Source organism: Pleurodeles waltl, chromosome 1_1, assembly GCF_031143425.1.
Source record: "Pleurodeles waltl isolate 20211129_DDA chromosome 1_1, aPleWal1.hap1.20221129, whole genome shotgun sequence".
In the NCBI taxonomy this organism is placed as follows: Eukaryota; Metazoa; Chordata; class Amphibia; order Caudata; family Salamandridae; genus Pleurodeles; species Pleurodeles waltl.
Genome location: NC_090436.1, coordinates 5148806 through 5292984, shown reverse-complemented (window position 1 = coordinate 5292984; position 144179 = coordinate 5148806). Strand labels below are relative to the sequence as shown.

The window sequence follows — 144179 nt, the reverse complement described above, 5'->3', positions numbered from 1 at the left end:
AGCTGTGACACCTTCCAAGGTGAGGAAGGGCCACAAGAAACCCGGCAAGTCTGGGAAGAGCTGCATGGCGGAGAAGACCGCCATCATCCCCGCTGCCCAGGAGGCCACTGCCAGCCCCAGCCCAGCTTCCCAGGAGGCCACCGCCAGCCCAGCTGCCCAGGAGGCCACTGCCAGCCCCAGCCCAGCTGCCCAGGAGGCCACCGCCAGCCCCAGCCCAGCTGCCCAGGAGGCCATCGCCAGCCCCAGCCCAGCTGCCCAGGAGGCCACCGCCAGCACCAGCCCTGCTGATCCATGAAGGACCGCCAGCACCAGCCCTGCTGAGCAATGAAGGACCACCAGCACAAGCCCCGCTGGGCCATGAAGGACCGCCAGCACAAGCACCGCTGAACAGGGCACCGCCAACTCATGCACCGCTGAACAGGGCACTGCCAACTCAAGCACCGCTGAACAGGGCACTGCCAACTCAAGCACCGCTGAACAGGGCACCGCCAACTCAAGCACCGCTTAACAGGGCACCGCCAACTCAAGCACCGCTAGCCCATGAGCGGCAGGGGCACTGACGCAACTGGGTCCATCACGGGGTGAGTGATGCACTCTGGGCACCAGTCCCCCTCCAGAACCAGTGGAGACATCCATCCACTACCTCTGTCCTTCACAGGATAAGGCACTCTGGGCACCAGTCCCCCTCCAGAACCAGTGGAGACATCCATCCACTACCTCTGTCCTTCACAGGATGAAGTACTCTGGGCACCAGTCCCCCTCCAGAACCAGTGGAGACATCCATCTACTACCTCTGTCCTACACAGGATGAAGCACTCTGGGCACCATGCCCCCTCCAGAACCAGTGGAGACTTTTATCCACTACCTCTGTCCTTCACAGGATGAAGCACTCTGGGCACCAGTCCCCCCCCCAGAACCAGTGAAGACGGTTATCCACTTCAGAGACTGTGGCTTTGCACTCCCCAGGATATGGCAGTGGGCAACCCACCCACTGTAGAGACTTGAGAGACTGTGGCTTTGCACTGCCCAGAATTGAACAGTGGGCAAACCACCCACTGTAAAGACTTGAGAGACTGTGGCTTTGCACTCCCCAGAATTGAACAGTGGGCAAACCACCCACTTGTGAGACTTTAGAGACTGTGGCTTTTCACTCCCCAGGATTGAACAGTGGGCAAACCACCAACTGTATAGACTTGAGAGACTGTGACTTTACACTCCCCAGGATTGAACAGTGGGCATGTGGCCCTCTCGTGGATTTGGCGTTGTGCACTCAACCGGCTGAGTTGCCCCCCCCCTTTTCCCTCCCCCTAAGGTGCCTGTTTTCTTGCTTTCTGATGTCCCTGCAGTGTTCTCTCCGTCATGGTCAGCGATCTTGTGTGGGCCTCGCCCATACCTTGTGGTCCCAGTGTTCCACAGACTTTCTTTGTGCAGTACCTGGAGTACTATGCCTGGTATTTATTTTGTACATGGTGTATATATATATTTCTGCCTACTTGTTTGTAATATATTCCGATGGTTACACTCATTTTCTTTGGTCTTTGCATTCTTCCGGGGGGGGGGGGGTTGGGGGGTGTAACTGTGATGTATTGATATGCATTAGTGTGTGTGTTGTAGTGGGTGAGGGTGGGGGTGTTGCATGTGTGTGTCCCTGTTTTTTGCCTCCCCCCTCCCCTGTGTCGTAGGTGCAGTACTCACTGTGGTCTTCGCCGCCGGTGTTCGTGCTCCTGGTAGAGGAGCAGGAAGACTATCGCAGGTAGAATTTGGAGTTCCGGTTCCATGGTGTCCTCGTTCCTCGTGGAGTGTGTAGAGGTGAGCGTTTTCCCTTCGAAATTCCTGTTTCCGCCGTGTTTTCATCCGCGGTGTATCCGCCCCGGAAAGGGGGCGGATTGGCCTGTCATAATAGTGTGGGCGATACATTGTCTTCCGCCTGTCTGTTGGCGGTGACCGCCATGCTGTTTGTTTGTACCGCCGTGGCGGTCGGAGTGTTAAAGTGGCTGTCTTTGTTGGCGGTTTCCGCCACGGTCATAATTGCTATTTTTTTACCGCCGGCCTGTTGGCGGTCTTACCGCCGCTTTAACACCGTCCACCAGGGTTGTAATGACCACCTTAGTGTGTGGGCATCCTGGCACTAGCCAAGGTGCCCCCACATCATTCAGGGCAAATTCCCTGAACTTTGTGAGTGCGGGGACATCATTACACGCGTGCACTATACATAGGTCACTACCTATGTATAGCGTCACAATGGTAACTCCGAACATGGCCATGTAACATGTCTAAAATCATGGAATTGTCACCCCAATACCATTCTGGTATTGGGGGTGACAATTCCACGATCCCCCAGGACTCTAGCACAGAACCCGGGTACTGCCAAACTACCTTTGGTTGGTGGACTACTACTGCTATTTCTTCTGATTCGCAGTTGTTGTTTCTTTCCAGCAACGCAGAGCAATGGAGCCGCTCCCACCAACTTCACTGTGCCGTGAACGCATGGTTCGGATCTTCGGTGCACCTTTGCTGGTGGAACTGGAGCATGACTGGTCATTGTCATTCTGGCCACTTCTCTGGTGTGTAAAACCAGTTTTCTGCTGCATATGGTGCCTCTTTGAACATCTGCCTATGGTCTGTCTTGCTGTTGCACCGACATCTCCTGGGGACCACGAACTGCTGATGTCCCCAATGAGGGTTCATTAACTGACATGCCCCTTGAGACTGAGGTTGCTCTGCGAGGCCACCTATAAGCCTGCCGTTTTGAGATCTGCCGTTGACGAGAGCACTGCAACAAATGCAGTCACACCAGAAAGTACTGCTCACTACTGCTCACTACTGCTCACTACTGCTCTGTGGATCCGTTTGTCCACCCAGCACTCGATTTAACATCAGATGATGTTGACTCATTTTTTAGGTCATTGGTTGGTGACTTCGATGACACTCTTCAAGATCATGCATACAGCAAATGATTTGATGAATTGGTTTGCCATTCCTGATTAAATATTATGCATTTAAAATTAACTTGCTTTGGCACGCTGTGCTTGTCATGGTTGACATTAACATCTCTGTATGTATTTAGCGGAACTGTTTTTATTTCCTTTTTAACGCATTTTAAAGATTTTTTTTTGCTGGTTTTTATGCTTTTAGCTTTTTAGTTCAGAGCATTTTTAAGCGTTTGGGTTCCTGTACCTTCGCCATACCTGTTACGGCAATGGGAGGGTGTAGTGAATCCTAGTTCGTTTTAAGGGGATAACAGGAGTTAGCTTAGCCTCTGGCTTGCAGACTCGTGCCCCCGTCACCTAGTGACTTTTAACCTACTTAGCTTGCTCTGACTTAGCCCATTTAATTATTTAATTCCTTTAAGATGGCTGCCTTGTTGATAGTTAGGCCACTTGTTATGCTTTGCATTATCAGTGTCACCGCGCTAAGGCATCAAGATCAAGCAACAAAGACAAACAAACAGTAGGTGTTCACACTTAGGGATTTTCCCTCTCTATACTTTCGAGGGATTGTTTATATTAATTGCCTTCCCAAGCATGTCTGTTATCTATTGTTTGGGAACACACCTACGTCAGGGGTCCTTGAAGATCTGTATAAATACATCACACTTTAGACAGATAATCAGAGGGATTCGACCAGAGGGCACCGCCACCATCGCTGATATCGATGCTGCAGTCGTCTTGATGCTGCCCCAGTCTTCGTGTCCCTGCGGAGTCTGAGATAGAGACCTCATTCCAAGGTAACGAGGGCTGGGGGCTCCTCTCATGGACACAGCATTGGCAGATTAGGTTTAGAAACCCCAGCTCTCCTTTAGGTAGGAAGTTAGGCCTCTCACATTAGGGTATTAGGGCATATTACATCGCAAATGGCTTTTTTATGTATTGCAAGATGGTGGGGTCTTTGTAATAATGACTCTCGTCTTCACAATTCTGTTTCTTGCATTATTCATTATCCTAATCATTGCAGCCCATGCAACTTATCGCAAATTGCAGTTTTGTTAAATAAAAACTATTGAAACTAACCTGCATCTTTGTCATTGCCTGTGTTTGTATGAGACATGATATATCTGTGAGAAAGGGGCAATTTCCGTATTACCACAACATTCCCTGAGATGTCTTATCCTCAAGTCCATGCGTAAAGGCTGACACAATTCACCTTTTACTTTTGTGTTTCTGGTGAGGTGCTGCTAGTGAGCCGGTAAGGTTGGGATAACAGTTGTGACTTGTTGTAGGATAGGCATAGTCGCCTACAAGCAAAAGTACTGTCACCCTTTAACCAGCAGTCTTGCCTAAAGGAAGAGTCCAAACTACGACAGTAGATGATCCCCCTGACCAACTAAGTAAAATCAGAGATTCGTTGGTGGCTCCAACACATGGAAGCCTGTAACGGCAGAGCAATATTCGATTCCCTTCCAGAAATAGTGATCGAATCTGACGCCAGCCGTTTGGGGGTGGGGAGCTCGCTGCGGCTTCTTAGTGACCGGAGGTCGATGCTCGACTTGGGAACAGACTCTGCATATCAATTGTCTAGAGCTCCTAGCAGGCTCGTTTGCCATAAGGAGCCTTTCCCCTCAGAAGACGGACTGCTGCATCCTGTTACAGATGGACAACATCTCAGCAGTGAAATATGTCAACAAGTTAGGGGGGACGAAATCCAGAATCCTGGCAGAAATTGCCAAGGATTTCTGGCATTACTGTCTCAATCACCGTCTGACTGTCCTAGCAGAATATATCCCGGGCGATCAGAACTCGATAGCGGACTGAAATTCCAGGTTTCTAATGGATTCCAGCGACTGGAGACTAGACCCGGTAATTTTCCTGCAGATAATCAGGGAGTGGGGCCCATGCGAAGTGGATCTCTTTGCCTCTCGCCTCAATACACAGATTCCAAAATTCTTCAGCTGGCGCCTGGATCCTCTGGCACTGGCGACAGATGCTTTCCTTCAGGATTGGTCGAGGTTTCGGGGGTATGCCGTCCCTCCATTTCTAATGATTCCCAGAGTACTCTCTCAGATACGGAGACAGAAAGCAGAGATCATATTGGTGACTCCATTTTGGAGAGCTCAACCTTGGTTCCCCCTTGCTCTGCAGCTAGCTTGTGCTTCCCCGCTTCTCATTCCTCCTCGTCCGGATCTTCTCTTGAGTCCGGGGGGCCATCAACATCCAATGATCAATTTAGAAAAGCTAACCCTAATGGCTTGTAGGGTTTCAGGTCAAGATGGAATTCCCCAGGACTTTCGCAACAGGCTGCTGCTTTCATCAAGCAAGCTTGGGCGTCAGGCACTCATAAAAGATATGCCTCAGCATGGCGCAGATGGAGTAGTTGGTGTGATAGACGGGGTATTAATCCCGTGGAATCGGACGTTGAGCTGATAGTAAACTTTCTTGCAGAATTGGCAGGTTCATGTCTGGCTTATGGAACCATCAATAATTTTAGATCAGCCATTTCAGCGGGTCACGTTCATATTGATGGTAAACCTGTTGGTAAACATCCTGTAAGTTGTTGAGAGGTATCCGCTTATCTAATCCTCCTCAAACCAGGTATTTTTATTGTTGTGGGATGTGAAAATTATATTGAGATTTTTTGATTCCTGGCCAGCCAATAGATATCTGTCTCATAAGCAAATTTCAGCTAAATTGACAATGGTATTATGTCTGATTTCTTGTAAAAGAGTGTCGGATGTCAAGGCCTTGGACTTGGCTGGTAGAGTTTACACGCCTGAAGGTATTTCGTTTACCATTACTAGACGGACAAAAACGAATTGCAGGTCAGTAACATATCCAATGTTTCTAGATAATTCGAAACTTTGTGTGGTTCAATGCTTAAAGAAGTATGAGATGGTTACAGACGAGTTCAGACAAGATGCTAATGGTCAATTGCTTATATCTCTACAAAAACCCTTCAAACCAGTCTCGTCAGCCACATTATCACGATGGATGAGATGGTTAATGAATGAAGCAGGTATAGATACCACCCAATTTGGAGCCCATTCAGTTAGAGGGGCTATGGCGTCCAAGATGTATGCATTAGGTTTGCGCCTGTCGGACATTATGAAGGCAGCTGATTGGTCTTCTGAGTCTACATTTCATAAATTTTATCATAAACCTGTGGTAGATGTTGTTTCTGTAGTTATTGGTCAGCTTTAAATGAGCATACTCAGAGCCTCCGGTCCTGAAATAGAATAAACATTTTTGTAGCTTAAGCGTCAAGAATTTTCAATTCTATTAAGGACACATAGGCGAGGATTATACCCCCCATTAAAAGAGTATTATTTTGAGTCAAATGTTTTTCATAGTATCTTACCTATATATCAATATTGTATTTGCCCACCCTGAGTATATTAGTATTGAGTTACAGCAATATTGTTATGCTTAAACTGCATGATACTACCTTTTGTTATCTTATATATTCTAGGCTCTGATCAGAAGAATACATGAATTATTTGTGATGTGCTCTTGATGACATCGATATTTGGATCTCTTGTACGGAAGTGTTTGAAAGACTTGGCTCCAGTTGAGCGCTTTCGTGTTACATTTATGGGTCTGAGGAACGATGGATCTTCGACTATGTAAGAAGTTTAGTTTCAGAAGTTCAAGGTGTCGGATTTTGACAAAGAAAGAGGAAGTGACATTTGGGGTCAGAGCATTTATGGACAGAGGGCGCGGGAGGTGATTGGACCATGTGATTCTGGAACTGAGCATCATGAGATGTGTAGTTACTGTTTTTTCTGTATTTTGATTGGCTGCTGTTTTAGGTCAGTAAAGAAGGAGATAGCATAATCCTCGCCTCCGTGTCCTTAATAGAATTAAAAATTCTTGACTCGTAAGCAAGATTTTTTTTTACTTTTGTCCACATAAGCTACCCACACCAAATTTGCGTCCTTTTTTCTAACATCCTAGGGATTCTAGAGGTACCCAGACTTTGTGGGTTGCCCTAAAGGAGACAAAGAAATTAGCAAAAACACAGCAAAAATTTTGTTTTTTTCGGAAAAAAATTGGAACAAAGGGCTGCAGAAGAAGGCTCATGTTTTTTTCCCCTGAAAATGGCATCAACAAAGGGTTTGCGGTGCTAAAATCACCATCTTCCCAGCTTTCAGGAACAGCCAGACTTGAATCAGAAAACCCAATTTTTTAACACAATTTTGACATTTTACTGGGACATATTTCATTTTTACGGGCGAGCGCAAAGCACTCCGTCCATAAAGTAATCTCTCTTTGGGCTTCAAACGACGCCCAGGCCACATCAGTCACTTACATTGGTTCGTGGGCTTGCCTTTTCAAATCCGCTTGCTTTCCTTTGTGAAAGGCACGCATACGTCATGCCTTTTCCGGTGTTTAGCCCACCTACACAGCACCGGTAAACTACCAAAAACATGCGAGGCTCGATGTTTTGAGCATGGGGTCCGGACTACTTTATGTTTATTTTCCCCGCAGCGCGATTGTGCTGTGGTTTACATAGCGCAATTGCACTGTGTTTTGTTTCTTTTAATTTGTGTGACAAGAAAAGTTAGGTTAGGAGTTTACAACGCAAATAGCTCCAACTCGAGCAAATGCGAGCCCCGTTGCGTTGAAAATGCTTGTTACTATTTGTTTGTGCTTTCAGCCTCCGTCCAGTTAGTGACAGAAATGGGTAAGAAACCAATGCTGGATCCCAGAAAGCTAAACATTTCTGAAAAGTAGACAAAATTTTGAATTCAGCAAGGGGTAATTTGTGTAGATCCTATAAGTGTTTCCTACAGAAAATAACAGCTGAAATAAAAACATATTGAAATTGAGGTGAAAAAAACAGCCATTTTTCTCCACGTTTTACTCTGTATCTTTTTCCTGCGATGTCAGATTTTCAAAAGCAATATACTGTTACGTCAGCTGAACTCTTCTGGTTGCGGGGGTATATATGGCTTGTAGGTTCATCAAGAACCCTAGGTACCCAGACCTAATAAGGGAGCTGCACCTTGCAATGGGTTTTCATTGTATACAGGGTGTACGGCAATACATTTGGTGAAATATACAGAGTGAAAATTGGGTATCAAGGAAACCTTTGCATTTCTAAAATGGGCACAAGATAAGGTGCAGAGAAACAGTGGTTATTTGCACATCTCTGCATTCCGGAGTCCCCATACTACCATGTGAATTATAGGGCATTTCTCAAATAGATGTCTTTTTTACACACTGTCTTACATTTGGAAGGAAAAAATGTAGAGAAAGACAAGGGACAATAATACTTTTTCTGCTAATCTGTGTTTCCCCAAGTTTCATGATAAAAATGGTACCTCACTTGCGTGGGAAGGCCTAATACTTGCAACAGAAAATGCAACATGGACACATCACATTTTTACATTGAGATTTGATGTGTTTTTTGCAAAGTGCGTAGCTGTAGATTTTGGCCTCTAGCTCAGCCGGCACCTAGGAAAACCTACCAAACCTGTGTATATTTGAAAATTAGACACCTAGAGGAATCCAAGATGGGGTGACTTGTGGGGCTCTCACCAGGTTCTGTTACCCAGAATCCTTTTCAAACCTCAGAATGTGGCCAAAAAAGCACTTTTTCCTCACATTTCAGTGACACAAAGTTCTGGAATCTGAGAGGAACCACAAATGTCCTTCCACCCAGCATTCCCCCAAGTCTCCCGATAAAAATTGTACCTCACTTGTGAGGGTAGACCTAGTGCCCGCGAAAGGAAATGCCCCAAAACACTATGTGGACACATCAAAATGATCAAATACAAAACTACCTGTTTTTGCGGAGGGGGCACCTGCGCTTTTTGTCCTGGGCTCAGCAGCCATCTAGGGAAACGTACCAAACCCAGACATTTTTTAAAACTAGACACCCAAGGGAGTCTAGGGAGGTGTGACTTGCGTGGATCCCCCAATGTTTTCTTACCCAGTATGCTCAGCAAACCTAAAATTTAGCTAAAACAAATCACATTTTTCCCACATTTCTGTGTGGGATTGCCGCACCGGGACAAATTTCCTACCACCCAATGTTCTCCTCAGTCTCGCGGTAAAAATGATACCTCACTTGTGTAGGCGGGCCAAGTGCTTGTGACGGGGAAGAGCCAAAAACATGTCGAAATTGAGGGGGAATCAAAGCGGGTCCAAAAAGGCAGCTTGAAAAAAACAAATTTTTAGGCTAAAAGTGCACCAGAATTTTTATTGGTATGAATGAGGCAATGCTGGGTGGTAGGAATTTTGTGGATTCCTGCAGATTCTGGAAGGTTCCATCACAATGTGGGAAAAATGTGTGATTTCCTGCAAAGTTGGAGGTTTGCAGGGCATTGTGGGTAAGAAAATGGTGCGGCGTGCATGTGAAGCACACCACCCTGGAATCACCCAGATGTTTAGTTTTCAGATGTGTCTAGGTCTTGTGGCTTTTTCTATATGGCAGTGTCCCAAAGTCCAAAAAGTGCAGCCCTCACCATTCCAAGTGGGGCGATGTTGAGAGTTAGCCAAGCTCTCATGGCCCAAATGTAAAACCAAAACCCAAAATAATCAAATGTCCTCTTGCTTGCAGTGGGATAAGATGTTTTAGTGTGCGGACAGAGAGCTGAAAGACTGTTACCCCCTTCAGTTGGGGTGGGGGCATAACCAGGCCCATACTGGTTGGTAGTCACCACCCCACTATTTTATATTATGTTTTAATTCCCTGGTATCTAGTATGCTTTCTGCTCCCCCCCCCCCCGGGAGTGGATCCAGGGTAATTGCCCCATCTGCCCACTGGTGGACAGAACAACGTTGGCCCCATTTATTAGGGGTGGGGGTATGGCCATACCCCAATCCTCTTAGTTTGGGAAAAAAAATCTTCCCTGGTGTCTGGTGGGCTTTCTGCCCCCCCTTGGGGGCAGATGGGCCTTCCAAAAATAGGCCGATCTGCCCCCGGGGGGCAGATATGGCTAACAGTAATGTGCCCCCCATGGGGAGTGACCCTTGCCCAAGGGGCTGCCCCCCAAACAAAACACACACACACCAATCCCTGGTGCCTAAGTGGTTTCTGCCCCCGGGGCAGGTCAGCCTAATAGAAATAGGCTGATCTGCCTCCAAGGGGAGCAGAAATTGCCTAAAATAAATCCCCCCACCCAGGGGAGTGACCCTTGCTTAAGGGTTCAATCCCCTTGCGTGAAATTGGCGCAAAAAAAAATCCCTGGTGCCTAGTGGTTTCTACCCCCCTTGGGGGCAGAATGGCCTAATGAAAATAGGCTGATCTTCCCCAAGGGGGGCAGAAATGGCCTAAAAGTAGAATTGCCCCAAGGGAGAGATCCTTGCCTTAGGGGTTGCTCCCCACATACATAAAACAAAAAAACAAACAAAAAAGAATGATCCCTGGTGTCTAGCAGTAGAGGGGGCAGATTGGCCTAAATATAATAGGCCAAAATGGCCTATAAATAAATTGCCCTCCTAGGGAGCGGCCCTTGCCCAAGGGGCTGCTCCCCTTATGCCATAAAAGAAAAAAAAATCCACATGTCTAGTGGCATTTCTGCTGCCTGATCGCATTGCAATCAGGCAGCAGAAATGCTGAGAGAGACATGAAAGGAAAGCAAAGGCCTTTCCTCTCCTTTCATGCCTCTCTGCCCCCTCCACGTGATTGGAGGAGAAATGCTTTTGCATTGGTGGGCAGGCCTCTGATCAGGTCAGGGCGCGATCATGTGCTGACGTCATCAGACACCACAAGGGGGTTGGGGGGGCAGGGGTGGAAAGGGAAGCGGTTCCCTTTCCACCCCTGCCCAGGGGAGGGGGGTGCCAGGCCCCGGGGGTGGGGGAGTGCTAGCGCTTTCCCGTGGGCCCCTGCTTGGACATAGCGGTTACGTCCTTGGCACCCGAGTGTGCTGGCCAGGACGTAACCGTTATGTCCACGGCACCCGAGGGGTTTAAACATTCTATTTCAGGACCGCACACGATGATTATGCAGTCCTTTCTTCACTTTTATTACAATCAGCAAGTTCAAAGTTCAACAATCATAAACAATCGAAACTTCAAGTCCCATGACACTAAGAACATTACCATGACAACCAATAAACCAATCCACTGTCTGTATTAATGTCCATATAAATGGTAGACGGGAGCAGTCCTTCCTCTTTCTTCACTGCTGCCCGTCAGGCAAGTCCTCGCTCTTTCTTGTTTTTCACGGGCATTGCCTTGCGACGTGTGCTTATTGCCCTGTTATTTCATTGTTCTGGTATTGTGTGTGATGCTGACATTGTTGACATTCCTGTCATTCCTGCTGTCAGTATATGCATGGTAGGCTGTGGCCCGAGCGCGTGGTGCAGTGTCGTTCTGCACTGTTAGGGGCGCACTTGCACGCTATTACACGATCAGTAGGATTGTTTCAGCGCTTCACGCGCTGCTTTCTACCGACGTGTGTGGGCCTGTCAGTACCCAGCCCTCTGGGTTTTGACTTTTCTTGGCCCCCCCCCCAACTCTTGCTGACACCGCGCTGCTGTAGGTGCAGGTTGAGCCTGCTTGACATTTTCCCTTTGGGGAACCGTAAGGTTTATTGTGAAACACACGTCTAGAGCACGGCGAGGGGGCTGCCCTTCATACCCTAGGCTTGGGCAATTTAGGTGCTCTCACCCCTGTTCTTATTGACACTCCTCTGGGAGTACGCTATTGTTATATATATTTTAGACTGGCCCTGCGGTCCTCCTCCACCCTTTACGTCCAATAAGTGTGCACATACCATTGTCTTGGATTGGTGTTTATGTTCCTTAGTGCTCCCTACATGGAGTCCGTTGAGGACTATGCCTATGCACCCTCTTTAGGGACGGAGGAAGTCTGGCCACCTCAGCGCCAACTTCCGGACGGCATGGATAAGCTCATTTTGCAGGCGGTAGCTAAGGCGTTAACACCCCTGCAGGATAGGGTGGATAGATTGATGGACCAGGTGTCCAGTACTGGAGATTTTGGGGACGCAGATTCTCTGTCGGTACCTCCAATTCATCCTCTTCCTATAGGAAGCATGACGCGGGGCACCTTGAAGGTTTCGCCAGGTTGAGAGAAGTCTTTCGTAAGAGTGTGCGAATGCTTGCACCCGTACCCTGCCGGGAGGATGTAACACCCAGAGACCATGGCAGCGCTGCGGCCCTGGAGATGGATCTCTTTTTGGGATTGTCTTGTTCTGGGGGGCAGGGGGTGACACCGATGATGAGGGCTCATCGGACGAGGGGTGCGTTTTGGGCAGACCTTGGCACCCATCTGCGACTACCTCTAGCATGGAGGAGGATGGTGTGGATGATCTGGATATGTTTGATCGGGAGGACATTTATCATCTTCGATCTTCGGAGTGAACTCCTGCTCCCAAAGTTGTGGCTTTCTTCGTCAGGACGATTTGCCACCCTTTGGAGAAGGAGGTTAGCGCCCGCCTTCGGGCGGAATGTCCCCGTCTGGCGCTTGAGGACAAGGTGGCGGTGACTCCTTTAGATCCCAAACTGTGCGCTTTTTTCTCTAAATATATGCGTGACTCCAAAAAAGGGATCGATTGCTCCTGGCGGGCTTGCCAGGATAAACTTCTGGATGTACTGGGGCCCTTAACAAAAATCATTGAATTGGCTGAGTCAGCCAGGCTATAAGGAAAGCCTGTACCTTCCACCACCTTGCTGGGATTTGTAGTGGACACGTCGGCAACTCTGAAACTCCCAGAGAACAAGATATCCAAGATCAAGAAAGAAATATCCAAAGTGCTCAGGAGAGACAGGACTTCCCTCTGCCAGATAGCCAGAATTGTGGGCCTTCTGTCTTCCTCTATTCAGGCTATATTTTCCGGGTCCCTTACACTACAGGACTCTACAATGATTGAAGGCGTCCCATCTCAGGAAGGGACACACGTCCTCGGCACTGGTGGAGCTTTCTTCGGAAGCTCGTTCAGAGATGCAGTGGTGGTTAAACCACATGGAGGCGTGGAACGGGAAGGCGATATTTGGCTCCCTTCCCGGCCTGGTGATAGAGTCGGATGCCAGCAGACTCCCAGTGCGGTCAAATTTCGATGGGGGGGTCTTAGGACCTCGGAGGAGCTGAACCTTCATATCAATTGTCTCGAGCTCTTAGCGGTTTCCATTGCAATACAATCCCTGACTCACAAGTGTAGGAAGTTGGCTCTGTATATACTATTTCAAAGTAAGAAATAGCATGCACAGAGTCCAAGGGTTCCCCTTAGAGGTAAGATAGTGGCAAAAAGAGATGCTCTATTTTGTGGTAGTGTGGTCGAGCAGTAGGCTTATCAAAGGGTAGTGTTAAGCATTTGTTGTACACACACAGGCAATAAATGAGGAACACACACTCAAAGACTTACTCCAGGCCAATAGGTTTTTATACTAAAAATATCTTTTCTTAGTTTATTTTAAGAACCACAGGTTCAAGATTTACAAGTAATACTTTAAATGTTAGGTACTTCACTTAGCTACTTTAGGAACTTTAAAGGAAAGCAATATCATATACAGTCTTTGTAAAAATGGCAATAAGCTATTTTCAAAGTGGACACTGCAAAAATCAACACTTCCTGGGGGAGGTAAGTAAAGGTTAGTTTTGGAGGTAAGTAAAACACTTACAAGTCTCATGTTTGGGGCATAGGCAGCCCACCATTGGGGTTCAGGGCAACCCCAAAGTTACCACACCAGCAGCTCAGGGCCGGTCAGGTGCAGAGGTCAAAGAGGTGCCCAAAACACATTGGCGCCTATGGGGAACTGGGGTGCTCCGGTTCCAGTCTGCCAGCAGGTAAGTACTTGTGTCCTCGGGGGGCAGACCAGGGGGGTTTTGTAGAGCACCGGGGGTGGGGGACACGAGAAGGCACACAAAGTACATCCTCAGCGGCACAGGGGCAGCCGGGTGCAGTGAGCAAAGCAGGCGTCGGGTTTTAGATTGAAAACAATGGAGGGACCTGGGGAGTCACTCTAGCGTTGCAGGCAGGCACGGGGGCTTCTCGAGACAGCCACCACCTGGGCTAGGCAGAGGGTCACCTGGGGGTCGCTCTTGCACTGAAGTTCAGTTCCTTCAGGTCCTGGGGGCTGCGGGTGCAGTGTTGGTTCTAGGCAGTCGCGGTCAGGGGGAGCCTCCGGATTCTCTCTGCAGGCGCCGCTGTGGGGGTTCAGGGGGGTTGTCTCTAATTACTCACAGGCTCGCAGTCGCCGGGGAGTCCTCCCTGAGGTGTTTGTTTTCTGCAGGTCGAGCCGGGGGCGTCGGGTGCAGAGTGTAGAGTCTCACGCTTCCGGCGGGAAACGTGAAGTCCTTGGAAGTTGCTTCTTTGTTGCAAAGAAGTAGCTGGTTTTGAACAGGGACGCTGTTCACGGGAGGTTCTTGGTCCTGTAGTCCAGGGCAGTCCTCTGAGGCTTCAGAGGTTGCTGGTCCCTGTCGGATGTGTTGCTAGAGCAGGTTTTCGAAGTTGGAGACAGGCCGGTAGGGCTGGGGCCAAATCAGTTGTCATCTTCCTCCATCTCTGCATGCTTGTAGGTCAGCAGTCCTTCTTCTTTCTTCAGGTTGCAGGAATCTGATTTCCTGGGATCTGGGGAGCCCCTAAATACTGAATTTAGGGGGGTGTTTAGGTCTGGGAGGGCAGTAGCCAATGGCTACTGTCGTTGAGGGTGGCTACACCCTCTTTGTGCCTCCTCCCTGTGGGGAGGGGGGCACATCCCTAATCCTATTGGGGGGATCCTCCAAACTCATGGAGGATTTCTCAAGGCAGGGGTCACCTCAGCTCAGGACACGTTTGTTGCTGTCCTGACTGGCGGGTGACTCCTCTGTGTTTTTCTCATTATCTCCTCCAGCCTTGCCGCCAAACGTGGGGGCAGTGGCCGGAGGGGCGGGCATCTCCACTAGCTGGGATGCCCTGTGATGCTGTAACAAAAGGTGTGAGCTTTGAGGCTCACCGCCAGGTGTTACAGTTCCTGCAGGGGGAGGTGAGAAGCACCTCCATCCAGTACAGGCTTTGTTCCTGGCCACAGAGTGACAAAGGCACTCTCCCCACGTGGCCAGCAACATGTCTGGTGTGTGGCAGGCTGGCAGGAACTGGTCAGCCTACACTAGAAGCCGGGTATGTTTTCAGGGGGCATCTCTAAGGTGCCCTCTGGGTGTATTTTACAATAAATTGTACACTGGCATCAGTGTGCATGTATTGTGCTGAGAAGTTTGATACCAAACTTCCCAGTTTTCAGTGTAGCCATTATGGAACTGTGGAGTTCATGTTTGACAAACTCCCAGACCATATAATCTTATGGCTACCCTGCACTTACAACGTCTAAGGTTTTGCTTAGACACTGTAGGGGCATAGTGCTCATGCACATATGCCCTCACCTGTGGTAAAGTGCACCCTGCCTCAGGTCTGTAAGGCCTGCTAGAGGGGTGACTTACCTATGCCACAGGCAGTGTGGGGTTGGCATGGCACTCTGAGGGGAGTGCCATGTCGACTTAGTCATTTTCTCCCTACCATCACACACAAGCTGCGAAGCAGTGTGCATGTGCTGAGTGAGGGGTCCCTAGGGTGGCATAAGACATGCTGCAGCCCTTGGTACCAGGGGTACCAGTTACAAGGGACTTACCTGAGTGCCAGGGTTGTGCCAATTGTGGAGACAAAGGTACAGTTAAGGGAAAGAACACGGGTGCTGGGGCTTGGTTAGGAGGGTCCCAGCACACTTTCAAATCATATCTTAGCATCAGCAAAGGCAAAAAGTTAGGGGGTAACCATGCCAAGGAGGCATTTCCTTACACTTACACAAAAATAATGTTCAATTCTATTGACACAGAGGTGAGGATTATCTCACCCTATGGAGCATGGCAACCATTTGTACAAATGAAGTACTGCATATTTTGTATTAGATAAAGTATTAATATCCTTCCCTGTTATGGCATGTATTATCAATGGATGTTTCTTCTGTATATGGGTTGTGTTAGAAATGGCCCTTCTTGCAGGGTTATTGCCAAACATTTTGCCTTCTTCCTCCTATTTTGTCAGGTCTGTTTTTGCTGGTTTATTGTCTCTGTGCACTTTACCACTGCGGATCACTGCTAAAGTGCAAGTGCTCCCTGTGTTTTATTACTGGTAAGTCCCTAGTAAAGTGCATCAGAGGTGCCCAGGACCTGTAAATCAAATGTTACTAGTGGACATGCAGCACTGATTGTGCCACCCACATGATTAGCAAGGTAACCATGTTTCAGACCTACCACTGCAGTGTCTGTGTGTACAGTTTTACCTGCCAATTCAACCTGGCAAGTGTACCCACTTGCCAAGCCCAAACCTTCCCTTTTTATACACGTAGGGCACCCCTAAAGGAAGCCCTAGGTAAAACCATGGGCAGGGTGCAGTGTATGGTAAAGTTGGGACCTGTACTGACGTGTTTTATATGTGCTAACAGTGGAATACTGCCAAATTTGGTTTTCACTATTGCAAGGCCTAGCTCTCTCATAGGTTAACATGGGGGGCTGCCTTTAACTATCCTTAAAGTGCAGTTTCCCTTTGAGAGCAGATAGAAATATGGAGTTTGGGGGCTCTGAACTCACAATTTAAATATACATCTTTTTGCAAAGTTGGTTTTTAGATTGTTAGTTTGAAAATGCCGCTTTTAGAAAGTGGGCATTTTCTTGCTTAAACTATTCTGTGACTCTGCCTGTTTGTGCATGCCACGACTGGGTCAGACTGACAGTTGGGCTGAGTGAATCTCCACTAGACTGTGACACAAAGGGAGCCCGGGTGTAGCCTGCATATCCTTATAGGCCATCTGGGCTAGAGGGGAGGGAGGAGTGGTCTCTTACACCTGAAAGGGCTGTGCCTTCCCTCACACAATGCAGTCTCCAACCCCCTGGAGTGTGTCTGGGGCCAAGCCTGGACAAGGCAGGATCAACAGAGACTTTCCTTTGAAGTATGCCTACTTCAAAGGCAGAAAGGGGTATAAATAATGGACCCAAAACCCCAGACTTTTAGAATCTTTCTGGATCAAGAGGAAACTCTGCCAAGAAGAAGAGCTGAAGAGCGGGAGCAGGAGTACTGCCACTTTGCAGGGTTGGCCTGAAGTTGCTGCTTCTGCATTAAAAGAGAGCAAAGTATCCTGCTTGAGAGAGTTCTCCAAGGGCTTGGAGCAGAGCTTGCCTCATGTTGGAAGTCTCAGGGACACCAAAGACTTCAGTTCCATCTGCCTACAGCACTGGGAACTGTGTTTTTTGTGCTATTCAGGAAGAAAAACCACTACAATGCCGCCAATGACACCACTGGCCTGCAACGTGACCTGCTGACCCCACACGGAGGCGCACCGTCCTGCTTCACACTACAACCCTGGTCTCACCGTCACTGCCACCTGACGCCGTCACCAAGCTGCTGCTTGCACCCTGACCTGTGGGCGCCGCACTCCGACATCACCCTGCTCACACCGCAGCCTGGGCATCCCTGAGGCTGCCACTCCTGCTGACACCAACGCTGTTGCCTGCACAGTGGCATGTGGGCATTGCTTGTGGGGTACAAGAAGCACCGTCCCGTCCCGCAGCCCAGGTCCACCGACGCCAGCACCATCGACTTCAGTGTCGTCACCAGGCATCCCTGTCTGCACCGGGACCCGTGGATGCTGCATGGAGCCCGTCCTGCGTCGCACCGCCGACTTGGGCCTACCGACAACAGCACATCAGCAACGACGACGGCCCTGCCTGCACCCTGATCTGGTGACATTGGACATCACACCGCCCTGCTTCACACCACAGCCCTTGTCTCACCGACGCCACTGAATGCCGTCACCGAGCCGCTGCCTGCACCGTGACCTGTGGGCAACGCATGTCGCATCATCCAGCTTCGCACTGCATCACCAACGCCATCAATGCCAGCACTCCTGACTTTATCAGCCTAGAGTTTGATCTGCAACAAGTGTGACTTCAAAGGCCTGACGACCCCCTCACCGACCTCCGAAACCGACACCGCGACGTCAACGACGCCGCTCTCCAGATCTAATCACGAGGATCATGATGCCCTGAAATTCCAAAGGTACTGTTTGCGAGTGTTCCCGACACCGTAGCTTGCCCGCGATGCCGCAGCCGTCCCGAACTGTTTGTTTTGTTGATCACGATGCCGTGATAGCCCCAGGTGGAGCTATTGACTTTAAGGATTTGTTTTTTTTTATAACTTTTGCACAATTCATATATTTATTATTGTATGTTGGATTTTTATCATATTTGGTCTTGTTTTATATAGATATATATGGGCTATTTTTCTAAAACCGGTGTGGTGTCCTTTTGTAGTGTTTTCACTTGTTACTGTGTGCTATGTGCAAATGCTTTACACATTGCTTCTGAGGTAAGTCTGACTGCCTGTGCCAAGCTACCAAGGGGGTGAGCAGGGGTTATCTGAGCAGGTATCTCCCTTATCCTGACTAGAGCGAGGGTCCCTACTTGGACAGGGTGCAAATTGACTGCCAACTAGAGACCCCATTTCTAACAGATTGTTTCATGTATTAGTGGATATTACGGGTTTTCTATGGGTCTGATTTTTCTAGGTTAGGATCAGAAAAAGAACTGAAGTTTACAGATTTCGTTGGCTCGTTCTTTCTGCCAATGTTCTGGCTTCAATCTCTGAAGCTCTCAGGTTTGGATGGAGCTGATGGTCAAGTTTTCCTTTTGGATATAAAACTTGTTCAGGAAATTTATGGTCTCCTTTTTGGTCTAAGTAATTCGTGTTCTGAATACGTCGAATTTGAGAATTCTTCTGTGTTAACTGTCCTTTTTTATACAAAGAAAGTAGAAGTGTTATGCAAGTCGATACCTTATATAGAGGCCATCTCTATTGGTGGTCATGTGATTTTAAAGGGTGTATGGGATATGTATTGTTTTAGTAAACTGAGCAGCATGCCCACATACAGCGCCTTGAGACCCTATGGGTGATTAGCCGATGTAGGAAGCTGGCCTGGTGTGTGGCGGGTACCTCTGGTACTTACACCTTATAACAGGTCCAACTATCCTCTCTTAGTGAAGTGTAGTCAGTGTCTAGAAGCCAGGGCTCTCTAGAGGTAGATGTGGATGAGCAGCCACGGCTGTACTAGGAGACATGCAAAGCTTAAGCAATACCACTGTAGTCACACAGCACTCTCAGACATGAAAGAAAACACTCAGTTGTACAAAAATAAAGGTACTTTATTTTTGGAACAAATCACCACAAACTACTAGACAGGTAACCCACGCTTAGTAGGTAAGTAATACACTAAATATAGACACTAGTTATCAGAAGCAGGCATATGAAAGGTAAGACAACAGTGCACATAGCAATAACCAATGGTGACTCTAGAGGAAGCACAAATCATATACTAAAAAAATGGAATGCAAACACAGGACTCCCACCTAGGTAAGTAAAATGTGTAGAGTGGAGCTGTAAGTACTAGAAAACCACAGAGGTAAGTAACACAGTACCCCCCAGTGACCAGGAATGCAGAAGTAAATCACTGGATTTTCCCTAAACTGCCCAAAAGGAGGAAAATAAGTAAAACGAGACACCCAGACAAGATTGCAAGAAAACCAGTGGTGGATTCCTGAAGAAAGAAGACCTGCGGGGAGAGGAGACCAAGTCCAAGAGTCACAGTGGAGTCCAGGAGGAGTAGGAGCTACTACCCACCCAGCTGTGGATGCAGGAGTTGGTCGACGGTGATGAAGAACAGGTCAGCATTGCAGCCCTGGAGCCAGAGAAGAGTTCCTGTTGGATGCAGATGAAGCCCAATGCTGGAAGGAAGATTGCAGAAAGGTGTTGATGCAGGAATTCCACAAACAAGCCTTGGCAAAGGCAAAATCGCGGTTAGTGGAAAAGAGGTGCTGCCGGGGACCAGCAAGGCCCAGGAGGACTCAACCCAGGAGGGGGAGTCACAGGGGACCCTCAGCATTGCAGAGAGTCCACAGGAGCAGAGGCAGCACCTACAGGAGTCCCACAGGACGGGGACACAGGAGTCGAAGAAGGAGCCCATTCAGCACAACAAAAAAGGATCCCACGCCACAGAAGAACCACGTAGGAGGCTGTGCTTTGCAGGATGGAGTGCTGGAGGCAGGAGTTACACGTCACCTGAAGATCCCTTGGAGGAGATGCAAAAAAGCCTTGGCAGCTGCAAGAGACGCGGGCCACAGGGGTACTGTCCTGCGTGGGAAGGCAAAGGCTTACCTCCACTAAAGCTGGACAGCTGGCAGAGAGGACCAAGAGGACTACTCTGGACCACCACCCGTGATGCAGGCTCAATGCAGCTCAGCAGGAGAGGTGATCCACGCAGCCAGTCGTCGCTTGCCATAGGTGCCTGGGGACCCCCTTCACTCCAAGAGAGAGTCCTTCTTCTTCTTGTGTGGGCTGAAGAGTTCCAGTCTTCTGAGGATGCACGGTGAGCAAATTGTTGCAAAGCTGGCAGGAGCCTGGAAAATGTTGCTGAAGAGATCTTTCTTCCTGGAAGCAGCTTGTCGGGTCCTAGAGGTTCTAGTCACAGTTCCAGAAGCCAAAAGTCAAAGCAGAGGTTGCAGAGGAGTCCTGCTGGAATCTTGAATGCCGAATCTGAGGACCCACCCAAGAGAGAGACCCTAAATAACCCTGAAAGGGGGATTGGTCACCTAACCAGGTAAGCACCAATCAGGAGGGGGCTCTGATGTCACCTGCCTGGCCTGGCCACTCAGATGCTGCCAGAGTTCCCTGTCACCCTTGGAAACAAGATGGCAGACTCAAGGGACTTTCTGGTGGAGCTCTGGGCACCACCCCTGGGGTGGTGATGGACAGGGGAGTGCTCACAGTTCGGTGATCCCACACAGAAATGTGGGAAAAATTCGATTTTTTTAGCTAAATTTGAGGTAGGCTGAGGATTCTGGGTAAGAAAACATTGGGGGATCCACGCAAGTCACACCTCACTGGACTCCCTTCGGTGTCTAGTTTTCAGAAATGTCTGGGTTTGGTAGGTTTCCCTAAAAGGCTGCTGAGAACCAGGACCAGAAACGCAGGTGCCTCCCTGCAAAAACAGGTAGTTTTGCATTTGATCATTTTGATTTGTCCGGATAGTGTTTTGGGGCATTTCCTGTCGCGGGCGCTAGGCCCACCCACAAAAGGGAGGTACCATTTTTATCGGGAGACTTGGGGGAACGCTGGGTGGAAGGAAATCTCTCTGATTCCAGAACTTTCTGTCACCGAAATGAGAGGAAAAAGTGTTTATTTACCCAAATTTTTAGGTTTGCAAAGGATTCTGGGTAACAGAACCTGGTCAGAGCCCCACAAGTCACCCCATCTTGGATTCCCCTAGGTCTCTAGTTTTCACAACTGCGCAGGTTTGCTAGGTTTCCCCAGGTGCCAGCTGAGCTAGGGGCCAAAATCCACAGCTAGACACTTTGCAAAAAACACCTCTGTTTTCTTTGTGAAAATGTGATGTGTCCACGTTGTGTTTTGGGGCATTTCCTGTCGCGGGCGCTAGGCCTACCCACACAAGTGAGGTACCATTTTTATCGGGAGACTTGGGGGAACACAGAAGAGCAAAACAAGTGTTATTGCCCCTTGTCTTTCTCTACATTTTTTCCTTCCAAATGTAAGACAATGTGTAAAAAAGACATCTATTTGAGAAATGCCCTGTAATTCACAGGCTAGTATGGGCACCCCGGAATTCAGAGCTGTGCAAATAACCACTGCTTCTCAACACCTTATCTTGTGACCATTTTGGAAATACAAAGGTTTTCTTGATACCTATTTTTCACTTTTTATATTCCAGCAAATGAATTGCTGTATACCCGGGATAGAGTGAAAAACGCACTGCAGGGTGCAGATCATTTATTGGCTCTGGGTACCTAGAGTTCTTGATGAACCTACAAGCCCTATATATCCCCGCATCCAGAAGAGTCCAGCAGAGGTAACAGTATATTGCTTTCAATTTGCTGGAGAAAAATGGCTGTTTTTTTCACCTCAATTTCAATGTTCTTTTATTTTATTTCAGCTCTTATTTTCTGTAGGAAACACTTGTAGGATCTACACAAATGACCCCTTGCTGAATTCAGAATTTTGTCTACTTTCAGAAATGTTTAGCTTTCTGTGATCCAGCATTGGGTTCTCACCCATTTCTGTCGCTAACTGGAAGGAGGCTGAAAGCACAAAAAATAGTAAAAATGGGGTATTCCCCAGTAAAATGTCAAAATTGTGTTGAAAAATTGGGTTTTCTAATTCAAGTCTGCCTGTTCCTGACAGCTGGGAAGCTGGTGATTTTAGCACTGCAAACCCTTTGTTGATGCCATTTTCAGGGAAAAAAAACACAACCCCACTTCTGCAGCACCTTTTTTCCCATTTGTTTGAAAAAAACGATTTTTTCACTGTATTTTGGCTAATTTACTGGCCTCCTTCAGGGGAACCCACAAAGTCTGGGTACCTCTAGAATCCCCAGGATGTTGGAAAAAAAGGACGCAGATTTGGCGTGGGTAGCTTATGTGAACAAAACGTTATGAGGGCCTAAGTGCGAACTGCCCCAAATAGCCAAAAAAAGGCTCAGCACAGGAGGGGAAAAGTCCTGGCAGCGAAGGGGTTAAGGAAGTGGGGAAGTTCGACTCCACGTTCTCAGCCCTTGACAAGCCGCAATCGTCGACAAAGAAGATCTTCCCAGGGAAGGTTTTTGCAGGGGTCAGAAGAGGCAGCGGAAGATCCTGCGGCCGTGCACTTGTACAAGAACCCCATAGAAACCAAACCAGACTAAATAACGGCTGGAACGATGGAAGACAGGGGCCATTCTATCCGAGCCGAGGAACTGGAAGAGGCAAGTCCTATCAGGGCAGCACAGGTGCCAACTCTTCTCAGAAAGGACCATCTGGAAAACACTGCCCCTTCTTTCCCCCCCGACCAGCTAGGGGGGAGGTTAAAACTGTTTGCACACAATTGAGAAAAGATCACATCAGACCCCTGGGTTCTCCCAACGGTCAGGGGTTTCCACATAGAATTCTACCAGACACCTGTTCAGAGCACATGCCCTTGTCCCTTCAGTTTTTCAAACAAGGAATCCCTCCTAATAGATGCAGAGGTAATAGATCTTCTAGCAAAAGGGGTGATACGCAAAACAACATGCCATCTATACGGTTTTGTGAGCAATCTCTTCTTGGTCCAGAAGAAGGACAATAGCTTCAGACCCATCGTAAACTTGAGGGAGTTCAACGAGTGGTTGGTACATTGCCACTTCAAGATTGAGGGCCTCCATCTGCTGAGAGACATGCTTCTATCGGGTGACTGGATGGCCAGGCTGGATCTCAAGGATGCTCACCTCTCAGTTGCCATCTATCTCCCGCACAGACGGTTTCTCCAATTTGTCTGGTGGGGACAGACCTTCGAGTTCCGGGCTCTTCACTTCTGACTCTTGTCAGCCCCCTAGTGCTTTACTAATCTCCTATGGCCGATAGAGAATCTTCGCACCACAGGCGTGAGGATGATCATTTATCTAGATGACATCCTGTTCATGGATCAATCTCTAGAAAAAGAAAAGGGGGCATTCCTGTAACCCGTGAACCTGGGTAAATAAGGCTATGAACAAAAAATTGGTCCGTGCGGGGGAACTATCAGCCTCGACTTTTGCTGCAAAAATACAACCTCCAAAAAGAGGATCAGTCTCAACACCATCTCACATACAATTTGAACATGACTATTGCCCTGCTGCGGGATTTAGGCTTTGTCATCAACAAGGATAAATTGGAACTGAATCCGACTCAGAGGATTCAATTCTTGGGGTTCTAATCGACCTGACAGAAGCCACTCTGAGCCTTCCGGCCTCCAAGATTGCCAAGATGAAAAAGGAATTTCAAAAGGTCCTCAGAAGGGACAGAGTCTCTCTGAGACAACTCACCAGAATAGTGGGCCTCCTGTTGTCATCGATTCAGGCCATATTCCCCGGACCTCTCTACCACAGTGGATGCTTTCCTGCAGGACCGATCCAATGATTAATCATTTGCCTTTCTGCCGTTTGTGATGATTACCCGAGTGGCGGCCCAGGCTTGGAGAAAGAAAGCGTCATTGATTCTGATAACTCCGATCTGGAGGTTTCAGGTATGGTTTCCCCTGTTGATGGAAGTCTTTTGGGACCTCCTGATTGCTCTACCCCCATTCCCGTCTGTACTCAGGGTGTCAATAAACTGAGTCTCATTTATAAGAATCCAACGCATTGGCCTGATGCGTCAGATTTCTTGCGCTGCCCTGCGACCCCCTAACGACACCATAGATGCACTGTTTTACTCCATGGTGCACGTTTTCACAGATTCATCAGAAATTCAGACACATCTGTTTGCGCTAAACTGGTGCATTGCTGGACTAGCGTAAAAAAAATGACGCTACTCCAGCAATGTGAGGAGGCCCCCATAGAGAAAAGCCCTGCTTCAATTTTACACCTGTTCTGAGCAAACTGTAACATTGTGACGCAGTGAAGTTGCAGAATGACGCAGTGAAATGTCAATTTCACTACATCAGTTCTACATGGCTTTTCCTGTGAGAACATCTACCTTGCATACATTATATGTGGCACAGGTATATTGTGGCACAAGAGTTTACAAACAGACACATTTGGCCCAATTTGTAAATCTTTAGCAGAGTAAAGCACCGCTTGAGCCACAGCTGCGTCCAAAAGAATGACGCAACAGTGTTGCAAAGGCCTTGTAAATGAGGCCCTCTGTTCCTACTGCAGAGCTGTACTAACCCTGGGACTCTTGAGTTCATTCTCAGCCCAGAGAGGAAGACTGAGGACTACCACAAAGCTTTTCTGGAATGGCCTTTCTCTTTCTTGTGTTTCCTAATTAGAAACAGAATATCTCTTTTCAGAAAAGTAATGAATGCTGAAAACAGTGTTTCCTTTTCTGAGGCACTGCTGGTACCTTTTAATTTGGACCGCAGCATCCAATTTCCTGAAACTTTCTATATTTATCAAGCTATAACAGTTTCCTCCTTTCCAGTATGTGATGCTGTTTATTGAAACCTTTCGATTAAACACACTGTACACCACCCTCCAGGGAGTCATCCATGTTTATTGCATCATTGCATCACTTTCACTGTCCGGGCATTAATAATAATCATAAGATAAAGTGAATTATAAAGCGCATAGTTACTTCCCTGGAAGCGCCCCAGCGCGTCAACCATCTGAACACTGGACTCTCTCCAGCTGCTCTGCCCTTGGCTTGTGGTTGATTCTGCACCGGCTGTTGGCACCTGACTCTTGGCACTAGATGACACAAATGCTCTCTCTGGATCTCCCTGGCATCTTCTTAATCGCTTACAGATGCGGGAGCCAGGTTCACTTTCGGGGTTACCCAAATATCCTTCGGTCACATCTGAAAGGAGTTCACTGGCTCCCTGTTAACAAAGGTATCATTTTCAAAGCATTAGTTATTGCATTTTGGGGCTTTCATCAATTGGCCCCCAGATATCTTATCTGTGCATCAGGTCGGGACGTTATTTGCCCAACCTCACTTCGTGCTCAGAACATGCTCTTTTGATGGTTGAGCCTGCCTAGCATGCGCTTGCGCGTATCACTTGCGAGACACTGTAGTAGTTAGAAAAGGGCTCGGAGCCCCACCCATGACTATCATGAGTATAAAAAGGAACGTTTTATTATTAATAGTATTTCCAAAATACTTATATAGTTGATTCGGGAGAGTTCTACGTAAGAATAAAAATGGGTGGGATAATCCTCGCCTCCGTGTCCTTAATCAAACTGAAATTTTCCTTTGCAACAGCTAGGAAACATGTCATTCTATGCCAGGACTGGAGAACTGGCACATGGTCTTTTAAAGCTTACTTACCACCAACCGTGATATTAGCTTGAAATAGATTCTCTTAAAAGTGGAATCTGATGACGAATCTACCGTCTTTAATATAACTTCCAGTATAGCTGGTACAAGGAAAGCCTTAGAAGAGATGGTACTCTTGGTTGAGTAGGCACCAAACACTGACATGTCAAAGCTCGCTTCCTTCATCACCATCTAACCTAATTAGCCACAGTGGGTGTAGAGAATGCCTTATGGCAGTGGATCCCAACCTGTGGTCCGGGGACCCCTGGGGTCCACAAAGCCTCCTCAGGGGGTCCGCGACTGCTTAGGAAATTAAGGAATATTAACAGATTAGGTCCCCAGCTTTCAGTAATGACTTAGTGGGGGAGGTCCCCGGACTCCAATAATGAGTCAGTGGGGGTCCCCTGGTTCCAGTAATCATGATGTGGGGGTCCACAGAAGTCAAAAGGTTGGGAACCACTGCCTTATGGGGTTTAGTAATTGATATTAACTACTGATTAAGTCCTCTGGATCATGAGCTATATACTCTCATACTCTTGCAAACAGCTCAACACACATAATTTGGGATTTTCCAAAAATGATGGGGAAAAAACTGCTGATTTGTTAGAGTTTGTCCTTTTTGTGATGGCAAACATTATCACGTCTAAGGTAAAGAACCATCCTGACAAGTCTAACACCCATATGTCCAAGACTCTTATATGGAATTAACAAAGTGACATAGTTAACTTTACAAAACACTGTTACCTAGAAAGGTTGGAAGTCTCTAGCCATCCATTAAGTAGGCGTAGGAGACTCTTAACATTCCAAGTGTCCGTGTATCTGGGTATTGGTGGATTAAATAGCCTGATACTGCCAATCAGTTTATGTATTAAGGGATGATACCCGACTGGATTACCCTCTACAAGTAAGCACTTCTGAGATGGCCGATCTGAATACATTAATGGAGTATATCTACCTCTGCTGGATGTAATAAAAAATTAAGAATGACTACGATGTCGGTCCCCACAGGATCCACGTATTTTTCAAGACACCAATTACGCCAAGCTGAACAAGTAGATTTATATCTCTTATGGGTTTTTGCTGTCCATTCTTGTGAAGTGTAGAATGAAGCTGACTGCGTAAGCCCTGGCATCTTCCATCTTCTCCTGATATCCAATCACAAAAAAAGGATGTACGGAGCACTCTTTAAATAATTAATTTAAGATCCTAACTGTACACATGGAATCAAACATAATATCATGAAGTATCATAAATGCTTATACAGGAATAGATAAGGATAACATAAGTATGTGATGGTTCCAAAAATAGACTGTTTCACTTATCAATTTTAATACAAACGTTATCAATAAATATGAAGCAATAATTATAAAACAAACAAAAAAAGATACATAGATATCACAAAAATATCACAAACACCTTAGGTAACAACATATACATGCCACACATTTAACATAAACAATCTAATCCAGTTTGAGACAGAAGTTCTTCCAAAGAAAAAAGCTTAAAGTCCGAATGCCAAACAATCCCAATCAGTTCGTGGGAAGTGATGTACAATGTCCAATCAATTAGCTTTGGGCAGTAAGAGTTCTTGTCCTCCAATGTAAGCAGAATGATTTGTAAAATTCCCGATCACATTCAGCCGACACGTGTTTCGTCCGGTAAAGGACTTTATCAAGGCTTATCTTCCTGTACTCAATATAAACTATTTGAGTAATAGTTAACCAATGGAATGCCAAAAAAACTGTGCACCTGTGTTCAATCGTCTCTAGTCCAAAAGTACCCAGTTGGATATGTTCAATTGTGATAATTTTAGCCATAGTATGGCTTCCATATCTAATTCGAAAATCCAAGCATTCTTTTATATCCTGTTTATGCCGAATTCGAACCGCAATTACGTGCCCTTCCGCATCGCTGTCGAAAAAACTCCTGATATCCACCAGGCTGTGAGATTCAGAAGATTGTCCCCCTTGGACTCTGAAGGATGTCTTGAAATGTTGGGAGTATCACTGGGCCATCACTCAACATCTCTAGAAGCAGTGCAAAACCAAGGCTGAGACCTCCAGAGTGACATTACCAGAATCATCTCGCTCGTAGCTACCCGACTTGCGTCGCTACTCTGAATATTGCGATGAAAGAGGGAAAGGCATAACTCAGCTCTTTGCTCCAGTCTTCAAGAAAGGCCACTTGTGTGGTTTCCGGATCCAGAAGCGTGGAACATAAGCACACAGAAATTCATCTGTGTCTCCCATCTCTGGCACAACAGCAGGAACACTTGAGGGTCCGGCCTCCAGTCGCTGGTGTCCCTTAAGGACTGTAAATTCCAATCCACAAAGGTTAGATCTCCCTGGCAGATGGGCTGTTAACACCAAAATCCTCCTTCCAGGCAGTAATTCCAGAAATCTTAGGCGATCTCTGACAGTGTGTTGGATCTTGTTCCTCTCAATTTGTTGACATATTGCACTGCCAAGACGTTGTCCATCTTCAGCAATATGCAACATTTTACTGTTCCTTGCCTGTCAGTAGATTGCAAATGACCTACCTAGTAGCTCAAGGCAACTTATGTGGAGTTCCAGTTACTCCTGGGACCATCTCCCTCCTGCGGGATGCCTCCACACACACATTTGGCTCATCAGCCCCAGTGGCTGGCATTCGACTTCTGGGATTGATCTGAAGATTGCTTGGCTGTTCCACTGTTCCATGTGGTTCAACCCCTAGCTCATCGCTATCCTAGTGTATTTTGTCAATGCAGTTTCTTCTGCATAGGTGATGCCTTTCTGCAGATGTTTTATCTTTAGGTGTTGTAGAACGCTGTAGTGTAGTTGCCCTGGAAATACTGCCTGATTTGAAGATGAGAAGAGACCCGCTATTCTCACCAGCATTTACAAGGAAATTCAATCTGATGCAATCCGCTTTCTCAACTATCCTTTCATCATGCTGAGTTTGCTGGTAGGTAACTCCACAGTCGCTCTGAGTAAATCAGCAGTAAAGCCGAGAAATTCCATCTTGTGTATTTGTTGTGAGATCAGATTTGGATTGATTGATAGCAAATCCCAGATCTTCCAGAAGAGAAATGGTTGACAGCTTGATTCATTGACTCAGCCATGTCTTGTTCTATGAGGAGCATGCTGTCCAAGTAAATGATCATTCTGTGCCCCTGTGTCCGTAACCAAGCACCACTGGTTTCAGTAGCTTTGAGAAACACCGTGGGGCAGCCAAACCTCCAAAGGGAAGAACTTTAAATTCACAGAAACTGAAGGAAATTCTGGTGCGGAGGAAAGATTGGGTCCATAAGATAGGCATCGTTCTGTCTAATCTGATCATCCAGTTCCCTTCACAGAGTAGATCCCTCTAAAGATGGTGCCCTCCATCTCGATCTGCCTGTAGACCAACCAACCATTGAATTCCTTCAAGTGTATGACAGGGTGAACTCCTTTCTCCTTTTTTACAATGAAAATATTGCTTCAGAATTCTCTCAGATGTAGGAGGGATCTTTCTATGGCACAATTGATCTCTAACTCTAATATCCCTTGATCCATAATACCACAGATTGCTTCTGAGAAAGTTAGTGGATGTGGTCTTACCCGATGTGTCGGAGTACCATAAAACACTATTGATACCCTAGAACAGTTTGGCGCACCCATGTACCTGAGGATATTTCCTCCTATTTGCTGAGGTATTCTGCCATCATTATCCCCAGGTTTACTATGGAAGAATACTTTATTCTTACTTTATCTATTTCCCCTGCCAATTCTGACAGAACTTGTTCCTGGAGGGAAAGAAGGGGGAGCAAACCCTTCGATGTGTCCAGTCTGAACTTTTGGGATCTTGGCTCCCTCTGAAACTCTGATGAAAAAGCGGCTAGATAAGCTGCCCCTGCCACATCTGGCCCAACCACAAACCCAGAGGCTGAAAACTTTCTTAAGGCAGGACTCCGCTTCATTGTGCTCAACAAAGGCCTGCACAAATTTTGTGTGGTCCTTAACAAAGCTGTCTCTGAAATGTTTTCCTTTAGTCTCAGGACTAGTCTTAGTGGAGGCTAATTCCCCCAATTCAGGCTTCAATCCTAAGAGTAATGAGCAGCTATGCTCCTTGGTCCAGCCCTGGATCCAAATCATAAGAATGTATGACCCCTTCCTGCCTCACCTTAGCATAGGTTGAGAACAGGTCAAGCCTTTCTGAGGTGGGCTGCTTTGAGGGTTCGAAGGGCCTGGTAGTGCAGGGGACCCGCGAAGATCACCTGTATTATTGATGACAGAAGGTCCACTATCCTGGCTAGAGGTCTGAGAGAGAGCCTGCCCCTCCTCATAACCATCCTTAGTTCTGTTTTTTGATTTTGCTAACTTCTTCTCTGGAAGACTCAGAGTGGCTGCTGCTGAATATGTAACAAAGCCCAGAAAGAACAGGGTCTGACTCAGACCCAGGTCTGACGTGCATTGATTTATCACAAAAAACAAACCTGTAGTTCGGGTATTGTTATCAGTTTGGATTGCTTCCTTTTGGGACATTGGTCCATCAGTACGACGTGGTCCTCCAGGTGTCACACTGTTGAACATAATAGCTTCGTAAAGTATTGCAGCGCCAATTAAAGGCTGAACAATAGTGGCAGAAGTTCATAAATCTGTCCTATCCAAAGGAACTGTAGGAACCTTCTATGGGGGCAAAAATGTGATCCTTTAAGTAGGCATCCATCAGATCGAGCATGACCATCTCGTCACCTGGGAGGAGGGCACCCCTTGGGAGAGAATCCTCTCCATCTTGACATGGTGATGGATGAGCAATTCATTGAATTCCTTCAGGTTTAAAACTGATCTGAACCCCTGTGACGGGGTAAACCCGATCACCGCGAGACGGGAGGCCGGAGATGACGTATCGGACTCCTCTAACACGTCATCTCCGCGTCTCCCTGTTACCGGGGAGACGTGTCCCGATGGAGGCCGGCGTCAGGACGTTGCCAGGGAAACCTGGATAGGTTTCCCGGCCACGGATTGGCCAGGGAAAGACGTCGTCGCCCATGAAAAGCCGGTGGAGCCGGCAAGAAGAGAGAGGAAGGAGGAGGAGGAAGGAAACGGAGACAAGGAGGAAGAAGACGGAGACGACGAAGAACGGAGGGAGACCGAGGCAAGGGATCCGACGGCAAGCGCGACGAGAGACCAAGAGAGGGAACACCACCTGGAGGACGGAGAACTGGAGCCAGGAAGCCGTGTTGAAACCTACCTCAGGGAGGACCACCTCAACGCCCGCCACGGCCCCGGAGGGTCGTGGCTTACGAAGGTACGGTCCTTCTGGGCCAATAAAGGGTGCACGGCAGGGAAGGGGACTGGGGAAGGAAACTAGGGAAGGGGTAGAGGGTGAATGGGGAAAAGAGGTGGGAGGGCACAAAGAAGCACTAGGGACACAATAACACGCTAGTAAATTAGTAATAAGCACTTTCCCTCTGTTCCACACAGACACCACCCCCTCCCCTTTGTTGTCTACCCCAGTCTGATAAATTTAATAAGAAAGACGTATCTCTTAACGTCCCACTTACCCTCGTTTTCCTTATTTCCTTTTCCGATATCCACATGGGACGTCCGAGAGACTGACAGTGCCTCCACCTAAAGAGAAGAAAGGGGAAAGACACATCATTTCCAAGAAGAACTTCACGAGAGACTAAGAGTAACAGCAGAACGAACTCACACTTGATTTATCCTTTTGTTTAGAGAACAATAAAACACTTACCTGAGCACCACAACTTCTTGTTTCAGTTGTCCTCATCTTGTTCGGTCTGTCACAGTGGTGTCAGAAGTGGGATCCTTAGGGGCCCTACGACAACCGAACAGGGTACACAATGAGTGACAACCCTTCCCTCGAGGATATGATCAAACAGCTAGCAGAAGGACAAAGACATTTGCAGCTGGTATGGGAGGCTCACCAACGGGAAGCAAAAGAGGACAGAGAGGCTTTACAATCGGCCTTGAAAAGCCAGGCCACCATTCTTGCAAATAACCAGCTGGTACACGAAACGGCCATGACAAAATTAACCGAGACCATTGCCGCTAGTAAAGTCCACCCGAACGTTCCCAGCTCAGTATTGCAGAAATATCAAGAGGGAGAAGACCCGGAGTCTTTCTTTACTAACTTTGAAAGGGTGGCGTCGTCAGCTCAATGGCCTGAAGAACGCTGGGGACAATATGTTGCTCCGTTACTAACTGGCCTCTTACAAGCAGCCTATCAGGCTGCTAATCCCGGAGGTCTCACACCCTACAAGGATATAAAATCCAGTATTTTGGAACGTGTCGGGCATGATACTGAATACTACCGGATGAAATTCCGCAAGGTCAAGTGGGGACCAAATGAGGACCCCCGGACATTTTATTTCCGGGTAAAAGATTTGGCCTTAAAATGGTTGGGGCCTATTGGCGATAGCCGTGAAGAAGTGATACAAATAATTATACTGGAACAATACTTGGATGCTCTACCCTTAGCCACAAAACACTGGATACGACAGCATCCAAAAGTAGACACTAACACAGCAATTGATTTGGCCTGCGCGTATCATCGCTCCACCGACATAAGAAATATACCACCACGGCCCAACATAAAACCTGTCTTGCCACCTGTAAAACCCCTCCCAAAGAATCCACTGGACAATACCGTTTCCCGTAGAATACCGGAAGGCCCCCCTGTACAGGGACCCCAATGTTACCACTGCGGGGAATGGGGACATATCGCCCGTATGTGTCCTCAGAAACACGAAGGAGGTGAGCCGATGGAAATAGGGGTTACAAGGCGTAGGGTCCTATGTACAGGGAAAGGTAACCACAAGTTCAAGCAGACTGTAAAAATCAATGGACGTTATGTGTGTGCCCTCGTCGACTCCGGGTGCAGCCAGTCCGTGATAAGGGAAGACCTGATAACCACTTTGGGTTCAGAGACAAGACAGTGGGTACATATTTGTTGTATTCACGGGGACAAGGAGCAATACCTGTTAAAAATACTACAGATAGAATGGGGGCCCTACCGGGATAGTCTCCCGATGGGGATAATGCCAAAATTGATCGAGGATTGTATCGTGGGAACAGATTACCTTCATTTTCAAGAACTATTGGATCAGGTTAGAGACTCTAAAATCTCACAGGACTGGTGGGGTGAAGCCCCGTTTTCAGGAAGTCCAATTGAATGTCCAATAACCCGTAGAAAACTGACCCGAAGGGACAAAAGAATAGAAAGAGAACAGTTCCGAAATAGTACTAGTCAGAACACCATAAGAGGATTGGTAGCAGAAATCCACGAAGCACCTGTCAGTTTTGCTCAACAACAGAGAGAAGATCCCTCCCTGTCTCACGCCTGGAGAGCTGCAGTGTCAGAAGAAATGGATGAGGTGGGTCCCTACTTCCTAATCAAAAATAATCTCCTATATCGGGTAAACACCACACGTACAGGGGAAAAAAGAAAACAACTCATAGTACCTGAATACTATAGGGATCACATCCTTACGCTCGCTCATAATCATCCGGGAGGGGGACACTTTGGGAGGGACAAAACTGAAGAATATCTCCTCAGGCGATTTTATTGGCCCGGTGTTTTTGCCAACATAAGAAAATATTGTGCCCAATGTCCCAAGTGTCAACTGACTGAACCAGGTAAACCAAAAAAAGCACCACTCATACCCCTCCCCATTATAGATATTCCGTTTAGACGGATAGGGATGGATTTGGTTGGACCCTTGGTTCCTTCTTCAAAAGGACACACTTACATACTGGTCATAGTTGATTATGCTACCCGATACCCCGAGGCTATTCCCCTGACCAGTATGACAACAAAGACCGTAGCCCAGGCGATGATAACGGTGTTTTCGCGTCTGGGATTCCCTCAGGAAATACTCACCGATCAGGGCACTCCCTTTACGTCCACCTTGATGAAACAAGTGTGTAAAACTTTAGGCATATCTCAGATCAAAACATCCGTTTACCATCCTCAAACGGATGGGTTGGTCGAACGATATAATCGTACTATCAAAACGTTACTTCGAAAAATTGTGCACGACACAGGGAGAGACTGGGATCAGAAATTACCATTGGTGTTATACGCGATCCGAACGCACGAACAGGCTTCCACGGGGCATAGTCCATTCGAGCTAGTGTTCGGGCGACAACCGCGTTCCCTTCTGGACATGGCGGTGGAGGCCTGGGAGGAAGAAGCCATGGAGGGAGGGACTCCATTGTTGGAATATGCTCATAACTTGAGAACGCATTTACAGGGATTATGGGACGAAGTACGAGACAATATGGAACAGGCTCAAAGAACCCAAAAGCATTATTATGATAAGGGGAGTAAGTTAAGAGTTTTCCAACCCGATGAACAGGTCTTAATCATGCGACCCACGTCCGAACATAAATTGCTTGCGAAATGGCAAGGCCCCCATAGAATCATCCGAGCTGTCTCCCCTGTAACTTACCTAGTGGAAATAACGACCAACCCCAGGAAACCCCAAATATATCATGTAAATCTTTTAAAGAAGTGGGAGACACCCGAGACACCCGACACTGCCCCAAGAATGGTTAGCCTTCTGTGCCCGAGTAAGGAATTGAAAATTGAATTTTGCCCTACCACACTAGCCAAGGGGACAACCCTACCCACTATAGACGAAGCATTAACGGAAGCGGAAAAGAGGCAGGTATACCGCTTATTGCAGCAATACCACCAATTGTTTTCAGAAGACCCCGGTAGAACCACACTAATCCGTCATAAAATACGAACAAAACCCGACACAGTAGTCCGGGTCAGACCCTATCGCATCCCAGCAGCAAGGAAGCAGGTTATAGAAGATGAAATACAGAAAATGTTGACCCTAGGAGTAATAGAGCCCTCTACCAGTCCCTGGTGTTCGCCCGTAGTTCTTGTACCAAAACCTGACGGTACGGTCAGGTTTTGCATAGACTTCCGAAAACTTAATGAGAATTCGTTATTTGACACGTATCCAATCCCTAGGGTGGACGATGTCCTAGAGAAACTAGGAAAGGCGAAATATATGTCCACAATAGATTTAACCAAAGGATATTGGCAGATACCCTTAGCCCCCGAAGATAAAGAAAAAACGGCATTTTCTACCCAGTCCGGGCTGTATCATTTTACTGTATTACCTTTTGGACTACATGGTGCACCAGCCACTTTCCAAAGGTTAATGGATAGTATATTAAAACCATACCCTGCTTTTTCAGCAGCATACTTAGATGATGTAGTTGTTTTTAGCGATACCTGGGTAAACCATTTAGACCATCTAAGCCAAGTTTTTAATGCACTCACCGAGGCTGGTTTGACAGCCAATCCCAAGAAATGCATTATCGGGAAAACCGACATTTCATATCTGGGATACAGAATCAGTCAGGGAACACTTCAACCCCAAGCTCAGAAGGTGGACGCGATCTTACATGCCCCTCTCCCGAAAACTAAAAAAGACTTGCGCTCTTTCTTGGGCCTAGTAGGATATTATCGGCGTTTCATACCTCACTATTCCACTCTAGCCGCTCCCCTTACGGACCTCCTGTCCAAATCACATCCAAATCAGCTATTACCTTTCTCTGCTATTCAAACTTCTAGTTTTGAACGCCTGAGGAACTCTTTAACCAAAGAACCCATATTGTTATGCCCGGATTTTTCGAAACCCTTTCACCTTTACACTGATGCCTCCGATGTGGGGCTCGGGGGGGTTCTGACGCAGCCTGGAGCAGAGGGACTCGATCATCCCGTTGTGTATATCAGCCGCAAACTGGGCCTTCGGGAACGTCGTTTCCCCATAATAGAAAGGGAGTGTTTGGCCATTAAATGGGCCGTGGATTGTCTACAGTATTACCTGTTGGGCCGGCCTTTTGTACTTTTTACGGATCACGCCCCCCTCACTTGGCTTGCCGCTCATAAAGATACGAATGCCCGGATTCTCAGATGGTTCCTTGAACTTCAACCATTCTCCTTTCAGGTCCGACATGTTCCTGGGAGTTTGCAAGTCCCTGCTGATTATCTCTCTCGCTTCCCGGTTTCCGATTCGGTCCTGGAGCAGGACCTGTCTTGGGAAGGGGTATGTGACGGGGTAAACCCGATCACCGCGAGACGGGAGGCCGGAGATGACGTATCGGACTCCTCTAACACGTCATCTCCGCGTCTCCCTGTTACCGGGGAGACGCGTCCCGATGGAGGCCGGCGTCAGGACGTTGCCAGGGAAACCTGGATAGGTTTCCCGGCCACGGATTGGCCAGGGAAAGACGTCGTCGCCCATGAAAAGCCGGTGGAGCCGGCAAGAAGAGAGAGGAAGGAGGAGGAGGAAGGAAACGGAGACAAGGAGGAAGAAGACGGAGACGACGAAGAACGGAGGGAGACCGAGGCAAGGGATCCGACGGCAAGCGCGACGAGAGACCAAGAGAGGGAACACCACCTGGAGGACGGAGAACTGGAGCCAGGAAGCCGTGTTGAAACCTACCTCAGGGAGGACCACCTCAACGCCCGCCACGGCCCCGGAGGGTCGTGGCTTACGAAGGTACGGTCCTTCTGGGCCAATAAAGGGTGCACGGCAGGGAAGGGGACTGGGGAAGGAAACTAGGGAAGGGGTAGAGGGTGAATGGGGAAAAGAGGTGGGAGGGCACAAAGAAGCACTAGGGACACAATAACACGCTAGTAAATTAGTAATAAGCACTTTCCCTCTGTTCCACACAGACACCACCCCCTCCCCTTTGTTGTCTACCCCAGTCTGATAAATTTAATAAGAAAGACGTATCTCTTAACGTCCCACTTACCCTCGTTTTCCTTATTTCCTTTTCCGATATCCACATGGGACGTCCGAGAGACTGACAGTGCCTCTACCTAAAGAGAAGAAAGGGGAAAGACACATCATTTCCAAGAAGAACTTCACGAGAGACTAAGAGTAACAGCAGAACGAACTCACACTTGATTTATCCTTTTGTTTAGAGAACAATAAAACACTTACCTGAGCACCACAACTTCTTGTTTCAGTTGTCCTCATCTTGTTCGGTCTGTCACAACCCCTTGTCTTCTTTTTGCTGTATAAAGAGATTGCTCAGAAACCCCCCTGGGGTGAATTACGCACTTGTAAATTGCACCCTTGTGCTCTGGATCCATCATTTTCTCTGAATTTAATTTCTTGAGACAAAAAGTGCTGAGGTCTGGGATGTGATGTCTGGAATGGAGCACCATATCTCTCTCCTCTGCGCCACTGCTCACCCAGCACAATATGAATCCCAGCAGAGTTAGATTTCCGCACGCTCCTAAATCCACCATGCAGGAGGCTTAACAGGACAAGAGTGGCAGATAGACAGGCCACTTAAATGCATTGGACTAGGGCCTAGAATGAACGGGAGTTGGCAATGACACAAGGACATTAACCCAGTGGCACACGTTATTGTAGGAAAGTACCATCTTGCCTGGCATGTTACCCCCATATTTCACTGTATATATGTTGTTTTAGTGTATATGTCACTAGGACCCTGCCAGGCAGGGCCCCAGTGCTCATAAGTGTGCCCTGTATGTGTTCCCTGTGTGATGACTAACTGTATCACTGAGGCTCTGCTAACCAGAACCTCAGTGGTTATGCTCTCTCTGCTTTCCAAATTGTCACTAACAGGCTAGTGACCAATTTCACCAATTCACATTGGCATACTGGAACACCCTTATAATTCCCTAATATATGGTACTGAGGTACCCAGGGTATTGGGGTTCCAGGAGATCCCTATGGGCTGCAGCATTTCTTTTGCCACCCATAGGGAGCTCTGACAATTCTTACACAGGCCTGCCACTGCAGCCTGAGTGAAATAACGTCCACGTTATTTCACAGCCATTTTACACTGCACTTAAGTAACTTATAAGTCACCTATATGTCTAACCTTTACCTGGTAAAGGTTGGGTGCTAAGTTACTTAGTGTGTGGGCACCCTGGCACTAGCCAAGGTGCCCCCACATCGTTCAGGGCAAATTCTTCGGACTTTGTGAGTGCGGGGACACCATTACACGCGTGCACTGTACATAGGTCACTACCTATGTACAGCGTCACAATGGTAACTCCGAACATGGCCATGTAACATGTCTAAAATCATGGAATTGTCACCCCAATGCCATTCTGGCATTGGGGAGACAATTCCAGTGATCTCCCGAGTCTCTAGCACAGACCCGGGTACTGCCAAACTACCTTTCCCGGGGTTTCACTGCAGCTGCTGCTGCCAACCCCTCAGACAGGTTTCTGCCCTCCTGGGGCCAGCCAGGCCTGGCCCAGGAAGGAAGAACAAAGGACTTCCTCAGAGAGAGGGTGTTACACCCTCTCCCTTTGTAAAAAGGTGTCGGGGCTGGGGAGGAGTAGCCTCTCCCAGCCTCTGGAAATGCTTTGATGGGCACAGATGGTGATCATCTCTGCATAAGCCAATCTACACCGGTTCAGGGATCCCCCAGCCCTGCTCTGGCGCGAAACTGGACAAAGGAAAGGGGAGTGACCACTCCCCTGACCTGCACCTCCCAGGGGAGGTGTCCAGAGCTCCTCCAGTGTGCTCCAGACCTGTGCCATCTTGGAAACAGAGGTGCTGCTGGCACACTGGACTGCTCTGAGTGGCCAGTGCCAGCAGGTGACGTCAGAGACTCCTCCTGATAGGCTCTTACCTGTGTTGCTAGCCTATCCTCCTTCCTAAGTAGCCAAACCTCCTTTTCTGGCTATTTAGGGTCTCTGCTTTGGGGAACTCTTTAGATAACGAATGCAAGAGCTCATCAGAGTTCCTCTGCATCTCTCTCTTCACCTTCTGCCAAAGGATCGACCGCTTACTGCTCAGTATGGCTGCAAAACCGCAACAAAGTAGCAAAGACAACTACTGCAACCTTGTATCACTGATCCTGCCGCCTTCTCGACTGTTTTCCTGGTGGTGCATGCTCTGGGGGTAGCCTGCCTCCTCTCTGCACTAGGAGCTCTGAAGAAATCTTCTGTGGGTCGATGGAATCTTCCCCCTGCAACTGCAGGCAACAAAAGACTGCATCACCGGTCCTCTGGGTCCCCTCTCAGCACGACGAGCGTGGTTCCTGGAACTCAGCAACTCTGTCCAAGTGACTCCCACAGTCCAGTGACTCTTCAGTCCAAGTTTGGTGGGGGTAAGTCCTTGCCTCCCCATGCTAGACTGCATTGCTGGGTACCGCGTGATTTGCAGCTGCTCCGGCTCCTGTGCACTCTTCCAGGATTTCCTTCGTGCACAGCCAAGCCTGGGTCCCCGACACTCTAACCTGCAGTGCACAACTTCCTGAGTTGTCCTCCGGCGTCGTGGGACTCCCTTTTTTTGTCTTCGGGTGAGCTCCGGTTCACTCTTCCTCGTAGTGCCTGTTCCGGCACTTCTGCGGGTGCTGCCTGCTTCTGTGAGGGCTCCCTGACTTGCTGGGCGCCCCCTCTGTCTCCTCACCCAAGTAGCGACATCCTGGTCCCTCCTGGGCCACAGCAGGATCCAAAAACCCTAACCGCGACCCTTGCATCTAGCAAGGCTTGTTTGCAGTCTTTCTGCGTGGGAACACCTCTGCAAGCTTCTTCACGACATGGGACATCCATCCTCCAAAGGGGAAGTTCCTAGTCCTCTTCGTTCTTGCAGAATCCACAGCTTCTACCATCCGGTGCCAGCTTCTTTGCACCCTCAGCTGGCATTTCCTGGGCATCTGCCCAATCTCGACTTTGTCGCGACTCTTGGACTTGGTCCCCTTGTTCCACATGTACTCTCGTCCGGAAACCCACCTTTGTTGCATTGCTGGTGTTGGTCTTCCTTGCAGAATTCACCTATCACGACTTCTGTGCTCTCTGGGGAATATAGGTGCAGTTTACACCTACTTTTCAGGGTCTTGGGGTGGGCTATTTTTCTAACCCTCACTGTTTTCTTACAGCCCCAGTGACCCTCTACAAGCTCACATAGGTTTGGGGTCCATTCGTGGTTCGCATTCCACTTTTGGAGTATATGGTTTGTGTTGCCCCTATACCTATGTGCTCCTATTACAATCTACTGTAACTTTACATTGCTTGCATTACTTCCTTTTGCTATAACTGCATATTTTTGGTATTGTGTACATATATCTTGTGTATATTTGGCATCCTCATACTGAGGGTACTCACTGAGATACTTTTGGCATATTGTCATAAAAATAAAGTACCTTTATTTTTAGTATTCTGTGTATTGTGTTTTCTTATGATATTGTGCATATGACACCAGTGGTATAGTGGGAGCTTTGCATGTCTCCTAGTTCAGCCTAAGCTGCTCTGCTATAGCTACCTTCTATCAGTCTAAGCTGCTAGAAACACCTCTTCTACACTAATAAGGGATAACTGGACCTGGTACAGAGTGTAAGTACCCCTTGGTACCCACTACAAGCCAGGCCAGCCTCCTACAGTCATGTTTTGGTATGCTGATTTGTGGAGCGCACTATCTCCAGGGAGGGTATCCTGGTGCTGAGCAGGTGTGACCTGGCCAAACCTAGGGCCTACTGGGACTACTCAAAGAGCCAGGTCTTCGGCTTCTTGCAGAATTCAAGAAGTGAGGAGGAGGCTCCTATGTGTAGCAGCAGGTGGTTCCACATATTATGAGCACTGTGGGAGAAGGCTTGACTGCAGATTTGGTTTTCCATATGCGTCGGATGTGTGCAAGTAGGAGACCGGACAAGCAGAGTTGTCTGGAACATTTGTGAAAGCAGATGCGATTGTTGAGGTATGCGAGGCCAGTATTCTGTAGTACCTTGCATGTGTGGGTGAAGAGTTTGAATCGTGTTTGTTTGTGTATAGGGGAGCCAGTGGAGCTCCTTCAGGTGTGGCGTGATGCGAGTGTTGTGTGGGTGGTTGAGAGTGATTCTGGCCACTGAGTTCTGAAAGGTCTGCAGCTTCTTGTGAGTTTTTTGTTGCTCATGGAATAGAGGGTGTTCCTGTAGTCCAGTTTGCTTGTTACCAGGGCGTGCCTGACATTTTCTGGGTGCTGACAGGGGGTCATTTGAAAATCTTCCTCAGCATCTACAGGGTATGGAAGCAGGAGGCAGTGATGGTGTTGACTTGCGCGGGCAGGTTGAGTTTGATGTCAGTGATGATCCTGAAGTTCTTGCAATAAGTGGTTGTTGGTCCCAGCTCTGTTGGCGACCAGCTGGGGTCCCAGAGTGCATGACTTTGGTCTTGTCTGTGTTCAGCTTTAGACAGTTGGTTCATCCAGGAGGCAATTTAAATCATGCAGGTTTGAACTTTATCCGGGTACTGTGTGTCTTGCACATGTTGGAGAGAATGAGTTGCATGTTGTTGGAATAGGAAAGGATGTTGAGTTTGTGAAAATGGGTGATGCTGAGGGATCATATATGCATTAGAGGGTCAGGCTTAGGGAGGCTCCTTGCAGAACTTCACGGATGAAGTCATGGGCATTCGAGGTGTAGTGTGCCAGGCTGACTGCTTGGGTCCTTCCAGTCAGGAAGGAGCTGATTCATCAAAGTGCGTGTCCTTGGATTCCGATGTTGTGTAGCTGCTGGATGAAGATGGGGTGGGAGACCTTGTAAGATGCTGTGGAGCGGCCCCATAGGATGAGGGCCGCCATGTCTCCTCTGTCCAGGGTCATGTGGATGTCATTCGTGGTAGTGATCAGGGCAGTGTCCTTGCTGTGGGTGGGTCTCAAACCAGACTGAGTGGTGTCGAGGAGTTGGTGGTTTTTGAGGTATTCTGTGATGTGTCTGTTGATGATTTTCTCTAAGACCTTGGCTGGGAAGAGTAGCCGGGAGATCGGTCTGCAGTTGGTGAGCATTGAAGGGTCCGCAGAGGGTTTCTCCAGCTATGGGAGGACAGTTGCAAGTTTCCAAGAATCTGGGAAGGTCACAGAAGAGGTGGAGGCATTCAGAATGGTTGCGAGTATGGCGCTGATGGTTGCAGTCCTCTGGAGTAGGAGTGGTGGGGGGCAAGGGTGCCGTGGGGCCGGGACTGGATGGCCTTCATGGTGGCGGCAGTTTCTTCTGGAGTGTTGACAGGCCATGTGATCAACTTTGGTTCTTTGGATTAGGAAACATTTGGCGGGGTCTGTCAGGTGCAGTTGCAGGCTGAATTTGCTTTAAAAGGTGGTGATTTTGTTGCTGATGAATTGAGAGAACTTCTTGCAGAGGTCCAGCGAGGGTTTGATGGAGTTAAAGGCAGTGGGTGGTGAGGTGAAATCCTTAACATAGGCGAAGATTTGATTAGTTATGCTAGTGGTCTGTAAATGAGAGTGCTGCTTAGGCTGACGTTGGCTGTGATGTGCAGCTTGCACAACAGGTTTTCCATGTAGTAGGATGACATGTCTGCAGAGGTGGTGCAGCTGATGGTATTCCCGTGGATAATGGCAATTCACTCTCCGGGCCTGTGAAGGCTGTTTTGCCTGGCGATCTTGCAGACTTGGGGATGGCTGTGGTGATGTCAGCTGCTGATGCAAGGTTCAGCCAGATTTTTGTGACAAAAAGTAGATGAAGGGCATTGTTGTGCAGCAGCTCCCAGATCGTTGTGGCATGTGTAGTGAAAGCAAGTGCTGGGAAGTATGCATTCAAGTGCAAAGTGTTGTATGGGTAGTTGCAGGAATATGTGAGTGAGAGAGAGGGGTGCTGTCGGCACAGGTGTTGTGAAGGTTCGGTGTTGGCAGAGCATGAAAACCTGCACAAAGCGCAGGTGAATGCTCTCTTTGTGTTGTGTCGTTCAGCAAAGCAACAGCGTGTGGAGCAACTGCTGCGGTGAGGACACAGAGGGTCGCAGGGTTTTAGAGTTGGGGAGGGGGAGACCAGGGTTCCCGGAGCTAGGTGTAGTCTAGGCACAGACTGCCTTACCTTTGGCACGTCTCCTGAGCGGGTCCACTGTGGGCCACCATTAAGTAGCTCCTGGGAGGGTAGAGGAGTGATATCACTTCATGTGCAGATGGTTGATGGAAATTAGTCCTCTTGCTTGACTTTTTCTTTCAAAGACAGCTTTGGTGGGAAACCAGCAATGTCTCTTCCTGTGCAGATTGGTGAATGAAAGGAGTCCTCTTGCTTGTCTTTTTCTTTTAAAGGTAATTTCGGCAGGAAACGAGTGATGATACAGATGTGCAGATGGATAATGAAAACATACAGTGATGTCACTTACTGTGCACATGGATGATTAGAAATTCAGTGATGTCACTTGCTGTGCAGAGGGGTGATGGGAAATCCAGTGATATCAGTTCTTGTACATAGGGATGATGGAAAATCCAGTGATGTCACTTCCTGTCTGGTTGCATTATGGAAAATGAAAATAAGCCCTAAAGAAACCTGTGGCAAGGTGATCTTTCAGGGCCCCACGGATACACCAGTGGGACTTGAGGGCTCTGGCCCAGTGGCAGCTGACAGGTCTAACAGGTCCCCTTGACTCATTACAAGAAGGTCCCCTTGGAGTGAGAGAACGTGCAGGGAGGCTGGTTTATCACCTTTGAGCGGAAAAAGACATCAGAGGCTCACAGCAACAGACCAAAACAGAAAGATACATCAAGTCCCACCTCAGCTCTGCAATTCAATCTTATTTGTACATGGTACTGGTGGATCAGTCATTGATGCCTACTGCAAAATATTTGTGACTCTAGGGAGTTGTGAGAAAAGAAAGTGGCCAAAGATGTCTCACTGATGGGTCAAGACCTTCCAAATGGTCTGAACTGACAGTCAACTGTAGAGGCAGGATATCAGAGACTGAAGACATGCTCATTACCTTTAATGAGACTGTGGTCCAACTGGTGACATCAGCCAAGTGGAAGATCTAGAAGCATGCACAGGCTGCAACAAATGGAGGATAGTGGGAATCCCGGGGGATGCACCCTGGCCCTACCCAGAGCAGTTCCTATGGTGTTGGCTTGAATCAAGGATGCCAAAGAATTGTCCTCCTGCTTCGAATGAACCCGCCATATGTTGACAGTGAGGCCTCCCAGATCGTGAGACTGCTACATTACTATGAGCGGACATTATAAGAGCTGCAGACCTTGGGGTGAAGTCCTTTACAAGTCACTGAGAGTGATGCTCTCTTCCGACTACCCAGTCAAGCCCAGAAGAAGACTTTTACTGGCATCAAGCATAAGGTCATGGCAACTAAACTGGACTAGATGCTGTTGTTCCAGTCCAAATTAAAGGTTTTCCACCAAGACAAATTGCATTTCTTTGAGAACGCATGGGCGTGAGCGGAAGAGTGCACGGACCTGCACACTAAGGCCTAGCTGACTTAAGCTTGAGAACTTCCAAAGCAGGGAGGAGAAGGCACTGGAGAAGGAAGAGGAAATGAAGTTCAGGCAAGAGCCTGACATATCTCGGCAGAAGGCAATGACTCATCCAGCAAGGAAGACGGCCCAAACTCCTCCTCATGACGGACTTGTGAGCCAGTACGGATCTTCTGTTGCCCCATCCTCTGATTCATTCATTACCCAGCTGAAGGTGCCCATGATTGCAGCTCCTCCCACTATGCTGTCCACTCCATGCACATACATGTAACTTTCTTGTAAACAGAACACTGGTAAAGTCTGGTATGAGAAGGCTTTGTGGGACCCTGGTAGGGTATTCAGTCTAGGGTAGTGCACACCACAACTATTGGACGTGGGGGGGAAAGGACAATGAGATCCCGCCCATATACAACAGTCTCTAGGGGACGGAGGGGCACAGAAGACGGAAAACTCACAGCATCCCCAACTCAATAACCTAGCACCGAGCTCCAAAAGAGGATGGGTGGCAAATGGTTGAAGAAGACGGGGATGGTGCTATAGGAGGTTAGAGACAGCACCCCAGGATGTGGGCATCACCCCATCATGGGCAAGTGTAGAGGAAGGGGTTACAACTGGATGTTATACCGCTGATCCTTCCATCCATGGGACCAGCTAAAGTCTGGGCATTAAAATAGGGACTTGTAAGGCCAAAAGTAGCATTTATTAGACTGCTGTAGGAAATGTAGTTAGTTTGTAGTTATAATTTGATGTTATGGGTGGGGTAAACAAGGATGTTTGGGGCAGTAAATACTAGCCTCATGTACTCCAGCGGGATGTCACAGTACTGAAGCTGCAGGTGCTTCTGAGTAGTACGAGGAGGGAAGAAGTTGGGGGTGTTAGGAATGGACTGTCCAATGGATGTTCTGGCACACTCAGGGGGTACAAAGAGGGGCTAGTAGATGATGACAGCTGAAGAAGGCTCACAGATGAGCCAATTCCGAGTGATACTCTGAGATTGTACTGGATTATACAACAAGATTAAGGAGAGGTGGTGGTATAAAGCGTCACTCACCTGCGCCTCAAGACGATCACAGGTGATTTATCGCGCTTAAGTCCTTGATTAATTGACTTGCAGTATAAATGCTCCAAGAGAACCCTCTTCTGGGTGATAGATACAACTTTCCTGTTCAGTATGGTTACTCAAGGGTATATCGCGTTGGAATAACCCAAGGGAGCGGAGACTAAACCATTTTACTTCCTGTCTGCTCCAGTCATCACAGACACCAACAGCCAGTTCCTGGCGTTCTCCAGAAGGCATAGGGCAGAACCGTGGACTTTCATGTGCTTGTATATTCCAGCTCGGCGGCTCACTCTCGACCAAAATGTGAAACTGATCACAGGGGACCCTATGGAAGTCGTAGTAATAGGGGATGGCTTTAATTCAGTCATGGTTTCTGGACTGAGACTGGAAATTGCACTGCATGAAGCCATTACACCATGGTGTTTGGCTGGTGACTTTTCCCAGGACCTTAGGGAAAAAACAAACTCCTATTTTGGCAAACGTAAATACAGTTCATGTGTGTCCAGAAGGTCATATTCTCTCCCTGTCAATTGGAGGCAACTGGTCAAGGTCTTAGCTAATCAACTAGTTAACGTAATATCCACTTTAATACATCCTGATCAAAGTAGATTCATGGTTTTGAGGTAGGCTGGACACAACTTGAGACAGGTGCACTTGGCAGTGACTTAAGCAGGTGCGCTGCCTAAACCCTGGGTGATTATACTGGTCAACTCTGACTCCTTGGGACTACCTATTTGGTGTTCTCGAATGAGGAAACTTTGGCCCAAAATTCAGAACCCATGCCAAATTCCTCTTCACCAACCCAGATACATAAGTGCAAGTAAATGGGGTGATATCTCCTCTAAGTAATATGAAGCAGAGTAGGCACCAGGGCTCCCCTGTGTCTCAATTATTATTTGCATTTGCCTTTGAACCATTCACGAATTGGATCAGGATGGATGGGATGGGACAGGGATAAGACTTGGATGACAGAAGTGGCAACCGTGCCTCCTTATACACAGAAAACCTGCTACTTTACATGAGGTATCCACGATGGACGGGTCAGTGGCTCATGGCCACACTTGATCAGTTCAAGTTGGTCTCTGTCCTGGGATCTATTCAGATAAATCCATTAATTACTTACTTCAAGTGAGAAGCTGGACTGCAGATTCAACATTCACAATGCTATATAATGAGTGGAACACAGTGCACAAATACATATCACTTAATAATCCAATTGATTCCATCATAATATACATGGAGACGTTATGTGGGCAGTGCCATTTTTTCGGTGAAGAAATGGATTCTAGAACATTTGCGAGCTATTAAAAATCACGATCAGAGTTACCCAGTTGCGAGACATTGGCAACAAGTACATTCCCAAAATCCTGTTATGTTCTCTTTCTTAGGCATTGACAGAGTCGTGGCGACTATGCAAGGAGGCAACAGGGAAAGGAAACGTCCGATAATGGAGTCAGAATACATTGTGAGTCTCAACTGTAAGGCCCCGAGGGGATTAAACTCCAATGAGGAACTTTCAGTACACATTGGCTGAGACCCATTCTCTTGGCTGAAGAAAAAGAACTTGGAGGTTTTCTCACTTCATCTCTTCATGTATATTATGATGGAATCTTATTTGGATTATAAACTGATTTATTCTTGTGCACTGCGTTCCACTCATTATATAGCATTGTGAGTGGACTAAGGCCCTCATTACGACTTCGGCGGTCTTACAAAAAGACCACCGAAGCCGCGGGCGCTTCTATACCGCCAGTGGTGTCGGTATTGGTGGCTCTGCATTATGACCTTTATGCAGGGCCAGCGGACGGAAACGGCGGAAAAGTCACATCAACATTGAAGATGGCTCATAATAGAGCCGGCGGCAATGTTGATGTGCAGCGGGTGCAGCAGCACCCGACACACATTTCATTGCCCGAAATTCAGGCAGTGAAATGGGGCTGTGCCTGGGGGCCCCTGCATTGCCCATGCCAAGTGCATGGGCAGTGCAGGGGCCCCCAAGGGCACCCCGAGTCCCTCTTACCACCAGCCTTTCCATGGCGGTGTTTACCGCCATGGACAGGCTGGCGGTTGGGGACTCAAGCCTGGCGGAATCATAATGAGGCCCTAAGTGTTGACAGTTTGGTGTTGGGTTTTGAGTTGATTATTAATTTGTTTTATGTTTGCATTTGGTAAGGACTATACGGGCAACAAGCGATAGTGACTGTGACTTTTTTGCAATATATATCAGTTTGGATGTACAATATGCGATATTTAAATGCTCTGCTCAAGTTTTTCAATCATGACATACGGGTTATAATTGAGCCGGCTTTTGATGATGTTTAATGAGTACACTTGTGTCGAGCTAGTCCTTAAATTTTGGATTCACCTTTTGAAGAATAAATTGAATCTGTGCAGGAAATGTATTTCATTTTTGTATAATCTTTTGTTTTGTTTGATGCAAAATGTAATTCTTATATTTATGGAATGGAGTCTTTCTTATCAGAGAATGGGCAAGAGTCTTTCTACTATCTTTCTTGTGATGAATTTCATTCGTTTTTAAGGGTGGTGGTGCACTCATTTGTTGTTCTGGCTGTGAAGAAGATCTCAGTTGAGATCGAAACGCGTTGCCAATAAATGATCTTACACGGATAACAAGCCTTGGAGTGTGAGTTTTTGGTGCATGCGATACGCGGCACTATATATGGCTGCCAGTAGGTAATTATAGTTAGGACCTAGTTTCCAAAGGAAAAGTGTTTTTTGTTTTGCTATTAATTTGGCGGTGTTTGACAAATCTTCACAAAATTTTCAAAATTAGTATGCCACTCACTTCAGCTTCTGTCTTGATAGTTTCAGGGTGATTCGCCAAGTGGGGGCCAAGAAAAAGGGGTGATTCCCAAAAAGTGCTTTCCCCATGCATTTTCCCATAGACATGACTACAGCCCAAACCTCTGAACGGAAAAATACCAAATTTAGGAGGAAGCTGATCTTGGTGCGGAAATCAAGTTTTGTGTGTTTTTTGTGATTTTGTGTAAATCGGTTCAGTAGTTTTTGAGATATCGAAAGGAAAATAAATGTGTATCTCTAGGGATGCAAACCCTCTGCTGATCTATCCGCGGATTCATGCGCCAAAGCAAGACCCTGATCGGCTGGTTGCAACTCGACAGAAAAAATGTGGCCGCCATTTTATAAATTTTGAAACTAAAATTAGGGCTGCAATTCATATGGGGAGCGTCAGGGTAGAGGATACCTGACCCTATGTTTGTGTTATGTAGGTGGCAAAAGTAAGTCTGATGGGCAACAAAATGCTTTAAAAAAAAAATTTAAGCATGTGAGATCTGTGGATCCACCCGTGGGCCTCATCGCGGCCCTGTAAATCCGCAACGGATCAATGGATCTCGCTGCACATAAAAAAAGCAAATATATATATATATATACACTCACACTCACAGACCCACTCTGACTCTCATACAGACACTCTCACACCCACTGACACAGCCAGAGACACTCACACCCAGATACACACTCACTGTGACACCCAGACACACACTTTCACACCCACACACCCAGTCATATACTCTCACACCCACTCACACACCTAGACACTCTCATATTCCCTTTGATACCCAGACAGTAACTCGCACACCCACTCTGATACCCAGAGAGACATTCTCACACCCACTTAACACACCCACTCACTCACTCATACAAATACTCTCACATCCACTGTGAATGTAGATATACATGTATAGCGGATCCTCTGTAGGGACTAATTGAAAATCTTTTTTTGGTGCACAAATAGAGGGAATACTCACTACTGGAACCAGAGCATGGATCAGTGCAATCTCATATTGAATATGTCAGTCACTCACAAGTTATCACCACGGAGCGCTCATTCATAATCAGGAGGATGAGGATAAAAGAGAACAAATGAGCTTTTACACATTTATTTTACAAAAATACGAATATATATATTTGCAGCTCCATTTCATTGCACAATCCTTGTTTTAAAGTATTGGGGTTGGGGGCATGTACCTCGCTTGATTCAAATGTCCCAAGTAAACGCCAGGATAGTTCCAATATTCCTGGAAAACCTACAAAAAAGCCAGGCTATTTCTTTATTGCCCAAATGTTCTGTGAATGAATCTTGGTGCTTGATACACCGAGGAATCCTCTTGTTAAGGAACTCTGACCCGTTTCAGCAGATTCTAATCGGGCTTCCCCAGGACAGGGCACAAGGACGTGAAATAATGAAAACTTTGAGTTTACTGGTGCAGTGCGTTAGCCACATCGGCCTCAGTCCTGCTGTGGGTTTTTTGTACAGCCTCATGAATGTGCCCATTAACATTTTAATGAATTGTCCTGTTGTGTCCATTTGTTTTAATGCATTTGCAAAGATGGGTCTTTAAATCTGTGATCTCATGCACATTATCATTTAAACCACATTTTTACCATCACGTTTCCATTTTTCCAAAGTTTGATACTCTTCGTTTCATTCCCTTCAGAAAAGGTGTTGTCATGATCCAGGTTTTATCAGGGTAAAACATTTGCTGGAATTTGAGCCAAGAATTTTCAATTCTGTTAAGGACACAGAGGTGAGGATTGTGCTTCCCTTTCTTTGTCACTCATTAAACAGCAGCAAATGAAAAAACTGTTTAAACATACTACACATCCCAAGATGCTTTGCCCATCAATCCCACCAATCAAGGCCCAGTGGACCCCTCAAATACAGAAGGCACCATCTTCACTGCCTTTTTCTTTGGACTATCGCAGTCCAAGTAACTTCAACAAAAACTTAACATAATCCAGGGCAATTTCATGAACTTCAAACGGACGCCATCATCCCAGAAGGACAGTTCAAACTCCAAAGATGCCCGAAGCGCCAACATGGAGAAGATGAAATCTGTACATCTCCTCACTCTGTCTTTTGGTCAGCACCTAAAAATAAGAATAACAAACTATTGAGACATCTGTTCACTACAGAATTTAAAATCACAATACGGGTGGGGGTAAATAATATATTATTTCAAATAATCTTGAAATAGAAAAAACAAGACCATTTATATACCATATTAATCATATTATAAGAATTTAAACTCTTGGTTGGGATAAGCCTGGCCCCCGGGTCCAATTGTTTTTTCTATTTCAGGACCGAAGGCTCTGATTACGCTAGCGTAAAGGTGACTGAACACAAAAGAAGCAATATACACCATAGGTTTATAGTCAAACTGTTTGAAAGTAGAAACTGATGACCAATCCCCCATTTTCATAATATCCTGAATAGCAGAACCCAATACAGAGGTATTTGAGGCCACAGTACCTCTGACAGAATGAACACTCAACACTTGTGTATTGATCCTGAATTCTATCACCACCACTAGCCACAGTGGCTGTTGAAACCCAAGGGTTTTTGTAGAGAAATTAACACCTGGCCTAATGGGTCATTTTTTACAGTACCAGTGCTAGCTTTATGGGTCTTTCGACATTTGACTACACACAATTTTTCATTCAAAGGGAAACGCTTGCTAATCAATACTCTTAGAGAAAGTCTTAGTTTTGGTAATAGCAAAAGAAACTCCTTCCGCAGTTATTACTCTACCTGCAAGATCCAGAGCTTTTACATCAGAAGTCCTTCTGCAAGCCGCCAATGTCAGATATTTCTGCTGCCATGGAATCAACACGCTGTTCCAAGCACCAACCTATCCAGCACCTCCAGGCTGATGAATGCTGCTTCCTTGTAGAGGGGGCCCACGCTTGACTAATAAATTCTACAGCCTTGTCCAAAATTCCTGGCAAACATCACTGTTGCCAGAAAGCCTCCAAGTCATCAGGGATAATTGCTCTGAAACCATCATCGGATGGAGTTTCCCCTAAGGGTCCTGGAGCATCTTCTGAGACCAGGGAAGAAGAAGAGGAGGCGGATCACAGGACAACTTCATAAGGACTGGGAACCAAGGTTGGGCCCTCCACACTGTCGTGACCAGAATCAACTTTGCTGCTTGATTTCAGTTGCCACTCTTGGGATCATCATGAAGGGTTGAAAAGCATAATTCAGACCGTTCATCGAGTACTGAGACAAGGCATCTGTCACCACTGCCAACGGACTCGGTCTCCAACTAAAGAAGTCTTCCAGTTGTTGATTCAGATGAGATGCAAAGAGGTCTATCTTGCACGGACACCCAGTATTCTGGAATACCTGCATTAGTTTGCAATCTCTGTGGTCCGTCGGGTATCTGGAGTGCCAATCTACTATGATATTGGATTGTCCCAGAATGTACTCTACAGTCACCGATATCGTGTTGTTTAGGCAGAAATGCCAAAAACCCTTGGCTATCTCTACAAACAGTTTTGATTTGGTACCACACTGCCTCTTTATGTACCTCACTATCAAAATGTTGTCCAATCTGAGCAGAATGCAACAAAACATCTTCTTGGGGAAAAAGGTCCTGATGGCGAATAACCCCGCTACACCTCAAGGCAGTTTATGTGGAGCTTTAACTCCTGAAGAGACCATCTGCCTCCCTGATCTTGGAACTGGGAAGTAACCGAATCCTCACTGAGTCTCACAAAACCCAGCAAGTCTATGGTCCTAGATGGGCACAGAACTGATTTAGATTCACTGATTACAACCCCTCTGGCTGTCATCTGAAGATGCTCCATGGCCAGATCTTTCGATTGAACCATAATCAAAACATCATCGAGATATATGATCATTTGCATGCCTTTCTTTCTGAGGTGAGCAATCATCGGTTTCATCACCTTGGTGAAACACCACGCTGCTGAAGAAAACCCAAAAGCAAAGACCAAATATTCGAGCCACTGGTCTTTCCACCAGGAATTGAAGGAAACGTCCGTCAGGAGGTAAAACTGGAATAGAGAGATAAACATCTTTGAATTCGAGGCGGACCACCCAGTCGCCCCCACGCAGGAAGTCCGTTAAATGGATGCCTACCATCTTGAAATGTCTGCACACAATGTAATAATTGAAATCCCTCACGTTCAAGGTAAGTCTGTGTCTTCCCCCTTCTTTTTGTGCCAGAAAGATATTGTTGCAGAAGCCGGAGGGATGGGGTTGGCAATAGGCCACTGTGTGCTTCTGCAGCAACTCTTCTATCTGAATCTATAAAGGCTGTTAAATATAGCTGTGCTAGAATAAATTGTTGTTCCAGAATCTCATAAAACCCCAGCCTGAAACCCTGGATTGTTTGCAAAACCCAATCTCAAAATGTACCAACCTTTCCTCCCAACTTAACTGATGAGGAATCAATGAGTCTTAGCTGCAGTGACTGGACTGAAAGTTGCCGTTTTGTCCACCTCTGTTGCCTCTCTTTCCACCAAAGCGGATTCAGGAAGGGAAAAAGGTTCCTCTCCTAGTGGAGTCTTGCCATCCTTCATGTCCACGACCATACGGTCCTCTCTGGGCGCTTTGGAAGTATTGCCGGCCCGGAAAGTGGCCCCTACCTCAACTGGCCCTTCCAAAAAGTTGGCACGGAACAAGCAGGTGGCAACAATCAGGGCTGGCATCTGACATGAAATCAGTTACCTCATTCAGCCGCTCAGGCACAACCTCCACAGGGCGACAGCCAAAACCAGAGGACTAAACGTTGACTTGTCAAGCAAAGACCCACACACCTGTACAGTGTCTGTAAGTTGCAAACTCCTGTAACAAGTTATGTGATAGGGGAGGGGTCCATAACTCCGAGATGTGTGATACTAACTTAAAAAGACAGGCTTTAGAAACTTTTGGTAGTCTGCCCCATGCAATGGAATATCTTCCAGATTTCTTTATTAACAAATTCCCCTTCAGAGTTTAGTAAGTAATAAAGAACATTACTTTTCAACCACAAGTTTGACCTCTACTGCTGTGTGATTTAAGTTATGTATGTTATAATCCGCAACATCTTACAGACCAACATTTTTAGTACTTGGAGACAAAAATGTATATTTGTTCGTTTAGAAGTGGCGGGAGCCCATCACCTACCACGAGTATTTAATGAGATAAAATCAAACATTATAAGCCCAACCAGAAGTTGAGTACAGATCGGCGACACTCTGGACAGCTCGAAGGCTACGGCCAGCTTTCCACCTCATACAGTACTGGGCTCTAATTACAAAGTCAGAAAGGAAGACAGCAACAATGTGAAGTAACTTGGGTCCAGCAACCGGGGTACACTACCTGAAAACATTGTATACGACAGAACAGATAAAGAACCCCACTGTTATTAGAGCCTGTGGACTTTGAGAAATGTCACAGAGATCCACGGTGGCTGTCACTGGGCTTGGGTCGAGACAGCAACACCTTATAAGGAAGGGAAGATGAAGGGTGAGCAGGCAGGTGTAACAGAAGGTGATGAAAGCATCCGTAAGCAGCTTTAGAGAACGCCATCACACGTGGATGTAAGGCAGCAGGTGAACAAATATACATTTTGAAATGCACGGTTAGGAGTAGTATGGGAGTGAAAAGCATTTAGTACTCAAGGATAAGAGAGCTGGGTGTGTGAGAGTCTGCACTGTAGATACAGCGGCGTGACAAGTTAAGGGTGGGGTGATCTCCGAGACGGAGGCTGGTGTGATACGTACTTCACCCGGTCCCTTTTCTCCAACCCTCAGTGATGCCCATGTTGGGTTCTCTGATGCCTCAGAAGCTGCTGCTTTGCAGAAAAGCTTTCCTCACAAAAAGGACACGTAAAACAAGTCTCTTTGGTATGTATCCTCTGATGTATCGCAACACGCGAGTTGGTAGCAAATGTCTTCCCACACACAGGGCACAGAAAGGGCCTCTCTCCTCGGTGTCTTTTCAGGTGGAGCACAAGATGTTGCTTTTCTGTGAAGCGCTTATCACACTCAGTGCAATGAAACCTTTTTTCTCCGGTGTGGATTATTTGGTGCACCACAAGTGTTTTCTTCTCAGCAAATCTTTTGCCACACTCAGTGCAAATGAAAGGCTTCTCTCCTGTGTGAACCTTCTGATGACTCAGAAGATTTGCTTTTAAGACAAAGCTTTTGTCACACTGCAAACAAGAGAAGCGTCTTTCTCCTGTGTGAATTCTCTGGTGATACATGAGATTTCCCTTAATCGTGAAGCTTTTATCGCATTCAGTGCATGAAAATGGCCTGTCTCCTGTATGGCTTCTCTGGTGGACTTCAAGTCTTGACTTACTAACAAAACTCCTACCGCACTCCGAACATGTCAGAAGACCCTCTCCTGTATGGAATTTCTGGTGCTGCAAGAAGCCTGCCTGAGAGGTGAAGGTTTTTCCACAGTCAGTGCATGAAAAGAGCTGCTCTCCTGTGTGGACTTTCTCATGATATCGAAGACTTATCTTCTTACGAAAGTTCTTCCCACACTGGGAGCAGGTAAATGATTTTTCACCTCTATGACATGTCAGGTGGTACTCAAGATTTCCCTTTTGGATAAAAGTCTTGCCACACTCTGTGCAGGCAAAGGGTCTCTCTCCTGTGTGGATTTTCTGATGGGTTAAAAGATTTCCCTTAAGACTAAAGGTTTTGCCACACTCGCTGCAAGCAAAGGATGGCACAGCCGTGTGGGTTTTCTGATGCTGTGAAAATAGCTTTTTCAGAGTAAAACTCTTTCCGCATTCGGCACATGTAAAAAGTGACCCAGTGCGGTGTATCTTCTGATGCTGTTGAGCTTTCGTTTGAGATGTAAAGTTCTCCCCACACTCACTGCATGCAAACGTTTGCTCTTTTGAATGTTTTTCTGTGTGGCTCTGAAGATGTATTTTTTTATTAAAGGTTTTTCCACACTCAGGGCAGGTAAATCGCTTCTCTCCTGAATGAATTTTCTGATGTGTCAAAAGATTTCCCTTTTGAGTAAAGCTCCTACCACAGTCACTGCAGGTGAAAGGTTTCTCTCCCGTGTGGATTTTCTGATGAGTTATAAGATTTCCTTTAAGCTTAAAACTCTTGTCACACTGCGTGCATGCAAAGGACGGCTCAGGTGTGTGGATCCTCTTATGTTGTATCAGTTGGGCTCGAAGCAGAAAAGTCTCTCCACATTCACTACACGTTAAAGGGACTGGACCCGTGTGAACCTTTTGGTGACGCTGGAGGCTTGTCTTATAACAGAAGGTCTTTTCACACTCAGTGCACGCATAGGGTTCTTTCTGCATCTTCTCAGTCTCCACTTCTTTACCTGCAAATGAAAAAAATAATACAATTATGTGACAAATTGATGAAGAAATGGAAACATTTAAGAAGGAATCCGGAAGAGAGGATGGCAAAGTGTTTGTGTTAAGCACAAACATGATCAAAAGATGACTCTGCAGTAGTGACAGTTATGTTTGCATCTTTAATATTGGTCGGAAGCATTCGTGAACAAAAGGTAGGTTAGGAAACCTTCCTCTCGACAGTACAGCCCGCCCGACACAAACTGGGTTACTTAATCGGAGGACTACTAGCTCCCTTGCAGAGTTCTGTGTCCTACCCCATGGTAACAGGTTCAAACCAGCGGGTCACATCAAAGTGAGGCAGAAAACATATCTAACCAGGATAGGGAGTTTTGTCATAACTGCCTTAACATTTGGTCTTTTATGGTGAATTATGTAACGAATGTAAATATGGCATAATTCACTGTAACCCCATCTGCGAAATGGTTTATTTTGACATTTTATACAAGAAACACATGCTGTGGTCTGTGCAGAGGTGTTATTTTGCAAGACAACTATTTCATAGCCCCCTTGTGTTTCTTCCCTTGTCCTGAAGCAACGCTATGTTTTAGCCCGTGCTGGGGCACCTACGGGCAGTCATGTGCTTTAGAAATTCATAGCATGGCATTCCGGCTGTGTCAGATGTCTGCTTCTTAAATTAGCATTCAGAAACAACCAAGATAATCAGCTCTAAGCATATTGCATTATCAATGCAAACACTGTCTTCTCAATCGTCTGCGCTAGCTGACTAAAGGTAGAGAAGTAACACTGCTGGGTGTATTTCTAAGGACAGGCAGATCGTTCCATTAGGGAAATACTTGCAGCTGAGATCTGCAAGCAGTGAAAGTCAAACTAAGCCTTTCATTCTGACTTTATACTATGCAATTTACAGTGTTAAAAACACAAAAGTTCAGTGAAGAGCTAGAGAGCAATGTTGTTTTATTGGTAGTATTTGCTGGTTCCCCTGGCCTCCAGGGAAACCTCAGATGTGGGTCACAGGAGTGCCTGTATATACATAAAGCTTTCACTAGACATATGGAGTTTTAGAGATTATAGGAAGGTTTGTAAAAGGCCACATAATGCAGCAACTGGTTTCTGTGGATTCTGAAGCCGTCCCTTGAAGAGCAGAGTCACATGCACGCGCTCTGCAGGTCACAGTGCACATAAAAGGCTGTATAACATTTTTGTGAGCGACAACCAAAGCCTTTTAACAATGAGCAGACAATGCTTGTGTACAGGTTTTGGAAAGTTGCACAGAGGTTATCTATGTTTTACAGGTTTTTTTGTGTGCGTAGATCAAGTAAACTTTAAGGCTGTAAGGAATTACATTAATTCAAACTACATTACTTGATAGATACCTTTTCAATTCAGCATTTCATGGGGGTTAAACTATGCCGAGGAACATCCTACATGACGCGCTCGATACTTAATGGATGTTAAACCTCAGAATCTATCTCATATAGTCAAATAGCTCATAATTTCCCAGGAGCGCCCGTTTTCTCATACCGTTTTGAGGAGGTCCCGTCAGAGTATCACCCCACAAACCACCCGCTACCATACAAGGGCTACGGAAAACTGACATAAAAGAAATGGAGTTCACGGAATCTGAAATCCCGAATCAGTAACCCACGGCCAGTAGCTGCACATCTGGTTCAACAAAGCCTTTAACGAACTGATCCCCCTCAGAACTTCCCAACAGACAAAAGAAAAATGGAAGATTGTAGGAAGGTGGCTCTGTATGCACTATCTCAAAGTAAGAAATAGCATGCACAGAGTCCAAGGGTTCCCCTTAGAGGTAAGATAGTGGCAAAAAGAGATAATTCAAATGCTCTATTTTGTGGTAGTGTGGACGAGCAGTAGGCTTATCAAAGGAGTAGTGTTAAGCATTTGTTGTACATACACACAGGCAATAAATGAGGAACACACACTCAAAGACAATTCCAGGCCAATAGGTTTGATATAGAAAAATAGTTTTTCTTAGTTTATTTTAAGAACCACAGGTTCAAGATTTGCAGTAAACACTTTAAATGCAAGGTACTTCACTTAGATACTTTAGGAACTTTGAATAAAAGCAATATCATATACAGTCTTTGTAAAAATGGCAATAAGCTATTTTCAAAGTGGACACACTGCAAAAATCAACAGTTCCTGGGGGAGGTAAGTAAAGGTTAGTTTGTGAGGTAAGTAACGCACTTACAAGTTTCAGTCTTGGGGTATAGGCAACCCACCATTGGGGGTTCAAGGGAACCCCAAAGTTATCACACCAGCAGCCCAGGGCCGGTCAGGTGCAGAGGTCAAAGAGGTGCCCGAAACACATAGGTGCCTATGGAGAACAGGGGTGCTCCGGTTCCAGTCTGCCAGCAGGTTAGTAACTGCGTCCTCGGGGGCAGACCAAGGGGGTTTTGTAGAGCACTGGTGTAGACACAAGTAGGCACACAAAGCACACCCTCAGCGGCACAGGGGCGGAAAGGTGCAGTGTGCAAAGCAGGCGTCGGGTTTTGTATTGGTTTTAATGGAGGAACCTGGGGGTAACTCTAGCGGTGCAGGCAGGCACAGGGGGGGGAGGGGAACTTCTCGGGACAGCCACCACCTGGGCTAGGCAGAGGGTCGTCTGGGGGTCACTCCTGCGCTGAGGTTCGGTTCCTTCAGGTCCTGGGGGCTGTGGGTGTAGTGCTGGTTCCAGGCGTCGGGTCCCTTGTTACAGGCAATCGCGGTCAGGGGGAGCCTCTGGATTCTCTCTTCAGGCGTCGCTGTGGGGATTTAGGAGGGGTCGTCTCTGGCTACTCACGGGCTCACAGTCCTCCCTATGGTATTTGTTCTCTGGATCTCGAGCCGGGGGCGTCGGGAGCAGTGTGTGAAGACTCACGCTTCCGGCAGGAAACGTGCAGTCTTTGAAAGTTGCTTCTTTATTGCAAAGAAGTAGCAGGTTTTGAGCAGGGCCGCTGCTCACTGGAGTTTCTTGGTCCTTTAGTCCAGGGCAGTCCTCTGAGGCTTCAGAGGTCGCTGCTCCCTGTCGGATGCGTCACTGGTTGCAGGTTTTCGAAGTTCGAGACAGGCCGGTAGGGCTGGGGCCAAAGCAGTTGTCATCATACGTCTTCTCTGCAGGCCTGTAGGTCAGCAGTCCTTCTTGTTTCTTCAGGTTGCAGGAATCCGATTTCCTGGGATCTGGGGTGCCCCTATATACTAAATTTAGGGGTGTGTTTGGGTCTGGGAGGGCAGTAGCCAATGGCTACTGTCCTTGATGGTGGCTACACCCTCTTTGTGCCTCCTCCCTGTGGGGAGGGGGGCACATCCCTAATCCTATTGGGGGAATCCTCCAAACTCAAGATGGAGGATTTCTAAAGGCAGGGGTCCCCTCAGCTCAGGACACCTTAGGGGCTGTCCTGACTGGTGGGTGACTCCTCCATGTTTTTCTCATTATCTCCTCCAGCCTTGCCGCCAAAAGTGGGGGCAGTGGCCGGAGGGGCGGGCATCTCCACTAGCTGGGATGCCCTGGGGCAATGTAACAAAAGGGGTGAGCCTTTGAGGCTTACCGCCAGGTGTTACAGTTCCTGCAGGGGGAGGTGAGAAGCACCTCCACCCAGTACAGGCTTTGTTCCTGGCCACAGAGTGACAAAGGCACTCTCCCCATGTGGCCGGCAACATGTCTGATGTGTGGCAGGCTGGCAGAAACTGGTCAGCCTACACTAGAAGTTGGATTGGTATTCAGGGGCCATCTCTAAGATGCTCTCTGGGTGTATGTTACAATAAATTGCACACTGGCATCAGTGTGCATTTACTATGCTGGAAAGTTTGATACCAAACTTCCCAGATTTCAGTGTAGCCATCATGGAACCTGTGGAGTTTGTGTTTGCCAAACTCCTAGACCATATACTATAATGGCAACCCTGCACTTACAATGTCTAAGGTTTTGCTTAGACACTGTAGGGACATAGTGCTCTTTCACATATGCCCTCACCTGTGGTATGGTGCACCCTACCTTAGGGCTGTAAGGCCTGCTAGAGGGGTGACTTACCTATGCTACAGGCAGTGTGAGGTTGGCATGGCACTCTGAGGGGAGTGCCATGTCGACTTAGTCTTTTATTCCCCACCAGCACACACAAGCTGGCAAGCAGTGTGCATGTGCTGAGTGAGGGGTCCCCAGGGTGGCATAAGACATGCTGCAGCCCTTAGAGACCATCCCTGGCATCAGGGCCCTTGGTACCAGGGGTACCAGTTACAAGGGACTTATCTGAGTGCCGGGCTGTGCCAATTGTGAAGTATGAGGTACAGTTTTAGGGAAAGAACACTGGTGCTGAAGCCTGGTTAGCAGGGTCCCAGCAAACTTTCAATCAAAACGTAGCATCAGCAAAGGCAAAAAGTTAGGGGGCATTTCCTTATAAAGATGTTGTGATCAAAGATAAAATTAAGAAAAATAAAACACTACTGTCCATTCTTCAATGTCAACAGAATGTACTGAGAAATCCGCTGGTCAAATTCGTACCTTCAAAAACTCAACATGGTCGACAAATCCAACATCACAAAACTCAGAAGAAAGATCTTAGATGTTTAAATCTTAAACACCAAAGCACTCCACAAAATATTCAGGGTTCTACAATTCAGAAACCTGACAACTTCTTGATGACAAGATTTTCTGGAACTTCATGTCTGGTCGCTCTACTGCTGTTGCTAAAACTTTGCAATTCTGTTTCTGCAAACCATCAAGGTCTCGATCTGAACCAAAAGCAAGAGGATCTTTAAAAAGTGAACAAAAGACCTACACTTGCATCTTTCAAGCAACTGTGACTCAGAATAATATGAGGCTCACCATCTGATCCATGCATGCCACAAAATCATCTAGAAAATGTTATCTTAATCGATCGCAGGATTTGCAATGAACATTATCGTCAATTCCTTAACTAATAGGGGTGTTTCCAGCAGAACTCCAATTCTCTCACATATGAACACTCTTTAAGAACAAGCATTGGGAAATACAACAGGTCTCATAATTGACCTCCATTGGCTTTGCCAGTTTGCTTGTAACACACTGTACAGCATACGTGTCATTGTGTAGGTGAGTACAGCACATATGCACACACCAACAAAATGACTCAGGCACTTTTCTGTCCCTTTTTACTTACCAGTCCAAGTTGGATCGGTGACTAAAAAGAAAATGGAACATGCAAAAGCGTTTTTTTTTTTTTTTTTTTAATCGGGTCGGGGAGCAGAAGCATTGCTGGGCAGGGAAGCAACACAGAGGATTTAGGGGAAGCACAGAATCAACATAGGGAGAGTGGGGAGCAGAGAAGCAACACAGGGAGGGCGGGGAGAATGGAAGCAACAAGGGAAGGGCGAGGAGCACAGAAGCAACAAGGTGAGGGCGAGCACAAGCAACACGTGGAGGGCGAGGATCATGGAAGCAACAAGGTGAGAGCGTGGAGCACAGAAGCAACAAGGGGAGGGTTGAGGAGCACAGAAGCAACAAGGTGTGGCGAGGAGCACAGAAGCAACAAGGTGAGGGCGGGGAGCACAGAAGCAACACGTGGATGGTGGGGAGCACAGAAGCAACAAGGGGAGGGCGGGGAGCACAGAAGCAACAAGGGGAGGGTGAGGAGCACAGAAGCAAAAAGGGGAGGGTGAGGAGCACAGAAGCAACAAGGTGAGGGCGGGGAGCACAGAAGCAACAAGGTGAGGGCGGGGAGCACAGAAGCAACAAGGGGAGTGTGGGGAGCAGAGAAGCAACAGGGTGAGAGTGGGGAGTACAGAAGCAACAAGGGAAGGGCGAGAAGCACAGAAGCAACACGTGGAGGGCGGGAAGCACAGAAGCAACAAGGGGAGTGTGGGGAGCACAGAAGCAACAAGGGGAGTGTGGGGAGCACAGAAGCAACAAGGGGAGGGCGGGGAGCACAGAAGCAACAAGGGGAGGGTGGGGAGCACAGAAGCAACAAGGGGAGGGCGGGGAGCACAGAAGCAACAAGGGGAGGGCGGGGAGCACAGAAGCAACAAGGGGAGGGCGGGGAGCACAGAAGCAACAAGGTGAGGGCGGGGAGCACAGAAGCAACAAGGTGAGGGCGAGGAGCACAGAAGCAACAAGGAGAGGGTGGGGAGCACAGAAGCAACAAGGTGAGGGCGGGAGCACAGAAGCAACACGTGGATGGCGAGAAGCACAGAAGCAACACATGGATGGTGGGGAGCACAAAAGCAACAAGGGGAGGGCGGGGAGCACAGAAGCAACAAGGGGAGGGCGGGGAGCACAGAAGCAACAAGGTGAGGGCGGGGAGCACAGAAGCAACAAGGTGAGGGCGGGGAGCACAGAAGCAACAAGGGGAGTGTGGGGAGTACAGAAGCAACAGGGTGAGGGCGGGGAGCACAGAAGCAACAGGGTGAGGGCGGGGAGCACAGAAGCAACAAGGGGAGGGCGGGGAGCACAGAAGCAACAAGGGGAGGGCGAGGAGCACAGAAGCAACAAGGTGAGGGCGGGGAGCACAGAAGCAACAAGGTGAGGGTGGGGAGCACAGAAGCAACAAACACGTGGATGGTGAGAAGCACAGAAGCAACAAGGGGAGGGTGGGGAGCACAGAAGCAACAAGGGGAGGGTGGGAAGCACAGAAGCAACAAGGGGAGGGTGGGAAGCACAGAAGCAACAAGGTGAGGGCGGGGAGCACAGAAGCAACAAGGTGAGGGTGGGGAGCACAGAAGCAACAAGGGGAGGGTGGGGAGCACAGAAGCAACAAGGTGAGGGCTAGGAGCACAGGAGCAACACGTGGAGGGCGAGGAGCACAGAAGCAACAAGGGGAGGGTGGGGAGCACAGAAGCAACACGGGGATGGTGGGGAGCACAGAAGCAACACGGGGAGGGCGAGGGGCACAGAAGCAACAAGGGGAGTGTGGGGAGCACAGAAGCAACAAGGTGAGGGCGGGGAGCACAGAAGCAACAGGGGGAGAGTGGGGAGTACAGAAGCAACAAGGTGAGAGTGGGGAGTACAGAAGCAACAAGGGGAGGGCGAGAAGCACAAAAGCAACACGTGGAGGGCGGGGAGCACAGAGGCAACAAGGGGAGTGTGGGGAGCACAGAAACAACAGGGTGAGGGTGGGGAGCACAGAAGCAACAAGGGGATGGCGGAGAGCACAGAAGCAACACGGGGATGGTGGGGAGCACAGAAGCAACACAGGGATAGCGGGGAGCACAGAAGCAACACAGGGATGGCGGGGAGCACAGAAGCAACAAGGGGATGGCGGGGAGCACAGAAGCAACACGGGGATGGCGGGGAGCACAGAAGCAACACGGGGATGGCGGGGAGCAAAGAAGCAACAAGGGGATGGCGGGGAGCACAAAAGCAACAAGGGGATGGCGGGGAGCACAGACGCAACAAGGGGATGGCGGGGAGCACAGAAACAACACGGGGATGGCGAGGAGCACAGAAACAACACGGGGATGGCGAGGAGCACAGAAGCAACAAGGAGAGACACAAAACCTGCCCTGATCTCTGATCTAAAACCCATTGTGAACGGGGTGCAGCTTAGGTGGATTCAACAGTGTATCACCACTCTGCTGAACACAGTAAAAGGAATCAATATCACAGGAAGCATCTTGGACTAGATAAGACTCACACCTTACTGACTGATGAAGCGTTATCTCAGTACCGCCATTCACTTCACACAACATGGAGGTAGGTGTGCCCCAAGGCCTGAAATTCCAAGCTATCTTGACAGCTCAAGACTAGGTGATTTGCCCTGAGTAACAACACTGAATGCTAACAAATCACCCTTACATAATGCAGCCGATACAGAGAATCTCAAATGTGGAAACTGTAAAAATCCACAATCCTTTGAGAAGCTGGCCATAGGTTACCAATAACAACTTTAACAGAAGTGTCAAATTTGGGAGTCGGCACAGACTCCGCCCTCTCCAAAAGGCCCTTCAGTTTCCCCCAAGTGGCAAAAAGTGCATTTCACACTATGTGGAAGATGGAAGGTATCGGCCCACATTTGTGAAGCAGTTCAGAGATAAAGCAACGACCTTCCTCCCTGTATCACGGCTGGATTACGCAAAAGCCTATGCTATGGAGTATGTCTTTACGTTATGATATACATACACAAAGAAATCAGCATGCAGGAGCAAGACAACACCTTCACTCCCATCCCTGGGATCACATCCCCCTGCATTTAAAGCCCTTCTCTAGCTCCCTGTTGCCACAACACCCATGTTCAAGAACCTCTGGAGTACAGCGGAGGCCGTAAAGGGGAAGACTTCAGTGCTTCTATGAGGAAAGCTCAAGAGACTCTCTCAGAAAACAACACTGCGGCCAAGAGTGGCACCTCAGCTAATCATAGTGGCTTCCAAAAAAAAGGTCCAAGTGGCATCACTTCCTTAGTGCAAGCATCAAAACCATGAAACATGCTTCCAACAAGGGTACAGCTACTGACAACCACCTGGGATTTAGGAGGATGGTGAAGGCATGGCTCTTTTCAGAAATGCAATGACTAGACCTATTCATACAACTAAATACGGAGAGGCCCGACAGTCATAATTCTGCCCTATATCAGTACTGGGGAACATTGTGCCACACGGGCTCCAGCCCCACGACTCACAAGGCCACTAAGGATTATTATGCTGAAATTCCCACAAGGAGTCACCTGATGAGCAGCACCAGGCATGACTGGAACAGTCAGAATGAGGTGGGGTTGGCAAAAGCTCGACAAGATCAGAAATGGTTACTTCATTATGAGAATAACATTTGACTACTACTAAATAAAATTCTTCCATAACACTGGATAATTCATAAAGTGTGAACACAGAGTTTACAGGACATCCTATCCTTCATTCACAGCTAGTGAAGAGTGACTGACTCGGGCACTGTGCCGTCTTCTGCCGAGTGACTGGAGGACTGCAGTGCCTCGGACACCCCGGGCCGAGCAGGGACGTTCAGTTCAGTTTAATATAACTTTTTACACCCAGGAGGGATTCCTGAAGCTAAACAACCACAGGGCAGCAGAGCCTGGAAGGTTAACCCAAAGACCTCCATAAAAAGCATGACAGTGGCCAAGGGATGGAATTAACACGCCAGTAAGACATCAGCTTTATGTAGCTGGCACAAGATATCTCTGCTAGTATTTCAAAGACGCAGGGGTCCTACACCAGCAGCAAACCAAGGTCTCTGCGTCATATCAGCAGCCAAGAACCCCACATTTTACAATGTCAGTAGCAATATAAGTGTCTGAATAAAGAACACAGGAGAAACAATGTTCTGAGGGTTGTTCCATATCTTAGGGCAAAAGAAATAACATCTGTTTTATATGCATATAACTGTAGCCCGCTCTCGTGTCTCCGATTCTGAACAGCTGCCAGGCAGCACTCCTGGTTCAGCCACAGTATTAATGTGTATTTGACTGCCAGGGGCATATTATTGTTCCAACAGTCAAAAACTGAAAACTGTGGCAAATGTACATTTAGGAAGGGTTTGTGCTACTGAATCCCCTTCCTGTGTCTGTCAGGGACTCCTGCGAGCTGTACAGCTCAGTGTCATATTCTAACATTCAATATGGACCTTATGAGCTGAGCAGTGGACTTGTCCTAGGAGCAGATCTGTAGGCAGAGGCCACAAACTAGGCAAGCAGTGAGGGAGAAATGCAAGAGGTGAACTACAAAATATCAATGAGACAAAATAAAAACAACTCTGCAAATAAAAAACCTACTGGTTTAGAAACTGAGCTCACAACTCAGACACAAGCTGCAAGTAGGAAGCAGCTATAACAAATGGCAAAAACTTTGGCCACACTTATAAAGATTGAAATGTACACAACTTCAAGGCACACAGGAGGGAATCCAACACTATACATTACAAGCAAGTCTCCAAAAGGTTCAGTGGCCACATATAGGTGAGAGGTCTGAGACCAAATGCCTCTGTCAAACCTATCTGCAGTGCCTCTTATATTGTAAAGTTGGAGGACATTTCACCCCTTGTAGTATGTGAGGCTGTCAGGTGGTCCCAGGACCTCAGTGACACCTTAGACTAAAACTGGTGTTTCCTCCGCCGGGACTTCTTGTGCAGGACTTCTCAGCCTACAAGGGCAATGCTGAACGCAGAGCTGCATGTGCCCGACGTCAACAAAGCTGGCTAAAGGTGCTGTACATGACACTCGGCCGCGTGACGGCGACACCCTAGTTTTATCTTTCATCTGCAGAGCGCAGGGCTATACCTGAATTCCATCCATGAAGAAAGAAATCATTCTTTCTTTTCCGCCTGCCCAAGAGATATGTACATTGTGGAGGTAATGAAGGAAGCGGGCATGCAGCTCTCCGAGGGAACTAACAGGTTGGGATATCACAGTTTTGAATATCATTTAAATCCCTTTATGTTGTCTGAAGGCTGCAGGAATACAGAGCTATCATTAAATAGGCTGTAATTACCATATGCGAGGCATATGTGTTTTTATTATTAGAAGCACATCAGGCATCAGAATGCACCCGTAGTGAGAAAACTGAAGCACCCACAACAGAGGCACAGAGGTTCGTAATTTCATCAGCCCAACTAAAGGGGGAATCGGGGAGAAAAGGGCAGGCGTCACCTAAAACCTCCTTCAGCTCTCACAACTGAGTCTGCAGTTCCTCAACCAACTTACACATCCACCAGGTAACGGTGCTCAGGACCACTAACCAGCAGCTCCTTGCTAACAAAACGACTCATGAAATCTCCGCAGGTAGCCCCGTCTCCAACGTCCTCAGTTCTGTCTGAGCCTCCTTCCCTCAGCTACGGGAATGCAGGCGAGACACTTTTACTGTCTGGGAACACAGTCACCACCCTCTACCCTGTGCTAGACGGACCAAAGACAACCAAAATGAATCCCTCTGACCTCCATTACTTAGGCTCGCTCATAAACAACTTAAAATCATGCACGTATTCTACACACAACACATGCAACATACAGAGTAGATGTCAGCGTACGGGTCAGAGTACGAACATACTAGCAGAACTTTATACAAGTGGGTCAACAGGCCTCACTATCGACTACATAGATAACAAGGTGTGGTCACGCTACTGATTTATTCTTAAAACATGGTGTAGGAAACTGGCCCTTGTTGCAGTTACCCCCCCCAAACTTTTTGACTCATATTGATGCTGACTTGACTGCAGCATGTGTTGTGCCACCCTAAGGGACCCCTCACCCAACACATGCACACTGCCACTGCAGATTCTGTGTGCTGGTGGGGAGAAAAAGGCAAAGTCGACATGGCATCCCCCTCAGGATACCATGCACACAAAATGCTGCCTGTGGCATAGGTAAGTCACCCCTCTAGCAGGCCTTACGGTCCTAAGGCAGGGTGCACTATACCACAGGTGAGGGCAATATGACCCTACAGGGTCTAAGTTCATTCGTAGACATTGTAAGTGCAGCGTGGCCATATCAGGAATATGGTCTGGTAGTTTGTCAAAACGAACTCTACAGTTCCATTATGGCTACAATGAATACTGAGAAGTTTGGTATCAAACTTCTCAGCACAACAAACCCCTGCTGATGCCAGTGTGTGACTGATTACAAAATGCACACAGAGGGCATCTTAGAGATGCTCCCTCTATTTTACCCAATCCTCTAGTGTAGGACTGACTGGTCTAAGCCAGCCTGCCACTAGCAGAAAGTTTTTGCCCCCATGGGGTGAGAGCCTTTGTGCTCTCTGAGGCCAGAAACAAAGCCTGCTCTGGGTAGAGGTGCTTCACACCTCCCCCCTGCAGGAACTGTAACATCTGGCGGTGAGCCTCAAAGGCACAGGCCTCGTATTACAGTGCCCCAGGGCACTCCAGCTACTAGAGATGCCCCCCCCAAAAAGCTCCCACTTTGTGCAGCCAGTACGGCGGGAAACTTAGGAAAAACAAGGAGGAGTGACTACTTCAGCTGGGACTACCTCTAAGGTGTCCAGAGCTGAAGTGACCCCCCGCAGAATCCTCCATCTTGGTGTGGATGACACGGACCAATAGGGATAGTAATGTTCTCCCCTCCCCAAAGGGAGTGATCACAAGGAGGGTGTAGCCACTCTCAGGGACAGTAGCCATTGTCTACTGCCATCTGACCCCTAAAACGCCCCTAAATCTTGTAGTTAAGGGCTCCCTGAACCGAGTTAGTCAGATTCCTGACGACCTCACAAGAAGGAGGACTGCTGAGCTGAAAACCCCACAGAGAAGAGAAGGAAACAACAACTGACTCAGCCCCAGCCCTACCAGCCCGTCTCCTGCTAGAAAAAGCTGCAAAAGAGTGACGCGTTCTGCAGGTCCGGCGACCCCTGGAAAGCCCTCAGGGGACTGCCTGCATCACAGCGGACCAAGAAACTCCAGTGGACAGCAGACCTGTCCATCAAGAAAGAAGAGGAAACTGCTTCTAAAGGACTCCCACCTCACTCCAGAAGCCTGAGTCCTAAACCACTTTGCACCCGATGCCCATGGCACTTGTCCAGGTGGCCCAACAAGCCAGAGAGGATCCCCAGGTGATTCTGACCGAGTGTCCGCCCTGGGCTGACCTCTCCACCCCTCCACAACGCTGCCTGCAGAGAGAATCCTGAGGACCCCCCAACCGTGACTGCGACTGCCCGGGACAAAGATATCTGACGCCTGGAGAAGCATTGCACCAGCAGCCACCAGCCTCAAGAGAACCCGACCACCGGTGCAGCTATGACCAGCAGGTGGCCCTCCTCCCTATCCAGTGGGTGGCTTGCCTGTGCCTGGCCTGCAGCGCCTAGGTGACCCCCAGGGTCCGTCCATAGAGTTCCATTGGAAACCCGACGCCCTGTTGGCACTCTGCACCCGGTGGCCCTTGTGCTACTGAGGGTGTGGGATTGATGCCTACTTGGGGCCCCTCCAGTGCTCCTCTAAATCCCCCTGGTCTGCCCTTTGACAACACGGGTACTTATCTGCAAGCAAGCAACCGAGTACCTCGGCTCCGTAGGATTATTTTGGCTCCTGTTTCACCTTTGCACCTAACCGGCCCAGTGTTGCTGGTGCTGGGTGCTTGTGGTTATCTTGAACCCCCAACGGTGGGCTACCTATGCCCTGGAGCCCAATCCTGTAAGTGTGTTACTTACCTCAGAAACTGTACTTAACTTACCTCCCTCAGGAACTGTTGACAATTTCACTGTGTCCACTTTTAAAATAGCTTTTTGCCATTTTTAAGAAAACTGTATGTATTCAAAGTCCTGAACTTACCTATGCAAAGTACCTCACATTTTATGTACTTACCTGCAAACTGAATCTTGTGATTCTAGAAATAAATTAACAAAAGATATTTTTCTATATAAAAATCTATTGGTCTGGAGTCAAGTCATTGGGAGTGTGTTTCTGCTATTGCCTGTGTGTGTATAACAAATGCTTAACACTACCCTCTGATAAGCCTACTGCTGGACCACACTACCACACATAGAGCATTAGTATTATCTATTATTGCCTCCGTCAGGCCTCCGGGGAACCCCTGGACTCCGTGCACACTATATCTCATTTTGATATAGTATATACAGAGCCAGCTTCCTACACGTGGTACGCTGGCACCACCGTTCTTTGGGCTACATCCAGTACAGCGAGTTTTTGTCCACAATGAGGGCACAATAGTGCGCGCCTTCAGGTCACAGGACAAGTCTAGGACCTCATATTATCAGGGACAGGCGTGGGCCTCCGCACACACATGTAGATTAGTGCAACACAAGGGCCAAAATGCGTACTCACACCAGGTACACCCGCAGGTCAGCACTCGCAGCAGGGGAACGTGCTGGTAGAGCCAGCAATAAACATTCCCGCCCGACAGCAACTTGAGGACTGGGTGTACTATATCATGTAAAGCACTTTAAACTGGACAAAAAACGTAAAGAACTGTGGTAGTGTGTATTCGTAAACGCCAAAGCATCAAACAGTTTGCATGGCATAGATCTCAAACACTGTAGGTGCTGCCATGAAAAATAAAAGGGAGTGTGAGGTGTTTGTGTGTGGTGCACAGGAGAAATGAAAGCTGTAAACAACCAAACAGTTTCAGAAATGAGTTAATACAGAGGATTTAGCTGTAGCCTCGCTAAGTCGGACAGCAGGGTTCGCTTACAGAAAAAGTCTCTGAACAGGTACTGAAGGGGAAGACGCTCCAAAAACATGAGTAGTCATCAGTGTATGTTTAGGCCTATTAGAGATTATTTAGGAAGGGTCTTCATCAGCGCAAGGGGACTGAGCCAATGACTGCGGCACCCTGCAAAGGGTCAAAAGTTTAAAAAACGAACATATGCAGAAGGAAGCAACAGCACCCAAGAAGTAGAGGGACTGAAAAAGATGTTCACCAAATTCAAGAAAAGCACCTGTATGTGTGAGTAACAACTAGGATCACAAAATGAACACAGCTAGAGTCTGAACTTGGAACAAGAAAAACTAGACTTCAACAATCAATGGGTGTGCAGTAAACACAGGAATATGGTGGCGAAAAACCTCTGCTCTGCAAGGGGACAGGAAAAATGTCTTTTTATGCAAATAAACTTTTAAAAACAACTTAATGGGGATGAATAAATAGGCCTTACAATGCCAGAGAAAAGCAGGTCCACTGTCCCTGTCAGTGATGCACGAGCAGCCGAGAGCAATGCTTGACTATGGACACAAAGCACATCCACAACTGGATCAAGCTTTGGCCTTTGGGTAAAAACAGTCTCATATCTCTATATATAGTTCAATGTTCTTCACGGTATGTTTCACCTACGCCTCAGCAGCCCTGCACTGACCGCCCTACGACAGCTTCCGAGGTACGCGGGGTATACAGGGTTAACCCTCTTATGTTTACTTACCCCAGCGGAGAGGTAGTTTCTTCAGCAAATAAAGATAAAGTACATCTAACTTTTTGATGCAACCGAGAGAGTATGTTTGATACACAAAACACGAGGAGATTCTTTTAATAACTCAACATAAGAGTACAGAGGGTAGAAAGGGTGGTGCTGGGGCTGTGTTACAGCGCCTGAGAGGTACACAACTGAAGTATCCCAAGCAAGGGCATCAGCTTCCTCTCCAGCTTGGGGTCTTCCAAGCCGAACGCGATGAACCACCTACATTACTTGTACAACTCCAGAATCAATCACTGAGTTCATAATCAAGTGCACCCATCTCAAGCACCTGCTGCTTTTGCCAGAAAATTACTAAAAGTTAACCCTGTAACGTTAAATCATGGTATTCTGCCTTTCTAACAGTATTACGGTGCATTCTGTTACTTACTATTCTTGGTGAAGGAGCTTCCTGTGTCCTACCTCACAGCCTGGAAGCAGAATACTATTTACTCAAATAGTTCTTTAAGGTTTACACTCGGTAAAATGCCCATTTTGTTGGAATGAAAGAAACAAGACAGAATATTTCTACTCATCTGTAGTAAACGTTATCAGTGTGCAGAAACACATTTCAACAACTGTTCTCGCTAAATGTAGCAACTTTTATAGGCCATGAATTGCTATTTCCTTTTGCTCACGCCTGTAACTCAGCTGCTCGAGGTACTTTCAAGAGCTATGATGTTCAGTTAGTAGATTGGGTGATTTTTTTACAGTGTAAGATGAATGTTAGAAATGAACTTTCACCAAAACTTGAATACTGCACTTGATGTGGATTAAAAGAAGGTGTGCAGAGTTGTGCGTGGTATTAAGTAACAGCACTGGACGGAGCACTGGAACACACCGCGGAGGGGGATGATTGTCAAGTGGGATACAATGCCCCTTCTCCTTTACCCCTTTGCGCGTCTTCGATGACGTCCTTTCCTGCTCCGTGGCTTGACCTTACGCCACAAAATGGAGAATCTTCCCGTACTTCTAAAACGAAAAAAAGTGAGTTGAAAGTTGAACATCCGATTGTGTAGACCTCACAAATAGATGGACAAGAACACGTAAGCGCAGGAAACGAGCCTCATGCCACAGGAACCGCACATTCACACCAGGTCCACGGTATAATCAACAACCCCTACCACGTAACCGAAGGAAACGAGCCTCATGCCACAGCAACTGCACATTCACACCAGGTCCACGGTATAATCAACAACTCCTACCACGTAACCGAAGGAAACGAGCCTCATGCCACAGCAACCGCGCATTCACACCAGGTCCACGGTATAATCAACAACCCCTACCACGTAACCGAAGGAAACGAGCCTCATGCCACAGCACCCGCACATTCACACCAGGTCCACGGTATAATCAACAACTCCTACCACGTAACCGAAGGAAACGAGCCTCATGCCACAGCAACCGCGCATTCACACCAGGTCCATGATGTAATCAACAACCCCTACCACATAACCGAAGGAAACGAGCCTCATGCCACAGCAACCGCACATTCACACCAGGTCCACGGTATAATCAACAACTCCTACCACGTAACCGAAGGAAACGAGCCTCATGCCACAGCAACTGCACATTCACACCAGGTCCACAGTATAATCAACAACTCCTACCACGTAACCGAAGGAAACGAGCCTCATGCCACAGCAACTGCACATTCACACCAGGTCCACGGTATAATCAACAACTCCTACCACGTAACCGAAGGAAACGAGCCTCATGCCACAGCAACCGCACATTCACACCAGGTCCACGGTATAATCAACAACTCGTACCACGTAACCGAAGGAAACGAGCCTCATGCCACAGCAACCGCGCATTCACACCAGGTCCACGGTATAATCAACAACCCCTACCACGTAACCGAAGGAAACGAGCCTCATGCCACAGCACCCGCACATTCACACCAGGTCCACGGTATAATCAACAACCCCTACCACGTAACCGAAGGAAACGAGCCTCATGCCACAGCACCCGCACATTCACACCAGGTCCACGGTATAATCAACAACCCCTACCACGTAACCGAAGGAAACGAGCCTCATGCCACAGCAACTGCACATTCACACCAGGTCCACGGTATAATCAACAACCCCTACCACGTAACCGAAGGAAACGAGCCTCATGCCACAGCACCCGCACATTCACACCAGGTCCACGGTATAATCAACAACTCCTACCACGTAACCGAAGGAAACGAGCCTCATGCCACAGCAACCGCGCATTCACACCAGGTCCATGATGTAATCAACAACCCCTACCACATAACCAAAGGAAACGAGCCTCATGCCACAGCAACCGCACATTCACACCAGGTCCACGGTATAATCAACAACCCCTACCACGTAACCGAAGGAAACGAGCCTCATGCCACAGGAACCGCACATTCACACCAGGTCCACGGTATAATCAACAACCCCTACCACGTAACCGAAGGAAACGAGCCTCATGCCACAGCACCCGCACATTCACACCAGGTCCACGGTATAATCAACAACCCCTACCACGTAACCGAAGGAAACGAGCCTCATGCCACAGCACCCGCGCATTCACACCAGGTCCACGGTATAATCAACAACTCCTACCACGTAACCAAAGGAAACGAGCCTCATGCCACAGGAACCGCGCATTCACACCAGGTCCACGGTATAATCAACAACTCCTACCACGTAACCGAAGGAAACGAGCCTCATGACACAGCAACCGCGCATTCACACCAGGTCCACGGTATAATCAACAACCCCTACCACGTAACCGAAGGAAACGAGCCTCATGCCACAGCAACCGCGCATTCACACCAGGTCCACGGTATAATCAACAACCCCTACCACGTAACCGAAGGAAACGAGCCTCATGCCACAGCAACTGCACATTCACACCAGGTCCACGGTATAATCAACAACCCCTACCACGTAACCGAAGGAAACGAGCCTCATGCCACAGCACCCGCACATTCACACCAGGTCCACGGTATAATCAACAACCCCTACCACGTAACCGAAGGAAACGAGCCTCATGCCACAGCACCCGCACATTCACACCAGGTCCATGATGTAATCAACAACTCCTACCACGTAAGCGCAGGAAACGAGCCTCATGCCACAGCAACCGCGCATTCACACCAGGTCCACGGTATAATCAACAACCCCTACCACGTAACCGAAGGAAACGAGCCTCATGCCACAGCACCCGCACATTCACACCAGGTCCACGGTATAATCAACAACTCCTACCACGTAACCGAAGGAAACGAGCCTCATGCCACAGCACCCGCACATTCACACCAGGTCCATGATGTAATCAACAACTCCTACCACGTAACCGAAGGAAACGAGCCTCATGCAACAGCACCCGCACATTCACACCAGGTCCACGGTATAATCAACAACTCCTACCACGTAACCGAAGGAAACGAGCCTCATGCCACAGCACCCACACATTCACACCAGGTCCACGGTATAATCAACAACTCCTACCACGTAACCGAAGGAAACGAGCCTCATGCCACAGCAACCGCGCATTCACACCAGGTCCATGATGTAATCAACAACCCCTACCACATAACCAAAGGAAACAAGCCTCATGCCACAGCAACAGCGCATTCACACCAGGTCCACGGTATAATCAACAACTCCTACCACGTAACCGAAGGAAACGAGCCTCATGCCACAGCACCCGCACATTCACACCAGGTCCACGGTATAATCAACAACCCCTACCACGTAACCGAAGGAAACGAGCCTCATGCCACAGCACCCGCGCATTCACACCAGGTCCACGGTATAATCAACAACCCCTACCACGTAACCGAAGGAAACGAGCCTCATGCCACAGCACCCGCACATTCACACCAGGTCCACGGTATAATCAACAACCCCTACCACGTAACCGAAGGAAACGAGCCTCATGCCACAGCACCCGCACATTCACACCAGGTCCACGGTATAATCAACAACTCCTACCACGTAACCGAAGGAAACGAGCCTCATGCCACAGCACCCGCACATTCACACCAGGTCCACGGTATAATCAACAACCCCTACCACGTAACCGAAGGAAACGAGCCTCATGCCACAGCACCCACACATTCACACCAGGTCCACGGTATAATCAACAACTCCTACCACGTAACCGAAGGAAACAAGCCTCATGCCACAGCAACCGCGCATTCACACCAGGTCCATGATGTAATCAACAACCCCTACCACATAACCAAAGGAAACGAGCCTCATGCCACAGCAACCGCACATTCACACCAGGTCCACGGTATAATCAACAACTCCTACCACATAACCAAAGGAAACGAGCCTCATGCCACAGCAACCGCACATTCACACCAGGTCCACGGTATAATCAACAACTCCTACCACGTAACCGAAGGAAACGAGCCTCATGCCACAGCAACCGCACATTCACACCAGGTCCACGGTATAATCAACAACTCGTACCACGTAACCGAAGGAAACGAGCCTCATGCCACAGCAACCGCGCATTCACACCAGGTCCACGGTATAATCAACAACTCGTACCACGTAACCGAAGGAAACGAGCCTCATGCCACAGCAACCGCGCATTCACACCAGGTCCACGGTATAATCAACAACCCCTACCACGTAACCGAAGGAAACGAGCCTCATGCCACAGCACCCGCACATTCACACCAGGTCCACGGTATAATCAACAACCCCTACCACGTAACCGAAGGAAACGAGCCTCATGCCACAGCAACCGGACATTCACACCAGGTCCACGGTATAATCAACAACCCCTACCACGTAACCGAAGGAAACGAGCCTCATGCCACAGCAACTGCACATTCACACCAGGTCCACGGTATAATCAACAACCCCTACCACGTAACCGAAGGAAACGAGCCTCATGCCACAGCACCCGCACATTCACACCAGGTCCACGGTATAATCAACAACTCCTACCACGTAACCGAAGGAAACGAGCCTCATGCCACAGCAACCGCGCATTCACACCAGGTCCATGATGTAATCAACAACCCCTACCACATAACCAAAGGAAACGAGCCTCATGCCACAGCAACCGCACATTCACACCAGGTCCACGGTATAATCAACAACCCCTACCACGTAACCAAAGGAAACGAGCCTCATGCCACAGCACCCGCACATTCACACCAGGTCCACGGTATAATCAACAACCCCTACCACATAACCAAAGGAAACGAGCCTCATGCCACAGCACCCGCACATTCACACCAGGTCCATGATGTAATCAACAACCCCTACCACGTAACCGAAGGAAACGAGCCTCATGCCACAGCACCCGCACATTCACACCAGGTCCACGGTATAATCAACAACCCCTACCACATAACCAAAGGAAACGAGCCTCATGCCACAGCAACCGCACATTCACACCAGGTCCACGGTATAATCAACAACTCCTACCACGTAACCGAAGGAAACGAGCCTCATGCCACAGCAACCGCACATTCACACCAGGTCCAAGGTATAATCAACAACTCCTACCACGTAACCGAAGGAAACGAGCCTCATGCCACAGCAACCGCACATTCACACCAGGTCCACGATGTAATCAACAACTCCTACCACGTAACCGAAGGAAACGAGCCTCATGCCACAGCAACCGCACATTCACACCAGGTCCACGGTATAATCAACAACCCCTACCACATAACCAAAGGAAACGAGCCTCATGCCACAGCAACCGCACATTCACACCAGGTCCACGGTATAATCAACAACCCCTACCACATAACCAAAGGAAACGAGCCTCATGCCACAGCAACTGCACATTCACACCAGGTCCATGATGTAATCAACAACTCGTACCACGTAACCGAAGGAAACGAGCCTCATGCAACAGCACCCGCACATTCACACCAGGTCCACGGTATAATCAACAACTCCTACCACGTAACCGAAGGAAACGAGCCTCATGCCACAGCAACTGCACATTCACACCAGGTCCATGATGTAATCAACAACCCCTACCACGTAACCAAAGGAAACGAGCCTCATGCCACAGCACCCGCACATTCACACCAGGTCCACGGTATAATCAACAACCCCTACCACATAACCAAAGGAAACGAGCCTCATGCCACAGCACCCGCACATTCACACCAGGTCCACGGTATAATCAACAACTCCTACCACGTAACCGAAGGAAACAAGCCTCATGCCACAGCAACTGCACATTCACACCAGGTCCATGATGTAATCAACAACTCGTACCACGTAACCGAAGGAAACGAGCCTCATGCAACAGCACCCGCACATTCACACCAGGTCCACGGTATAATCAACAACTCCTACCACGTAACCGAAGGAAACGAGCCTCATGCCACAGCAACTGCACATTCACACCAGGTCCATGATGTAATCAACAACCCCTACCACGTAACCAAAGGAAACGAGCCTCATGCCACAGCACCCGCACATTCACACCAGGTCCACGGTATAATCAACAACCCCTACCACATAACCAAAGGAAACGAGCCTCATGCCACAGCACCCGCACATTCACACCAGGTCCACGGTATAATCAACAACTCCTACCACGTAACCGAAAGAAACAAGCCTCATGCCACAGCAACTGCACATTCACACCAGGTCCACGATATAATCAACAACTCCTACCACATAACCAAAGGAAACGAGCCTCATGCCACAGCACCCGCACATTCACACCAGGTCCACGGTATAATCAACAACCCCTACCACGTAACCGAAGGAAACGAGCCTCATGCCACAGCAACCGCACATTCACACCAGGTCCATGATGTAATCAACAACCCCTACCACGTAACCAAAGGAAACGAGCCTCATGCCACAGCACCCGCACATTCACACCAGGTCCACGGTATAATCAACAACTCCTACCACGTAACCGAAGGAAACGAGCCTCATGCCACAGTACCCGCACATTCACACCAGGTCCATGATGTAATCAACAACCCCTACCACGTAACCAAAGGAAACGAGCCTCATGCCACAGCAACCGCACATTCACACCAGGTCCATGATGTAATCAACAACCCCTACCACGTAACCAAAGGAAACGAGCCTCATGCCACAGCAACCGCACATTCACACCAGGTCCATGATGTAATCAACAACCCCTACCACGTAACCAAAGGAAACGAGCCTCATGCCACAGCAACCGCACATTCACACCAGGTCCATGATGTAATCAACAACCCCTACCACGTAACCAAAGGAAACGAGCCTCATGCCACAGCACCCGCACATTCACACCAGGTCCACGGTATAATCAACAACCCCTACCACATAACCAAAGGAAACGAGCCTCATGCCACAGCACCCGCACATTCACACCAGGTCCACGGTATAATCAACAACTCCTACCACGTAACCGAAGGAAACAAGCCTCATGCCACAGCAACTGCACATTCACACCAGGTCCATGATGTAATCAACAACTCGTACCACGTAACCGAAGGAAACGAGCCTCATGCAACAGCACCCGCACATTCACACCAGGTCCACGGTATAATCAACAACTCCTACCACGTAACCGAAGGAAACGAGCCTCATGCCACAGCAACTGCACATTCACACCAGGTCCATGATGTAATCAACAACCCCTACCACGTAACCAAAGGAAACGAGCCTCATGCCACAGCACCCGCACATTCACACCAGGTCCACGGTATAATCAACAACCCCTACCACATAACCAAAGGAAACGAGCCTCATGCCACAGCACCCGCACATTCACACCAGGTCCACGGTATAATCAACAACTCCTACCACGTAACCGAAAGAAACAAGCCTCATGCCACAGCAACTGCACATTCACACCAGGTCCACGATATAATCAACAACTCCTACCACATAACCAAAGGAAACGAGCCTCATGCCACAGCACCCGCACATTCACACCAGGTCCACGGTATAATCAACAACCCCTACCACGTAACCGAAGGAAACGAGCCTCATGCCACAGCAACCGCACATTCACACCAGGTCCATGATGTAATCAACAACCCCTACCACGTAACCAAAGGAAACGAGCCTCATGCCACAGCACCCGCACATTCACACCAGGTCCACGGTATAATCAACAACTCCTACCACGTAACCGAAGGAAACGAGCCTCATGCCACAGTACCCGCACATTCACACCAGGTCCATGATGTAATCAACAACCCCTACCACGTAACCAAAGGAAACGAGCCTCATGCCACAGCAACCGCACATTCACACCAGGTCCATGATGTAATCAACAACCCCTACCACGTAACCAAAGGAAACGAGCCTCATGCCACAGCAACCGCACATTCACACCAGGTCCATGATGTAATCAACAACCCCTACCACGTAACCAAAGGAAACGAGCCTCATGCCACAGCAACCGCACATTCACACCAGGTCCATGATGTAATCAACAACCCCTACCACGTAACCAAAGGAAACGAGCCTCATGCCACAGCAACCGCACATTCACACCAGGTCCATGATGTAATCAACAACCCCTACCACGTAACCAAAGGAAACGAGCCTCATGCCACAGCAACTGCACATTCACACCAGGTCCACGGTATAATCAATAACCCCTACCACATAACCAAAGGAAACGAGCCTCATGCCACAGCAACCGCACATTCACACCAGGTCCATGATGTAATCAACAACCCCTACCACGTAACCAAAGGAAACGAGCCTCATGCCACAGCAACCGCACATTCACACCAGGTCCATGATGTAATCAACAACCCCTACCACGTAACCAAAGGAAACGAGCCTCATGCCACAGCAACCGCACATTCACACCAGGTCCATGATGTAATCAACAACCCCTACCACGTAACCAAAGGAAACGAGCCTCATGCCACAGCAACCGCACATTCACACCAGGTCCATGATGTAATCAACAACCCCTACCACGTAACCAAAGGAAACGAGCCTCATGCCACAGCAACCGCACATTCACACCAGGTCCATGATGTAATCAACAACCCCTACCACGTAACCAAAGGAAACGAGCCTCATGCCACAGCAACCGCACATTCACACCAGGTCCATGATGTAATCAACAACCCCTACCACGTAACCAAAGGAAACGAGCCTCATGCCACAGCAACTGCACATTCACACCAGGTCCACGGTATAATCAACAACCCCTACCACATAACCAAAGGAAACGAGCCTCATGCCACAGCAACCGCACATTCACACCAGGTCCATGATGTAATCAACAACCCCTACCACGTAACCAAAGGAAACGAGCCTCATGCCACAGCAACCGCACATTCACACCAGGTCCATGATGTAATCAACAACCCCTACCACGTAACCAAAGGAAACGAGCCTCATGCCACAGCAACCGCACATTCACACCAGGTCCATGATGTAATCAACAACCCCTACCACGTAACCAAAGGAAACGAGCCTCATGCCACAGCAACTGCACATTCACACCAGGTCCACGGTATAATCAACAACCCCTACCACATAACCAAAGGAAACGAGCCTCATGCCACAGCAACCGCGCATTCACACCAGGTCCACGGTATAATCAACAACCCCTACCACATAACCAAAGGAAACGAGCCTCATGCCACAGCAACTGCACATTCACACCAGGTCCACGGTATAATCAACAACTCCTACCACGTAACCGAAGGAAACGAGCCTCATGCCACAGCAACTGCACATTCACACCAGGTCCACGGTATAATCAACAACCCCTACCACATAACCAAAGGAAACGAGCCTCATGCCACAGCAACCGCGCATTCACACCAGGTCCACGGTATAATCAACAACCCCTACCACATAACCAAAGGAAACGAGCCTCATGCCACAGCAACCGCACATTCACACCAGGTCCACGGTATAATCAACAACCCCTACCACGTAACCGAAGGAAACGAGCCTCATGCCACAGCAACCGCACATTCACACCAGGTCCACGGTATAATCAACAACTCCTACCACTTAACCGAAGGAAACGAGCCTCATGCCACAGCAACTGCACATTCACACCAGGTCCACGGTATAATCAACAACCCCTACCACATAACCAAAGGAAACGAGCCTCATGCCACAGCACCCGCACATTCACACCAGGTCCACGGTATAATCAACAACCCCTACCACGTAACCGAAGGAAACGAGCCTCATGCCACAGCACCCGCACATTCACACCAGGTCCACGGTATAATCAACAACCCCTACCACGTAACCGAAGGAAACGAGCCTCATGCCACAGCAACTGCACATTCACACCAGGTCCACGGTATAATCAACAACCCCTACCACGTAACCGAAGGAAACGAGCCTCATGCCACAGCACCCGCACATTCACACCAGGTCCACGGTATAATCAACAACCCCTACCACGTAACCGAAGGAAACGAGCCTCATGCCACAGCAACTGCACATTCACACCAGGTCCACGGTATAATCAACAACCCCTACCACGTAACCGAAGGAAACGAGCCTCATGCCACAGCAACTGCACATTCACACCAGGTCCACGGTATAATCAACAACCCCTACCACGTAACCGAAGGAAACGAGCCTCATGCCACAGGAACCGCACATTCACACCAGGTCCACGGTATAATCAACAACCCCTACCACGTAACCGAAGGAAACGAGCCTCATGCCACAGCAACTGCACATTCACACCAGGTCCACGGTATAATCAACAACCCCTACCACGTAACCGAAGGAAACGAGCCTCATGCCACAGCAACTGCACATTCACACCAGGTCCACGGTATAATCAACAACTCCTACCACGTAACCGAAGGAAACGAGCCTCATGCCACAGCAACCGCACATTCACACCAGGTCCACGGTATAATCAACAACCCCTATGTAGGAAGTTGGCTCTGTATGTGCTATTTCAAAGTAAGGAATAGCATGCACAGAGTCCAAGGGTTCCCCTTAGAGGTAAAATAGTGGTAAAAATAGATAATACTAATGCTCTATTTTGTGGTAGTGTGGTCGAGCAGTAGGCTTATCCAAGGAGTAGTGTTAAGCATTTGTTGTACATACACATAGACAATAAATGAGGTACACACACTCAGAGACAAATCCAGCCAATAGGTTTTTATATAGAAAAATATATTTTCTTAGTTTATTTTAAGAACCACAGGTTCAAATTCTACATGTAATATCTCATTCGAAAGGTATTGCAGGTAAGTACTTTTGGAACTTCAAATCATCAAAATTGCATGTATACTTTTCAAGTTATTCGCAAATAGCTGTTTTAAAAGTGGACACTTAGTGCAATTTTCACAGTTCCTAGGGGAGGTAAGTAGTTGTTAGGTTAACCAGGTAAGTAAGACACTTACAGGGCTTAGTTCTTGGTCCAAGGTAGCCCACCGTTGGGGGTTCAGAGCAACCCCAAAGTCACCACACCAGCAGCTCAGGGCCGGTCAGGTGCAGAGTTCAAAGTGGTGCCCAAAACACATAGGCTAGAATGGAGAGAAGGGGGTGCCCCGGTTCCGGTCTGCTTGCAGGTAAGTACCCGCGTCTTCGGAGGGCAGACCAGGGGGGGTTTTGTAGGGCACCGGGGGGGACACAAGTCCACACAGAGATTTCACCCTCAGCAGCGCGGGGGCGGCCGGGTGCAGTGTAGGAACAGGCGTCGGGTTCGCAATGTTAGTCTATGAGAGATCTCGGGATCTCTTCAGCGCTGCAGGCAGGCAAGGGGGGGGTTCCTCGGGGAAACCTCCACTTGGGCAAGGGAGAGGGACTCCTGGGGGTCACTTCTCCAGTGAAAGTCCGGTCCTTCAGGTCCTGGGGGCTGCGGGTGCAGGGTCTCTCCCAGGCGTCGGGACTTTGGATTCAAAGAGTCGCGGTCAGGGGAAGCCTCGGGATTCCCTCTGCAGGCGGCGCTGTGGGGGCTCAGGGGGGACAGGTTTTGGTACTCACAGTATCAGAGTAGTCCTGGGGTCCCTCCTGAGGTGTTGGATCTCCACCAGCCGAGTCGGGGTCGCCGGGTGCAGTGTTGCAAGTCTCACGCTTCTTGCGGGGAGCTTGCAGGGTTCTTTAAAGCTGCTGGAAACAAAGTTGCAGCTTTTCTTGGAGCAGGTCCGCTGTCCTCGGGAGTTTCTTGTCTTTTCGAAGTAGGGGCAGTCCTCAGCGGATGTCGAGGTCGCTGGTCCCTTTGGAAGGCGTCGCTGGAGCAGGATCTTTGGAAGGCAGGAGACAGGTGTAGGAGGCTGGACTGGCTTGTAGTGAGTACCAAGGGGTACTTGCACCTTGCACCAGGCCCAGTTATCCCTTATTAGTGTATAGGGTGTCTAGCAGCTTAGGCTGATAGATAATGGTAGCTTAGCAGAGCAGCTTAGGCTGAACTAGGAGACGTGTGAAGCTACTACAGTACCACTTAGTGTCATATGCACAATATCATAAGAAAACACAATACACAGTTATACTAAAAATAAAGGTACTTTATTTTTATGACAATATGCCAAAGTATCTTAGAGTGTACCCTCAGTGAGAGGATAGGAAATATACACAAGATATATATACACAATAGCAAAAATATGCAGTATAGTCTTAGAAAACAGTGCAAACAATGTATAGTTACAATAGGATGCAATGGGGAAACATAGGGATAGGGGCAACACAAACCATATACTCCAGAAGTGGAATGCGAACCACGAATGGACCCCAAACCTATGTGACCTTGTAGAGGGTCGCTGGGACTATTAGAAAATAGTGAGAGTTAGCAAAATAACCCTCCCCAAGACCCTGAAAAGTGAGTGCAAAGTGCACCAAAGTTCCCCTAAGGACAAAATAGTCGTGTTAGAGGGAGAATGCAAGGAAAACACAAATCAGCAATGCAACAACGATGGATTCCTGTCTGAAGGTACCTGTGGAACAAGGGGACCAAGTCCAAAAGTCACAAGCAGCTCGGAGATGGGCAGATGCCCAAGAAATGCCAGCGGTTGGTGCAAAGAAGCTCTTACTAGGCTGAAGAACTGTGAATACTGCAGGAACGACAAGGGCTAGAGACTTCCCCTTTGGAGGATGGATCCCCCACGCCTTGGAGAGTCGTGCAGAAGTGTTTTCCCGCCGGATGGACGCCAACAAGCCTTGCTACACGCAAATCGTGCGTTTGGCGTTTTTGGACGCTGCTGGGGCCCAGGAGGGACCAGAAGGTCGCAAATTGGACCTGCAGAGAGAGGGGACGTCGAGCAAGACAAAGAGCCCTCACTGAAGCAGGTAGCACCCGGAGAAGTGCCAGAAACAGGCACTACAAGGATGCGTGAAACGGTGCTCGCCGAAGTTGCACAAAGGAGTCCCACGTCGCCGGAGACCAACTTAGAAAGTCGTGCAATGCAGGTTAGAGTGCCGTGGACCCAGGCTTGGCTGTGCACGAAGGATTTCCGCCGGAAGTGCACAGGGGCCGGAGTAGCTTGCAAAGTCGCGGTTCCCAGCAATGCAGCCCAGCGAGGTGAGGCAAGGACTTACCTCCACCAAACTTGGGCTGAAGAGTCACTGGACTGTGGGGGTCACTTGGACGGTGTCGCTGGATTCGAGGGACCTCGCTCGTCGTGCTGAGAGGAGACCCAAGGGACCGGAGATGCAGCTTTTTGGTGCCTGCGGTTGCAGGGGGAAGATTCCGTCGACCCACGGGAGATTTCTTCGGAGCTTCTGGTGCAGAGAGGAGGCAGGCTACCCCCACAGCATGCACAAGCAGGAAAACAGTCGAGAAGGCGGCAGGATCAGCGTTACAGAGTTGCAGTAGTCGTCTTTGCTACTATGTTGCAGGTTTGCAGGCTTCCAGCGCGGTCAGCGGTCGATTCCTTATCAGAAGGTGAAGAGGGAGATGCAGAGGAACTCGGCTGAGCTCATGCATTCGTTATCTAAAGTTTCCCCAGAGACAGAGACCCTAAATAGCCAGAAAAGAGGGTTTGGCTACCTAGGAGAGAGGAAAGGCTACTAACACCTGAAGGAGCCTATCACAAGGAGTCTCTGACGTCACCTGGTGGCACTGGCCACTCAGAGCAGTCCAGTGTGCCAGCAGCACCTCTGTTTCCAAGATGGCAGAGGTCTGGAGCACACTGGAGGAGCTCTGGACACCTCCCAGGGGAGGTGCAGGTCAGGGGAGTGGTCACTCCCCTTTCCTTTGTCCAGTTTCGCGCCAGAGCAGGGGCTAAGGGGTCCCTGAACCGGTGTAGACTGGCTTATGCAGAATTGGGCACCTCTGTGCCCAACAAAGCATTTCCAGAGGCTGGGGGAGGCTACTCCTCCCCTGCCTTCACACCATTTTCCAAAGGGAGAGGGTGTCACACCCTCTCTCAGAGGAAGTTCTTTGTTCTGCCATCCTGGGCCAGGCCTGGCTGGACCCCAGGAGGGCAGATGCCTGTCTGAGGGGTTGGCAGCAGCAGCAGCTGCAGAGAAACCCCAGGAAGGGCAGTCTGGCAGTACCAGGGTCTGTGCTACAGACCACTGGGATTATGGAATTGTACCAACAATGCCAGGATGGCATAGAGGGGGCAATTCCATGATCATAGACATGTTACATGGCCATATTCGGAGTTACCATGGTGAAGCTACATATAGGTAGTGACCTATATGTAGTGCACGCGTGTAATGGTGTCCCCGCACTCACAAAGTTCAGTGAATTGGCTCTGAACAATGTGGGGGCACCTTGGCTAGTGCCAGGGTGCCCTCACACTAAGTAACTTTGCACCTAACCTTTACCAGGTAAAGGTTAGACATATAGGTGACTTATAAGTTACTTAAGTGCAGTGTAAAATGGCTGTGAAATAACGTGGACGTTATTTCACTCAGGCTGCAGTGGCAGGCCTGTGTAAGAATTGTCAGAGCTCCCTATGGGTGGCAAAAGAAATGCTGCAGCCCATAGGGATCTCCTGGAACACCAATACCCGGGGTACCTCAGTACCATATACTAGGGGATTATAAGGGTGTTCCAGTAAGCCAATGTAAATTGGTAAAAATGGTCACTAGCCTGTCAGTGACAATTTGGAAAGAAATGAGAGAGCATAACCACTGAGGTTCTGATTAGCAGAGCCTCAGTGAGACAGTTAGTCACTACACAGGTAACACATACAGGCACACTTATGAGCACTGGGGCCCTGGGTTACCAGGGTCCCAGTGACACATACAACTAAAACAACATATATACAGTGAAAAATGGGGGTAACATGCCAGGCAAGATGGTACTTTCCTACAACAGGCCGGTGAGTTTCTGGAGCCAAGGCAGTTGTCGTCTTCTGGTCTTCCTCTGCAGGGGTTTCAGCTAGGCAGTCCTTCTTCTTGTAGTTGCAGGAATCTAATTTTCTAGGGTTCAGGGTAGCCCTTAAATACTAAATTTAAGGGCGTGTTTAGGTCTGGGGGGTTAGTAGCCAATGGCTACTAGCCCTGAGGGTGGGTACACCCTCTTTGTGCCTCCTCCCAAGGGGAGGGGGTCACAATCCTAACCCTATTGGGGGAATCCTCCATCTGCAAGATGGAGGATTTCTAAAAGTTAGAGTCACTTCAGCTCAGGACACCTTAGGGGCTGTCCTGACTGGCCAGTGACTCCTCCTTGTTTTTCTCATTATTTTCTCCGGCCTTGCCGCCAAAAGTGGGGCCTGGCCGGAGGGGGCGGGCAACTCCACTAGCTGGAGTGTCCTGCTGGGTTGGCACAAAGGAGGTGAGCCTTTGAGGCTCACCGCCAGGTGTGACAATTCCTGCCTGGGGGAGGTGTTAGCATCTCCACCCAGTGCAGGCTTTGTTACTGGCCTCAGAGTGACAAAGGCACTCTCCCCATGGGGCCAGCAACATGTCTCGGTTTGTGGCAGGCTGCTAAAACTAGTCAGCCTACACAGATAGTCGGTTAAGTTTCAGGGGGCACCTCTAAGGTGCCCTCTGTGGTGTATTTTACAATAAAATGTACACTGGCATCAGTGTGCATTTATTGTGCTGAGAAGTTTGATACCAAACTTCCCAGTTTTCAGTGTAGCCATTATGGTGCTGTGGAGTTCGTGTAAACCAGACTCCCAGACCATATACTCTTATGGCTACCCTGCACTTACAATGTCTAAGGTTTTGTTTAGACACTGTAGGGGCACAGTGCTCATGCACTGGTACCCTCACCTATGGTATAGTGCACCCTGCCTTAGGGCTGTAAGGCCTGCTAGAGGGGTGTCTTACCTATACTGCATAGGCAGTGAGAGGCTGGCATGGCACCCTGAGGGGAGTGCCATGTCGACTTACTCATTTTGTTCTCACTAGCACACACAGGCTTGTAAGCAGTGTGTCTGTGCTGAGTGAGGGGTCTCTAGGGTGGCATAAGACATGCTGCAGCCCTTAGAGACCTTTCTTGGCATCAGGGCCCTTGGTACTAGAAGTACCAGTTACAAGGGACTTATCTGAATGCCAGGGTGTGCCAATTGTGGATACAATGGTACATTTTAGGTGAAGGGACACTGGTGCTGGGGCCTGGTTAGCAGGGTCCCAGCACACTTCTCAGTCAAGTCAGCATCAGTATCAGGCAAAAAGTGGGGGGTAACTGCAACAGGGAGCCATTTCTTTACACAAGCCCCCCCCAGCCCACAGGCCAGGAGACTCAGCCCAAGCTGGGAGAGTCTTCCTAGTCTGTCAGGCGAGGAAGAGTAGGAGAAATAGGCTGGTTAGTTGCAGGGCCTACTCTGCCTTACATCCTTCTGTTCAGGTCATTCCCTTTGGGGAACTGACCCACTTCCACAGTGATAGGACCTAGTCTGAACTGCCTCTTGTCTGTGCTTGTTATGTCTTCACCCATTCTCTCTATTTTGGGGTCAGAGGTATCCACCTCTGCTAATCTTATCTTAGCCAGGGTCACCCCTAGCTTACCCAAAGAGGTTACCCAGAGCTGGAGTAACCCCACCATGACCAACAGGGTCAGGGGGCCTAACTTGTTATTTGGCATGGGGTCAGACCACCAGGCCAAGGATAGTGCAGCCATAAAGGCTAACACCCAGCAGAGGCCACTGACAGCTGTCAGTGCCCAGAACCACACCTTTAGCTCTTCACCTACAAGGGAAGGGGCTAAGTTACAGGCTTCTTTGGGTTCAGGTTGCCTGTCTGCTGTATTGGAGTGGGGGGTTACCACATCTTGTAGTAAACACCCTTCTTCCACTCTTTCTTCTGTTAGCTGAGGAGCCACCCACTCAGGTTTAACAGTTGCCTGACTAGCCAGGACTTCTTGTGCGTCAGGTTGGACTTTATCAGGTCCATTTTTGGAGTTCTCCCCTACTGGAGCAGAATCTCCTTGGCTTGCTGTAACCTTGGCTAAAGGTTGTCCACCCTTCCTACTCGGTTTTCTTTTCTTCTTCTTCTGGGGCCTGCTTGCATTTACTGCAGAGGCAGGACTTCCAGAATCCTTGGGGGAGGACTGGCACTGGACCAGTTCCTCTCTTGGGCTCTGACTAACCTCTGGGTAGTCATTTCCAAGGAGACAATCAAGGGGGAGGTCTGTACTGACTACTACCCTTCTCCAGCTAAGAGTGCCACCCACTTCTATGGGCACTAAAGCCACAGGCCTCTTAGTGACCCTGTCTAGGCTAACTCTTACCCTGGCAGTCTCACCTGGGATGTACTGGTTTGAGAGCACCAGCCTGTCATGCACAATAGTGTGACTGGCACAAGTGTCTCTCAGGGCAGTGGTTGGGATTCCATTCACCAGTAGGTGGTGGAAGTGTCTACTTCCCTCTGGAATCTCCAACTCACCTGTTGGGCCCTGTTTCCAGTTGAAGGCTAGGAAGACCTCCTCATCTGAGGAGTCATCTCCCATGGCTACACTGGTTACCCCAGGAATTTTGTTCTGGGGTTTGTTTTTGGGACAAGAAGTGTCCTTGGTGTGGTGCCCAGACTGTTTACAGTTGTGGCACCATGCCTTAGTGGCATCCCAGTTCTTACCCTGGTACCCACCTTTGTTTTGGGTTGTGTCTTGGGGCCCACCCACCTGTTCTGGTTTTTGGGGGCCTACAGAGGACTCTTTTTCTTTGTTTCTAGTGTTACCCACTTTCTCCTGGGGAGTTTTTGTAACCCCTTTCTTTTGGTCACCCCCAGTGGAAGTTTTGGTTACCCTAGTCTTGACCCAGTGGTCTGCCTTCTTTCCCAATTCTTGGGGAGAAATTGGACCTAGGTCTACCAGATACTGATGCAACTTTTCATTGAAGCAGTTACTTAAAATGTGTTCTTTCATAAACAAATTATAAAGCCCAACATAGTCACACACTTCATTTCCAGTTAACCAACCATCTAGTGTTTTTACTGAGTAGTCTACAAAATCAACCCAGGTCTGGCTCGAGGATTTTTGAGCCCCCCTGAATCTAATTCTATACTCCTCAGTGGAGAATCCAAAGCCCTCAATCAGGGTACCCTTCATGAGGTCATAAGATTCTGCATCTTTTCCAGAGAGTGTGAGGAGTCTATCCCTACACTTTCCAGTGAACATTTCCCAAAGGAGAGCACCCCAGTGAGATCTGTTTACTTTTCTGGTTACACAAGCCCTCTCAAAAGCTGTGAACCATTTGGTGATGTCATCACCATCTTCATATTTTGTTACAATCCCTTTGGGGATTTTTAGGATGTCAGGAGAATCTCTGACCCTATTTAAGTTGCTGCCACCATCGATGGGACCTAGGCCCATCTCTTTTCTTTCCCTTTCTATGGCTAGGAGCTGCTTTTCCAAAGCCAATCTTTTGACCATCCTGGCTAACAGGGGGTCATCTTCACTGGAGTTATCCTCAGTGATTTCAGAGGTGTTGGTCTCTCCTGTGAGGGAACCAGCATCTCTGACTATTATTTTTGGAGTCAGGGTTTGAGGGACCCTGTTCTCCCTAGATAGGACTGGTAGGGGGGAATTTTCCTCCAAGTCACTATCCTCTTCCTCTGAGTTGCCACCCTCAGAGGGGTTGGCCTTTTCAAACTCTGCCAAAAGCTCCTGGAGCTGTATTTTGGTAGGTTTGGGGCCCATTGTTATTTTCTTTATTTTACAGAGTGACCTTAGCTCCCTCATCTTAAGATGGAGGTAAGGTGTGGTGTCGAGTTCCACCACAGTCACATCTGTGCTAGACATTTTGCTTCTAAAAGTTGGAATACTTTTTAAGAATCTACAACTGGTTCTAGAATCTAATTCAAACTTTTACAAACTTTTAAACTCTAAAAGAAATGCTAAACAGGATCTAACACAAGGCCCTAGCAGGTCTTTTAAGAATTTAGAAAACTTTTCAAATTGCAAAAATCAATTTCTAATGACAATTTTGGAATTTGTCGTGTGATCAGGTATTGGCTGAGTAGTCCAGCAAATGCAAAGTCTTGTACCCCACCGCTGATCCACCAATGTAGGAAGTTGGCTCTGTATGTGCTATTTCAAAGTAAGGAATAGCATGCACAGAGTCCAAGGGTTCCCCTTAGAGGTAAAATAGTGGTAAAAATAGATAATACTAATGCTCTATTTTGTGGTAGTGTGGTCGAGCAGTAGGCTTATCCAAGGAGTAGTGTTAAGCATTTGTTGTACATACACATAGACAATAAATGAGGTACACACACTCAGAGACAAATCCAGCCAATAGGTTTTTATATAGAAAAATATCTTTTCTTAGTTTATTTTAAGAACCACAGGTTCAAATTCTACATGTAATATCTCATTCGAAAGGTATTGCAGGTAAGTACTTTTGGAACTTCAAATCATCAAAATTGCATGTATACTTTTCAAGTTATTCGCAAATAGCTGTTTTAAAAGTGGACACTTAGTGCAATTTTCACAGTTCCTAGGGGAGGTAAGTAGTTGTTAGGTTAACCAGGTAAGTAAGACACTTACAGGGCTTAGTTCTTGGTCCAAGGTAGCCCACCGTTGGGGGTTCAGAGCAACCCCAAAGTCACCACACCAGCAGCTCAGGGCCGGTCAGGTGCAGAGTTCAAAGTGGTGCCCAAAACACATAGGCTAGAATGGAGAGAAGGGGGTGCCCCGGTTCCGGTCTGCTTGCAGGTAAGTACCCGCGTCTTCGGAGGGCAGACCAGGGGGGGTTTTGTAGGGCACCGGGGGGGACACAAGTCCACACAGAGATTTCACCCTCAGCAGCGCGGGGGCGGCCGGGTGCAGTGTAGGAACAGGCGTCGGGTTCGCAATGTTAGTCTATGAGAGATCTCGGGATCTCTTCAGCGCTGCAGGCAGGCAAGGGGGGGGTTCCTCGGGGAAACCTCCACTTGGGCAAGGGAGAGGGACTCCTGGGGGTCACTTCTCCAGTGAAAGTCCGGTCCTTCAGGTCCTGGGGGCTGCGGGTGCAGGGTCTCTCCCAGGCGTCGGGACTTTGGATTCAAAGAGTCGCGGTCAGGGGAAGCCTCGGGATTCCCTCTGCAGGCGGCGCTGTGGGGGCTCAGGGGGGACAGGTTTTGGTACTCACAGTATCAGAGTAGTCCTGGGGTCCCTCCTGAGGTGTTGGATCTCCACCAGCCGAGTCGGGGTCGCCGGGTGCAGTGTTGCAAGTCTCACGCTTCTTGCGGGGAGCTTGCAGGGTTCTTTAAAGCTGCTGGAAACAAAGTTGCAGCTTTTCTTGGAGCAGGTCCGCTGTCCTCGGGAGTTTCTTGTCTTTTCGAAGTAGGGGCAGTCCTCAGCGGATGTCGAGGTCGCTGGTCCCTTTGGAAGGCGTCGCTGGAGCAGGATCTTTGGAAGGCAGGAGACAGGCCGGTGAGTTTCTGGAGCCAAGGCAGTTGTCGTCTTCTGGTCTTCCTCTGCAGGGGTTTCAGCTAGGCAGTCCTTCTTCTTGTAGTTGCAGGAATCTAATTTTCTAGGGTTCAGGGTAGCCCTTAAATACTAAATTTAAGGGCGTGTTTAGGTCTGGGGGGTTAGTAGCCAATGGCTACTAGCCCTGAGGGTGGGTACACCCTCTTTGTGCCTCCTCCCAAGGGGAGGGGGTCACAATCCTAACCCTATTGGGGGAATCCTCCATCTGCAAGATGGAGGATTTCTAAAAGTTAGAGTCACTTCAGCTCAGGACACCTTAGGGGCTGTCCTGACTGGCCAGTGACTCCTCCTTGTTTTTCTCATTATTTTCTCCGGCCTTGCCGCCAAAAGTGGGGCCTGGCCGGAGGGGGCGGGCAACTCCACTAGCTGGAGTGTCCTGCTGGGTTGGCACAAAGGAGGTGAGCCTTTGAGGCTCACCGCCAGGTGTGACAATTCCTGCCTGGGGGAGGTGTTAGCATCTCCACCCAGTGCAGGCTTTGTTACTGGCCTCAGAGTGACAAAGGCACTCTCCCCATGGGGCCAGCAACATGTCTCGGTTTGTGGCAGGCTGCTAAAACTAGTCAGCCTACACAGATAGTCGGTTAAGTTTCAGGGGGCACCTCTAAGGTGCCCTCTGTGGTGTATTTTACAATAAAATGTACACTGGCATCAGTGTGCATTTATTGTGCTGAGAAGTTTGATACCAAACTTCCCAGTTTTCAGTGTAGCCATTATGGTGCTGTGGAGTTCGTGTAAACCAGACTCCCAGACCATATACTCTTATGGCTACCCTGCACTTACAATGTCTAAGGTTTTGTTTAGACACTGTAGGGGCACAGTGCTCATGCACTGGTACCCTCACCTATGGTATAGTGCACCCTGCCTTAGGGCTGTAAGGCCTGCTAGAGGGGTGTCTTACCTATACTGCATAGGCAGTGAGAGGCTGGCATGGCACCCTGAGGGGAGTGCCATGTCGACTTACTCATTTTGTTCTCACTAGCACACACAGGCTTGTAAGCAGTGTGTCTGTGCTGAGTGAGGGGTCTCTAGGGTGGCATAAGACATGCTGCAGCCCTTAGAGACCTTTCTTGGCATCAGGGCCCTTGGTACTAGAAGTACCAGTTACAAGGGACTTATCTGAATGCCAGGGTGTGCCAATTGTGGATACAATGGTACATTTTAGGTGAAGGGACACTGGTGCTGGGGCCTGGTTAGCAGGGTCCCAGCACACTTCTCAGTCAAGTCAGCATCAGTATCAGGCAAAAAGTGGGGGGTAACTGCAACAGGGAGCCATTTCTTTACACCCTACCACATAACCAAAGGAAACGAGCCTCATGCCACAGCAACCGCACATTCACACCAGGTCCACGGTATAATCAACAACTCCTACCACGTAACCGAAGGAAACAAGCCTCATGCCACAGCAACCGCGCATTCACACCAGGTCCACGGTATAATCAACAACTCCTACCACGTAAGCGCAGGAAACGAGCCTCATGCCACAGCAACCGCGCATTCACACCAGGTCCACGGTATAATCAACAACTCCTACCACGTAACCGAAGGAAACGAGCCTCATGCCACAGCAACTGCACATTCACACCAGGTCCATGATGTAATCAACAACCCCTACCACGTAACCGAAGGAAACGAGCCTCATGCCACAGCAACTGCACATTCACACCAGGTCCACGGTATAATCAACAACTCCTACCACGTAACCGAAGGAAACGAGCCTCATGCCACAGCAACCGCACATTCACACCAGGTCCACGGTATAATCAACAACCCCTACCACGTAACCGAAGGAAACGAGCCTCATGCCACAGCAACCGCACATTCACACCAGGTCCACGGTATAATCAACAACCCCTACCACGTAACCGAAGGAAACGAGCCTCATGCCACAGCAACCGCACATTCCTACTAGGTCCATGATGTAATCAACAACCCCTACCACGTAACCGAAGGAAACGAGCCTCATGCCACAGCACCCACACATTCACACCAGGTCCACGGTATAATCAACAACCCCTACCACGTAACCGAAGGAAACGAGCCTCATGCCACAGCAACCGCACATTCCTACTAGGTCCATGATGTAATCAACAACCCCTACCACGTAACCGAAGGAAACGAGCCTCATGCCACAGCAACCGCACATTCCTACTAGGTCCATGATGTAATCAACAACCCCTACCACGTAAGCGCAGGAAACGAGCCTCATGCCACAGCAACCGCACATTCACACCAGGTCCATGATGTAATCAACAACCCCTACCACGTAACCGAAGGAAACGAGCCTCATGCCACAGCAACCGCACATTCACACCAGGTCCATGATGTAATCAACAACCCCTACCACGTAACCGAAGGAAACGAGCCTCATGCCACAGCAACTGCACATTCACACCAGGTCCACGGTATAATCAACAACTCCTACCACGTAACCGAAGGAAACGAGCCTCATGCCACAGCAACCGCACATTCACACCAGGTCCACGGTATAATCAACAACTCCTACCACGTAACCGAAGGAAACGAGCCTCATGCCACAGCAACCGCACATTCACACCAGGTCCACGGTATAATCAACAACTCCTACCACGTAACCGAAGGAAACGAGCCTCATGCCACAGCAACCGCACATTCACACCAGGTCCACGGTATAATCAACAACTCCTACCACATAACCAAAGGAAACGAGCCTCATGCCACAGCAACTGCACATTCACACCAGGTCCACGGTATAATCAACAACTCCTACCACGTAACCGAAGGAAACGAGCCTCATGCCACAGCAACCGCACATTCACACCAGGTCCACGGTATAATCAACAACTCCTACCACGTAACCGAAGGAAACGAGCCTCATGCCACAGCAACTGCACATTCACACCAGGTCCACGGTATAATCAACAACTCCTACCACGTAACCGAAGGAAACGAGCCTCATGCCACAGCAACCGCACATTCACACCAGGTCCACGGTATAATCAACAACTCCTACCACGTAACCGAAGGAAACGAGCCTCATGCCACAGCACCCGCACATTCACACCAGGTCCACGGTATAATCAACAACTCCTACCACGTAACCGAAGGAAACGAGCCTCATGCCACAGCAACCGCACATTCACACCAGGTCCATGATGTAATCAACAACCCCTACCACGTAACCGAAGGAAACGAGCCTCATGCCACAGCAACCGCACATTCACACCAGGTCCATGATGTAATCAACAACCCCTACCACGTAACCGAAGGAAACGAGCCTCATGCCACAGCAACCGCACATTCCTACTAGGTCCATGATGTAATCAACAACCCTACCACATAACCAAAGGAAACGAGCCTCATGCCACAGCACCCACACATTCACACCAGGTCCATGATGTAATCAACAACCCTACCACATAACCAAAGGAAACGAGCCTCATGCCACAGCACCCGCACATTCACACCAGGTCCACGGTATAATCAACAACCCCTACCACATAACCAAAGGAAACGAGCCTCATACCACAGCAACTGCACATTCACACCAGGTCCACGGTATAATCAACAGCCCCTACCACGTAACCGAAGGAAACGAGTCTCATGCCACAGCAACCGCACATTCACACCAGGTCCATGATGTAATCAACAACCCCTACCACATAACCAAAGGAAACGAGCCTCATGCCACAGCAACTGCACATTCACACCAGGTCCACGGTATAATCAACAACTCCTACCACGTAACCGAAGGAAACGAGCCTCATGCCACAGCACCCGCACATTCACACCAGGTCCATGATGTAATCAACAGCCCCTACCACGTAACCGAAGGAAACGAGCCTCATGCCACAGCAACTGCACATTCACACCAGGTCCACGGTATAATCAACAACCCCTACCACGTAACCGAAGGAAACGAGCCTCATGCCACAGCAACCGCGCATTCACACCAGGTCCATGATGTAATCAACAACCCCTACCACGTAACCGAAGGAAACGAGCCTCATGCCACAGCACCCGCACATTCACACCAGGTCCACGGTATAATCAACAACCCCTACCACGTAACCAAAGGAAACGAGCCTCATGCCACAGCACCCGCACATTCACACCAGGTCCACGGTATAATCAACAACTCCTACCACGTAACCGAAGGAAACGAGCCTCATGCCACAGCAACCGCGCATTCACACCAGGTCCATGATGTAATCAACAACCCCTACCACATAACCAAAGGAAACGAGCCTCATGCCACAGCACCCACACATTCACACCAGGTCCATGATGTAATCAACAACCCTACCACATAACCAAAGGAAACGAGCCTCATGCCACAGCAACCGCACATTCACACCAGGTCCACGGTATAATCAACAACCCCTACCACGTAACCGAAGGAAACAAGCCTCATGCCACAGCAACCGCACATTCACACCAGGTCCACGGTATAATCAACAACCCCTACCACGTAACCGAAGGAAACGAGCCTCATGCCACAGCAACCGCACATTCACACCAGGTCCACGGTATAATCAACAACCCCTACCACGTAACCGAAGGAAACCAGCCTCATGCCACAGCAACCGCACATTCCTACTAGGTCCATGATGTAATCAACAACCCCTACCACGTAACCGAAGGAAACGAGCCTCATGCCACAGCACCCGCACATTCACACCAGGTCCACGGTATAATCAACAACCCCTACCACGTAACCGAAGGAAACGAGCCTCATGCCACAGCAACCGCACATTCCTACCAGGTCCATGATGTAATCAACAACCCCTACCACGTAACCGAAGGAAACGAGCCTCATGCCACAGCAACCGCACATTCCTACTAGGTCCATGATGTAATCAACAACCCCTACCACGTAAGCGCAGGAAACGAGCCTCATGCCACAGCAACCGCACATTCCTACTAGGTCCATGATGTAATCAACAACCCCTACCACGTAAGCGCAGGAAACGAGCCTCATGCCACAGCACCCGCACATTCACACCAGGTCCATGATGTAATCAACAACCCCTACCACGTAACCGAAGGAAACGAGCCTCATGCCACAGCAACCGCACATTCCTACTAGGTCCATGATGTAATCAACAACCCCTACCACGTAAGCGCAGGAAACGAGCCTCATGCCACAGCAACCGCACATTCACACCAGGTCCATGATGTAATCAACAACCCCTACCACGTAACCGAAGGAAACGAGCCTCATGCCACAGCAACCGCACATTCACACCAGGTCCATGATGTAATCAACAACCCCTACCACGTAACCGAAGGAAACGAGCCTCATGCCACAGCAACCGCACATTCACACCAGGTCCACGGTATAATCAACAACTCCTACCACGTAACCGAAGGAAACGAGCCTCATGCCACAGCAACCGCACATTCACACCAGGTCCACGGTATAATCAACAACTCCTACCACGTAACCGAAGGAAACGAGCCTCATGCCACAGCAACTGCACATTCACACCAGGTCCACGGTATAATCAACAACTCCTACCACGTAACCGAAGGAAACGAGCCTCATGCCACAGCAACCGCACATTCACACCAGGTCCACGGTATAATCAACAACTCCTACCACGTAACCGAAGGAAACGAGCCTCATGCCACAGCAACCGCACATTCACACCAGGTCCACGGTATAATCAACAACTCCTACTACATAACCAAAGGAAACGAGCCTCATGCCACAGCAACTGCACATTCACACCAGGTCCACGGTATAATCAACAACTCCTACCACGTAACCGAAGGAAACGAGCCTCATGCCACAGCAACCGCACATTCACACCAGGTCCACGGTATAATCAACAACTCCTACCACATAACCAAAGGAAACGAGCCTCATGCCACAGCAACCGCACATTCACACCAGGTCCACGGTATAATCAACAACTCCTACCACGTAACCGAAGGAAACGAGCCTCATGCCACAGCAACCGCACATTAACACCAGGTCCACGGTATAATCAACAACTCCTACCACGTAACCGAAGGAAACGAGCCTCATGCCACAGCAACCGCACATTCACACCAGGTCCACGGTATAATCAACAACTCCTACCACATAACCAAAGGAAACGAGCCTCATGCCACAGCAACTGCACATTCACACCAGGTCCACGGTATAATCAACAACTCCTACAACGTAACCGAAGGAAACGAGCCTCATGCCACAGCAACTGCACATTCACACCAGGTCCACGGTATAATCAACAACTCCTACCACGTAACCGAAGGAAACGAGCCTCATGCCACAGCAACTGCACATTCACACCAGGTCCACGGTATAATCAACAACTCCTACCACGTAACCGAAGGAAACGAGCCTCATGCCACAGCAACCGCACATTCACACCAGGTCCACGGTATAATCAACAACTCCTACCACGTAACCGAAGGAAACGAGCCTCATGCCACAGCAACCGCACATTCACACCAGGTCCACGGTATAATCAACAACTCCTACCACGTAACCGAAGGAAACGAGCCTCATGCCACAGCAACTGCACATTCACACCAGGTCCACGGTATAATCAACAACTCCTACCACGTAACCGAAGGAAACGAGCCTCATGCCACAGCACCCGCACATTCACACCAGGTCCACGGTATAATCAACAACTCCTACCACGTAACCGAAGGAAACGAGCCTCATGCCACAGCAACCGCACATTCACACCAGGTCCATGATGTAATCAACAACCCCTACCACGTAACCGAAGGAAACGAGCCTCATGCCACAGCAACCGCACATTCACACCAGGTCCATGATGTAATCAACAACCCCTACCACGTAACCGAAGGAAACGAGCCTCATGCCACAGCAACCGCACATTCCTACTAGGTCCATGATGTAATCAACAACCCTACCACATAACCAAAGGAAACGAGCCTCATGCCACAGCACCCACACATTCACACCAGGTCCATGATGTAATCAACAACCCTACCACATAACCAAAGGAAACGAGCCTCATGCCACAGCACCCGCACATTCACACCAGGTCCACGGTATAATCAACAACCCCTACCACATAACCAAAGGAAACGAGCCTCATGCCACAGCAACTGCACATTCACACCAGGTCCACGGTATAATCAACAGCCCCTACCACGTAACCGAAGGAAACGAGCCTCATGCCACAGCACCCGCACATTCACACCAGGTCCATGATGTAATCAACAGCCCCTACCACGTAACCGAAGGAAACGAGCCTCATGCCACAGCAACCGCGCATTCACACCAGGTCCATGATGTAATCAACAACCCCTACCACGTAACCGAAGGAAACGAGCCTCATGCCACAGCACCCGCACATTCACACCAGGTCCACGGTATAATCAACAACCCCTACCACGTAACCAAAGGAAACGAGCCTCATGCCACAGCACCCGCACATTCACACCAGGTCCACGGTATAATCAACAACTCCTACCACGTAACCGAAGGAAACGAGCCTCATGCCACAGCAACCGCGCATTCACACCAGGTCCATGATGTAATCAACAACCCCTACCACATAACCAAAGGAAACGAGCCTCATGCCACAGCACCCACACATTCACACCAGGTCCATGATGTAATCAACAACCCTACCACATAACCAAAGGAAACGAGCCTCATGCCACAGCAACCGCACATTCACACCAGTTCCACGGTATAATCAACAACCCCTACCACGTAACCGAAGGAAACGAGCCTCATGCCACAGCAACCGCACATTCACACCAGGTCCATGATGTAATCAACAACTCCTACCACGTAACCGAAGGAAACGAGCCTCATGCCACAGCAACCGCACATTCCTACTAGGTCCATGATGTAATCAACAACCCCTACCACATAACCAAAGGAAACGAGCCTCATGCCACAGCAACCGCACATTCACACCAGGTCCATGATGTAATCAACAACCCCTACCACATAACCAAAGGAAACGAGCCTCATGCCACAGCAACCGCACATTCACACCAGGTCCATGATGTAATCAACAACCCCTACCACGCAACCGAAGGAAACGAGCCTCATGCCACAGCAACCGCACATTCACACCAGGTCCATGATGTAATCAACAACCCCTACCACGTAACCGAAGGAAACGAGCCTCATGCCACAGCACCCGCACATTCACACCAGGTCCACGGTATAATCAACAACCCCTACCACGTAACCGAAGGAAACGAGCCTCATGCCACAGCACCCGCACATTCACACCAGGTCCATGATGTAATCAACAACCCCTACCACGTAACCGAAGGAAACGAGCCTCATGCCACAGCAACCGCACATTCACACCAGGTCCATGATGTAATCAACAACTCGTACCACGTAACCAAAGGAAACGAGCCTCATGCCACAGCAACCGCGCATTCACACCAGGTCCATGATGTAATCAACAACCCCTACCACGTAACCGAAGGAAACGAGCCTCATGCCACAGCAACCGCACATTCACACCAGGTCCATGATGTAATCAACAACCACTACCACGTAACCGAAGGAAACGAGCCTCATGCCACAGCAACCGCACATTCACACCAGGTCCATGATGTAATCAACAACCCCTACCACATAACCGAAGGAAACGAGCCTCATGCCACAGCAACCGCACATTCACACCAGGTCCATGATGTAATCAACAACCCCTACCACGTAACCGAAGGAAACGAGCCTCATGCCACAGCAACCGCACATTCACACCAGGTCCATGATGTAATCAACAACCCCTACCACGTAACCAAAGGAAACGAGCCTCATGCCACAGCAACCACACATTCACACCAGGTCCACAGTATAATCAACAACTCCTACCACATAACCAAAGGAAACGAGCCTCATGCCACAGCAACCGCACATTCACACCAGGTCCATGATGTAATCAACAACCCCTACCACGTAACCGAAGGAAACGAGCCTCATGCCACAGCAACCGCACATTCACACCAGGTCCATGATGTAATCAACAACCCCTACCACGTAACCGAAGGAAACGAGCCTCATGCCACAGCAACCGCACATTCACACCAGGTCCATGATGTAATCAACAACCCCTACCACGTAACCGAAGGAAACGAGCCTCATGCCACAGCAACCGCGCATTCCTACTAGGTCCATGATGTAATCAACAACCCCTACCACGTAACCGAAGGAAACGAGCCTCATGCCACAGCAACCGCACATTCACACCAGGTCCATGATGTAATCAACAACCCCTACCACGTAACCGAAGGAAACGAGCCTCATGCCACAGCAACCGCACATTCACACCAGGTCCATGGTATAATCAACAACTCGTACCACATAACCCAAGGAAACGAGCCTCATGCAACAGCAACCGCACATTCACACCAGGTCCATGATGTAATCAACAACCCCTACCACGTAACCGAAGGAAACGAGCCTCATGCCACAGCAACCGCACATTCACACCAGGTCCATGATGTAATCAACAACCCCTACCACATAACCGAAGGAAACGAGCCTCATGCCACAACAACCGCACATTCACACCAGGTCCATGATGTAATCAACAACCCCTACCACGTAACCGAAGGAAACAAGCCTCATGCCACAGCAACCGCGCATTCCTACTAGGTCCATGATGTAATCAACAACACCTACCACGTAACCAAAGGAAACGAGCCTCATGCCACAGCAACCGCACATTCCTACTAGGTCCATGATGTAATCAACAACCCCTACCACATAACCGAAGGAAACGAGCCTCATGCCACAGCAACCGCGCATTCACACCAGGTCCATGATGTAATCAACAACCCCTACCACGTAACCGAAGGAAACGAGCCTCATGCCACAGCAACCGCACATTCACACCAGGTCCACGGTATCATCCACAGCTACCATGTAACCGCAGCAAACGAGCCACAAGCCACAGCAACTGCACGTTCACACCAGGGCCACGGTATCATCCACAGCTACCATGTAACCGCAGCAAACGAGCCACAAGCCACAGCAACCGCACATTCACACCAGGTCCACGGTATCATCCACAGCTACCATGTAACCGCAGTAAACGAGCCACAAGCCACAGCAACCGCACGTTCACACCAGGTCCACGGTATCATCAACAACCGGTACCACATACAGAGACTTGCATAGACGTTTCCAACGAGAGCTCAGGTCAATAGGCGTCTGCAAAGAAGAGACAGCATCAGAGTGCGGAGCCCGGGGGAAGGGACTATAGAAGTGATAGGAAGATTGTAAAGTGATGGGACCTTTATTATGTCGCACCGCAGAATGAGCAAGTCTGGAGTGCAAACAAAGGTTGTTACAGTCTTGGTCCGTATTTGGACAAAATCTCTTGAGCTGTGTGGCCTTCATGAATCTCTCAGACACCCAGCCGGGTGAGGGTGGGCTCCAAGCCACACTGACTTTAAGGACAAGATCTTTTCGCTTTACTCAAATTGCATGCCTTACAGAGCTCGCAACAAATGTAGAAGTCTGCTACGGCTGGCAGAGGGTAGGGGCAATCAAGCTCTTTCTAGGTGGTGATGTGTGGGCGATGAATTCAATAGCTGCCTGAAGAATGGCTCTGATTAGCGTCACGGAATTCCCTGAGAGACCAGCCCGAGCTGCATTGCTTCTGTGGAGGTGCGATTAGACACATGGATACAACGACGGCTTCATTCCATGCGGGGATATAAGCTGAACCCAGGCTGCAGATGAAGATAAATGCACATGGTCCTTGAAGGCCAGAGAACAGTCAACGAGAAGTTTATCGGAGGATGAAAGGCAGGGAAAGGAACAATCTATATACATAATGTTCAAACAATCCTGGGTGAGAGGCTTAAGGTCTCCTCTGCAGAACAAACTCTTGTTCATAAGAGTTTCAGATCCACTGCAATCAGTTTGAATATCATCCAGGCAGGAATGGCGTTTGAGGATGTTGCTAGTGGACTGCAATTTAACATATATGTGAGTGCTGGCATCTTTTTGGAAGCCAGTAAAGGCTTACTGGCTAAGCATTACTTCCAGTAGCTTCAAGTACGGGGGAACCATCACATAACAGAATCATGTGGGATTAGGCATGAGACATGAACTTGTAGAAGTATGGGGCTTCTAGCTGTATAATGAAAATGTCACTTACCCAGTGTACATCTGTTCGTGGCATCAGTCGCAGTAGATTCGCATGTTTTGCAATAGCTCGCCATCTGGTGTTGGGCCGGAGTGTTACAAGTTGTTTTTCTTCGAAGAAGTCTTTCGAGTCACGGGACCGAGTGACTCCTCCTTTTGTCTCCATTGCGCATGGGCGTCGACTCCATCTTCGATTGTTTTTCCCCACAGAGGGTGAGGTAGGAGTTGAATTGTAGTAATAGTGCCCATGCAATGGAGTGACTAAGTATGCACCTATTTAAGGTTGAGATGATACATATATAAATAGTTGAAGGTAACTTCCAAACTGCTACAGGCTCCCGGGGAGGCGGGTGGGCACATGCGAATCTACTGCGACTGATGCCACGAACAGATGTACACTGGGTAAGTGACATTTTCAGTTCGATGGCATCTGTCGCTGTAGATACGCATGTTTTGCATAGACTAGTAAGCAGTTATCTCCCCAAAAGCGGTGGCTCAGCCTGTAGGAGTGGAAGTAGTCTGAAATAATGTTCTTAGTACGGCTTGACCTACTGTGGCTTGTTGTGCGGATAACACGTCTACACAGTAGTGCTTGGTGAATGTGTGAGGCGTAGACCATGTGGCTGCCTTACATATTTCTTGCATTGGGATGTTTCCTAGAAAGGCCATGGTAGCACCTTTCTTTCTGGTTGAGTGTGCCCTTGGTGTAATGGGCAGCTGTCGTTTAGCTTTAAGGTAGCAGATTTGGATGCATTTAACTATCCATCTGGCTATACCTTGTTTTGATATTGGGTTTCCTGCATGAGGTTTTTGAAATGCAATAAATAGTTGTTTAGTCTTTCTGATGTTTTTTGTTCTGTCAATGTAATACATCAATGCTCTTTTGACATCTAATGTATGTAGTGCCCTTTCAGCTACGGTATCTGGCTGTGGAAAGAACACTGGAAGTTCCACTGTTTGATTTAGATGGAACGGTGAAATAACCTTTGGCAAAAATTTAGGATTGGTCCTTAGGACGACCTTATTCTTGTGCAGTTGTATAAAAGGTTCCTGTATTGTAAACGCCTGAATCTCGCTTACTCTTCTTAGGGAAGTAATGGCAATGAGAAATGCCACCTTCCAGGTTAGGAACTGTATTTCGCAGGAGTGCATGGGTTCAAAAGGTGGACCCATAAGTCTAGTTAGGACAACATTTAGGCTCCATGAAGGAACAGGTGGTGTTCTTGGTGGTATAATTCTCCTAAGGCCCTCCATGAATGCTTTAATGACTGGTATCTTATATAGGGAAGTTGAATAGGTAGTCTGCAGGTATGCAGATATTGCTGCAAGGTGTATTTTAATGGAAGAGAAAGCCAGGTTAGATTTTTGTAAGTGAAGCAAGTAACCCACTACATGTTCTGGAGTTGTGTGTAATGGTTGTATTTGATTAATATGGCAGTAGCAAACAAACCTCTTCCATTTACTTGCATAGCAGTGCCTGGTGGATGGCCTTCTGGCTTGTTTTATGACTTCCATACATTCTTGGGTAAGTTGTAAGTGCCCGAATTCTAGGATTTCAGGAGCCAGATTGCTAGATTCAGCGATGCTGGATCTGGGTGTCTGATCTTTTGGTTGTGTTGTGTCAACAGATCTGGCCTGTTGGGCAATTTGATGCAGGGTACTACTGATAGGTCTAGCAGCGTTGTGTACCAGGGTTGCCTTGCCCAAGTTGGTGCTATTAATATGAGTTTGAGTTTGTTTTGACTGAGTTTGTTTACCAGGTAAGGAAGGAGAGGGAGAGGAGGAAAAGCGTAAGCAAATATCCCTGACCAGTTCATCCATAGGGCATTGCCTTGGGACTGTTTGTGTGGGTATCTGGATGCGAAGTTTTGGCATTTTGCGTTCTCCTTTGTCGCAAACAAGTCTATCTGAGGTGTTCCCCAGAGTTTGAAATAAGTGTTCAGAATTTGGGGGTGAATTTCCCATTCGCGGACCTGTTGGTGATCTCGAGAGAGATTGTCTGCGAGTTGATTTTGGATCCCTGGTATAAATTGTGCTATTAGGCGAATTTGGTTGTGAATTGCCCAACGCCAAATCTTTTGTGCTAGCAGGCTTAACTGCGTGGAGTGCGTCCCCCCTTGCTTGTTTAGATAATACATTGTTGTCATGTTGTCTGTTTTGACGAGAATGTATTTGTGAACTATTATTGGTTGGAAAGCTTTTAGTGCTTGAAAAACTGCTAGAAGTTCTAGGTGATTTATATGCAGTTTTGTTTGATGTACGTTCCATTGTCCTTGTATGCTGTGTTGATCGAGGTGTGCTCCCCACCCTGTCATGGAAGCATCTGTTATTACGTATTGTGGCACTGGGTCTTGGAAAGGCCGCCCTTTGTTTAAATTTATGTTGTTCCACCACAGAAGCGAGAGGTAAGTTTGGCGGTCTATTAACACCAGATCTAGAAGGTGACCCTGTGCTTGTGACCATTGTGATGCTAGGCACTGTTGTAAGGGCCTCATGTGCAGTCTTGTGTTTGGGACAATGGCTATGCATGAAGACATCATGCCTAGGAGTTGTAGTACCATCTTTGCTTGTATCCTTTGTGTTGGATACGTGCGTTGTATGATGGTGTTGAAATTTTGAATTCTTTGTGGACTTGGAGTGGCTACTCCTTTTGATGTGTCTATTATGGCTCCCAGGTATTGTTGTACCTTGCGCGGCAGAATTTTGGATTTTGTGAAATTGACGGTGAACCCTAGTTTGAAGAGGGTTTGTATGATATGATTTGTGTGATTTGAGCACTCTATTAACGAATGGGCCTTGATTAGCCAGTCGTCTAGATATGGGAACACATGTATTTGCTGCCTTCTTATGTGTGCAGCGACTACCGCTAGACATTTGGTAAAGACTCTTGGTGCGGTTGTTAATCCGAAAGGCAGTACCTTGAATTGGTAATGTATTCCCTTGAATACAAACCTTAGGTATTTCCTGTGCGATGGGTGTATTGGTATATGGAAATAAGCATCCTTGAGGTCTAAAGTTGCCATGTAGTCGTGTAGTTTTAGCAATGGCAATACTTCTTGTAGTGTGACCATGTGAAAGTGGTCTGATTTGATGAAAGTGTTCACTACTCTGAGGTCTAGGATTGGTCTCAGCGTTTTGTCCTTCTTTGGTATCAGAAAGTACAGTGAGTAAACTCCGGTGTTTATTTGTGTGTTTGGCACTAATTCGATTGCATTCTTTTGCAATAGTGCCTGCACTTCTATCTCCAGGAGATTGGAATGGTGTGTTGTCAAATTTTGTGCTTTTGGTGGTATGTTTGGAGGGAATTGTAGAAATCCTATGCAATAACCATGTTGGATAATTGCTAGAACCCAAGTGTCTGTAGTGATTTCCTCCCATGCTTTGTAATAATGACTTATTCTTCCCCCCACTGGTGTTGTGTGGAGGGGGTGAGTGACATGTGAGTCACTGTTTAGTAGTAGGGGTTTTGGGGCTCTGAAATCTTCCTCTATTCCTAGGGAATGGCCCTCCTCTATATTGTCCCCGAAAACCTCCTCTATACTGTCCCTGGTAACTGGACGGTGTTGCTTGTGAGGTGCTGGCTTGTGTGCTCTGACCCCGAAACCCCCCTCGAAAGGGTGTTTTACGGAATGTGCTGTAATTCCCTCTGCTCTGCGGGGAGTAGAGTGCGCCCATGGCATTGGCAGTGTCCGTATCTTTTTTGAGTTTCTCAATCGCTGTGTCCACTTCTGGACCGAACAGTTCTTTTTCGTTAAAAGGCATATTGAGAACTGCTTGTTGAATCTCTGGTTTAAATCCAGACGTTCGGAGCCATGCATGCCTTCTGATAGTTACAGATGTATTAATTGTCCGTGCAGCTGTATCTGCAGCGTCCATGGAGGAGCGGATCTGGTTGTTGGAAATGTTCTGTCCCTCCTCAACCACTTGTTTTGCCCTATTTTGTAAGTCCTTGGGCAGATGTTCAATGAGATGTTGCATCTCGTCCCAGTGGGCTCTGTCATAGCGCGCAAGTAGTGCCTGGGAGTTCGCGATGCGCCACTGGTTTGCAGCTTGTGCTGCGACTCTCTTACCAGCTGCATCGAACTTGCGGCTTTCTTTATCTGGGGGTGGTGCATCTCCAGATGTGTGGGAGTTGGCCCTTTTCCTAGCTGCTCCTACAACGACAGAGTCTGGTGGCAGCTGTGTAGTGATGAAAACCGGGTCTGTAGCGGGCGCCTTATACTTTTTTTCCACCCTTGGTGTGATTGCCCTACTTTTGACCGGCTCCTTAAAGATTTCTTTTGCGTGCCGGAGCATACCAGGGAGCATAGGCAGGCTTTGGTATGAGCTGTGGGTGGAGGAGAGTGTGTTGAATAAAAAATCATCCTCGACCTGTTCTGAGTGGAGGCTTACGTTGTGAAATTGTGCTGCTCTAGCCACCACCTGAGAATACGCGGTGCTGTCCTCTGGTGGAGATGGCTTCGTAGGGTATGCCTCCGGACTGTTATCTGACACTGGGGCGTCGTATAGGTCCCATGCGTCTTGATCTTGGTCACCCTGACTTATGGTGGTGTGAGCTGGGGAGTGTGATGGAGTTTGTGCTGGTGAGACGTTAATCACGGGCGGAGGAGAGGGTGGTGGGGTAACTCTTTTCACTACTTTTGGTTGTGGTGTCTGTTCAGTTTGGAACTCCAACCTTCTCTTTCTTCTAATGGGGGGAAGGGTGCTTATTTTTCCTGTCCCCTGCTGTATGAAAATACGCTTTTGCGTATGGTCCACATCAGTTGATTGTAGCTCTTCCTCAAACCTATGCTTTTGCATTTGGGAGGTTAGCGAGTGCTCTTCTGTATAAGAGCCTGAAGCTGGGTCGCTTGCAGTTTGTTTCGGGACCGAAACCCTGTCTGCGTGTTTTTTCGGCTCCGAGGTGACTTTTTTCTTTTTCGGGGCCGAAACCTCTCGGCGTCGATCTTCTTCGGTGCCGCTGTCTCGGCGTCAAGCCGTGTCCACACCGGCATCTCGGTGTCGAGGCTTGTCTCCAGCACTTTCTCGGTCCCGAGAAGGCTGCGTGCCGGTGTCTCGACCGGAGTCGGACGATCTCGGCACTGTTTGGGCCTTTTTCGGTGCCGACGGTCGGTCACCGAATTTATGGGTGGAGCCATGGCCTGATGGCAGTGGCGTCCCCTGGGCCTTGTAAATCTTCCTCTGTGTGGTTTTCGACGTCTTACTCACGGTTTGTGTATCGTCGAATCCTTCGGAGTCCGATTCTTGGATCGAAAAGGATCCCTCCTCTTCTTGTTCCTCGAACTCCCGGTGGGCTGTCGGCGCGGACGCCATCTGAAGTCTTCTGGCTCGACGGTCTCGGAGAGTTTTTCGGGACCGGAACGCACGACAGGCCTCGCAGGTGTCTTCGCTGTGCTCAGGTGACAGGCACAGGTTACAGACCAAGTGTTGGTCTGTATAGGGGTATTTATTGTGGCATTTGGGGCAGAAACGGAACGGGGTCCGTTCCATCGGCGTTCTTCAGCACGTGGTCGGGCCGACCAGGCCCCGACGGGGGATCGAAAAACTACCCCGAAGGGCACCGGAGCTCTTCGATCTTCGATGCGGTGTTGAATCTAACTACGCCGATCCCGAACGCAACAATACAGACGAAAATCTTCCGAAATTAGCTATCTTTCCGTTCCGAAACTCGGAGCGACAGGAACACGTCCGAACCCGATGGCGGAAAAAAAACAATCGAAGATGGAGTCGACGCCCATGCGCAATGGAGACAAAAGGAGGAGTCACTCGGTCCCGTGACTCGAAAGACTTCTTCGAAGAAAAACAACTTGTAACACTCCGGCCCAACACCAGATGGCGAGCTATTGCAAAACATGCGTATCTACAGCGACAGATGCCATCGAACATAGTTTTCTTCCAGACCTCTGCGGTGAACCAACTGAGCACGGTGTCAGTGAAGAGCTGGATGCCCCCAGTGTCATGGTCTGCTGACATGTCGACCATCACCAAGGAACACACAGCTCAATTTTCAAAGAGTGATAGAAAGTCATCTACAGGTGAAAGGTGGCAGCATCTGCACTAGAGTGAGAGGTGACCCAGATGGGAAAGGTAAAAGGGTAGGGTAAGAGAAACAAAGGTTGTCTTCATGCTAGTAGCTGCTGCTAGGAAGGAAAGGAAGCCATGTGATGGGGCGGTTGTTGCTGTGCCAATCTGTGATGAGTTTGGGTTTTCTGAGCAGGTACTGGATGTGGTCAGGTTCAAGGTCTGTGAGAAGAGATGGGTGTGAGGCCCCTGGAAGCCTGGATTCAATGGCTGAGTAAGAACACTATCAGAGGAGGTCATCTGGAAAGCCTTACGACAAATATAGGTAAACTCAAACCACATTTTACCTTTACACCAACGCTACGCAGCAAGCAGAGGAGCTACACAACACCTCTTGGTGTGCAACGTGCAGCCGGCCTTCACTGCAAAGTAAAACAAAACAACAACAAACCTTCCACCTCGACCGCCTGTGGAATTTTACGATGAATGTTTAGACCCCTATCCAGCAGACTCTCCTGCTAGGAAAGTTACACACAGTTACAATCCTGAAATAGAGATTTTCAAACACTCGTGACTCCCCCGCCCCTTTACTGTGACCGTGGACATCCCTTGAAGGAGAATTTACCACTACACCAGCCCCAGCGTGGAATCTGCTGAAGCCCAGATGGTCCACCGAAGGCAGGTGTATGTCCTGGGCCACAACACTGCACGGAACAGAAAATGCCCAAGGCTGAGGCCAGCACTCCTCTACCATGAAACTTCAAATAGCCGCCGCATACAGTAGTGCTGAAGACAAGAAGCGTGTTCCCAGATGTGGGTCCTGTGCACTCTGGCCACTGGAATGAGGCAATACACGACTATTGAGCCCGAATAAGGGAGAAACTCTTCTTGAGTTTCTAGTGTTCTAGGAAGGACCTGGCTTGGCAGTTCAGGCCGGTCTGCTCATATTAGAGCAGGGTCACAACTGATTTGTATATGTCTGGATTTAAACTAAGGTGGCGTGGTGTGAAAAATACCGATGGATGCGGCCCGAGTGATTACATGTGGGTGAGATTAATTCAAGCATTCCATTTGTCACTATTTTTTTTTATATTTCAGTGTGCTGCTGTAAGTGGGACGGATATTGCCAGACGCGGGTTCTGAATGCACTGTGCCACTGGAACCAAGCTATATCCAATTGATGAGCCCTAATAAAAGGTTGCTTGTCATCCGGTATTGGGAGGACCTGGCCTGGCAGTTCGGGCTGGACTGTTTCCATGAGGAGCAGGGTCAAGACTGATTTGCACAAGAATGGGTTCAAATTGAGCTGGCATGGCGTGCAAAATATCAATGGACTGGGATGTGGCCCTGAGCGGCTGAGATGAGTTCAAGCATTCCATTCATACTTCAGTCCCTCAGTGGAAAAGTCAGAGGTGGTAGAATAAAAATAACTGAACATACCTTCTTCTCCTGAGGCACCACGATCTCGAGATGTAGCTGACACTTGTACTGGCCCTCTGTCCACTTCGCTGGAGAATGTCTCTGCAGGAGAGCATGCAAGTATTTCTTCAGGCAAAGAGTGCTACACATCAAACCTGTCAACACATCAGAATGGGTTCAGTGTATGCACGACCCAATCACAAGGACTGCTTGTGGGCCACCGTACTCTGATCATGAGGGAGCCGGGGGAGAGGAGTGTGTTACTGCAAGTCAGTAAGAATGGTGCTGTACTATGAAGCTATTAGAAACACATTACACCCACTGTAACCGGACGCCTCCCGATGCCAGTCTTCAGGAAACCCACGATATCCGATATGATGCAGCAGTTGGCCGAGGGACAGAGGCATCTGCAAATAGTGTGGGAAGAGCAACAGAAGGAGGCTAAAGTGGAAAGGGAGGCCCTACAAAGCGCGCTTAAAAGTCAGGCCACTATCATGGCCAACAATCAATTGGTTCATGAGACTGCCATCAAAAATCTCACGGATACAATTGCAGCCACCCGGGTACATCCGAATGTGCCCAGTTCGGTCCTACAGCGGTATCAGGAAGGCGAAGACCCAGATGCCTTCTTTACTAATTTTGAGCGAGTTGCCACTTCCGCTACCTGGCCCCCGGAGCGATGGGGTCAATATATCGCCCCATTATTAACAGGAACCCTCCAAGCAGCTTATCAAGCGGTGAACCCAGGCGGAATAACTCCCTATCAGGACATTAAAAAGAGCATCCTGGAACGGGTGGGTTTTGATTCAGAACATTACCGAGTCCGGTTTAGGAAAGCCAAGTGGGGGCCCTCCGAGAATCCCCGGGCCCTATACTTCCGGATCAAAGATTTGGGTCTCAAATGGTTAGGCCCCATTGGAACTAATAGGGAAGATATCATTGAGATCGTACTCTTAGAACAATATCTAGACGCCCTACCCCCCAACACGCGTTACTGGATCAAACAACACCCAAACCCGGACACTAACACCACCATCGAGTTAGCCTGTGCCTTTCACCGCTCCCTCGAGTTCAAGGTCCCCCCCCTTCGGTCAACGCCTAGCCCCATTCGACAGAGTCCCGGTTCGTCCTCATCAGTGGGGCGAAAAACCAGCGAGGATACAGGAAAAACGCGAGGACTTGAGAGACCGTATATGCAACAACCACAGTGTTTTAGTTGTGGTGAATGGGGACATATAGCCCCGGTTTGCCCCCTAAAAACAGAAAAACCAGAACCAATGGAAATAGGAATTACTAGGGGAAGAGTCTTTTATACCGGGGGGAAAGAAACCCCATATAAGAAGAGACTTGTTATCAATGGAAGAACCACACTGGCCCTCATTGATTCAGGGTGCAGTCAGTCCGTAATCCGGGCTGATTTACTTGTTAACCCTACCTTTACTTCAGGACTTACTGTATCCATCTGTTGTATTCATGGCGAAACAAGAGAATATCCCCTAACCTGGACAACCCTATCATGGGAGGGAAAAGAAACCCCCATAAGGATGGGGGTAGTGGAACGACTAGTTGAAGAAGCTATTATAGGAACGGACTTTACTGGATTCTCGGAGCTTCTGGATAGTACAAGATATTCTGAAGAATTGAGTACCTGGTGGAAAAATGCTCCCTTCTCTAACATACCTATACCTCCTCCGTTAGACCGATACAAACCCTCCCGAAATGAAAAAAGAGCAACCAGAAAAGCCTACGCAAAAGAAAACTCGAGCCCCGAGAGGGTAATTACACAGGTTCTTACCCTTACTAACCTCCCCCCCTTCCGGAGCTGTCAAAGAGAAGATCCAAGTTTGGTTCATGCCTGGAAAAATGCACGGCCCCGGACCCTCCAAGATAAGGGTCCATCGTTCACAATCGTTAAAAATCTATTATATCGAGTCACTAGCAATGACAGAGAAGAAAAGAAGCAATTGATAGTCCCCGAACCCTATAGACAACAAGTCCTACACCTAGCCCACAGCCAGCCAGGGGGTGGCCACTATGGGAGGGAGAAAACGGAAGAGTATCTGTTGAGGAAGTTCTATTGGCCGGGTGTCTTTTCACAGATTAGGAAATTCTGTCAGCAGTGTCCTAAATGCCAAATGATTGATTCTGGTGCAAGGAGAAGAGCCCCTTTACAACCTCTTCCCATCATAGATATTCCTTTCTCAAGAATAGGAATGGACATTGTCGGTCCTCTCCTACCCTCTTCCAGAGGATACCGTTACATATTAGTGTTGGTGGATTACGCCACAAGATACCCCGAGGCCATCCCTCTTAGTAGTATTAACACCAAGAGTGTTGCCCACGCCATGATAGGGTTCTTCTCCCGAATCGGCTTTCCCCGAGAAATCTTAACAGACCAAGGCACCCAATTCATGTCCTCCTTGATGACACAAATATGACAACTTCTGGGGATCAAACAATTGTGGACGACGGTTTATCATCCACAGACTGATGGTCTGGTGGAACGGTACAACCGGACTCTGAAAAATCTTCTAAAGAAATCTATCTCCGAGACAGGTAAAGACTGGGATAGGAAACTCCCCTTAGTATTATACGCTATCAGAACCCATGAACAAGCTTCTATGGGCCATAGTCCGTTTGAACTGTTGTTCGGACGACAACCTAGGACCTTATTAGACATGGCAGCGGAATTATGGGAGGGGGAGGATGGGGAAAAGACCCTTCTGAAACATACCCGGGAATTAAAAACCCACCTACACACAGTGTGGGAAAACGTAAGAGAACACATGGAGAAGGCTCAAGAGAAACAAAAAAAGTATTATGATAGGAATACTCAGTTGAGGTCTTTTTCCGTAGGGGATAAGGTGTTAGTGCTTCTCCCCAGTTCAGACAACAAACTGTTAGCAAAGTGGCAGGGACCATATAACGTGACAGGAATAATAACACCCGTGACCTATAAAATTCAGCTCACCGATAGTCCCAATAGGTCACAGATCTTTCACGTTAATCTACTAAAAAAATGGGAAGAACCTCTGACCGACCAGAACCGAGGATGTCTGGTTAACACCATTAAGGAATTGGAGATAGGGTGGTGCCCCACTGATCGCCCTAGCGGAAGCGAGGTACCGGTCATAAATACAGACATCTCGGTTCAACAGAGCAAGCAGTTAAACACACTTTTCGATGAACATCCCCAGATGTTCTCCTTGATGCCCGGTAGAACCAAGCTGGTACATCACCAAATCATAACCCCTCCTGGTAAGGTAGTACGGTTACGCCCTTATCGTATCCCCGAAGCTAGGAAGGTTCTGGTAGAAAGTGAAATCGAGAAAATGTTAGACCTAGACATTATAGAACCTTCCCCAAGTCCCTGGTGCTCGCCTGTGGTATTGGTGCCCAAACCGGATGGGTCTATACGTTTTTGTATTGACTTTAGACGAGTCAATTCTATATCACAGTTTGACACGTATCCCCTTCCAAGAGTAGACGAACTCTTAGAGAAATTGGGAAAAGCTAAATATATGTCTACTCTCGACTTGACAAAAGGCTACTGGCAGATCCCGCTGGCCCCAGAAGATAAAGAAAAAACGGCCTTCTCTACTCCCTCCGGACTATATCATTTTAATGTTCTCCCTTTCGGGTTACACGGGGCACCCGCCACCTTCCAATGCCTCATTGACACCATTCTACGACCTCATACCAGATACGCTGCCGCATACCTGGATGATATCGTCATATTTAGTGAGACTTGGGAAGACCATTTGACGCATATAGACAAAATCTTTACAGCATTACGAAGGGCTGGACTGACAGCCAACCCTTCCAAAAGTCGACTGGCCTTTAATGATATCTCTTACCTGGGCTATCACATAGGGAAGGGTATACTTAGACCCCAAATGAATAAAATTGAAGCCATCCTACGCATCAATGCTCCCACATCGAAAAAGGAGGTCCGTTCCTTTTTAGGCCTGGTAGGATACTATCGACGCTTTATACCCCATTATTCCACCTTGGCCGCCCCCCTGACCGACCTTCTGAGAAAGGGTCAACCCAAAACCATTACGAGATTAAACACGGCTCAAAATTATAGTTATCGTACCTTACAGAGATGCCTCACTACTCAACCGATTTTAAAATGCCCTGAGTTTAATAAACCCTTCCATCTTCAAACGGATGCCTCCGACGTAGGATTGGGTGCCGTGCTTTTTCAGAAAGATGAAAACGGAGTAAGCCATCCCGTAGTCTTTATTAGCCGTAAACTGTTTCCCAGGGAACAGAAATATCCCATTATCGAGCGGGAGTGTCTTGCCATTAAATGGGCAATCGAAAGCCTCCAATATTACCTTTTAGGAAGGTCCTTCCTATTGTATACAGATCATGCTCCCCTTACCTGGCTCTCGAGGTATAAAGATACCAACAATCGTATCCTGAGGTGGTTTATCGAGCTTCAACCTTTCTCCTTTCAGGTTTGCCACCTCCCTGGTGACCTTATGGGTCAGGCGGACTATTTATCCCGGTTTCCAGGACCTGTGGGACTCGAACAGCCCCATTCAAGTGAGGGGATGTGTAACCGGACGCCTCCCGACGCCGGTCTTCAGGAAGATGCGGCAACTGTGGAGGAATACCCCGGGGGCACCCGAGAAGCTCTGGACGTCATGACGTCGAACGTCATGTACGCCAGGAGAGGACTTGAAAGAGAAGACGGCGCCGAGAACGCAGCGCCGGAGAGGAAGAGAGACGCTCAGGGAGCAACAGGAGGAGAAGACGAACGGAAAAACGCGCACACCAACGAAGTGGGTCCCGGAACAGAAGAGGAGCGACGCCAAGGAGGAGAGATACTCAGGGAGCCTCCCGCCCCTGCCCCAGTGAAGTCGGGAGATCGCCAGGAAGCCGGCTGCGTCCCTGGAGGGGCGTGGCCACCAGAGGTACGATCGTATCGCAATTGGGAGTGGGGCTCCGGGTGGCTACTGGGATTACGGGGGACCAAGGGGAAAGGGTTGAGGTCCTATAAGGAAGGGGAGACGGTGTGAAGGGAAACATTAAACCCTCTAACCTCACAGAAACCCAACCCTAAATAGCTGCTGTCAAAGAAAAGGGGGAGTTCGACGAACGCACTGGGGCAGGGAGAAAGACACTACAAAAGTAATCCCTCACCTACCTGCACTCCTACCTATTCCCCCACCACCCTACTAAACCTAAATAACTCTATATATTTTCCCCACTTACCTCTTTTCTTTTCTTCTTTATTCTGGGGAACCTGGGCCGCTGACATATGGGAAGACCCGAACCTTCTTAAAGCTGGACCAGACCACACCAGGAACCTTACCCGAACTCTGAAAGAAAGAAAGAGAAAGGGATTTTATTATTTTCGTTGAGAGACTAAACCAACACTGACATTGTGAGAAGATGATAAGTTCATCTTAAAACCGAACCAAAATAAATTAGTTAACCCCTTGAACCCGCGTCTGTCGCCTTCTTCCAATATCCCTTCAACCCGGGATAAAGAACCCGTCACACCCACGTCTCTAGTGGAATGTTCTATACAGGAGAGATGAACTGTGTTTAACATTCACGACTAACAACTTAAAATATGTACTGCTTTTAGACTGTACGACCACCTGCATCGGTCTCAATCCATTTTCAACAAAGATCTGTGTTTTTTACATTAGCTGTGAGTGTCTGAGTTTACGTATTTCCTCTTTACTTGGGGCAATATGGATATCTAAGTAGATTTCAAAATACATTTGTGAAATGCATTGGTGCGGGGAGCAGTGGGTCTTCTGTCCTCCCAAACACCCTAGGTGCCTGCTTGTCAATGTTCCAAGAGCAAGGACTGTACAACATTCACTTCTTGTTTGAGGTGTATTTCTCTATTTGTACAGAACACTTCCGCCCGCTGCATCACAGTAGTGCGTCCTGAACAAGGTTATTATGAACTCATGCCCACTTCCGCCCGAAGCATCACAGTACTGAACCCATGCCAACCAGAGATCTTGTTACCCTTGTTAGATGGAACAGGTCTGTTCTTGGACGCAACCTATCTTGCACATTTCCCAGCCCAATGCTGCCCACTTCGGATAGTCCCTCTGTTCCCAGGTCTCCCTGTTCCCTTGTCTTCTCTGTTCCCACAGAGGTGTCTTAAGTTGTCTTTCCCCTAGGCCATCTGTCTTGGACATGTATTAAACAAATATTTAATTTACTTAAGAAAACAGCGAGCGATTCAGATGAGGAGGCATCATAATGTGGAGTTAAGAAACGTGCCTGGCACAGACAACTGTGGTGTGATTCTTTTTCCATTATAAAATGTTTCTTTCTTGTCTGATAGTCTTGTTTCACTATTTTTTATTCGGTAGAAACTGAGTATAGAGAATAGCACAAAGGCAGAAATGAACAATTGTGGTGACCTGGGAGCAAACAACAGCGACAATTTATTACACAGAAATTGCACTCAAACCTTAATACAATGAGAGGGTAGGGATCCCCGCCCGGGTGGGGGAGCCAGGAAGGTTGTTAAGACTGAGGGGTAAAACATATGGTGCAAGTCCTCGTAAGAGGTTGTGTCCTGTCGATGCATCGAGGTGAATGAGCGATGGAGGTCAAGAGACCCTGGGTCGCATCAGTAGTCCAAGCAGGTCCTCACGGTTAAGGAGGGTGAGACGTGGCAGAGAGGGTGGAGGTTATGAGGGGGTAATGTAAGGGTGGGAAGGGAGCTCCGTCAGAAGTTATCACCAGGATAGGATGATCACGAGCGGGTTCAGATGGGGAATGAGGCAGTGGAGCACGAGGTCTGTTACGTAGATTGTCGGTATCTTTACAAAGTAATAGTATCTGTGTGTTAAAGAGTATGACGCGGTGGGATACAGTACAATATGCAATCACGCTGCGGTGGATGCGGAGCCCTGATACTGCAGAGGTAGCACTGATGTAGGAAGAAGAGGCGGATGTGGGATGGAGGGGGACAAGAACTGCGGAATGGCGGGTAGGAGGGAGAAGGGGCGTAAGGTTATGGGCTGGGGGTAGGAGGCCCATGGTTAGATAGGGAGAGCGACTTTTGGGGAGCACGTATGTGTGTGACGGGGAAAGGGGTGTAAGAATAGAGAGGGGGGTGGAACAAGAGGGGGGGGGGGGAGAGGGACAGGCAATGGTGCAAAGGTTGGCGGCTCACGGAGGGTCTACATCGTCCCTGAGAAAAGGCATCCATGTTCAGAGAAATATGTCGGCTTGGTCCTGTAAGTTGTCCCTCTTTGGTACCTGGCCGAGAGCCATTCATTGTGCGTGGGGAGGAGAGGGGACCGCCAGTGTCGAAGGATGCAGAGTTTGGCTGTGGCAACTGCTGTATGAGTGCGTCGCGTTTGGGGACGCATCAGATCCGTGGAGCCTGTTAGGTCATGGAGGCAGATTAGAGGACGGGGCAATAGGTTCGACAGTGGCAGTGTCTTCTGCAGCGTTCACCCTACTGCTTCCCAATAGGGCATAACTAAGGGGCAATCACATAAGATATGCAAGAGGTCATAGGTTGTTTGTGGGCAACGCCAACATTGTGCGTGAGGCAGGAGGCCCGCTATCTTAGGTTTAGCAGGCATCCAATACCAATTATGGAGCGTTTAAATAGACAAAGTTTAATCCGGGGTTCCAGGGGGGTCTGCAACAGCTGTCCTGGTCGAGTTTAATTTGTAACTTGAATTGCCGGGAGAGTCTGAGGACATATGGAGGACACCTAAAGAGTAGAGTTGACGGAAAAAGAGGGTGTGTTTGCCAAAAATCACGAGGTGAAAGTAGCCCCAAGTTCTAAGATAGGAGACTACTGGGTCCAAGGTCGTGGCCCCAAACAATGGGCAAGACAGTGTTGGAGCCGAGTATGTCTCCAGGCTTACTTAGTGGGGGGAATCATATTCCTCACGGATCGTGGTAAATGACTTCAGATGTTCGTCGGTTAGGACGTGGCCCAGGCCATACGCACCAGTTGAGCATCTTTCCCCCAATACGTAATTTGGTGTTACCCCATAATGTGGCATGTTCGTGGAGATGAGGGTCCATTCCGAGCAGGTTGTGAACTAGTTTCCACGATTTTACCATAGCTTGCACGATCGGATTGTTGGGTTGCATTACAGACTTCCCACTTCCATAAAGTGGGCTCAACCCCTGAGGACAGCGTAAGAAGGCTTGTTCCATTTGGACCCATTGCAGCAGTTCTCTTATTCTGGCGAGCATGTACGCCAGCTGCGAGAGGCGTAGTGAGAGTGCATATGTCTCTACCAAGGGCAGGCCTAGGCCACAACAGGAACGGGTGGCCAACAATTTGGCTTTGGTTAGGCGGGGTTGAGAGGACCCCCAGATGAAGGAGCGTTAGAGGGGGGTCAGCAAGGGAAGCATACCCAGGACGTATGTAAAGCGGGCAGCATCACCATGTGCACTGCTTGGACTCCCCCCCCAGAGGGAGAGGCCTAGTTGAGATCATTTGGCGAAATCCAGCTGTGTGTGAGCTAGCAGCGGGTCGAGATTGTCCGTAATCAGGCAATCTAGGCCTTTGTTGATGTAGATCCCTAGATATGTAAGACAAAAAAGTGTCCAATGGACCGGTAGGCCCGCAAGGGACATCTTTGTGGTGACGCAGGAGATGGGTTGTGCCTCGCTCTTGTCCCAGTTTAATTTATATTCCGATAAGGCTGCGAAGTTGGCGAAGATGTCCCATAGGCTCGGGACTGAGCGCGGAAGATCCTCAAGTGTACATAGGATGTAATCCGCATATAAACATACGGTAGAAGTGCTGCCCAGGAGGGGAATTCCTGATATCCTCGGGGTATGCCAGATCGCGCCGGCCAGCGGTTCCATGCCCTGGAGGAACAGTAAAGGCAGTAGTGGACAGCCTTGATGGGTCCCACGTTTCATGGGGAATGAATCTGATAGGAAACCTCAGCAGTTCATCTGTGCGGAGGGCGAGCTGAAGAGCAATGAACATTGACAATGAAGTCAGCTCCTAGACCGAAGCGTTGCAGGACTTCAAAGAGGTACCACCATTCGATCCTGTTGAACGCACTTTCGGCGTTCATGGATAAAGCGAGGGCCTCATCCTGCAGGTCCCTTCCCAACCATAAGATATGAGCCAAAGCGCGGTGATGATTTCAAGAAGAGCAGCCGGGCAAGAATCCCACCTGAGTATGGTGGATAAGGAATGGGATGACTTTAAGCAATCGGCCTGCCAGCACCCCCGCCAAGATCTCCATTCAAGATAGCGATGGGCCGGTAGCTTCCACAAAGCAGGGGATCTTTTCCCTGTTTGAGGAGGACGATTATGGTTGCGTTGTTAGAAATGGGGCCCAAGGTGCCAGTACGTGCCATGTCCTGGAGGGCGTTGTACAGGGAAGTTACTACATCCTCCCCCGACCATTTGTAAAATTCCGTGGGGAATCCATCTTCCCCAGCTGCTTTATGGTAGGAGTGGTTAGAGCTAGTTTGGGCAATCTCGTCCTTGCTGATTTTACCTTCCAGTAAGCTCCTGCCTTCTCCATTGATGCTAGGTGGGAGGACGTCCACTAAGAAGGCAGACAGTCGTGGAGGGTCCACCGCGGTTTCAGGAGTGTAGAGAGATCGGTAGAAGGCTGAAAATTTGTTGACAACGTCGTTGACGATGTCCTGGGGGTATGTAAGGACATCTTCAATCAAGGAGAGAATGGCTGATATAGCTATGCTGCTTCCTGTTGGCACAGTTGAACAGCCAGAAGGCGGCCCGCCTTTTCCCAGGGGTCGTAGTGGTGTCCCATCATACTTTGCAGGGCGTGCTCTGCCTTGGATGTGAAGAGGGAATTGAGGTCCATTTTAGCCCTCTCAAGGCGACAGCGAAGGGCGGAGGAAGGTTTTGTGATGTATTGGCACGTGAGGGTCACTAATGTGTTCTCCAGTTCTGCTTGTGGTGTGCTCTTTTGGGCGGCTGCGATGGCCGCGTCTCTCATAAGTTGGCCCTGCATTGGCTCCTTGGCTGCGGGCCCACAGGCCTCTGCTGGAGGGGACTGAGCCTCTGTTGTCTTCCAATTAGCTTGCAACATGAGATCGGAGTTGGGCTTTGCCACAGCTTGCACCCGGGTTTGCAAGCCCCAAGTTAAGGGTGAGGAGGACAGGGGAGTGGTAGCAGAGTGCGGCCACCAATATACAGGAGTCCTTGACATGGCCACCATCCTATGGGCTACCAGGAAATAGCCTAGTCAGGAGTGGGTATCGTGAACAGGTGATATGAAAGTGTATTCCCGATCCGATGGATGGGTGAGGCTCCGATGGTCTGTCAGGCCATGGTTCAACATAATATAATCCAGGAGGGCCCTGTCAGCCGCAATGCAGTGATCTATGGACCGGTGCGCTCAAGGATAGGATCACAAGCCAGATTCCAGTCACCCCCCAGAGAAAAGTGAACAGCCCCAACCTCCATGACAAGATGACTGAATTGAAGGAAAAGGGAGCACTTAGTCCCCACAGGAGCATAAATGGAACCAACACATACAACGTGGTCGCCGATCCTGACTTTAGCGAGGATGTAGCAGCTGTCGGAGTACGTCCAGGTTTTAAGGATGGAAAGGGGTCCAGGCAATAGAGTGCTGAGAGGAGGATAGGGAGAGAGGTGGGAGAGGCAGAGGATTTCACAAGGAAGGGGCCCTTCGGTCACGAGAGAGGGTGTTGCGAGTCTACTGCTTCGTGTGAACAGGAGAGACAGGGGAGAGAAAGGAATAACAGGAGAGACAATAGAGGGAAATGAGATTAGCGGGGGAATGAGAGAGGAGGAGGACAGGAAGACGACTCCAAAGCAGGGGGGGGACCCTGGAGCGGGCCAAGAAACATCTGGGGGTAGGGTGGCAAGCGGTGGGCACGAGTTACGAGAAATCCATGTCAATGATGGAGCTGGGAGGAAGCTGCTTGGGGGTCATCTGTTGTGGAGAGCAAGGAATATGAAAGGACAGGAGCATTCGATATATGCACGGATATACAAATATAGATAGATACCTATATATATATCCCGGCATATTAAATTGGGGAGGAGGGCCCGCCTGCGGTCCTGGGTATGGTGGAGGGTAAGGAAGAAAGGTGGAAAAGGGGGTGTAGTGCACAGTCAGAGGTGGCAGAAGGCTCCGTAGTGTGGAGAGGGGGTGACACTCCCATTGCGGGGGGAGGGGTGAGCAAGGAAGGGTGGGAGCGAAGGTAGCAGAGGGTGCAAGTAACAACCAGGACCAACTCATGTGGAGCACGCCCGTATGTATGTGATGGCAGTGACTGATAGATGGCCTGACGACGAGGGGGCTGTCCGGGCATCTGGGAGAATCCATGGGTCAGAAGCCATATTGGGGAGGGGGCACAATGAAGGGTCGGGCTTCCTAGGGCCCGTCACACTGCAGCGGGTCTGGGCACAAGACAGGGTAGAGCAGTCTACGGCCTGGAGAGGAGGGGACCAGGGTCACTGGGCAGCCAAGAGGATGGACGGCGTGGGGTACAGACCCGACGCATGAGCAAATGCAAATGAGGGTGCCAAAACCCATGGGATGATGGCCCTTGTGGTTCATTCAGCAGGTGATGGGGCAGACAGGACAGAGCTACAGCGTGTGGCGGTGGAGGATTGGGGGAGGACCCGGTGATGAGAGCCACAAGGCCCGGGCTGGGCAGGCCATCGGATGCTCAGGCTATGTAGTGTCGTGTTTCGTCCTACCCGGCTCGGATGCACAGCCGGGACGGCGCCGCTGGCATGGGGGATGCTGCGGAGGAAGGTGAGTGTGGCCTCCTGCTCCCTGAGCTCCGCCGCCCTCTTCCAGCAGGCGGCCACCGCTGTTGTGGTCAGACCACACCCCTCAGAGTTAGTCTTCTCTTAACTTCAAGGGTGAGCAGTTGTGAGGAGTAGTCACTCTATCATCAGCTTACAATTATTCATTGACCGGTAATACCCGGCCCCTGGTAAAGTCTTCCCAACCAAGTGCAACACTTGAACTCCAGGTGCAGCTGCCTGCTAGACACTTGGAGCAGCTTCAACTTAATGATTAAGGCATCAAAGACATCAAGCTAGCATTAGGTAATGTTATCACCAAAAACACCCTTGTGGCAAAATGTGGTGTCGCCTAATAAACTGCTCTTTACTGGATACATTTCATTACAAGACCGAAGATTACCATTATTCCTTTAATGCCACTCCATGCAGCACATCCTAGAACAGAACATTGCATACATATGATTAGTCTGCAGTCAACAATCTGCCTCTTTTAAATGCTGCTCCTTGCAGATCAGTATCCTATTATCCTTGCTTTTTTTGTGTTCCTTTCGTTTGGTTTGCCTTACGGATTCCAATTTATGGAACCTATTATTTTCCCGCTTGCATTATTTCTGTATTGCTGGCTTATTTAAATGGTTTTCCCTAGCGGTACTTTCGAGCTCTGCCCTGCTCGATAGCTCAGCCTTTTTTAACCTTTTAGGAGCAGAGGGACCTTGTTCGTTTTTTGTACTGAGACTCCTTCTGGGCTGCCCGACGCCGTCTCTGAATCGGGGCACAGATCGGTCAATCGCCCAGAGGACAACACATAGCTCCTGCGCTTTGCCCCCGACGGGCCAGCACAGGCACCTCTGCTCTTTACCTCCCACAGGCCAGCACAGGCACCTCTGCTCTTTGCCCCCGACGGGCCAGCACAAGCACCTCTGCTCTTTACCTCCCACAGGCCAGCACAGGCACCTCTGCTCTTTACCTCCCACAGGCCAGCACAGGCACCTCTGCTCTTTGCCCCCGACAGGCCAGCACAGGCACCTCTGCTCTTTACCTCCCACGGGCCAGCACAGGCACCTCTGCTCTTTGCCCCCGACGGGCCAGCACAAGCACCTCTGCTCTTTACCTCCCACAGGCCAGCACAGGCACCTCTGCTCTTTGCCCCCGACAGGCCAGCACAGGCACCTCTGCTCTTTACCTCCCACAGGCCAGCACAGGCACCTCTGCTCTTTGCCCCCGACGGGCCAGCACAGGCACCTCTGCTCTTTACCTCCCACAGGCCAGCACAGGCACCTCTGCTCTTTACCTCCCACAGGCCAGCACAGGCACCTCTGCTCTTTGCCCCCGACGGGCCAGCACAGGCACCTCTGCTCTTTGCCCCCGACGGGCCAGCACAGGCACCTCTGCTCTTTGCCCCCGACGGGCCAGCACAGGCACCTCTGCTCTTTGCCCCCGACGGGCCAGCACAGGCACCTCTGCTCTTTACCTCCCACGGGCCAGCACAGGCACCTCTGCTCTTTGCCCCCGACGGGCCAGCACAGGCACCTCTGCTCTTTACCTCCCACGGGCCAGCACAGGCACCTCTGCTCTTTACCTCCCACAGGCCAGCACAGGCACCTCTGCTCTTTGCCCCCGATGGGCCAGCACAGGCACCTCTGCTCTTTACCTCCCACAGGCACCTCTGCTCTTTACCTCCCACAGGCCAGCACAGGCACCTCTGCTCTTTACCTCCGACGGCCAGCACAGGCACCTCTGCTCTTTGCCTCCCACAGGCCAGCACAGGCACCTCTGCTCTTTACCTCCCACAGGCCAGCACAGGCACCTCTGCTCTTTACCTCCGATGGGCCAGCACAGGCACCTCTGCTCTTTACCTCCGACGGGCCAGCACAGGCACCTCTGCTCTTTGCCCCCGACGGGCCAGCACAGGCACCTCTGCTCTTTACCTCCCACAGGCCAGCACAGGCACCTCTGCTCTTTACCTCCCACGGGCCAGCACAGGCACCTCTGCTCTTTACCTCCCACAGGCCAGCACAGGCACCTCTGCTCTTTGCCCCCGACGGGCCAGCACAGGCACCTCTGCTCTTTACCTCCCACGGGCCAGCACAGGCACCTCTGCTCTTTGCCCCCGACGGGCCAGCACAGGCACCTCTGCTCTTTGCCCCCGACGGGCCAGCACAGGCACCTCTGCTCTTTGCCCCCGACGGGCCAGCACAGGCACCTCTGCTCTTTACCTCCCACAGGCCAGCACAGGCACCTCTGCTCTTTACCTCCCACAGGCCAGCACAGGCACCTCTGCTCTTTACCTCCCACAGGCCAGCACAGGCACCTCTGCTCTTTACCTCCCACAGGCCAGCACAGGCACCTCTGCTCTTTACCTCCCACAGGCCAGCACAGGCACCTCTGCTCTTTGCCCCCGACAGGCCAGCACAGGCACCTCTGCTCTTTACCTCCCACAGGCCAGCACAGGCACCTCTGCTCTTTGCCCCCGACGGGCCAGCACAGGCACCTCTGCTCTTTACCTCCCACAGGCCAGCACAGGCACCTCTGCTCTTTACCTCCCACAGGCCAGCACAGGCACCTCTGCTCTTTACCTCCCACAGGCCAGCACAGGCACCTCTGCTCTTTGCCCCCGACGGGCCAGCACAGGCACCTCTGCTCTTCACCTCCCACAGGCCAGCACAGGCACCTCTGCTCTTTGCCCCCGACGGGCCAGCACAGGCACCTCTGCTCTTTACCTCCTACAGGCCAGCACAGGCACCTCTGCTCTTTGGTCCCGACGGGCCAGCACAGGCACCTCTGCTCTTTACCTCCCACAGGCCAGCACAGGCACCTCTGCTCTTTACCTCCCACAGGCCAGCACAGGCACCTCTGCTCTTTACCTCCCACAGGCCAGCACAGGCACCTCTGCTCTTTACCTCCCACAGGCCAGCACAGGCACCTCTGCTCTTTGCCCCCGACGGGCCAGCACAGGCACCTCTGCTCTTTACCTCCCACAGGCCAGCACAGGCACCTCTGCTCTTTGCCCCCGACGGGCCAGCACACGCACCTCTGCTCTTTACCTCCCACAGGCCAGCACACGCACCTCTGCTCTTTGCCACTGCAGACACCCATCTTCTTTTGTGGGCCGCACATGCCCATTTCTTCTGCAGCTGCATCCGACCGACGCGACCATTCAGGCAGTGGGGCGCAGGTGGGAATTAGAGGAATACCATGGGCAAGGGCCCTACGTTTGGCATCCCCCATTCTGAGGCATCTCTAATTGCCTTAGCGTTTTGGGCGCAGACGCAGGACACTGCAGCGTGTCCCCTTAGAAGCAGTGACAGTTGTTGTGTCACATGGCGCTTGGCCGTCAGTGTCCCGATCAGCTGCCCCCTCTGCATTTCCTCTCCTTGTCGGCAGCACCTCATCCACTTCTTATTCAGGATTCAAATGACTGTGCTATTTATCAACAAAAGAACTTTATCTTAGCCTCAATACCCCTGAGAAACTAATACAACTTCAAATGACTATAATGTCTAGCCAAGGAGGTGAGATCCCGGAGACATCTCAACTCACAATGAATGAGGAGACGGTTAAAGAAATGATTCAACATGAGACGTGCACTCTTAAATGTCCCATTTCACAAACGACAGACATCCAAGAGGCTCAGGCAGAAGCTCACAGGCCAGACCAGCTGCATCCTTTAATCCCCAAACAAGTGTCCATTGTGGAAGAGAGCTGAGCACGTTCCAAGTCTGCAGGCACTTCAGGATGGAGGGGGTCCATCTTTTAAGGGCTACGTTGGTGAAGGGAGATTGGTTAGTGAAGTTAGACCTGAAGGATGCCTACTTTACCATTCCCATGGCAAGGAAGCATCAACCTTACCTTCAGTTCACCTTGCAGGGTCGAATCTAACAATTCCAAGCACTTCCATTTGGCCTTTTGTCAGCTCCACGGTATTTTACCAAGGTAATAAGTAGCTTCCTAACTCAGGGAGAGAGGAATTCGGGTGATTGTTTATTTGGATGACATCCTTATGTCCCAATGCAGGACGCATGTTCTGAAAGACCAGAGCACATTTATGTCTCTCTTGGTGAGTTTGGTCTCTAAAGTAAACAAAGAGAAATCTGTTCTTACTCCATCCACGTCCCTAGAGTTCTTGGGTGCCACAATGGATACTGTAAATGTGGTTCTTTTCTTACCCTTAAAGAAGATTGCCAAAATTTGCAAAGAGATACGATATGTTCTCAAACAAGAGTCCTTAACTGTGAGGGAACTAGCCAGACTGCTGCGTCTTTTGTCATCTTCAATTCAAGCGATCTTTCCAGGCCTCTTATATTACCGGGCTTGGCAGAGAATATAGGCAAATGCCTTTCGGGTGGATTGTGGAATGGAGACAAAGTGATTCTAGATGGGGAAGAAAAGACAGACTTATCTTGGTGGTTGCAGAATTTGGATGCCTGGAATGGCAGAGCAAACTTCTGATGTTCCCCAGATTTTGTCCTGGAGTCAGATGCGAGCTTAGCTGGTTGTGCTGCACACTTAGGTTCTCAGGAAACTGGTGGCTTGTGGTCTCATGCAGAGAGGCCGCATCATATAAACTATTTGGTACTGACGACAGGACTCTATGCCCTTATGAGTTCCAAACAGTGCTTATAAAGCAGAGCAGTATTGTTGAAAATGGACAATGCTTCTGCTGTAGCATATATAAACCGCTTAGGTGGAAGAAGATCCTTAGACCAGTTCAAATTAGCAAAGAAACTCTGGCTATTCTGTTTGGAACACAAGATCAGCCTGAAGGCAGAATATTTGACTAGGGAGGCAGATGTTACTTCAGACTGGATTTCAACGTTTTTACGTGCTTTCAGCTACTGGAAGTTGAGCAATCTTTGTTTCAAGAGGTTGTCTCGGATCTGGGGCCCTCTGGATATAGATTTCTTTGCGAGCAGACTGACATTCCAACTGAAGAGATACTACAGATGGATGCCAGACCCGGGTGCTCTAGCACTGAATCCATTTCTATAGTCTTGGAAAGGAGTAAGCATGTATGCATTCTCTCCTTTTGCTATGATTCCGAGGGTTCTTCAGCAGTTCAGACTGGAGAGGTGCTCACTTGTTCTGGTAACTCTGTTTTGGGTCTCACGCGTATGGTTCCCAATGACATTGGAGCTACCTGGTGACATTCCCTTCTCTCTTCCTGCAGTGCAAGTCCTACTGCAAAACGCAGATGTAGAGGAACATGCCCTGGTTCTGGCTGGAACTTTGAACTTTTTGCCTGGAGAGTATCAGGAGACCTAGAGAAATGTCAGGCCTTTTCAGAAGAGCTGAGGAACTCTTGAAAGAATCCTGGGCTCCAGGTACCCACTGCAGATATAAAGGAATATGGAAGACATGGGTACGTTAGTGCTTGGAAAGGGATTCTGGATCCCGTGGAGGCCCCATATAGTGGAGGTAGTTAATTTTCTCATATAACAGTTCCTTAGGGTGTCTTAGCTATATAACTATTAGCTACTACAGGTCTGCGATTTCTGCAGGGCACAGTCTGATTAATGGCAGGACTGTAGGTCAGAATGAATTGGTTTGCAGAGTACTTAAAAGCATTCGGTTGAGGAGACCTCCAAGACCTAGATACGATACATTATGGGACATTAATTTAGTCCTCTCTCTGTTTTTCTCTTGGCCTGGTAATAGGTATGTGGACCTGAAAAGACCTTCTATGGAGTTGGCCTTTTACTTTGCTTAGTTTCAAACTTGGGAAAGAAAGAACAAAGAGGCTATTGCAGAAAATTTGCCTGACTCCACTCGCTTTCTTGGGGAGAGTGCATGAAAGCCAAACCAACAGTGTGAAGACTATATTAATTTGCCAGGCCATTTTTGACACTTTATCGTGTGTACAAACGTGTGTGTTTTATTACACAGAACTCCATACAGCTAAGAGAAAGCTCAACCGTCTATGACGGGGACAAACAATTAGTACTTAATATCCTCTGTAATGAACAAAAGAGTTCATGTTATTGGTGCCTGAAAATCTATTTGTTCCCTTGACTTGTGGGTGTGGAGTGGTTGCTGGTGTGTGACCACCATCTCAAAAGGTATATATATGAATTCATAGTTGCTGTTTGAAGTCACACATTACATGAATTTGCCTTCTTAGATGAGGAGTAAAACCTGAAACATACACAGGACTCTTTTATTGTGTTACTGCCTGCCAGTCATCCAGGCATGACGTTCAACCCAACCAAGACAGATTTCCAGTAATTTAACAAGAACAACAAACAAGAAGCAGAGCAAACCTTGCTCAAGGGCATGCACCTTGGCGGCTTCAAAGTCCAACTTTCACCAAATATCAAGTCACTTGGAGTCCAATGGGCACCAGCCTTGCCCTCAAGGAACATGTTACCAATAAAACACAATGACATCCTGGTACCAACTCTATCTTCTAAAGAAAGTGAAAGAGACTTCAGGAGAGAGAAAAGAGAACCCAGAACGCCTGTTCAAGCCCTCATACTCTTGCACCAGGACGGTAGCAACGCCTTGCTCCATGGCCTGCCAACTCCACACTGGCACCCCTTTAAGGGCACCCTACATACCAATCAATTGGCTCCTCGTGCCAGCCTGCTCCATCTTCAAAACCAGCTGCATCATCTACAGAGCCATCACAACCAGCGCCCCCCGTATCTTGCACAGGAGCTCACCATCTGTGGTGGTTGTTGGCACACCTGCAGCTGGAATATCATCAGACTGCAGAATAAGAAGTGGTAAAAAGAAAAATTAAGGGAGCACAACCGTTCAATCTGTACCCCCAGGATCTGGCACAACATCCCCGTATCCATCAGGAGCGCCCCAACGCTGCTACAATTTAGTAAAGAGTTGAAGACTCAGCTCTTAAAAAAAAAAACACTACGTCTCAATGCATTAACCATACACCAATCCGCTCCCTCCCCTATCAGTGGTTCACTGTATGCTTGTCTTTGACCCACTAAAGCATCCGACTGGCCTTTGGCAAGGTTTGTACCAAAGAAATACATATACGGTTATGCAACTCATGAAAAACCTTTTGCACGTCTGCAATGAAAAGGGCAGTGTTCCCACAAAATGTATGAATTTTTAAAACAACTTCTCAAAATAGATATTTCGGAGGAGAAAAAATACATTTGTTTACCCAGTGACTCGGTTAGGACAAGGTCCATTTCGCCAAGATGCACAGCGCGATCTCGGTTTCAATTCCTGAATCAGGATCTCTAGTGTGCCTGTAGGATCACTTCAGGGTCCTTCAGAGGAAAAGTGCAGCAAATGGGCTCTCTGCGAGCCTTTACCAGCTGAAAGAAAAGCAATATTAACTTATTTCAACCAGCTTCAAAGTTGTCTGTAGTCTCCTCTAAGCCCAAGAACTTACATTTACTAAATTTTTATAGAAATTATATATTTATTTCGGATTATTTATACTGCGAGAGGGTACATTATAATTATTTGCAGTATTTGATACTTCAAGAAACTTTGTAACACTTTCTAGTTGTCAGAGCAACAAAACCATGTATTCAAATTACTACATACTGGTGTACGCAGAATCATTCTCACAATCAGGACACTGTGTACTTCTATCATCATAAAAGGACAAGACCCTGTCCTCCTTTCCTTTACACAGGCAGGTCCTAAGCTGCTTCCTGTCCGGACTCTGAGCTCAGAGTATCATCGAGAAGCTACTGTTTCCAAGGGTCCCATCAATCCTTGCGACAGGAGGTAAGAAACATCAGCATCTCAAGACCATTCTTTTAAGGACTGCGGAATACCACATCTTCCAGCCATTGCTTGGGGGGTGGGAAGCACCTCTCCTCTCAGTATGAAGAGATTTGTCTTTCAGTGAACAAAGGCACCAGGGCAAAGTACCTCATCTTATTAGCAGGCATCTCCTTTATCCATTCCAGCAAGGCCACCAGAGGCGCGGTTCTACCATCATATTGATCATGTTCATGAGAATCGCACATACTTCCCTCCACTCTTTTGAAGTGCCTGGGCAGTGCCAAGCCAGATGGGTAAAGTCCACACCCAATTTCCCACATCCGCAACATTCATCGGTTTCTCGAACTACGGGTGTGTAACACATCAGATGTAAATATTTCAAATGTACCAGCCTGAACTTACTCTATATTAATACACTTCTGGTTTGAGAACAGCTGAACAACCATTGTTCAGTGCTTATGTCTCTCTCAGAGTCTACAGGAGGCACAAGGACTTGTCTCTCAAAGCTACAAACATCTCTACAACTCACAGACCCATTTACCTGCTCCCTGCACCAGCATGACCTTGGACTGTTCATTCAAAGGTTTTGGTGCACCCGGGAACCATTGAGCGTCCGATTTACAGGTATGTGGCACTTTAAATAAATGAATATATCTAGGCTTGTCGCCTCCCCAATGCATCTGAACTTGTGAAGAGACATGAATCTACTTTCTGAATATAACTGTCCCAGTTCTGTGGTCTTAGTAATTTACAGGTTAATGAAATCTGAGGTGACTGCCAATTGTCAAAGCCACAATAGCACACGCATTCATACTAGCCCCACACCCTACACTTTACTGGGTTCATGTGTCCAGTCGGTCTATTGTGATCACTCAATATTCATGCTTCCGGTGGGACTGGGTCTCCTATTCAACCTCCTATTCCACTCTCAATTTGCACATGCAGGAGAATCTTCCCTGCTCCAAACCAACATTTCATGTGCTGAGGCTCTGCTATATAATGACAATATCAATTGATATATAGCACTGACATTCATCCTACTCTGACTGGTTGAGAAATATGAATTTCAGGGTGTTTGACATACAGCAAGATGTCTATAATGAGATGAACGTTTCACTGCCTCCCATGCATATTCCCCTGTCCATGTGGAATTCTCTGAGAATGCACGCCAAAGGTTACACTGTTGTGGCAGCCAGTAGAGGGTGACAAAAGGCACCCCTGCCTGGTGCCCCTGGGGATCAGGAAAGGCCCAGAGCATTCACTCTTACTGTGGCTGTGAGTTCAGCATAGAGTAGCCTGAACCACTCTATGGTCCTGTTGTCCACCACTAGCATCTCTTTAACCGTGAACATGTACTCACATGCCAGAGAGTCAAAAGCCTTTTCAGCGTCCAAAACAAGTATTGTAGCAAGTAGTGCTGGGTCCATGTGGTACAACAGGCCAAACAATAGTCGGATGTTATGCATCGTCAGCCTCTCTAGGACGAAGCCAGATTACCTGTCAAAATTATGCCCACAGGGGTTCCCTTTCCCATCATTCCAGCGACACCATGGTGGCCAAATCTAGAGATTATCTGATTTCTAACACAGGGGAACCTGAGAGTCATAAGGTTGGTAAACAGCCCAATATCTCTTCATTCAATGACAACTTGCAATATTTGCTTGATTCTACTCTATAATATCTGGGCCACCCAACCCCCCCTAGTTGCGCTCTAGTAAGGGCTCCTAATACTCACAGTACCCATTTCCAGCAGCTGCTATGCACCTGCCCAGCAGTCTAGCCTTCGATTTAGCTGTCATAATATTCGTCCACCAGGCCTTTTATTTTAGTTAGGATACCTCTCTGTCCTCTGTGGTCTCACGGTCTAACTCCTCCTTGCATCGCTCTTTCTCCAGCTTCTGCATGCTGACAAGTAAATCTCTGACTACCCGCTGCCTGCTTGGCACTGCTGGGCCCCACCCCTGATGTAGGCTTTAAATGCCTCCCAGACATACCCGGTACTGCTGGACTACAAAACACAGCGACCTTGTAAAGTGAATATAGTGTCTACATGGTCTTCACTTGGTTTTACTTACTACTGTTCTATCGGTAGAAGGGTGGCTGGGTGGTAGGAGTGTTACTGCACCTGAAACTTTCAGAGATTTCCATAAAATAATAATTTCATGTCTAAATAGTGCAACCATCCTCCATGGAAAAGGTTTTCTAGAGAACACTCAGAACAGAAGGTACTTACTTCAAATCTGAATGTTTTTCTGTAGTTACTGCATGGAATGGTGATTACCAGGAGCAACAAACACCCCAGCACTTCCTGAGCACTTGTAATTAGGGGCAAGAGTGTGGCCTGCTTCCAGGGGAGCATGTCTGCAACTTCACATGTGTGCGTGTGTGTCTTGTATGTACACATAAACCCAAAGCTGCTTCCAGGGGAGCATGTCTGCAACTTCACATGTGTGTGTGTGTGTGTCTTGTATGTACACATAAACCCGGAGCTTCATGTATGTAACTTCACATGTGTGTGTGTGTGTCTTGTATGTACACATAAACCCGGAGCTTCATGTATGTAACTTCACATGTGTGTGTGTGTCTTGTATGTACACATAAACCCGGAGCTTCATGTATGTAACTTCACATGTGTGTGTGTCTTGTATGTACACATAAACCCGGAGCTTCATGTATGTAACTTCACGTGTGTGTCTTGTATGTACACATAAACCCGGAGCTTCATGTATGTAACTTCACGTGTGTGTCTTGTATGTACACATAAACCCGGAGCTTCATGTATGTAACTTCACATGTGTGTGTGTGTGTGTCTTGTATGTACACATAAACCCGGAGCTTCATGTATGTAACTTCACGTGTGTGTCTTGTATGTACACATAAACCCGGAGCTTCATGTATGTAACTTCACATGTGTGTGTGTCTTGTATGTACACATAAACCCGGAGCTTCATGTATGTAACTTCACGTGTGTGTCTTGTATGTACACATAAACCCGGAGCTTCATGTATGTAACTTCACGTGTGTGTCTTGTATGTACACATAAACCCGGAGCTTCATGTATGTAACTTCACATGTGTGTGTGTGTGTCTTGTATGTACACATAAACCCGGAGCTTCATGTATGTAACTTCACGTGTGTGTCTTGTATGTACACATAAACCCGGAGCTTCATGTATGTAACTTCACATGTGTGTGTGTGTGTGTCTTGTATGTACACATAAACCCGGAGCTTCATGTATGTAACTTCACGTGTGTGTCTTGTATGTACACATAAACCCGGAGCTTCATGTATGTAACTTCACGTGTGTGTCTTGTATGTACACATAAACCCGGAGCTTCATGTATGTAACTTCACATGTGTGTGTGTGTGTCTTGTATGTACACATAAACCCGGAGCTTCATGTATGTAACTTCACGTGTGTCCTGTGTACAGACATGAGCCCCTCCCCCCCAGCCCATGTGATCCGAGGCACCTCAGGGGCTCCCCGCTCCCGCACACACCTCTGGCTCTTCTTGCCCCGCTCGAGGGGTCCCCCGGGTTGGGGGGGGGGCTCCCGGCACACACCGGGCACCGCCAGGGCCCCTCCCCGCGGACACACCGGACCGAGGCCCTCCCTGGGATCAGGGGCACCGGCGCTCACCTCTGGGGGGTCGGGAATGGGGAATAACACCGGGGTGCGGCAGCTCCTTACTCCCTGCCGCCGGGACCTGAAACACGCATGCGCCGGGGAAGGTCAGAGCACACACGCGCATGCGTAGAGGCAAACCCCAGCTCCTCAGACCCCCGTGACATACATACGCATGCGCCGGGTATGCACACTGATAGACGCGCATGCGTAGAGGAAATACCCAGCTCCTTTCTCCCAGGCGCCCCGACCCTGTGACACACATGCGCGTGCGCTGGGTATAGGATGTGGCTGTAGGCGCATGCGTAGAGGCTAAACCCAGCTCCATTCTCCCAGTTGCCCCCGACCCTGTGACACGCATGCGCCGGAACGCGTACAGACCCAGCTCCTTCCTCCAGGTTCATCATGGGACGCAAATACTGAGCAGCTCCTTTCTCCTTAACTCAGACCAAAGTGCGCATGCGCGCTCATAAGTAGTGTTACCATTTCCAAAAAACATACCAGCTATCTATAAGGAAAGTTTCAATTCTATGTCAGGACCGGAGGCTCAGATTATGCTTCTCTTTCTAGCTTTATTTTCCACAGCAGCCAATGAGAGAAGAACAATATCAAAACTACATATCCCATAAGTCCAAACATACAAAATGAACATAGAGACCATACTATAAAACATCAAGAGGCCAAAACACTTCCTCTTTCTTTGCTGCTTCCGCAGTCAGCCAAGTACTCTTTTCTGTCCTTGATACTGTGATTTATTTCTGATTGTTATTACGGTTATTATTCTCAGCGCGCGCCGCTTCTTTGATCCTTTCAGTGGAGCGGGAGTGTCGGCTCGCCCGACTTTTGGGGGCTCCGGTGAGGCGTTTGTCGGCAGCCGCTTTGCGCGCTCGCGGCCTGTTGCGCGTGTTTTCCCTCACGCGCCCGCGTTTTTTCTGGTTGTCCTGACGACCGTCCTTATTGGACGCGCTGTCAGTACAACGGAAAGACGCGATCGGGCGAGTGTCTTCGGACATACCCTGCGCTCGTATTTTCTTCCATTTATTGCCGCCTCGCCCTTCCGGAGCACCTTTTGTATACTCCCTGACGCCCTGCGATCCCCGGACCAGGGCTGTACAATTAAATTAGGCGCTGCCTAGAGTGCTGCAGGCCGGCTCCCTCCACATTCAAACAAATTAAATTTCAGCAGTTTTGAAAGATTTCTCTACTGCTTTCAGCCTGCTGGGGTGCGCACTCCCCCTTACTGTAGTCTTTGGCTACCCTTATTCACGTGTTTTGCGTGTGTGAATTTTTCCCCTGAATCCACGTTCCCGGCGTGGCAGTGTAAAGATGGCCCATTCATATGAGTATGAAGAGGAAGAATATTTTGGGGACCAGTTTCCCTTGTATGATGAAACGCTGGCTGGCGCTTTGGGCAATACGGTACAGATGTCCATAAATAATGCTTTGGAGAGGGCTTTGGGCCCCCTCTCGGTGCATTTTGAGAAGTTTGCACGCCAGAAGGGCTGGTTGCCCCCTATTGCGTCATCTGAGGAGGCCCTCTCAGACCAACCTTCTACCTCTAAGGGTAAGGCGAAGGCAAAATCTTGGCCTCATTCTGAGATTTTCAAGAAATTGGCGTCGTCCATTCATGAAGACCATGGGTATAGTTTTTCCCAGGCTCAAGAAGCTTTCAGTTCGGATTCCGAACGGTCTCCTGCAAAATCTTCAGGATCTGACTCTGAGGAGGATCTTGGTCCCAAGTCTAGCCCGGGTAAGCGCAAAAAGTCGGAGTCTTCCAGCGCACCTCCTTCCAAGGCTCCTAAAGTGCTGACTTTCAGCCCAGAAGAGATAGTCCATCCTCGCTCTTCGAGCTGGGTCCCTCCGCCCGAGGTGGCTGAATATCTCCAGAAACATCTCAGGTCTAGTTTCGACAAGGAGGTAAGATCCCGGCTTCGGTCGGAATGCCCCCGCCCTGATCTGGAGGGAAGGGTTACGGATACGCCGGAGGTGGACCCTACGATGGTCACCTTTTTAAAAAAATGGGCGAAAGATCCAAAGAAAGGGCTTGACCGAGCGTGGTGCGCTTGTCAGGACAAGCTTCTCGACCTCTCGGGCCCTTTAGCCAAAATTTTGGAGATGGCTTATGTGGCCAAGGAGTCGCAGTCCCCGATTGACCCGGACATTCTAGTTGGATGGGCCCAACGGGCCATCTGCCACTTGGGTAATGCCAATGTGGCTTTGTCTACAGAGAGGAGGCGTTCCATCCTCATGCGGATTGACCCTCAACTTACGGAGCTCGCATCCTCAGAGCGGGGTCCGGTGGCCCAGGGACTTCTGTTTGGGGCCCCTTTCATCAAAGATCTGGCCAAATTTGCGGCGACTTTCAACACCATGGACAAAGCCCAGTTGTCGTTAAAAAAGGTGTTTAAAGAGGCTCTTTTTCGGAGGGCCGGGCGCCTGCGGGGGCGTTCGTCTGGCCGCTCCTTCTATCAAGGCCCTCGACGCGAGGCCCTCTCCAGAGGGCGTGGTTTCTACAGGGAGCAACAAACAAGCTCTACCTTCTACCCCACGCGTCCCCGTGGAGGTAGAGGGCGCTTCCGCAAGTCCTTCTCCAGGGCCCAACAGGGAGACGCTCAGGATCACGCCACTTCAGGTGAGACTAATACAACCGTCAGAAGTGGTTCTTGGGGGCAGGGTTCAATCTTGCTTAACAGAATGGCAAAAGTTATCCAGAGACCCGTGGCTGTTGCAGACCGTGCAAGGGTTTCGATTGGAATTTTACCAGACCCCTATTCAAGACAGTCCCCCTCTCCTTCCCCGTTTTTCCCATCAAGATATCGGCATCATAGACTCCGAGGTTCAAGCTCTCCTCAAAAAAGGGGCTATTTGCAGAACTGTTCCCCATCCCAGGGGTTTCCTGAGTCCTATCTTCCTGGTAGACAAGAAAGGGGGAGGTTCGCGTTTAGTCCTGAACCTCAAGGAATTCAACGCCTGGTTAATTTACAGACACTTCAAGATGGAAGGTATCCATCTTCTCAGGGACATCCTGCAGTAAGCGGATTGGTTAGTGCGTCTAGATTTAAAGGACGCTTACCTAAGTATCCCTATTTTTCCCCCTCATCGGCGTTTCCTTCAGTTTCTGTGGCAAGACCAGTGTTTTGAGTTTCATGTTCTTCCCTTCGGGCTTTCCTCCGCTCCGTGGTGCTTCACCAAGGTTATGAGGCCTGTGGTGGAATCCCTTCGAGCAAGAGGTGTGCGCTTAATAGTATATCTCGACGACCTGATAATTATGGCGCAGGATCCCCTTCGCCTGCAGGTCCTCTTATCCTGGACGATTCAGTTACTCCAAGATCTGGGGTTCATAATCAATCAACCCAAATCTTGTCTCCATCCTTCCCAACAGATCGAGTTTCTCGGGTTCAGGATAGACTCGGTGTCAGCTCAGTTATTCCTTCCTCCTCAGAAAATTCGCAATATCAAGAAGGAGTTGCGCCTCCTTCTGTCCAGACAGATGGTGTCCTTGAGGAGCTTAGCCAGGATGGTGGGTCTCTTATCATCGTCGATCCAGGCTATTTTCCCGGGTCCCCTGCACTACAGAGCCCTTCAACGGCTCAAGATCTCTCATCTTCAGAAGGGCTTATCTTACACAGATCTGGTTCCCCTGAATCTGGAAGCTCGCTCAGAGATAACCTGGTGGTTGGAGCACATGGAGGCTTGGAATGGTCGAGCCATCTTCGGTTCTGCCCCAGATGTCATTCTGGAATCAGATGCCAGCAGATGGGGCTGGGGAGCCCGGTGCGGGGATGTGACTACCGGGGGCCGTTGGTCGGAGGAGGAACTCCACCTACACATCAACTGCCTGGAGTTGCTAGCCGGCTCTTTTGCAATACGCAGTGTTACCCCTCTGAAAGCGGATTGTTGCATTCTCTTGAGGATGGACAACATATCCGCGGTCCGATATGTAAACAAGCTGGGAGGTACCAGATCTCCGACCCTAGCCCGCATTGCCAAGGATTTCTGGCAGTATTGCCTTCAGCATCGGATATCGGTGATTGCGGAGTATCTTCCGGGAATTCACAACACTGTGGCCGATTGGAATTCCAGGTTTCTCCGGGATTCCAGCGACTGGATGTTACTCCCCAAGGTGTTTGCCTCTCTCAACCTCAGATGGGGCCCTCTGTCGATAGATCTCTTTGCTTCGAGATTGAATCGGCAGCTTCCTCTATTCTTCAGTTGGAGACCAGATCCGGAAGCGATGGCCACCGACGCCTTCCTCCAGGACTGGTCTCCCCATCGAGCATATGCGTTCACACCGTTCAGCATGATCCCTCGAGTTCTTGCCCAGGTGCGACGGCTGGGAATAGAGATTGTGTTGATCGCTCCTCTTTGGAGGGCTCAGGCATGGTTTCCTTTGGCGCTCGATCTCCTGTGCGATTTCCCTCTCCTAATTCCTCCTCTTCAGGATCTTCTCCGGGACCCTCTGGGGTCTCCACATCCGTTGATAGCACAGGGCAAGCTTCGTCTTGTAGCTTGGAAAATCTCAGGCGTCTTTGGTTCCTGCCAGGCATTTCAGAACAAGCTGCAAACTTCATCCTCCAAGCCTGGTCCCCTGGGACCCTCAAACGATATGCTTTGGCTTGGAAACGATGGAGTCATTGGTGTGCGGAACGGAGTTCCGATCCCTTTAGTGCGGATGTCAGTCTAGTCGTCAATTTCCTGGCTTCTCTGGCGGCTTCAGGCCTAGCTTTCAGGTCTATCAATAATTACAGATCTGCCATTTCCGCCGGTCATTTCCCGGTTCAAGGCAAACCGATTGGTGAGCACAATATTGTCTGTAAACTCATGAGGGGCATTCGACTGTTGAATCCTCCGCGTCCCAGGTATACCTCTTTGTGGGACGTCAATGTGGTTCTTACATTCATTTCCTCTTGGCCAGATAACGAATTGCTGTCCCGTAAGCAACTCTCGGCCAAACTCACCCTCCTGTTATGCCTCATCTCATGCAAAAGAGTTTCGGATGTTTGTTCCCTTGATTTGCAAGGCAGGATGTTTTCTCCTTTGGGAGTCATTTTTTCTATCTCCAAACGGACAAAGGCGGGTACCAGGTCAGCTTCGTATCCGGCTTTCCCGCATAACCCCAAATTGTGCGTGGTGCAATGTTTGAAAGCCTACGAAATGGCTACAGAGAAATTGCGTGCAGACCGGGCAGGTCAATTGCTGATTGCTATTCAAAAACCCTTTAAACCTGTGTCATCCGCTACTCTAGCCAGATGGATCAGGTGGCTTCTCTCTGAAGCGGGAATTGATGTCTCCAGGTTCGGAGCTCATTCAGTTCGGGGTGCTATGGCTTCAAAATCCTTTAGCTTGGGCATGAGGTTGGAGGATATTATGAGGGCGGCAGACTGGTCGTCTGAATCTACGTTTAAGACCTTCTATCATAAACCCATTGTTGACATTGCATCAATTGTGGTGGATCAGCTTTGAACGAGCATAATCTGAGCCTCCGGTCCTGACATAGAATAAAAAAATTTCAAGCTTACGCGTTAAGAATTTTCAATTCTATTAAGGACACGGAGGCGAGGATTATCCCTCCCAAGGCAATAAGACCTCTGCTTACGAGTTAAGTACTCTTTTTTCATTTGATGTCTCATTGTTTGCCCACCCTGTAATTTTATGAATACTTGTAATAGTGTATTCAATGTTTCTTTAACACATACTATTATTAGTTTTATTTGTTTTTCCTCTTAGGAGGGGATCAGAACTGAAATTCTTCGCTCTAGGAAGGTTCAGAGCAGGATGGCTACATCTACCCAGTTCCGGAGATTCTTCGGTGGATTTGGATTGTTTGTTCGATTGGATCAAGTTGTTTTTAGTGACTTTTACTGACTCTATTATCGCAAAGAAAGAGGAAGTGTTTTGGCCTCTTGATGTTTTATAATATGGTCTCTATGATCATTTTGTATATTTGGACTTATGGGATATGTAGTTTTGATATTGTTCTTCTCTCATTGGCTGCTGTGGAAAATAAAGCTAGAAAGAGAAGCATAATCCTCGCCTCCGTGTCCTTAATAGAATTGAAAATTCTTAACGCATAAGCTTGAAATTTTTTTATTCTATGTCAGGACCGGAGGCTCAGATTATGCTTCTCTTTCTAGCTTTATTTTCCACAGCAGCCAATGAGAGAAGACAATATCAAAACTACATATCCCATAAGTCAAAGAATACAAAATGACCATAGAGAACATACTATAAAACATCAAGAGGCCATAAAACTTTCTCTTTCTTTGCTGCTTCCGCAGTCAGCTAAGTACTCTTCCTTGATTGTGGCTTGTGTTTGTGTTTTTTTCCTCAGCGACGCCGCGTTTTAACCTTTTTAGTGGAGCGGGAGCGGGAGTCTCGGCTTGCCCGATTTATGGGGCTTCGGTGAGGCGATCCGGCGGCAGACGCTTAGCGCGCTCTCCCTGCGTCGCGCGCGTCTTCTCCTTCAGGCGCCCGCGTTTTCTCTCGTTGCCCTGACAACTGTCTTCTTTGACGCGCTGTCAGTGCAACGGGAGGTCGCGGTCGATTTCTCTCCTCAGAGTGAGCTTGCGCTTGGGTTTTTTCAAGCGTTTCAAGGTTTTTGCTTAACTTTTACTGCCGCCTTGCTCTACCGGAGCGCCCTGTTTGTACTCCCAGACGCCCTGTGGTTCCCCCTTGACCAGGGCTGTATAATTAAATTAGGCGCTGCCTAGAGTGCTGCAGGCTGGCTCCCTCCACACTCAAAAAAAAAAAAAAAATAAATAAATAAATTTTAAATTTCAGCAGTTTTGAAGGAATTTTCTACTGCTGTCAGCCTGCTGGGGTGCGCACTCCCCCTGACTGTAGTCTTTGGCTACCCCTATTGCACGTCTCTTGCGTGGTTGAAGTTTGCCTGTTCACAGGTTCACTGCGTGGCAGTGTCAAGATGGCTAATTCTTATGAAGATGATGAATATTTCGGGGATCAGTTCCCTTTGTTTGATGAGACGCTGGCTGGCGCATTGGGCAATACGGTCCAAGTTTCCATAAATAATGCTCTGGAGAGGGCTTTGGGCCCCCTGTCGGTCCATTTTGAGAATTTTGCGCGCCAGAAGGGCTGGCTACCCCCTATCGCGTCTTCTGAAGAGGCTCTCTCAGACCAGCCTTCTACCTCTAAGGGTAAGCCGAAGGCAAAATCTTGGCCTCATACTGATATTTTCAAAAAATTGGCTTCGTCAATTCAAGAGGACCACGGGTACAGTCTTTCCCAGGTTCAGGAAGCTTACGGTTCGGATTCCGACCAGTCACCCTCAAAAGCTTCAGAGTCTGATTCGGAGGAGGATCTTGGTCCCAAGTCAAGCGTGGGGAAGCGCAAAAAGTCCGAGTCTTCCAAGGCCCCTCCATCCAAAGCCCCTAAAGTGCTGACCTTCAGCCCAGAAGACATAGTTCACCCTCGCTCTTCCAGCTGGGTTCCTCCGCCCGAGGTGGCTGAATACCTCCAAAAGCATATCAGGGCTAGCTTCGACAAGGAGGTAAGGTCCCGGCTTCGGTCGGAATGCCCTCGTCCTGATCTGGAGGGTAAAGTTACGGATACGCCAGAGGTGGACCCAACTATGTTCACCTTTTTGAAGAAATGGGCGAAGGATCCAAAAAAGGGTCTCGACCGGGCTTGTCGCGCTTGTCAGGACAAGCTTCTTGACCTCTCGGGCCCTCTAGCCAAGATTTTAGAGATGGCTTACGTGGCCAAGGAGTCGCAGTCCCCTATTGATCCTGACATCCTGGTTGGATGGGCTCAACGGGCCATCTGCCACTTGGGTAATGCCAACGTGGCTCTGTCTACAGAGAGGAGGCGTTCTATTCTCATGCGTATTGACCCTCAACTTACGGAGCTCGCATCCTCAGAGCGGGGTCCGGTGGCCCAGGGACTTCTGTTTGGGGCCCCTTTCATCAAAGATCTGGCCAAATTTGCGGCGACTTTCAACACCATGGACAAAGCCCAGTTGTCGTTAAAAAAGGTGTTTAAAGAGGCTCTTTTTCGGAGGGCCGGGCGCCTGCGGGGGCGTTCGTCTGGCCGCTCCTTCTATCAAGGCCCTCGACGCGAGGCCCTCTCCAGAGGGCGTGGTTTCTACAGGGAGCAACAAACAAGCTCTACCTTCTACCCCACGCGTCCCCGTGGAGGTAGAGGGCGCTTCCGCAAGTCCTTCTCCAGGGCCCAACAGGGAGACGCTCAGGATCACGCCACTTCAGGTGAGACTAATACAACCGTCAGAAGTGGTTCTTGGGGGCAGGGTTCAATCTTGCTTAACAGAATGGCAAAAGTTATCCAGAGACCCGTGGCTGTTGCAGACCGTGCAAGGGTTTCGATTGGAATTTTACCAGACCCCTATTCAAGACAGTCCCCCTCTCCTTCCCCGTTTTTCCCATCAAGATATCGGCATCATAGACTCCGAGGTTCAAGCTCTCCTCAAAAAAGGGGCTATTTGCAGAACTGTTCCCCATCCCAGGGGTTTCCTGAGTCCTATCTTCCTGGTAGACAAGAAAGGGGGAGGTTCGCGTTTAGTCCTGAACCTCAAGGAATTCAACGCCTGGTTAATTTACAGACACTTCAAGATGGAAGGTATCCATCTTCTCAGGGACATCCTGCAGTAAGCGGATTGGTTAGTGCGTCTAGATTTAAAGGACGCTTACCTAAGTATCCCTATTTTTCCCCCTCATCGGCGTTTCCTTCAGTTTCTGTGGCAAGACCAGTGTTTCGAGTTTCATGTTCTTCCCTTCGGGCTTTCCTCCGCTCCGTGGTGCTTCACCAAGGTTATGAGGCCTGTGGTGGAATCCCTTCGAGCAAGAGGTGTGCGCTTAATAGTATATCTCGACGACCTGATAATTATGGCGCAGGATCCCCTTCGCCTGCAGGTCCTCTTATCCTGGACGATTCAGTTACTCCAAGATCTGGGGTTCATAATCAATCAACCCAAATCTTGTCTCCATCCTTCCCAACAGATCGAGTTTCTCGGGTTCAGGATAGACTCGGTGTCAGCTCAGTTATTCCTTCCTCCTCAGAAAATTCGCAATATCAAGAAGGAGTTGCGCCTCCTTCTGTCCAGACAGATGGTGTCCTTGAGGAGCTTAGCCAGGATGGTGGGTCTCTTATCATCGTCGATCCAGGCTATTTTCCCGGGTCCCCTGCACTACAGAGCCCTTCAACGGCTCAAGATCTCTCATCTTCAGAAGGGCTTATCTTACACAGATCTGGTTCCCCTGAATCCGGAAGCTCGCTCAGAGATAACCTGGTGGTTGGAGCACATGGAGGCTTGGAATGGTCGAGCCATCTTCGGTTCTGCCCCAGATGTCATTCTGGAATCAGATGCCAGCAGATGGGGCTGGGGAGCCCGGTGCGGGGATGTGACTACCGGGGGCCGTTGGTCGGAGGAGGAACTCCACCTACACATCAACTGCCTGGAGTTGCTAGCCGGCTCTTTTGCAATACGCAGTGTTACCCCTCTGAAAGCGGATTGTTGCATTCTCTTGAGGATGGACAACATATCCGCGGTCCGATATGTAAACAAGCTGGGAGGTACCAGATCTCCGACCCTAGCCCGCATTGCCAAGGATTTCTGGCAGTATTGCCTTCAGCATCGGATATCGGTGATTGCGGAGTATCTTCCGGGAATTCACAACACTGTGGCCGATTGGAATTCCAGGTTTCTCCGGGATTCCAGCGACTGGATGTTACTCCCCAAGGTGTTTGCCTCTCTCAACCTCAGATGGGGCCCTCTGTCGATAGATCTCTTTGCTTCGAGATTGAATCGGCAGCTTCCTCTATTCTTCAGTTGGAGACCAGATCCGGAAGCGATGGCCACCGACGCCTTCCTCCAGGACTGGTCTCCCCATCGAGCATATGCGTTCACACCGTTCAGCATGATCCCTCGAGTTCTTGCCCAGGTGCGACGGCTGGGAATAGAGATTGTGTTGATCGCTCCTCTTTGGAGGGCTCAGGCATGGTTTCCTTTGGCGCTCGATCTCCTGTGCGATTTCCCTCTCCTAATTCCTCCTCTTCAGGATCTTCTCCGGGACCCTCTGGGGTCTCCACATCCGTTGATAGCACAGGGCAAGCTTCGTCTTGTAGCTTGGAAAATCTCAGGCGTCTTTGGTTCCTGCCAGGCATTTCAGAACAAGCTGCAAACTTCATCCTCCAAGCCTGGTCCCCTGGGACCCTCAAACGATATGCTTTGGCTTGGAAACGATGGAGTCATTGGTGTGCGGAACGGAGTTCCGATCCCTTTAGTGCGGATGTCAGTCTAGTCGTCAATTTCCTGGCTTCTCTGGCGGCTTCAGGCCTAGCTTTCAGGTCTATCAATAATTACAGATCTGCCATTTCCGCCGGTCATTTCCCGGTTCAAGGCAAACCGATTGGTGAGCACAATATTGTCTGTAAACTCATGAGGGGCATTCGACTGTTGAATCCTCCGCGTCCCAGGTATACCTCTTTGTGGGACGTCAATGTGGTTCTTACATTCATTTCCTCTTGGCCAGATAACGAATTGCTGTCCCGTAAGCAACTCTCGGCCAAACTCACCCTCCTGTTATGCCTCATCTCATGCAAAAGAGTTTCGGATGTTTGTTCCCTTGATTTGCAAGGCAGGATGTTTTCTCCTTTGGGAGTCATTTTTTCTATCTCCAAACGGACAAAGGCGGGTACCAGGTCAGCTTCGTATCCGGCTTTCCCGCATAACCCCAAATTGTGCGTGGTGCAATGTTTGAAAGCCTACGAAATGGCTACAGAGAAATTGCGTGCAGACCGGGCAGGTCAATTGCTGATTGCTATTCAAAAACCCTTTAAACCTGTGTCATCCGCTACTCTAGCCAGATGGATCAGGTGGCTTCTCTCTGAAGCGGGAATTGATGTCTCCAGGTTCGGAGCTCATTCAGTTCGGGGTGCTATGGCTTCAAAATCCTTTAGCTTGGGCATGAGGTTGAAGGATATTATGAGGGCGGCAGACTGGTCGTCTGAATCTACGTTTAAGACCTTCTATCATAAACCCATTGTTGACATTGCATCAATTGTGGTGGATCAGCTTTGAACGAGCATAATCTGAGCCTCCGGTCCTGACATAGAATAAAAAAATTTCAAGCTTACGCGTTAAGAATTTTCAATTCTATTAAGGACACGGAGGCGAGGATTATCCCTCCCAAGGCAATAAGACCTCTGCTTACGAGTTAAGTACTCTTTTTTCATTTGATGTCTCATTGTTTGCCCACCCTGTAATTTTATGAATACTTGTAATAGTGTATTCAATGTTTCTTTAACACATACTATTATTAGTTTTATTTGTTTTTCCTCTTAGGAGGGGATCAGAACTGAAATTCTTCGCTCTAGGAAGGTTCAGAGCAAGATGGCTACATCTACCCAGTTCCGGAGATTCTTCGGTGGATTTGGATTGTTTGTTCGATTGGATCAAGTTGTTTTTAGTGACTTTTACTGACTCTATTATCGCAAAGAAAGAGGAAGTGTTTTGGCCTCTTGATGTTTTATAATATGGTCTCTATGATCATTTTGTATATTTGGACTTATGGGATATGTAGTTTTGATATTGTTCTTCTCTCATTGGCTGCTGTGGAAAATAAAGCTAGAAAGAGAAGCATAATCCTCGCCTCCGTGTCCTTAATAGAATTGAAAATTCTTAACGCATAAGCTTGAATTTTTTTTATTCTATGTCAGGACCGGAGGCTCAGATTATGCTTCTCTTTCTAGCTTTATTTTCCACAGCAGCCAATGAGAGAAGACAATATCAAAACTACATATCCCATAAGTCAAAGAATACAAAATGACCATAGAGAACATACTATAAAACATCAAGAGGCCATAACACTTTCTCTTTCTTTGCTGCTTCCGCAGTCAGCTAAGTACTCTTCCTTGATTGTGGCTTGTGTTTGTGTTTTTTTCCTCAGCGACGCCGCGTTTTAACCTTTTTAGTGGAGCGGGAGCGGGAG

General features: G+C 48.7%; 1 protein-coding gene across 1 annotated transcript; it reads right to left on the bottom strand.

Annotated features, from left to right (window-relative positions):
• Positions 1-48842: 48842 nt before the first annotated feature.
• Positions 48843-132311, bottom strand: LOC138249600 (zinc finger protein 84-like). Its single transcript, XM_069203559.1, has 6 exons — positions 132092-132311; positions 114374-114480; positions 109169-109249; positions 70777-70857; positions 53492-55067; positions 48843-49849 (listed from the first exon to the last, which is right to left on the bottom strand). Exons 2-5 carry the CDS (start codon positions 114417-114419, stop codon positions 53518-53520), a joined length of 1758 nt encoding a protein of 585 aa, XP_069059660.1. The 5' UTR covers positions 114420-114480; positions 132092-132311; the 3' UTR covers positions 48843-49849; positions 53492-53517.
• Positions 132312-144179: the final 11868 nt, after the last annotated feature.

Excerpts from the sequence above, each read along its gene's own strand:
- LOC138249600 (XM_069203559.1), bottom strand. The coding sequence starts at position 114,419 with ATGTCAGCGGCCCAGGTTCCCCAGAATAAAGAAGAAAAGAAAAGAG. Across the intron at positions 109,250-114,373 it reads TAAAGAAGAAAAGAAAAGAG|AGACATTCTCCAGCGAAGTG; the intron begins GTAAGTGGGGAA and ends GCTCTCCTGCAG. Across the intron at positions 70,858-109,168 it reads TGGTGCCTCAGGAGAAGAAG|AAGTACGGGAAGATTCTCCA; the intron begins GTATGTTCAGTT and ends TTTTCGTTTTAG.